Raw genomic sequence first — 144,179 nt, 5'->3', positions numbered from 1 at the left:
GGACTCTCAGTGTACAACGCGTTTGTCATCTGGCTGGCGTTGAACCCAGATTGGAACGGAGGGAAGCTCCAGAGGAGATGGCTCTTTCTCGGGGAGCTGGGAAAGGCATTTGTAAGACCTCAAATCCAGAGGAGGCAACATATCCCAAGGACCCCAGCTTCTACAGCCATCATGAGGAGAATTCAGGAGGAGGAGGATGCTGGTGCCCCATCCGTCCGACCCACAGAACCAACAACTTCAATACTGGAAGTAAGTGTGAGTGATGTTGTTGCAAGTGTGTGTGTCTGACTATCCTACCTTGGCCTACTGTAACTAAACTCAGCAAAAAAAGATTCAGCCCTTTTTCAGGACCCTGTCTTTCAAAGATAATTCGTAAAAATCCAAATAACTTCACAGATCTTCATTGTAAAGGGTTTAAACACTGTTTCCCATGCTTTTCAATGAACCATAAACAATTAATGAACATGCACCTGTGGAACGGTCATTAAGACACTAATAGCTTACAGAGGGTAGGCAATTAAGGTCACAGTTATGAAAACTCAGGACACTAAAGAGGCCTTTCTACTGACTCTGAAAAACACCAAAAGAAAGATGCCCAGGGTCCCTGCTCATCTGCGTGAACGTGCCTTATGCATGCTGCAAGGAGGCATGAGGACTGCAGATGTGGCCAGGGCAATAACTTGCAATGTCCATACTGGGAGACGACTAAGACAGCGCTACAGGGAGACAGGATGGACAGCTAATCGTCCTCGCAGTGGCAGACCACGTGTAACAACACCTGCACAGGATCGGTACATCCGAACATCACACAGGTACACGATGGCAACAACAACTGCCTGAGTTACACCAGGAACGCACAATCCCTCCATCAGTTCTCAGACTGTCCGCAATAGACTGAGAGAGGCTGGACTGAGGGCTTGTAGGCCTGTTGTAAGGCAGGTACTCACCAGACATCACCGGCAACAACGTCGGCTATGGGCACAAATCCACAGTCGCTGGACCAGACAGGACTGGCAAAAAGTGCTCTTCACTGACGAGTCACAGTTTTGTCTCACCAGGGGTGATGGTCGGATACGCGTTTATCGTCGAAGGAATGAGCGTTACACCGAGGCCTGTACTCTGGAGCGGGATCGATTTGGAGGTGGAGGGTCTGTCATGGTCTGGGGCGGTGTGTTACAGCATCATTGGATGTTACAGGGAAGACATCCTCCTCCCTCATGTGGTACCCTTCCTGCAGGCTCATCCTGACATGACCCTCCAGCATGACAATGCTACCAGCCATACTGCTCATTCTGTGCGTGATTTCCTGCAAGACAGGAATGTCAGTGTTCTGTCATGGCCACCGAAGAGCCCGGATCTCAATCCCATTGAGCACGTCTGGGATCTGTTGGAATGGAGGGTGAGGGCTAGGGCCATTCCCCCCAGAAATGTCCGGGAATTTGCAGGTGCCTGGGTGGAAGAGTGGGGTAACATCTCATAGCAAGAACTGGCAAATCTGGTGCAGTTCATGAGGAGGAGATGCACTGCAGTACTTTATGCAGCTGGTGGCCACACCAGATACTGACTGTTACTTTTGATTTTGACCCTCCTTTTGTTCAGGGACACATTATTCCATTTCTGTTAGTCACATGTCTGTGTAACTTTTCAGTTTATGTCTCAGTTGATGAATCTTGTTATGGTCATACAAATATGTACACATGTTAAGTTTGCTGAAAATAAACGCATTTGACAATGAGAGGACGTTTCTTTTTTTGCTGAGTTTATATATGTGACTGAGTGAGATGTTAGTAAAATTCCTGAACTAAGTATTTTCATCATTCTGGATTGCAGCCGGTAGCAACAAGAAGAAGCACTGACGTGTGTGTGGACCCAAGAAGGGCAGGAAGACACAGTACAAATGCATCAAGTGCAAGAAATACATTTCAAACACACACACAGTAAAACTCTGTCCCTCATGTGGTGTGTAGACAGGCCTTAATTGGGGCTCATTTATCATTTCCATAACATACTGTACGTAAAATCTGTCCTTCCAATTTGTTCATTTCAAATGCAATTAACATCAGTAGAGATGAAAACCTTGTTTCATTTATATTTGTTCAAGATTAACATGATTTATTCCACCCATGTCTTGATTATAATTGATTTTTGTTTACAAAAATCACATTTGATTTAAAAAAAAATGAACAGCGCTTTTATTGATAAATGTGATCTAGCAGAGGTAAATGGCAAATATTAATCATGTATGCTGTTTATATTGCTTGTAATTGATATAAGTCAACTTCTAAGTATTAAGTATTTTTACATAAATTGTTATGGCTGTATTTGTTTTAAACCCAATAATGTTGTGGGTCCATCAGACCCGCGAACATTGGGTGAACAACAAAAACATAAACACCACAAGGGTTAAAAATACCTGTAATAGACATGATAGAACAATGGTCACAAATCTACAAAAGACAGCTCAGCTTGAAAAAAAAAAACGTGAAATAAAATTCTCACTCACCTTTTGCCAAGAACGAGCGTCGCGGCCTTCCAGGTTTTACAGCCATTTTAACGACATGGAAGTGTCAGACTTTCCCCGCAGCTCTTTCCACTGGCCTCCGACACACAAGACGAAAACAGAACGCAAAACCCCCTCGGCAGACACCTCCTCTGGTCCGACTTCTATTTTCCTCAGTTTATTGTAGTCCTCCCAACAACTGTTGTTGATTTGTCAGTGTGATATAGTTGTCCTGCTGTGTATTTATGAGCGTGGCCCTTTGGGCCTAGCTGGATTAGTAACAGGCAGCGTGTAGCGTTTCAGTAGTGTGAGCGAGGTTGGCAAGGTGGCCTAGGTTAGTTACCTCACAAGGCAGCAGAAAGAATAACAGGAGTCTTCTTCTGGAGCCCTGTGCGGGAGATATCTATCTTAGATATAGAAGTTAACTATGGGGATGTAATTCCCTGCACCGCAAAAAAGAAAAATGGTGATGTGCGTTTTAAAATGTCACTTTTGTCAGCCAATCCATCAGAATGGTAATAGTACCACTATATAGTATGTTTGTTTCAATGATGTTTGCCCATCCTGTCAAAGCCAATTGGCCAGACCAATTGCAAAGGGAAGTTTTCAATTGGTACAGCCAGGAAGAGAGAATCTGCTGAAAAGTAAAGTTAGATCAATGAATGATCCTCATCATCTTTAACTTCTTCATTGTTTTTCGGGTCTAGTGAGTGCGAGTGGAGCCAGGGGGTTTTCATACCATGATGCTGTATTAGTGGAGCGTATTGGGTGGGTGGGTGGTCACTATATTTTCAAGCCGTTGACGTATACAACATCTCCTAATGAGGCGCAGTAGCTGAGCGGTTGTTTATTGACGGACTACACGCACCGTTTGAAGGAGCTCTTTATGAAACGGTCTTTGAATAAACTGCCATATAGAGCAATGAAAGGTATCCGTTCAATAGAGCATTTTTTACTACTCTATGACATGGGTTTAGTATTTCTGCCCAGTTCTTGATAGATTCTTCCTTCTATCATCTCTATAGAATAGAGATGGAGAATAGTTTGGGGGTCCAGGACTAGGTTTAATCTGTGTTTGGGAAGCAGCCCCATAATCTTTACCTCAATCTTGTTGTGTGTCCTGTTCCCATGGGATTTAGGCTAGTACTCTTTTACTGCTTTGTTTGCAAATCACCCTGAGAATTCAGGCTGTGTGTGTGTGTGTGTGTGTGTGTGTGTGTGTGTGTGTGTGTGTGTGTGTGTGTGTGTGTGTGTGTGTGTGTGTGTGTGTGTGTGTGTGTGTGTGTGTGTGTGTGGGTGGGTGGGTGTGCGTGCGTGCATGCAAGTGTATTAATCTTCATTCTAAAATCCACAGGGGGTCCACTGCCTTCTCAGGTGCCCACCTCTCCAGGCCGGGGGGGGGGGGGGGTGAGGAAGTAGCACTCAGGTGGGGGCTGGGGTGTAGTCAGGACTGGAGAAGGAGGGTGGTGAGTAAGTAGGGGGTCTTGGGTGTAGGTTAGACAGGAGAGGGAGAAGGGCAGTGAGGAGGTAGTGGGTCTTGGGTGTAGGCAACTCAGCTGGGGTTGCACGTGGAAAGAGGGATTGGATGTGGCCATTGTTGTCGAGGCGCTTGACAGACAGACATCCCTTCCCTGAGGGAAGAGAGGATGTAGCCTGTGAGAGAACGGGGAGGACAGATCTGTTTGACTAAGTGCGTTCTCTGTGCCGCCTTGGCCTGAGGACAAGCCTAAAAGTGTGTGACAACAACCAGCCTTATATGCAGCATGAGAGGGAACCTATACAGTGGGAATGCACTGTGCTGGAATGCACCCTTAAAACCCTGGGATCTTAAACACATGTAGGCTAGTAAGAATGTAAAATGTTAGAGGGTCGTTCTTGAATTGTGTTGGCATTTGTGCGTGGCATTTCTATTTCTATTTCTATTCTAAACAAACTAATAGTGCAGCTTAATTACCATTATGGTTACATTGTGCCACTAGTAGGAGTATTAACACCAATGACAGTAACACCAATGACACATTTTAGGGAATTCAGGATGTTCTTAAATGGAGGCCACATATGCTAAGGTCATTAACCCTTTAAAAATGATTTACTGATGTGATATGATTATTCATTTTGATCACAACGTAATTTCCCTCAATTTAAAGGTATACTCCGAGATTGGACGTAGATGCAGAAAATGAACAACATAGCGGGTAAATTTCTGAAAAAACTAAGAGCAATGAAGGGCAAGGCTCAAGTTCTCCGCCATTTTAGTCCCGTGGCTACCACGCTGAGACAGCGTGCATTCGCTCATCTCAACATCTGCAGTGCAGCTTGTGACAATGTCACTACACTGAGTCTACCTTTAAAGGGCAACTGGACGCAAGAAAAAACTTCTCTAGTTGAAAATGGCCTACGTGGTATTTATATTAGTCAAAAACACATATTCAGTGCCAAAATTGACCAAAAGTTTGGACACACCTACTCATGCAAGGGTTTTTCTTTATTTTGACTATTTTCTACATTGTAGAATAATTGTGAAGAGATCATAACTATGAAATAACACATATGGAATCATGTCGTAACCAAAAAAGTGTTAAACAAATATATTTCATATTTGATATTCTTCAAAGTAGCCACCCTTTGCCTTGATGACAGCTATGCACACTCTTGGCATTCTCTCAACCAGCTTCACCTGGAATGCTTTTGCAACAGGCTTGAAGGAGTTCCCACATATGCTGAGCAATTGTTGGCTGCTTTTCCTTCACTTTGCAGTCCGACTCATCCCAAACCATCTCAGTTTGGTTGAGGTCGGGTGATTGTGGAGGCCAGGTCATCTGATGCAGCACTCCATCACTCTCCTTCTTTGTCAAATAGCCCTTACAAAGCCTGGAGGTGTGTTGGGTCATTGTCCTGTTGAAAAACAAATGATAGTCACCGTAAGCGCAAACCAGATGGAATGGAGTATCGCTGAAGAATGCTGTGGTAGCCATTCTGGTTAAGCGTCACCAGCAAAGCACTCCTCCCCCCGCCCCCAGTAACCCCAATGACATAACATTTAGGGACACATATTATATTTGTAAAAATAATAGGTATTTTAATAGCCCTCTTTGTTTTTATTTATCTATGCAACACATGAAATACTTTTGTTGACTGAAATAATAGATATCTCTAAATCCACAAAACATGTCACTATGCTACTCATCACTACTGGGACAAGCCAATATGCTTGCCCTAAGTCATTTAAACAATCCATAAAAATAACGTTTTTCAGTTTAAATTACTTTGTGTTTTATCATTGATACACAGTTCAATATAAACAAAAACATGTATGATGTGTAACTATTTCTAATTTTAAAGTGTATTTCATGATTTCATAGGCAAGGAAAAGGAATGATTTCAAATGTAACTGCAATTTAAAAATTACCCCAAAATATCTGGTACATCAGTTAAGTTACATGCCAAATTTCTCTTTTGCATGTCCAAATTTGATTCCTTTACTATCAATAAAAATACATTGTATTTTTGACATCCTGTATTACAGCTTAATTAACCCTCAGCTCTCTTCTCTATGCCCATTAATCCTGGGAGAGAGATAAACCTCTCTGTAATCCCTAAAGCTGACCTTTTAGCTAACAGTGTTTAACTCAAGTGCCTGTGGTGTGAGCATGGGTTTCTCAGAGTGGGTTTGTGCTAGGGTAGAACTAAACTACAGCCTTAAAGGGGCAATCTGCAATTGCTACATCCATTTTGCGACTTATAAATTAATGATATGTACACATTGATTCTTGAAGAATTTAACTTATAAATGACTTATGAGCTCAGTTAAATTGTCACACCCCATCAGAATCCAAAATATAAGATTGTTTTACACTGTGCATTCGTAAGTTACTCAGTCCCCTTGACCTTTCCCACCTTTTGTTACATTACAGCCTTATTCTATCTACCCACAATACCCCATAATGGCAAAGCAAAAACAGGTTTTTAGAAATTTTAGCAAATATTAAAAAAAAGAAAAAACAGAAATACCTTAAGTATTCAGACCCTTTACTATTAGACTCGAAAATTGAGCTCCAATTTGTGGCTCAGTTGGTAGAGCATGGTGTTTTCAACGGGGGACCAGTATGGATTTTTTATTTTTTAATAAGAAATGTATTCACTACTGTAAGTCGCTCTGGATAAGAGCGTCTGCTAAATGACTAAAATGTAAATGTATATTTGTCACATGCGCTGAATACAACGGGTGCAGACCTTACCGTGAAATGCTTACTTACAAGCCCTTAACCAACAATGCAGTTCAAGAAATAGAGTTAAGAAAATGTTGACTAAATAAAGTTTTAAAAAATTATAATAAGTAACACAACAAAATAACAATAACGAGGCTATATACAGGGGGTACCGGTACCAAGTCTAAATAAATGTGCAAAAAATTCTAAAAATCTGTATTTGCTTTGTCATTATGGGGGACTGTGTGTAGATTGATGAGGAAATAAAACAATTGAATCAATTTTAGAATAAGGCTGTAATGTACCAAAATGTGCAAAAAGTCAAGAGGTCTGAAAACTTTCCGAATGCACTGGAAATGTAAACAAACGCTGTATAGCTTCAAAACATGGTTAAAACTATAATTGTATGGCTGGTCAGACCTTGAAACCATAGGCCTGTCTATGAATTTGAGAGTGGTTCCATTTCTCCAGCCCCATCCCTCGGCTTTTTACAGAAACCGGGGTGAGAAAAACGCTTTGTTATTGTTTCAACTGCTGATTGCTCCTTTAACTGTTGCAGTGAAAGTAATGAATAATACAGGTTAGGCAACTGATAGCTCATTGAACAAATCCTGACTCAGCCGATTTTGACTCTAGCCCCACGTTCCATTATGGTATTCACATGATGGTGATGAGATGTCATTCAGGTGTTGATGAATCTACATTTCTGACAGTTCATTTATGTTGCAGTCAGCGCTTGTGAATTGTATGCCAATGAATAGGCCTCAAACCTGATAGGTCGATGGGTAATTCAAGTTATATTGAGGAGCTCTCTGATTCAGAGGGGTTGGGTTAGATGCGGAAGACACATTTCAGTTGAATGCATTCAGTTGTGCAACTGACTAGGTGTCCCCCTTTCCTTCCCTTCCCTTACCTGTCATTCCCGTTACCTTGGGAGATTCTATTGTTTGGAAGTCTGGCTTCAGAGCCTCATCCTACAGGATCTTTAAGATGCAGTCTGGGACTTCTCTCAGTGGCTTTTACACGGATTTAAAGGGTGATTGCTTTCATAAATGCTATGAATTTCCCCTGAAGCTGCTGCCACTACAAGATTAATAATTTTAACGCGTTTGTCAGTACATGGCATATATTGTGAACACACACACACACACAAAAAGCAAGATTAGTCAGAGTGCCATCAGCCCAGGTTTGGGGTCAGTTCCACAAATTCAATTCTAATTACATTCTCTCTCCCTGTAAATTCCATTAAATTCAATTCAAATTCCAGGTCAGTCTTTGAAATTAGAGACAATTCAATTCCTCTGAATTCCAATGTTAGGTAAATTCCAAGAATTAAATTCCCAATTCAGTATTATCCCCTACAATTCAACAAATTCCAACTTGAATTCCCTCAGGTTTTCAGAGTGATCAAAAGCCTGCATTAATGAATTGGACGTGGAGTTCCTCTCACTGCTCCAAACGGTTGTATTAATGTCATATAGAGCTGGACTCTATCAATCTTTATTAAGAGCTGTCATTTTATTGTGAGGAACTGCAGTCTTGTCAGAAATGTTTTCTGTTTTGTCTCCTGTTATGGGAGTCGTCCAATTCATTAAGGCACGGATCAGACAGCCTATCTATACTGGAAATATAGGAATACAGGTTGACATGATTAAAAACAAATACTACAGTAAATGTTTGATACTATGGGCATCAGTTCCGTTAACTGGTAAATATATTGATATTGAATTCCAATTCATTTCCAAAGATGAAATGTTTTTCCAATTACAATTCAATTCCTATTCTAAAAGTCCAAACTGTCTAATTCCAATTAAATTCCAATTCCATAACTTGAAGATTTAAAAAAAAAACGAATTTAATACATGTAAATTCTCTACTTCATGAGTGAATTCAAGAATAGAAATTTCAAATTGAATTGGAATTGACCCCAACCCTGCATCAGGCTATCCTCCAATTGCAAATGCTGATGCTGACATTTTCGACTTGATAGCTGGTTGTAGTTATACACGTGCTGCGTTCAACCAGTTCGCAAGTTGGAAATGTACAAGTTTCCTAGTTTGATTGATTGAATTTATTATACAGTTTATTAAAGATAAATGAATAAGGGTGCTCCAGCCGGTGACGTCTCCACATAGAATTTAAGAAAATAATCAAGGATAACAAAATCAAGCTTAGAAGCTTATTTCCATTGTGGTCCTTTTGGAGGGGGGGATTGTGCAGCAAGATTAGGCAGCAATGGTAGTGGCAACAAACAATGACAGACAAAATTGTTGTTTGTTTCATAAAATGAGCAAATTAGTTCCGACTAGCACATGAACACAGCAAATGCGGTGTGCAGCAGCATTGGCCAATCAAATTAAAGAAACTGAACATCTCAAACCATCCTCAGCCCCATCACAGATCCCGAATTAGATCAATGTTCACCAGCCACAGTCGGTCCAGAATTTGTTTTAACTTCCTTGATTTACAATTAATTAAAAAACATATATTGTATTTTACAATGATTATGCATTGTGAGTTGTATTAGACTGGAAATCCTGATGTAACTAAAATCCTGATGTAACTGTCTAAATACTGTACACCTGTTATTGCCATTTAGCCCTGATCAAGTTTTAAGGGGAACAAATGCACCAAATTTGTTTTACTGAAACTTGATACAAATGATGGAGTCACTCATGAGTCACCGAACGATATTTTAAAAGAGGAAGTAAAGTACTTTAAGAATATGTTCTCATTTCAGTCTCCTCTATCTCCACTAACCGAAGCTAATTGTATGGATTTTTTTCCTATTAATAATGTAAAATTAACATCTGTACAAAAAGACACGTGAAGGCCAAATTACAGAGGAGGAACTTCTTGATGCGGAAAACTCCAAAGCTGGATGGCATACCAGTGGAAGTATACCAGTCTCTATGGGCGTACCACAGGGTTCCATTCTCGGGCCGACTCTGTTCTCTGTATATATCAACGATGTTGCTCTTGCTGCGGGTGATTCCTTGATCCACCTCTACGAAGACAATACCATTCTGTACACATCTGGCCCTTCTTTGGACACTGTTAACAAACCTCCAAACGAGCTTCAATACCAAACAACACTCCTTCCGTGGCCTCCAACTGCTCTTAACGCTAGTAAAATGAAATGCATGCTTTTCAACCGATCGCTGCCCGCACCCGCCCGCCTGACTAGCATCACTACTCTGGACGGTTCTCCCTCACTAACTTTAAGCTAACTCACTAACTTTAAGCATCAGCTATCTGAGCAGCTTACCGATCGCTGCAGCTGTACACAGCCCATCTGTAAATAGCCCATCCAACTACCTACCTCATCCCCATATTGTTTTTATTTACTTTTTTTGCTCTTTTGCACACCAGTATTTCTACTTGCACATCATTATCTGCACATCTATCACTCCAGTGTTAATTTGCTAAATTGTGATTACTTCGCTACTATGGCCTATTTATTGCCTTAGCTCCTTATGCCATTTGCACACACTGTATATAGATTTTTCTATTGTGTTATTGACTGTACTTTTGTTTATCCCACGTGTAACTCCGTGTTGTTGTTTGTTGTCACACTGCTTTGCTTTATCTTGGCCAGGTCGCAGTTGTAAATGAGAACTTGTTCTCAACTGGCCTACCTGGTTAAATAAAGGTGAAATATGTTTTTTTTTTTTAAATACCAAACTTTTTTTTATATACTCAGAGGACCATTATGTTTTAACCCCCCCCCCCCATATAAATGGTAGATTATCGGACACTCAACAGTAGGGCCTGATTTCATTATTACTGAAACAGGATCCAAGTGGTATATATAAAGATCCAGTCCATTTAAAAAATTGGAGGCCTCTTACACTTCAGTGTTGTGATGCAAAAATTCTAGCTTAGCGCATAGAATTAAAAAGGTTTTGTCAGATATTATTCATCCTAAACAGACAGGTTTTTTTACACGGATGATACATTAGAGATAATATAAAACAAGTACTGGAAACAATAGAACACTATGAAATATCGGGGAAACCAGGCCTGGTTTTCATAGCTGACTTTGAAAAGGCTTTTGATAAAGTACGACTGGAGTTTATATATAAATGCCTGGAATATTTCAATTTTGTAGAATCTCTTATAAAATGGGTATAAGTTATGTATAGTAACCCGAGGTGTAAAATAGTAAATAATGGCTACATCTCAGAAAGTATTAAACTGTCAAGAGAAGTAAAACAAGGTTGACCACTATCGGCATATCTATTTATTATTGCTATCAAAATGTTAGCTGTTAAAATCAGACCCAACAATAAAATTAAGGGATTAGAAATCCATGGTTTAAGAACAAAAGTGTCATTCTATGCTGATGATTCATGTTTTCTTTTAAATCCACAATTAGAATCCCTCCACAGCCTAATAGAGGATCTAGATACTTTTTCTAACCTCTCTGGATTAAAACCAAGTGTACTATATTACGTATTGGATTACAAAAAAAATTAAACCTTTACAATACCGTGTAGTTTACCAATAAAAGGGTCTGACGGGGATGTGGACATACTCGGTATACCTATCCCGAAAGAAAGAAATTATCTCACTCCAAAACATTTTTATAGAAAGTTAGCAAAAATAGATAAGATCTTGTTACCAAGGAATGGAAAATACCTGTCTATATGGGGGAAAATCACCCTGATTAACTCTTTAGTCATATCACAGTTTACCTATTTGCTTATGGTTTTGCCTACACCTAGCGACCTGCTTTTTAAATTATATGAGCAAAAAATATTCAATTTTATTTGGAATGGCAAGCCGGACAAAATTAACAGGGCCTATTTATATAATGAATATGATTTTGGAGGGCAGAAATTATTACATATTAAAGCATTAGACCTCTCACTAAAGGCATCAGTCATACAAAAGTTATACTTACATCTGAAATGGTTCTCTAGCAAATTAGTAAGAATCTCTCACCCCATGTTCAAGAATGGCCTTTACATCCGCTCACTTTTGGTGATTTGAAAATGAAATCATCTCCAAAATATCGTATGTTTTTTATTAAACAAGCCATAGAAAGTTGGTTGCAATTTCAGTTTAATCCACCTGAAAAAAATAATAATACAACAAATATTGTGGTTACTCTCAAATATACTAATTGATATAAAATTTAAAAAAAGGTATAATCTTTGTAAATTATATCATAAATAGGACTGGTGGAGTTATGTCACACATGCAGCTAACAAAAATATATGTAAATGTCTGCTCTACCCAAAATTACAACCAACTAGTTGCAGCATTACCACAAAATGGAAGAGGCAAGTGGAAGGGGGAAAAAGTAAGGAATTTGTCTGTCGGACCGGCAATAAAGACCAAAATTGGTTAAAGAAAATTGTGATAAATAAAAATATATACTTGTTTCCTTTAAGAACCAAAAAATGGACAGCTATGCAACATAAATTGTAAAAAGTTGGGAAGAGATTTTCGATGTACCGATTCCATGGCATATGGTTTATGAATTGACACGCAAAACAACGCCGGATTCAAAACTAAAATGTTTATACAAAATTCTTGCAACCAATAGAATGTTATGTAAATGGAGGGTAAAATCTTCCCAGCTCTGCAGATTCTGCTGTGAGGAGGCAGTCATTAGTTCAATTATTTAGGTTATTATATGTAGCTCGTTTTTGGTCACAGGTCCAGGAATGGCTGAAGAATTGCAACATTTACCTAGAGCTAACACTGCAGCTAGCAATACTGGGTGATTTGAAAAGTCATAGTCAATCGAACAATAATATAATCATTATTTTAGCAAAAATGTTTATCTTTGATTTACAATCTGTAGAAACTGAGAATAGTAAGGTTCAGTACTTTTGTGAAGCATCACAGCACAGTTGAAAAATATATGGTAAATAGAAATCCAAAATGGATGGTTAAGAGATAGATGGAAGGGGTTGAATGGAGCTGAAGGGTGGGACTAAAATGTATATAGGTTCAGAACTTGTATAAAATAGCACAGTTACAAATATATGACAAATAGAAATCGAACTGGATGGACATCAGAAATAAAGGAAGGCCAGGACTAAAAACAAACAAAATATAAGTATTGTAAAATAGATTGTGTCTGTAAAACGTGTATAGTATGTATAAGCTGGAAGTAGAAGCCTAAGTGTTATTGTTGATTAGTTTACTCCAATTGGGGGAGGGGTGGTAGGGTTTGGGGAATAATAAAGGAAGGTATTTTTTTTTAAAGTGTGTTTGTGTATATATATATATATATATATATATATATATATATATATAATATATATATGTGTATGTGTTTGTATGTATATATATATATGTGTGTATGTGTATATATATATATATATATGTATATATATATATATACGTATATATATATATATGTGTGTATGTGTATATATATATATATATATGTATATATATATATATATATATATATATATATATATATATATATATATATATATATATATATATATTTACCACAAAAATATATGGGGGATTGGAACTTATGCAGACAATTACATTGATGGAAGCAATAATCTATCCGCAACACTAAAGCTGATCCACCCCCTAAAAAAAAAGATTTCTTAGGATCCTCCAATACCGATATGATGCATGCCCTTGGAGAGCATAAAACCTCATCACCAATCATAGTTCTACCAAGATTTTTACCAGCCAAGGTGTTATGGTGATGTTGTCTCTGCTCTTGGTCAATTAGTCACCATGACAAGCAATGATTCGTTTAATGCTTGTGTTAAATGGTGAAAGTGACACCCTTGATGGTAAGAGCATCTAAAACCGTCACTAGTCATTGTGTGCTAAATGCTGCTGCCCTTGTGACCCCGTTCCCCTGTACCGCTTCAGGTGTTCTTGCCGTAGGCTTCATCAAAGGGCTTGGCCCTGTGAATGTGTGTGTTTGTGTGTGCGTGCGTGCGTGCGTGCGTTTGTATAAGTGTGTCTGTGTGTATGTGTGGTGGGGTTAGGCTGTGTTAAAATCAGCTCTAGGGAGTTAGTTGGTGAGTTGGGTGGGGGCAGGGTTGGGCCCTGCCTGCCTGGGGATTGGCCAGGTTGGTCGGCTGACTAGACCGACAGACAGATTGTCTCCTGCTCTCTGACGGCTACCAAGCCTAGCAACTTCAAAGACAACCAATCAATTTGGGCTCGCCTCATCTTTGAACCTCACCTGATTGAGGCGTTCCCTTCCAACCTTCCCCTAACCTCCCTTCCAACTCCCTCCCCCCAACATCCCAGTCTCCTGGGCTGACATCTGGGAGCAGGCACTGGCAAGCCTGGTTTATGCCTGGCGGTGGGTATTGACAAGAGGAGTGGTGGCGGGCACTACCCAACAACCAGGCGGAGTCTTAGGAGCTTAAGACCAGTTAAACCTTGAGAACAAACTCATTTTTAGCATAGGCAGGCACACAACATCAAAACACTTTTCAAACAAAAACAAGCGTTTCTTATTGAACAATAAAAAAGTCCCCTGTTCAGACTGTTTCATTCCATTTTGTGTCTACTGAACTTGACCCAGGCTGTTCGATTGGCAGGGATGATGGGAAATTCCCTGTTGCTTTAAAAGCTGAGTGGATACGGACAGCGTGTTGAATTTCATTGTGTCATATTTCTTGCTGGTACACAGAGTGCTATGTGAGAAATGACACAAGAGTGGTAGTGTTTGACAACATAGTGGCGTGTAAGGTCGCTGAAGGTCACTGCTCAGCTCAGTTTTCTCAAATTTAAGTTTCAGTACTATGTGCTCACATTAGATATTCTAACGTCATTCGTCATAGAATCAATAATGTTATTGGCTATAGAAGATATCCTAATGTTATTGGTCATAGAAGCTCTCCTAATGTTATTGGATCTAGCCGGCCACAAGTATAGACACATTTCTTTTAAAAAATTCTGCTGTGAATTGCTGACTTTTACTACTGAAACATTTCCTAAAGACTGGAATATGAACATGATTTTTTAAATCTGGACCTGATTTCCTTGGTTTAATAATCATATTTGGAGGAGGCAATAATATTCAGACATACACTACCGGTCAAAAGTTTTAGAACACCTACTCATTCAAGGGTTTGTCTTTATTTTTACTATTTTCTACATTGTAGAATAATAGTGAAGACATCAAAACTATGACATAACACATATGGAATCTTGTAGTAACCAAAAAAGTGTTAAACAAATCAAAATATATTTTATATTTGAGATTTTTCAAATAGCCACCCTTTGCCTTGATGACAGCTTTGCACACTCTTGGCATTCTCTCAACCAGCTTCATGCGGTAGTCACCTAGAATGCATTTCAATTAACAGGTCTGCCTTCTTAAAAGTGACTTTGTGGAATTTATTTCCTTCTTAATGCGTTTGACCCAATCAATTGTGTTGTGACAAGGTAGGGGGGTATACAAAAGATAGCCCTATTTGGTAAAAGACCAAGTCCATGTTCCTAGCATACTCCACCCAGACCAGTTGCTGGCTCCAGGTTGCAGGGTTACTAGAGACGAGACACCGAAGTGTCGTTTCCATGTCTTGATTGGCTCGCTCCGACTGGCCGTTGGATTGGGGATAAAACCTGGAGGACAGGCTGGCCGACGACCTGATAAAGGTGCAGAACGCCTACCAGAATCCGGACAATAACTGAGGACCCCAATCAGAGACAATGTCGACCGGGAGTCCATGGATTCGGAAGACGCGCTGCACCATGAGCTAGGCTGTTTCCTTGGCTGATGGTAACTTGGGGAGAGGGATGAAATGGGTGGCTTTAGAGAACCTATCCACCACCATCAGGATGGTGGTGTTGCCATCTGACGGGGAAAGCCCTGTGACAAAGTCCAGGGAATATGGGAACAGGGGTGATGAGAAACAGGGAGTGGCTGAAGGAGGCCAGATGGAGCTTGCCGCAGAGTTGTATTTTGAGCACACACCATGCATGCGGCGATGAAGGCTGAGACATCAGGAGCCATGGTGGGCCACCAGAAGCATTGTCGGAGGAAAGCCAGGATACGACGTGCACCAGGATGACAGGTAAGCCTGGACGAGTGAGCCCATTCCCGGACCTGAGGCCGGGCCGAATCAGGGACGAACATCCGGTTAGCCGGGCCCCCCCCAGGGTCCGACTGGGAATGGTGTGCCTTGCTGGCCAGGGCCTCAATACCCCAGACAACCGAAGCCGCCAGACATGAGGCAGGGAGGATGGTCTCAGATTCAGAGGGTGTGGCAGCGGAACTGTACAGGTGAGAGGGACCTGAGCTGAGGCATGGCCCTAGGACCATGCCTCAGGACTACCTGGCATGATGACTCCTTGCTGTCCCCATTCCACCTGGCCGTGCTGCTGCTCCAGTTTCAACTTTTCTGCCTGCGGCTACGGAACCCTGACCTGTTCACCGGACATGCTACCTGTCCCAGACCTGCAGTTTTCAACTCTCTAGAGACAGCAGGAGCGGTAGAGATACTCTCAATGATCGGCTATGAAAAGCCAACTGACATTTACTCCTGACGTGCTGACCTGTTACACCCTCGACAACTACTGTGATTATTATTATTTGACCATGCTGGTCATTTATGAACATTTGAACATCTTGGCCATGTTCTGTTATAATCTCCACCCAGCACAGCCAGAAGAGGACTGGCCATGCCTCATAGCCTGGTTCCTCTATATTCTTCCTAGGTTTTGGCCTTTCTAGGGAGTTTTTCCTAGCCACCGTGCTTCTACACCTGCATTGCTTGCTGTTTGGGGTTTTAGGCTGGGTTTCTGTACAGCACTTTGAGATATCAGCTGATGTAAGAAGGGCTATATAAATACATTTGATTTGATTTGAGAGAGGGCGTCAGGCTTCACATTTTTGGACCCTGGGCGGTAGGAGATGGTGAAATTGAACCTGGTGACTAATGGACTTGCCTTGAAAGTATTCTAAATTCTTATGGTCAGTCCACACCAAAAATGTATGTTCCGCCCCTTCCAGCCAGTGCCTCCACTCCTCCAAGGCCATCTTAACCGCCAGGAGTTCACAGTTCCCAAAGTCATAGTTCCTTTCCACAGAGTTGAGACGATGGGACATGAACGCACAGGTGTTACGTTCCCCAGTTTCTGTGTTGTGGTTTAGTTTGTATGTGTGTGTTTCAGGATGGCTTCCCGGATTCCTCTAAGCAGCTGATTGGTCGGCCCCATTGATGATTGGAGCTGACCCCGCCCTCTCGTCAGGAACAGCTGTCTTCAATTACCAACTCCTTCTGAAGATATATATGCCAGTGTTCTGTTGATCAGGAGAGAGATGATTAGTGTGTCCCGTGTTGCTTGTGGTTGTTGCTGAGATAATAGAGCTGAGGGTGATAGCCTGTGTTGGTTGTTTTGTAGAAAGAGTTGAGGGTGATAGCCTGTGTTGGTTGTTTTGTAGAAAGAGTTGAGGGTGATAGCCTGTGTTGGTTGTTTCTTAGAAATAGCTTATTGTTATATCCTGTATTGGTTGTTGCTCAGAGAGAGCTTCTTTGATATCTTTTGTTGGTTGTTGCTCAAATAGTTTGTGTATAGTATTTTTGTAGCCGGTCCTGTAAAGGTATGTGTATGCCAAAAGGACTGTGTTTGTGATTACTAATTATTCCGTTTTTGTTTCCAGGGGGGAAGAGGAAGGCACCTAGGGAGGGCTTAGGCAAGAGGCCCGCGGGCATACATAACCCGTAGTATTCACTGTCTATGCACACTAGGTAAGACCTGGGCGGACCACCCCCTGTATTTTGGTTAGCGCACCAGGTGGTACTAAGTTAGGTAAGTAGTGGGTAGGCAGGTAAGGTAGGAGAGGGGGCTTTGACATTTACTTTCTTTGCTTTGGTTCCGTTCAGGCCCTTTCCCCCAAATTTACCGTGTGAAGGAATAAATTCCTAGTAAACGGCAAATTCTCTGCCTTTTGCCATCCTTACTCGCACCTACAGTCCCATACCTCTTTCACACCACGAGGAGTTGAGTTGTAGCAGGGTGTTGCGTTCCCTCTTCCGAGAGGCATACGTACCAACAGGGACAAAGCTTCTGGTCCTAGACGGATCGCTGGGAAAGGACGGCCCCTGCTCCCACGTCGGAAGCGTCAACCTCAACCACAAACTGATAGGTCGGGTCTGGATGGATGAGGATGGGGCAGTAGTAAATCGCTGCTTCAGATCCCAAAAAGCCCTGTCTGCTGCTGGGGACCATGTGAACGGTACCTTGGGAGAGGTGAGTGCAGAGAGGGGAGCTGCCAGGGTGCTGTAGCCCTGAATGTAACGGCGGTAGAAATGTACAAACCCCAGAAACTGTTGTAGCTGCACCCTGGTCGTGGGTTGGGGCCAATTCACCACCGCACTCACCTTTTCCGGATCTATCTGGACATTCCCTTCAGCGATGACGTATCCCAGAAAGAAGAAAGTGGAGCGGTGAAACTTGAACTTCTCAGCTTTTACAAAGAGGCGCTGAAGGACTTGTCGAACATGGAGAACGTGTTCTTGGGCAGAATAAGAGAGAACCAGGATGTCGTTGAGGTAGACAATTACAAAACGATTCAACATGTCCCGGAGCACATCGTTGACCAGGGCCTGGAAGACAGCGGGAGCGTTGGTGAGTCCAAACGGCATGACCAGGTACTCATAGTGTCCACAGGCAGAGTTGAAGGCCATCTTCCACTCGTTTCCTTTGCGTATCCGAACAAGGTGGTAGGCATTCCGAAGGTCCAGTTTGGAAAAGATGGTAGCCCCGTGGAGAGGTTCGAAAGCCAAGGAGAGGAGTGGTATAGGATAACGATTCTTGATTGTGATGTCATTGAGGCCCCGGTAATCGCAGGGTCTTGTCCTTCTTCCCCACAAAGAATAACCCTGCGCCGGAAGCGGAGGCAGAAGGGGAAATGCTCCCAGCAGCCAGAGAGTCCTTAATGTACTCCTCCATACCCTTGGTCTCAGGGCCAGACAGGGAATATAGCCAGCCTCAAGGCGGTGTGGTGCCTTGGAGGAGATCAATTGCACAATCGTAAGGACAATGTGGTGGAAGAGAGGTAGCACAAGCCTTGCTGAAAACCTCCAGGAGGTCATGGTACTCTGTGGGAACGGCAGAGAAATCCGAGGCCGTACTTAACCCTGGAGGCGGATGTTCCGAGGGAGGCTGCGATGCCTTCAGGCAATGTGAATGACAGTACGGGCTCCAACCCAGGATTGAACCCGTGGTCCAGTCAATATCAGGGTTGTGCTTCTGGAGCTAAAAAAATACCAAAATGTGTGGAGCCTCATTAAGGAGAAGCTGTATTGACTCACTGTGATTTCCAGATACCCACAGATTAATGGGAACTGTGATGTGCGTGACTTCCAATGGAGCGGCCGTCCATTGCCCTGGCGTCCATGGGAACGGAGGGGAGTTGAATGGGGATACCTAGTTCCGATACCAGGGTAGCGTCCATAAAACTCTCATCAGCCCCAGAGTCAACGAGCACCTGGAGAGACTTAGACTGGTCTCCCCACAGCAAGGATCACAAAAAAGGAGTTTGGGTAATGGGAATTAGAGAATTCTCAGTTTGGCTCAGCAGTGTACTTGCACCCACTAATGAGTTAGGTCTCTTACTGGACAGGTGACTATGTAATGCCCCGCAGCACCACAATACAGACAACTGTTGGAGCATAGCCTACGTGAACGTTCCTTAGGCGATAATCTAGCTCTGCCCAGTTGCATAGGTTCCGGTGTATCCGACTCACCCTTCGCCGATGATTCTGGAGGGAACTCGGGTGGCTTTGGATCTTCTCGGAAATTCAGCCTTCGAGGACTTCCGGATTCCTTCGGAGGTGAGCAAGCAGCAGCAGCAGATGAATGAGTGTGACCTAGACCAGACCTCCTCTCACTCTTGCGTTCCCGTAGACGCCCATCAATCCTAATGGTAAGGGCGATGAGGGAATTGAGGTCCAACGGTAACTCCCGAGCTGCTAGCTCATCTTTAATCTCCTCTGATAGTCCGTGAAGGAAGGTATCGAATAGGGACTCCGGATTCCAGGCACTCTTGGCAGCCAATATGTGAAAATCTACTGCGTAGTCTGCCAAACTACGGGAGTCTTGGCGTAATTCAAGGAGTTTTCGGGTCGCCTCTCTCCCGGACACCGGAGAATCAAACACCTTCCTCACCTCTGCCATGAAATCTTCCAGATGACGACAAATGGCGGATTGTTACCCGTAGCCCAGGAGAGCGCTCTTCCGAAGGGAACGAAGATGGCTGCAGCTCAAAAATGAGGGAGCACTGAGAAATAAAACCCTGGCAGGTTCCAGGATCCCCAGAATATCGCTCCGGAGGAGGTAAGCGGGGTTTTCGGGTAGCCAGGGTAGGCTATACAAACCCGCCACTGGTAGGGGAGTTACTGGGCAACTGGGAAGGCTCCGTGGTGGAATACTGCCTTTGAGATAACCCACGGAATTCCTCCAGTAACATCTTGAACCCCTGGTCATGGCGTCAGCGAATGGAGCCCTTCCAGAAGATTCTGGTCCAGCTTTTCGTGTTTTTGAATGGTGGCTCCTTGCAGCGAGACAGCGTGACAGAGCCGGCCAATTCATACTATAACGATGCAGGGCAAGACCCAGATGCAGATACAGGAGGCAGATGGTTTGAGTCTCTGATATTTATTATAAAACAAGAGGCAGGCAAGAGACAAGTCGTGGACAGGCAAACGATCATAAACTAGGTCATAGTCCAGGTAGTACAGAGTAGCAGGCAGGCTTGAGGTCAGGGCAGGCTGAATGGTCAGGCAGGCGGGCTCAGAGTCAGGGCAGGCAAAGGTCAGAAGCGGGAGGACTAGAACAACAGAGACTAGGAAAAAGCAGGAGCACGGGAAAAACACGCTGGTTGACTTGACAAGACAAGGCGAACTGGCAACAGACAGACAGAGAACACAGGAATAAATACCCTGGGAATAATGGGGAAAACTGGTGACTCTTGGAGGTGGGTGAAGACAATCACAAAGACAGGTGAAACAGATCAGGGCATGACACTAACAAGTGCTCAGCATATGTGGGAACTCCTTCAAGACTGTTGGACAAGCATTTCAGGTAAAGAGAATGCCAAGGGTGTACAAAGCTGTCATCAAGGCTATTTGAAGAATCTCAAATATAAAATATATTTTGATTTTGTTTGACACTTTTTTGGTTACTACATGATTCCATATGTGTTATTTCATAATGTTGATGTATTCACTATTATTCTACAATGTAGAAAATAGTACAAATAAAGAAAAACCCTTGCTCAGCTCATTGGCTGAGCCCCAAAACTTTTGACCGGTAGTGTATATTATTTGCTCTTAAAGGGGCAATCTGCAGTTCAAACAATAACAAACAATAGCAAAGCAAATACCCCACCACTATTTTGGTAAACAACTGGGGGATGTGGCTGGAAAAATTGAACCACTCTCAAAGTCATTGACAAAGCTATGTATGGAAGGACTGACCATCCATCATTTCAACATTCTACTAGTAAAAATACATTACATGGGCTTGCTCCTACCTATCTTTCCGATTTGGTCCTGCCGTACATACCTACACGTACGCTACGGTCACAAGACGCAGGCCTCCTAATTGTCCCTAGAATTTCTAAGCAAACGGCTGGAGGTAGGGCTTTCTCCTATAGAGCTCCATTTTTATGGAATGGTCTGCCTACCCATGTGAGAGACGCTGACTCAGTCTCAACCTTTAAGTCTTTACTGAAGACTTATCTCTTCAGTAGGTCCTATGATTAAGTATAGTCTGGCCCAGGAGTGTGAAGGTGAACGGAAAGGCTGGAGCAACAAACCGCCCTTGCTGTCTCTGCCTTGCTGGTTCCCCTCTTTCCACCGGGATTCTCTGCCTCTAACCCTATTACAGGGGCTGAGTCACTGACTTACTGGTGTTCTTCCATGCCATCCATGGGAGGGGCGCGTCACTTGAATGGGTTGAGTCACTGACGTGGTCTTCCTGTCTGGGTTGGCGCCCCCCCTTGGGTTGTGCCATGGTGGAGATCTTTGTGGGCTATACTCGGCCTTGTCTTCGGACGGTAAGTTGGTGGTTGTAGACATCCCTCTAGTGGTGTGGGGGCTGTGCTTTGGCAAAGTGGGTGGGGTTATATCCTGCCTGTTTGGCCCTGTCCGGGGGTATCATCGGATGGGGCCACAGTGTCTTCTGATCCCTCCTGTCTCAGCCTCCAGTATTTATGCTGCAGTAGTTTATGTGTCGGGGGGCTAGGGTCAGTCTGTTACATCTGGACTTTTCTCTTGTCTTATCCGGTGTCCTGTGTGAATTTAAATATGCTCTCTCTAATTCTCTCTTTCTCTCTTTCTTTCTTTCTCTCGGAGGACCTCATCATGCCAGGACTACCTTGCTGTCCCCAGTCCACCTGGCCATGCTGCTGCTCCAGTTTCAACTGTTCTGCCTGCGGCTACGGAACCCTGACCTGTTCACCGGACGTGCTTGTTGCACCCTCGACAACTACTATGATTATTATTATTTGACCATGCTGGTCATTTATGAACATTTTAACATCTTGACCATGTTCTGTTATAATATCCACCCGGCACAGCCAGAAGAGGACTGGCCACCCCTCATAGCCTGGTTCCTCTCTAGGTTTCTTCCTAGGTTTTTGGCCTTTCTAGGGAGTTTTTCCTAGGGAGTTTTTCCTAGCCACCGTGCTTCTTTCACATGCATTGCTTGCTGTTTGGGGTTTTAGGCTGGGTTTCTGTACAGCACTTTGAGATTTCAGCTGATGTACGAAGGGCTATATAAATAAATTTGATTTGATTTTGATTTGATACTTTTATGCAGTGTTTGTTTCCGATTACATTGTTTACAAACAGTGGACAAAAACAAGCTTATTGTGGGTTCTGATGCAGTAGGACAGTTAAACTAAGCTCGTTATTTATTAGTTATATTCTTCAAAAATCAATGGGTTTATATAATTTATTTCATTCATCAGAGATTTGCCCTTTACATTGGCCCTGAGGTGAGTGATTGATGACAGCAATTAGTCCTCTCTCATTAAGTCGTTCTTCATTGGCTGAGCCCAAAGACGGAATTCATCATCTCCCATCAGGAACGGAGAGAAGGAGAGAGATAGAGAAAGAAAGACAGAAAAAATAGGATCTATCCTCCCTCACTTTACTCTGTACTGTTGCTTTTGGCTGAAGGTCTTTGACTCTGGCTGATTGAGCCAGCAGCATACCACCCTGCATCCCACTGCTGGCTTGCTTCTGAAGCGAAGCAGGGTTTGAGGGCCAGTAGGGTTGGAGGGCCTGTAGGAGGCACTCTTTCCTCTGGTCTAAAAGAATATCCCAATACCCCAGGGCAGTGACTGGGGACATTGCCCTGTTTAGGGTGCTGTCTTTTGAATGGGACGTTAAACGGGTCTCCTGACTCTCTGTGGTCAGTAAAGATCCCATGGCACTTATTGTAAAAGTAGGGGTGTTAACCCTGGTGTCCTGGCTAAATTCCCAATCTGGCCCTCATACCATCATGGTCACCTAATCATCCCCAGCTTACAATTGGCTCATTCATCCCCCCTCCTCTCCCCTGTAACTATTCCCCAGGTTGTTGCTGTAAATGAGAATGTGTTCTCAGTCAACTTACCTAGTAAAATAAGGGTTAAAACTAAAAAAGGAGTGATTTGTATTTTTTTCTCCTGCTTAAAGTAAAGGGGAGGGACTACCATTAAGAAACAAAAAGGGGGTTGGGGGAAGAAAAAGAGAAAGGACATTTATCATTAGACTCTCTCTGTGTTGGAATAAGTAGGTTACACACACATACACCGACCTATCCCTGTCCTGTATCTTACACACTGTGTGTATTTTGTCTGTGGACTGTATTGTTATGACTAGCTGCCCAGTAAAGGCAAGGATTGTTTTTTTTTACGATGGTTGACAAGCATAGGACGTTGTGGGACTGCAGGTTGACGTCATCCCCTACATACTGGGAGAAGTGAACAACACACACGTACGCACACACACATACGTTCACTCAACTCAGGAATGTTTTCACGCTCTCCAGACCAATTAGGTCAAAGTGGGTGCGTCCGCACCCTTCAGGCAACCAAGAGGAGGCTTAGTCCCGATGAGGCGTCCCTTTGCACCCAAATAGTCAGAGATTAGCTTTGACAAAAGACTAAGGTGCTTCTCCACACCTGTGCCGTAGGGGAACCTAATCCTTCAGCCTTTACAGCACTCTGTAGATACCTAGTAAACACATAGACACGCACACACACACACACACACACACACACACACACACACACACACACACACACACACACACACACACACACACACACACACACACACACACACACACACACACACACACACACACACACACACACACCACTTTTAACAACCCACACCAGCTAACTGAGAATACTACTCGACTGATCAGATCTGTGAGTTTCTCTGTCCGTTCTCCCACCAAACCTCATGTCATCAATCATTTACAGTGCCTTTAGAAAGTATTTACACCCCTTGACATTTTACACATTTTGTTGTGTTACAGCCTGAATTTTAAATGGATTCAATTGAGATTGTGTGTCACTGTTCTACACACAATACCCTAAAATGTCAAAGCGGAATAATGTTTTTAGAAATCTTTGCTAATTAATTAAAACTGGAAAGCTGAGATGTCTTGAGTCAATAAGTATTTAACCCCTTTGTTATGGCAAGCCTAAATAACTTCAGGAGTACAAATGTGCTTAACAAGTCACATAATAAGTTGTAGGGCCTCACTCTGTGTGCAATACTAGGGTTTAACAGGATTTTTGAATGACTACCTCATCTCTGTATCCCATACATACAATTATCTGTAAGGTCCCTCAGTCGAGCAATGAATTTCAAACACAGATTCGACCCCAAAGACCAGGGAGATTTTCCAATGCCTCGCAAAGAAGGGCATCTATTGATAGTTGGGGGGGGGGGGGGGGGGGAGCAGACAATGAATATACTTTTGAGCATGATGAAGTTATTAATTACACTTTGGATGGTGTATCAATACACCCAGTCACAACAAAGATACAGGCATTCTTCCTTACTCAGTTTGCAGTTGAAGGAAACTCCTCAGGGATTTTACCATGAGGCCAATGTTGACTTTAAAACAGTTACAGAGTTTAATGGCTGTGTTAGGAGAAAACTGAGAATGAATCAACAACATTGTAGTTACTCCACAATACTAAGCTCAATGACAGTGATAGAAGGAACCTCCCCAAAATATTCAACAGTATGCATCCTGTTCGGGATAAGGCACTAACTTTATCTCTTGAATACAAAGCCTTATTATTTGGGCAAATCCAACACAGCACATTACTGAGTACCATTCTTTATATTTTCAATCATGGTGGTGACTTCATCATGTTATGGGTATGCTTGTCATCGGCAAGGTCTAGGAAGTTTTCCTCTAGGAAGAATTCTAGAGAAAAACCTGGTTCAGTCTGCTTTCCAACAGAAAAATTCACCTTTCAGCAGGACAATAACCAAAAACACAAGGAAAAATATACGCTGGAGTTGCTTACCAAGATGACATTGAATGTTCCTGAGTGGCCTAGTAACAGTTTTGACTTAAATCATCTTGAAAACCTATCGATAGACTTAAAAATGGATGTCTAGCAATGATCAACAACCAACTTTACAGAGATTGAAGAATTTTAAAAAGAATAATGTGCAAAAATTGCATGCAGGTGTGCATTGTATACATCAATGATGTCACTCTTGCTGCTGGTGATGCTCTGATCCACCTCTACGCAGACGACACCATTCTGTATACTTCTGGCCCTTCTTTGGACACTGTGTTAACAAACCTTCAGACGAGCTTCAATGCCATACATCTCTCCTTCCGTGGCCTTCAACTGCTCTTAAATGCAAGTAAAACTAAATGCATGCTCTTCAATCGATCGCTGCCCACACCTGCCAGCATCACTACTCTGGACGGTTCTGACTTAGAATATGTGGACAACTACAAATACCTAGGTGTCTGGTTAGACTGTAAACTCTCCTTCCAGACTCACATTAAGCATCTCCAATCCAAAATTTAATCTAGAATCAGCTTCCTATTTCGCAACAAAGCGTCCTTCACTCATGCTGCCAAACATACCCTCGTAAAACTGACTATCCGACCAATCCATGACTTCGGCGATGTCATTTACAAAATAGCCTCAACACTCCATTCAGCAAACTTGATGCAGTCTATCACAGTGCCATCCGTTCTGTTACCAAAGCCCCATATACCACCCACCACTGCACCTCTCGTTGGCTGGCCCTCGCTTCATATTTGTTGCCAAACCCACTGGCTCCAGGTCATCTATAAGTCTTTGCTAGGTAAAGCCCATCCTTATCTCAGCTCACTGGTCACCATAGCAGCACCCACCCGTAGCACGTGCTCCAGCAGGTATATTTCACTGGTCACACCCAAAGCCAATTCCTCCTTTGGCCACCTTTCCTTCCAGTTCTCTGCTGCCAATGACTGGAACAAACTGCAAAAATCACTGAAACTGGAGACTCATATCTCCCTCACTAACTTTAAGCACCAGCTGTCAGAGCAGCTCACAGATCACTGCACCTGTATGTTGTGTATTGATATTCTAGTTTTGTCCCTTTAGGGCACCTGTAACCCCCCTTGCTTACCTACGTTGAAATGCTTGGATTGTTCTTCCTGTGAAACGCATTAAACATTGCCCATGTTAATTTCTACTCCCGTCTCATGTCCTGTCTTTATATTAGTTGTATAAGTAATACAGTGTGCTATACAACACTGTACATAGCCCATCTGTAAATAACCCATCCAACTACCTCATCCCCATACTGTTATTTAAAAAAAATTGCTCCTTTGCACCCCAGTATCTCTACTTGCACACTCATCTTCTGCACATCTATCACTCCAGTGTTTAATTGCTATATTGTAATTATCTCGCCACTATAGTCTATTTATTGCCTTACCTCCCTTATCCTACCTCATTTGCACACACTGTATATAGACTTTTCTATTGTATTATTGACTGTATGTTTGTTTATTCCATGTGTAACTCTGTGATGTTGTTTGTGTCGCACTGCTTTGCTTTATCTTGGCCGGGTCGCAGTTGTAAATGAGAACTTGTTCTCAACTCGCCTCCCCGCTTAAATAAAGGTGAAATAAAATTCAAAATTAAGACAAGCTCTTAGAGAGTTACCCAGAAAGACGCAGAGCTGTAATCGCTGCCAAAGGTGATTCTAACATTTATTGACTCATGGGTGTGAGTACTTACAGTACCATTCAAAAGATTGGACACACCTACTCATTCCAGTTTTTTTTAAGTGTGCCTCTTTGTTTATTTGAGTTGTTCTTGCCATAATATGGACTTTGTCTTTTACCAAATAGGGCTATCTTCTGTATACCACCCCTACCTTGTCACAACACAACTGATTAGCTCAAACACATTAAGAAGGAAATAAATTCCACAAATTCACATTTAACAAGGCAAACCTGTTCATTAAAATGCATTCCAGGTGACTACCTCATGAAGCTTGTTGATAGAATGCCAAGAGTGTGCAAAGCTGTCATCAAGGCAAAGGGTGGCTACTTTGAAGAATCTAAAATCTAAAATATATTTTGATTTGTTAAACATTTTTTGGTTACTACATGATTCCATATGTGTTATTTCATAGTTTTGATGTCTTCACTATTATTATTTTTAGGTTTACCTTTATTTAACTAGGAAAGTCAGTTAAGAACAAATTCTTATTTACAATGACGGCCTACCCCGGCCAAACCCGGACGACACTGGGCCAGTTATGCGCCTCCCTATGGGACTACCAATCACGGACGGATGTGATTCTGCCTGGATTCGTACCAGGGATTGTAGTGACGCCTCTTGCACCCAATATTTCCACCAAAAGTCTTGAAAAGATGGCGCCGAAGAACAAGGCTGACGTTCTACATTCTCCCAACCAATTGTGCAATTATATTTTAAAAAATCATTTTGGATAACTTATTTTTTACTTATTATGTACATAATGTTGCTGCTACCGTCTCTTATGACCGAAAATAACTTCTGGAAATCAGAAAAGCGATTACTCACCGCAGACTGGAATAAACTTTTTCCTTTAACGAGTCCGACGAGTAGGATATCCTACTTTCACTGGAACAGGCCCAGATCCACGCCTTTTGCGTGAAGAAAAGATGCGGGAAAAAAGAACGCAGATCGGGGATCCTTCTGAGAAGCCGTAGGCGTGCAAGTAAACTCCCAGTGCCTTCCATTCTCCTTGCTAATGTGCAATCGTTAGAAAATAAAATTGATGACCTACTATTAAGATGATCCTACCAATGGGACATTAAAAATGGTAACATCTTATGTTTCACCGAGACATGGCTGAACAAAGAAACGGACAATATAGAGCTGGCGGGATTTTCCATGCACCGGCAGAACAGAGACGCTACCTCTGGTAAGAGGAGGGGTGGGGGTGTGTGTCTTTTTGTCAATAATAGCTGGTGCACGATGTCTAAAATTAAAGAAGTCTCAAGGTATTGCTCGCCTGAGGTAGAGTACCTTATGATAAGTTGTCGACCACACTATCTACCAAGAGAGTTCTCATTTGTATTATTTGTAGCCGTCTATTTAACCACCACAAAGCGAAGCTGGCACTAAGACCGCTCTCAACCAAGACCACTCTATAAGGCCATAAGCAAAGAAGAAAATGCACACCCAGAAGCGACGCTCCAAGTGGCCTGGGACTTTAATGCAGGCAAACTTAAATCAGTTTTACACATTTTTTACAAGCATGTCACATTTTTTAAATGTATTTTCATTTTACCTTTTTTTAACCAGGCAAGTCAGTTAAGAACAAATTATTTTTTTCAATGACGGCCTAGGAACAGTGGGTTAACTGCCTTGTTCAGGGGGAAAGCAACAGATTTTTAACTTGTCAGCTCGGGAATTCTATCTTGCAACCTTTCGGTTACTAGTCCAACGCTCTAACCACTAGGTTACCTGTCGCCCCTCTAACCATTAGGCTACCTGCCGCCCCACATGTGCAACCAGGGGGAAAAAATCCTAGACCACCTTTACTCCACACACAGAGATGCATAGAAAGCTCTCCCCGCCCTCCATTTGGCAAATCTGACCACAATTCTATCCTCCTGATTCCTGCTTACCAGCAAAAACTAAAGCAGAAAGTACCAGTGTCTCGCTCAATAAGGAAGTGGTCAGATGACGCGGATGCTACACTACAGGACTGTTTTGCTAGCACAGACTGGAATATGTTCCGGGATTCATCCAATGGCATTGAGGAATACACCACCTCAGTCATCGGCATCATCAATAAGTGCATCGATGACGTCGTCCCCACAGTGACTGTGCGTACATATCCCAACCAGAAACCATGGATTACAGGCAACATCTGCATCGAGCTAAAGGCTAGAGCTGCCGCTTTCAAGGAGCAGGAGACTAATCCGGATGCTTATAATAAATCCCGTTATGCCCTCAGACGAACCATCAAACAAGCAAAGCGCCAATACGGGATTAAGATTGCATCCTACTACACCAGCTCTGACGCTCGTTGGACGTGGCTTGAAAACTGTTACGGACTACAAAGGGAGACCCAGACGTGAGCTGCACAGCGACGCACTGCCTACCAGACGAGCTAAATGCCTTTTACGCTCTCTTCGAGGCAAGTAACCCTGAAGCATGCATGCACTTGTGAAGGTGGTAAATGACCTTTTAATGACGTCAGACCGAGGCTCTGCATCTGTCCTCATGCTCCTAGATCTTAGTGCCGCTTTTGATACCATCGATCACCACATTCTTTTGGAGAGATTGGAAACCCAAATTGGTCTACATGGACAAGTTCTGGCCTGGTTTAGATCTTATCTGTCGGAAAGATATCAGTTTGTCTCTGTGAATGGTTCGTCCTCTGACAAATCAATTGTAAATTTCGGTGTTCCTCAAGGTTCCGTTCTAGGACCACTATTGTTTTCACTATATATTTTACCTCTTGGGGATGTTATTCGAAAACATAATGTTAAATTTCACTGCTATGCGGACGACACACAGCTGTACATTTCAATGAAACATGGTGAAGCCCCAAAATTGCCCTCGCTAGAAGCCTGTGTTTCAGACATAAGGAAGTGGATGGCTGCAAATGTTCTACTTTTAAACTCGGACAAAACAGAGATGCTTGTCCTAGGTCCCAAGAAACAAAGAGATCTTCTGTTGAATCTGACAATTAATCTGGATGGTTGTACAGTCGTCTCAAATAAAACTGTGAAGGACCTCGGCGTTACTCTGGACCCTGATCTCTCTTTTGAAGAACATATCAAGACTGCTTCAAGGACAGCTTTTTTCCATCTACGTAACATTGCAAAAATCAGAAACTTTCTGTCCAAAAATGACGCAGAAAAATTAATCCATGCTTTTGTTACTTCTAGGCTCGACTACTGCAATACTCTACTTTCCGGCTACCCGGATAAAGCACTAAACAAACTTCAGTTAGTGCTAAATACGGCTGCTAGAATCCTGACTAGAACCAAAAAATTTGATCATATTACTCCAGTGCTAGCCTCCCTACACTGGCTTCCTGTTAAGGCAAGGGCTGATTTCAAGGTTTTACTGCTAACCTACAGAGCATTACATGGGCTTGCTCCTACCTATCTTTCCGATTTGGTCCTGCCGTACATACCTACACGTACGCTACGGTCACAAGACGCAGGCCTCCTAATTGTCCCTAGAATTTCTAAGCAAACGGCTGGAGGTAGGGCTTTCTCCTATAGAGCTCCATTTTTATGGAATGGTCTGCCTACCAAATCAAATCAAATCAAATAAAATAAAATTTATTTATATAGCCCTTCGTACATCAGCTGAAATCTCAAAGTGCTGTACAGAAACCCAGCCTAAAACCCCAAACAGCAAGCAATGCATGTGAAAGAAGCACGGTGGCTGGGAAAAACTCCCTAGGAAAAACTCCTGAGAAAGGCCAAAAACCTAGGAAGAAACCTAGAGAGGAACCAGGCTATGAGGGGTGGCCAGTCCTCTTCTGGCTGTGCCGGGTGGATATTATAACAGAACATGGTCAAGATGTTAAAATGTTCGTAAATGACCAGCATGGTCAAATAATAATAATCATAGTAATTGTCGAGGGTGCAACAAGCACGTCCGGTGAACAGGTCAGGGTTCTGTAGCCGCAGGCAGAACAGTTGAAACTGGAGCAGCAGCATGGCCAGGTGGACTGGGGACAGCAAGGAGTCATCATGCCAGGAAGTCCTGAGGCATGGTCCTAGGGCTCAGGTCCTCCGAGAGAAAGAAAGAAAGAGAGAAAGAAAGAGAGAATTAGAGAGAGCATATTTACATTCACACAGGACACCGGATAAGACAAGAGAATACTCCAGATGTAACAGACTGACCCTAGCCCCCCGACACATAAACTACTGCAGCATAAATACTGGAGGCTGAGACAGGAGGGATCAGAAGACACTGTGGCCCCATCCGATGATACCCCCGGACAGGGCCAAACAGGCAGGATATAACCCCACCCACTTTGCCAAAGCACAGCCCCCACACCACTAGAGGGATATCTACAACCACCAACTTACCGTCCGAAGACAAGGCCGAGTATAGCCCACAAAGATCTCCACCACGGCACAACCCAAGGGGGGGGCGCCAACCCAGACAGGAAGACCACGTCAGTGGCTCAACCTACTCAAGTGACGCACCCCTCCCATGGACGGCATGGAAGAACACCAGTAAGTCAGTGACTCAGCCCCTGTAAAAGGGTTAGAGGCAGAGAATCCCAGTGGGAAGAGGGGAACCGACAAGGCAGAGACAGCAAGGGCGGTTCGTTGCTCCAGCCTTTCCGTTCACCTTCACACTCCTGGGCCAGACTATACTTAATCATAGGACCTACTGAAGAGATAAGTCTTCAGTAAAGACTTAAAGGTTGAGACTGAGTCAGCGTCTCTCACATGGGTAGGCAGACCATTCCATAAAAATGGAGCTCTATAGGAGAAAGCCCTACCTCCAGCCGTTTGCTTAGAAATTCTAGGGACAATTAGGAGGCCTGCGTCTTGTGACCGTAGCGTACGTGTAGGTATGTACGGCAGGACCAAATCGGAAAGATAGGTAGGAGCAAGCCCATGTAATGCTTTGTAGGTTAGCAGTAAAACCTTGAAATCAGCCCTTGCCTTAACAGGAAGCCAGTGTAGGGAGGCTAGCACTGGAGTAATATGATCAAATTTTTTGGTTCTAGTCAGGATTCTAGCAGCCGTATTTAGCACTAACTGAAGTTTGTTTAGTGCTTTATCCGGGTAGCCGGAAAGTAGAGCATTGCAGTAGTCGAGCCTAGAAGTAACAAAAGCATGGATTAATTTTTCTGCGTCATTTTTGGACAGAAAGTTTCTGATTTTTGCAATGTTACGTAGATGGAAAAAAGCTGTCCTTGAAGCAGTCTTGATATGTTCTTCAAAAGAGAGATCAGGGTCCAGAGTAACGCCGAGGTCCTTCACAGTTTTATTTGAGACGACTGTACAACCATCCAGATTAATTGTCAGATTCAACAGAAGATCTCTTTGTTTCTTGGGACCTAGGACAAGCATCTCTGTTTTGTCCGAGTTTAAAAGTAGAACATTTGCAGCCATCCACTTCCTTATGTCTGAAACACAGGCTTCTAGCGAGGGCAATTTTGGGGCTTCACCATGTTTCATTGAAATGTACAGCTGTGTGTCGTCCGCATAGCAGTGAAATTTAACATTATGTTTTCGAATGACATCCCCAAGAGGTAAAATATATAGTGAAAACAATAGTGGTCCTAGAACGGAACCTTGAGGAACACCGAAATTTACAATTGATTTGTCAGAGGACGAACCATTCACAGAGACAAACTGATATCTTTCCGACAGATAAGATCTAAACCAGGCCAGAACTTGTCCATGTAGACCAATTTGGGTTTCCAATCTCTCCAAAAGAATGTGGTGATCGATGGTATCAAAAGCGGCACTAAGATCTAGGAGCATGAGGACAGATGCAGAGCCTCGGTCTGACGTCATTAAAAGGTCATTTACCACCTTCACAAGTGCAGTCTCAGTGCTATGATGGGGTCTAAAACCAGACTGAAGCGTTTCGTATACATTGTTTGTCTTCAGGAAGGCAGTGAGTTGCTGCGCAACAACTTTTTCTAAAATTTTTGAGAGGAATGGAAGATTCGATATAGGCCGATAGTTTTTTATAATTTCTGGGTCAAGATTCGGCTTTTTCAAGAGAGGCTTTATTACTGCCACTTTTAGTGAGCTTGGTACACATCCGGTGGATAGAGAGCCGTTTATTATGTTCAACATAGGAGGGCCAAGCACAGGAAGCAGCTCTTTCAGTAGTTTAGTTGGAATAGGGTCCAGTATGCAGCTTGAGGGTTTGGAGGCCATGATTATTTTCATCATTATGTCAAGAGATATAGTACTAAAACACTTTAGTATCTCCCTTGATCCTAGGTCCTGGCAGAGTTGTGCAGACTCAGGACAATGGAGCCCTGGAGGAATACCCAGATTTAAAGAGGAGTCCGTAATTTGCTTTCTAATGATCATGATCTTTTCCTCAAAGAAGTTCATAAATTTATTACTGCTGAAGTGAAAGCCATCCTCCATTTGCGAATGCTGCTTTTTAGTTAGCTTTGCGACAGTGTCAAAAAGAAATTTCGGATTGTTCTTATTTTCCTCAATTAAGTTGGAAAAATAGGATGATCGTGCAGCAGTGAGGGCTCTTCGATACTGCACGGTACTGTCTTTCCAAGCTAGTCGGAAGACTTCCAGTTTAGTGTGGCGCCATTTCCGTTCCAATTTTCTGGAAGCTTGCTTCAGAGCTCGTGTATTTTCTGTATACCAGGGAGCTAGTTTCTTATGACAGATGTTTTTAATTTTTAGGGGTGCAACTGCATCTAGGGTATTGCGCAAGGTTAAATTGAGTTCCTCGGTTAGGTGGTTAACTGATTCTTGTCCTCTGACGTCCTTGGGTAGGCAGAGGGAGTCTGGAAGGGCATCAAGGAATCTTTGGGTTGTCTGAGAATTTATAGCACGACTTTTAATCTTCCTTGGTTGGGGTCTGAGCAGATTATTTGTTGCAATTGTAAACGCAATAAAATGGTGGTCCGATAATCCAGGATTATGAGGAAAAACATTAAGATCCACAACATTTATTCCATGGGACAAAACTAGGTCCAGAGTATGACTGTGGCAGTGAGTAGGTCCAGAGACATGTTGGACAAAACCCACTGAGTCGATGATGGCTCCGAAAGCCTTTTGGAGTGGGTCTGTGGACTTTTCCATGTGAATGTTAAAGTCACCAAAAATTAGAATATTATCTGCTATGACTACAAGATCCGATAGGAATTCAGGGAACTCAGTAAGGAACACTGCATATGGCCCAGGAGGCCTGTAAACAGTAGCTATAAAAAGTGATTGAGTAGGCTGCATAGATTTCATGACTAGAAGCTCAAAAGACGAAAACGTCATTGTTTTTTTTTTTGTAAATTGAAATTTGCTATCGTAAATGTTAGCAACACCTCCGCCTTTGCCGGATGCATGGGGGGTATGGTCACTAGTGTAACCAGGGGGTGAGGCCTCATTTAACACAGTAAATTCATCAGGCTTAAGCCATGTTTCAGTCAGGCCAATCACATCAAGATTATGATCAGTGATTAGTTCATCCTCCCGGACACCCTACCCATGTGAGAGACGCAGACTCAGTCTCAACCTTTAAGTCTTTACTGAAGACTTATCTCTTCAGTAGGTCCTATGATTAAGTATAGTCTGGCCCAGGAGTGTGAAGGTGAACGGAAAGGCTGGAGCAACGAACCGCCCTTGCTGTCTCTGCCTTGTCGGTTCCCCTCTTCCCACTGGGATTCTCTGCCTCTAACCCTTTTACAGGGGCTGAGTCACTGACTTACTGGTGTTCTTCCATGCCGTCCATGGGAGGGGTGCGTCACTTGAGTAGGTTGAGCCACTGACGTGGTCTTCCTGTCTGGGTTGGCGCCCCCCCCTTGGGTTGTGCCGTGGCGGAGATCTTTGTGGGCTATACTCGGCCTTGTCTTCGGACGGTAAGTTGGTGGTTGTAGATATCCCTCTAGTGGTGTGGGGGCTGTGCTTTGGCAAAGTGGGTGGGGTTATATCCTGCCTGTTTGGCCCTGTCCGGGGGTATCATCGGATGGGGCCACAGTGTCTTCTGATCCCTCCTGTCTCAGCCTCCAGTATTTATGCTGCAGTAGTTTATGTGTCGGGGGGCTAGGGTCAGTCTGTTACATCTGGAGTATTCTCTTGTCTTATCCGGTGTCCTGTGTGAATGTAAATATGCTCTCTCTAATTCTCTCTTCTCTCTTTCTTTCTTTCTCTCGGAGGACCTGAGCCCTAGGACCATGCCTCAGGACTACCTGGCATGATGACTCCTTGCTGTCCCCAGTCCACCTGGCCATGCTGCTGCTCCAGTTTCAACTGTTCTGCCTGCGGCTACGGAACCCTGACCTGTTTCACCGGACGTGCTTGTTGCACCCTCGACAATTACTATGATTATTATTATTTGACCATGCTGGTCATTTACGAACATTTTAACATCTTGACCATGTTCTGTTATAATATCCACCCGGCACAGCCAGAAGAGGACTGGCCACCCCTCATAGCCTGGTTCCTCTCTAGGTTTCTTCCTAGGTTTTTGGCCTTTCTCAGGAGTTTTTCCTAGGGAGTTTTTCCCAGCCACCGTGCTTCTTTCACATGCATTGCTTGCTGTTTGATTTCAGCTGATGTACGAAGGGCTATATAAATAAATTTGATTTGATTTGATTTGATGAGAGCACCAGCTGTTCTGGATGGCTGTGTGATAACGCTCTCGGTAGCCGATGTAAACAAAACCTTTAAACAGGTCAACATTCACAAAGCCGCTGGGCCAGATGGATTACCAGGAAGTGTACTCAAAGCATGTGCGGACCAATTGTCAAGTGTCTTCACTGACATTTACAACCTCTCCCTGACCAAGTCTATAATACTTACATGTTTCAAGCAGACCACCATAGTCCCTGTGCCCAAGGAAGGGAAGGTAACCTGCCTAAATGATTACCACCCCTTGGCACTCACGTCGGTAGCCATGAAGTGCTTTGAAAGGCTGGTCATGGCTCACATCAACAGCATCCTCCCGGACACCCTAGACCCACTCCAATTCGCATACTGCCCCAACAGATCCACAGATGACGCAATCTCAATCGTACTCCACACCGCTCTTTCTCACCCGGACAAAAGGAACACCTATGTGAGAATGCTGTTCATCGACTAAAGCTCAGCGTTCAACACCATAGTGCCCACAAAGCTCATCACTAAGCTGGGACTAAACACCTCCCTCTGCAACTGGATCCTGGACTTCCTGACGGGCCCCCCCCAGGTGGTAAGAGTAGGCAACAACACGTCTGCTACGCTGATCCTTAACACTGGGGCCCCTCAGAGGTGTGTACTTAGTCCCCTCCTGTATTCCCTGTTCACCCACGACTGCGTGGCCAAACACGACTCCAACACCATCATTAAGTTTGCTAACGACACAACTGTGGTAGGCCTGATCACCGACAACGATGAGATGGCCTATAGGGAGGAGGGCAGAGAACTGGCAGTGTGGTGCCAGGACAACAATGTCTCCCTCAATGTGAGCAAGTCAAAGGAGCTGATCGTGGACTACAGGAAAAGGCGGGCCGAACAGGCCCCCATTAACATCGAAGGGGCTGTAGTGGAGCGGGTCGAGAGTTTCAAGTTCCTTGGTGTCCACATCACCAATGAACTATCATGGTCCAAACATACCAAGACAGTCATGAAGAGGACACGACAAAACCTTTTCCCATCAGGAAACTGAAAAGATTTGGCATGGGCTCCGAGATCCTCAAAAGGTTCTACAGCTGCACCATCGAGAGCATCCTGACTGGTTGCATCACTGCCTGATATGGCAACTGCTCGGCATCTGACTGTAAGGCGCTACAGAGGGTAATGTGAACGGCCCAGTACATCACTGGCGCCAAGCTTCCTGCCATCCAGGACCTATATAATTGGCGGTGTCAGAGGAAAGCCCATAAAATTGTCAGAGACTCCAGTTACCCAAGTTATAGACTGTTTTCTCTGCTACCGCACGGCAAGCGGTACCGGAGCACCAAGTCTAGGATCAAAAGTCTCCTCAACAGCTTCTACCCCCAAGCCATTAGACTGCTGAACAATTCATAAAAATCGCCACCGGACAATTTACATTGACCCCCTGCCCCCCTCTTGTACACTGCTGCTTCTCGCTGTTTGTTTGTTACCTATGCATAGTCACTTCGCCCCCACCTACATGTACAGATTACCTCAACTAGCCTGTACCCCTGTGTAATCGATGTGAAATGGCTAGCTAGTTAGCGGGATGCGCGCTAATAGCATTTCAATCGGTGACGTCACTCGCTCTGAGACCTTAAAGGAGCTGTTCCTTTTACTCTGCAAGGGCCGCGGCTTTTGTGGAGCGATGGGTAACGATGTTTCGTGGGTGTCAGTTGTTGATGTGTGCAGAGGGTCCTTGGTTCGAGCCCATGTAGGGGCGAGGAGAGGGACGGAAGCTATACTGTTACACCTGCACACTGACTCGGTATCGGTGCTCCCTGTATACAGCCTCGTTATTCTTAATGTGTTACTTTTAATTATTACCGTAATTTCCTGACTATTAAGCGCACCTGAATATAAGCTGCACCCACTGAATTAAAAAATATATATTATTTTGAACATAAATAAGCCGCACATGTCTATAAGCCGCAGGTGCCTACCGGTACATTGAAACAAATGAACTTTACACAGGCTTTAACGAAACACGGCTTGTAACAAAAATAAATAGGCTTTAACGAAACACGGCTTGTAACAAAAATAAATAGGTTTTAACGAAACACGGCTTGTAACAAAAAATAAAAAAATAGCAGTAAGCTTTAGTTGTCTTTTTGAGTCAATTCCTCACGCTGCTGTTTCCAACGTCTTATCATCGACTCATTAAGACCAAGCTACCGTGCAGCAGCTCTATTTCCTTTTCCAACAGCCAGATCAATCGCCTTCAACTTGAAAGCTGCATCATATGCATTTCTCCGTGTCTTTGCCATGATGAGGGTGACAAAATGACTACCGTCATCAGAATGATGGGAAGTTTGAGAGTGCTCGATTTAATCTAAACAGTAAACAAAAAAGTTGTTTGACCTTAACCTGTTCGGCAATTTCATTGGTCTAATGAAAGCTTCATGCCGCCAAAAAACTGAGCACGTCACAGAATGTGTTTTTTTGGAGAAAAAAAATTGAAAGCGGGAAAAATCCATATATTAGCCGCGTCATTGTTTAAGCCGCGAGGTTCAAAGCTGGGAAAAAAGTTGCGGCTTATAGTCCGGAATTCACGGTACTTTTTATTTTAGCCTACTTGGTAAATATTTCCTTCTTCTTGAACTGCACTGTTGGTTAAGGGCTTGTAAGTAAGCATTTCATGGTAAAGTCTACACTTGTATTCGGCGCATGTGGCAAAAAAAAGTTTTATTTGATTTGATTTGAAAAGTCATGGGCTATACAGTGGGCTCTGAAATTATTGACACCTTTGACAAAGATGAGCAATAATGACTGTATAAAATATATAATTCAAATACTGAGCTATATTGAATGCCACATTTTTTGGGATATTATATTATTTTATACTAATATAATTACTTACTCCGAGAGAGTGTTTTTAATAAGTGTTTTTACAAAATTATTTACAAAATTATATGACTACCCTGAAGTACTCAAAGTGTAGTATTTGGTCCCATATTCCTAGCACGCTATGACTACATCAAGCTTGTGACTACAAACTTGTTGGATACATTTACAGTTTGTTATGTGCCCAATAGAAATGTATGATATTAGTGTGTGTCATTTTGGACTCACTTTTATTGTAAATAAGAATACAATGGTCTACGGATGTAAAATTCTGAATGCAATGTTGGATATAAAAAACGAACAATAACTAAATTAATGAGTATAATTTATTTTATGCCAGGTTTGTGTGTGTGTGTGCATGCATGCTGCCTGCTTACAGTCCTGTTTACATGTATACTGAACAAAAATATAAACGCAAGATGTAAAGTGTTGGTTCCATGTTTCATAAGCTGAAATAAAAGTTCCCAGAAATGTTCCATACTCACAAAAAACGTGTTTCTCTCAAATTTTGTGCACAGATGTAATTACATCGCTGTTAGTGAGCATTTCACCTTTGCCAAGATAATCCACCTGACAGGTGTGGCATATCAAGAAGCTGATTAAACAGAATGATAAATACACTGGTGAACCTGTGTAATGATCTGGGGACAATGAAAGGCCATTGTAAAATGTGTTTTGTCACACAACACAATGCCACAGATGTCTCAGGTTTTGAGGCAGCATGCAATTGGCATGCTGACTGCAGGAATGTCCACCAAAGCTTTTGCCAAAGAACTGAATGTTCATTACTCTACCGTAAGCCGCCTCCAACGTCGTTTTAGAAAATTTGGCAATATGTCCAACCGGCCTCACAACCTCAGACTATCAGAAACTGTCTCAGGGAAGCTCATCTGTGTGCTCGTCGTCCTCACCAGGGTTTTGACCTGACTGCAGTCAGGTCATAACCGACTTCAGTGGGCAAATGCTCACCTTTGATGGTCACTGGCTCGCTGGAGAAGTGTGCCGTTCACAGATGAATCCCGGTTTCAACTGTACCGGGGAGATGGCAATCAGGCGTTGTGTGGGTGAGCGGTTGGATGAGCCCAAATAAATGCTTCACAGAGTTCAGAGTTCACAAGTAACAGACACATCTCAACATCAACTGTTCAGAGGAGACTGCGTGAATCAGTCCTTCATGGTCGAATTGCTGCAAAGAAACCACTACTAAAGGACACCAATAAGAAGAAGTGACTTGCTTGGGCCAAGAAACACGAGCAATGGACATTAGACTGGTGGAAATCTGTCCTTTGGTCTGATGAGTCCAAATTTGAGATTTTTGGTTCCAACCGTCGTGTCTTTGTGAGATGCAGAGTAGGTGAACGGATGATCTCCGCATGTGTGGTTCCCACCATGAAGCATGGAGAAGGTGGTGTGATGGTGTGGGGATGCTTTGCTGGTGACACTGTCTGTGATTTATTTAGAATTCAAGGCACACTTAACCAGCATGGCTACCACAGCATTCTGCAGCGATACCCCATCCCATCTGGTTTGCGTTTAGTGGGACTATAATTTGTTTTTCAACAGGACAATAACTCAACACACCTCCAGGCTGTGTAAGGGCTATTTGAGCAAGAAGGAGAGGGATGGAGTGCTGCATCAGATGATCTGGCATCCACAATCACCTGACCTCAACCCAATTGAGATGGTTTGGGATGAGTTGGACCGCAGAGTGCAGGAAAAGCAGCCAAACAGTGCTCAGCATATGTGGGAACTCCTTCAAGACTGTTGGAAAAGCATTCCAGGTGAAACTGGTTGAGAGAATGCAAAGAGTGTGCAAAGCTGTCATCAAGGCAAAGGGTGGCTACTTTGAACAATCAACAATACAAAAAGAGAGTTTTATTTGTTTAAGTTTTTTTTGGTCACTACATGATTCCTTATGTGTTATTTCATAGTGTTGATGTCTTCACTATTATTCTACAATGTAGAAAATGTTAAAAAAGAAAGAAAAACCCTTGAATGAGAAGGTGTGTCCAAACTACTTTTGACATGTGTAAATTATGTAATATGCCAGGGAGATATGTATACTATTGCTAAGATAGTAATACTAAGTGTATGATGTGTAGTAAGCTGTTGGTAGCCCATGTGCTTCACCCTAATAATTTGGTCCGTTTCCCCTTCATAACTTATCCTGCTGTTCTGACTTGGTGGTGCACATGTAGCCTATAACCTGTTTTAGGGAAATGTCATCATTGATTATTGTAAGAGCTTTCATTGTCTTTCTTTTATGCTCCCTTTATTTATCCTACGGTTCTGACTTGGTGTACAGGGAGAATACTGTAAGAATGGCCCATGTTCTGAATTATGTCGCTGTACATTTCAAAAGTGCTGAACAAATAGTTATGTTCACTACTTCCATCTTAGCTTGCTCATTAATGTCTTAATCGAATTTACGGATTGCCTCTTATTTGCTCATCATTCCCTTATGCCATAGTTTGTGCATCTCAATTGTCAGTAGAAACCTCATTTGTTTAAGTAAGTCAGCCATATCAGCTATGTATTTTTAAAAGACAGTACATGAAGCTGAATGAACTGTTTCACTGCCAGACAAGGCTCTGCTGATAGCCAAGTGTAGCGGTGGTAAGGATTCATTCCATTGTGCTGAAAAGAAAGCTCTGCTGTTGGGACAACTTTATGTAGGCACCTTTTGTCACTGTTATAGTGCAATTAATGTATAGTTTAGCGTTGTGTTGTGTTGTGTAGTGGCTTTGCAGGCATGCATCTGAATTTTTTTGGCTTTTGTTTGCCCCACCTAGATTTACATTCTAAAATTGCCACCGGAAAAGTTCCCGTGTTGGATAGCCATAGCCAGCTAACATAGCATCCCTTTCTGTTTGAGCCAGGTGGTTAAGTAGGCTAAAATAGCTAGCTGCATTTTAAGCTAGCTAAGTAAGTGAAAGTGAAAAAGAATATACTAGGAAATATGGCTAGCTCTCTCTCTCTTGCTTCTCCTTAATTTAGAAAGAAATTAATTTGTTAATAACTTTTCAACTATTGTCTTTCTCTTTGAATCAACTACTCACCACATGTTATGCACTGCAGTGCTAGCTGGCTGTAGCTTATTATTTCAGTACTAGATTCATTCTCTGATCCTTTAATTGGTGGACAACATGGAAGGGGGTGAGAACCAGCCTCCTAGGTTATGTTTTGAAGTCAACGTACCCATAGGAGGACTGAAGCTAGCTGTCTTCCAGCTACACCATGGTGCTACCCAACATAGTTCTGCTGAGGCTAGTGTAGATCTTCATTGCAAAACAGTATGTTTTAATCAATTATTTGGTGACATTAAAATATTTGCTATAGTTTAAATTAACTGAGAAGGATGGTCCTACTCTTCCTCCTCTGAGGAGCCTCCACTGGTGTTGTAACTGTTGCCAAATAATGACATTAACATATTATTAAGAATGTGGCAGTAGGGTGACTCTTCTAGAAGGTCTCAAACCCAGGCCACCAGCACCAATGACAAGCACCCTAACCACTGTGCCAATAAGTGATATCTCTAAGGCATGTGCTTATTGGGCCAGTATAGTTAGGTCCTGTCCAGAATAAACCCTAACCCCTCCTCCCTAGGCATTTGTGTAGATCTGAAACTTGATAGGTGTAGGCAATAGGATGAATGCACTCTATAGTACTGTACATCTCAGCTCTGTTAGAAGTACACTCCAGAAAATATTTTATTCATCATTGTGATTCAGGAGTATCATTAAATCAGGTTACTATTCCACCAACATATGTATGTTTGGTGGGACATCGGTGGAATATTCTCCTACCCCACAGAAAACTGGACACAAGAATGTTTTTGCCATGTTCCCAGCATACGTGTCTAGAACATTAATATTTTATGTTCTGAGAACATGGCAACCATGTTCTGTGTATGTTTGGTGGGACGTTGATGGAATATTCTCCTAAAAGGTGAATATATGGAGCCCTCCACATTGTTAAAAATTTGGGAGGTGCACTGCAATGCGGTACGGAGCTCAATTTGGCCTCTGCATGCTTCCGGAGGCTTCTCATTTGCATCACACCCTCCAAACGTAACCTCCGACCATATTTTCGGATCAAGCATAAATTGGCTTTTACCCTCCAAAAACTGGACACATGAATGTTCTTGCAACATTCCCACGAAACGTGTCTAAAACATTAATATATTATATTCTGAGGACATGCCATCCATGTTCTGTGTATGTTTGGTGGGACATTGATGCAATATTCTCTTAACCCACAGAAAACTGGAGACAAATGTTTTTGCCACATTCCCATGAAACATGTCTAGAACATTAGTATCTTAAGTTCTGAGAACATGGTACCCATGTTCTGGGTAAATTATATTTGACATTAAAGGAATGGTCTCTTGGAAACATTCCTTGTACTTCACAGGAATATCCCTGTGAAAACATTAGTTAATGACTTAATGAGACTTTTAAGGGAAAGTTGTGGGAACGTTTGCTTTCGAGTAGGATTATCATTTGGCCGATACTAACTGTGGGTGTTTGGCATTGATTAAGGACTGTTAAGGACTGGGGCAAGGCCAGCAGGAGATTTACAGAACCTGTGAGGGTGACCTCAGGTTACTTAGAAGTTAGAGTGTAGCTAGGCCATATGACTAAGAAGAGTTGGTGTCACACCCTGATCTGTTTCACCTGTCTTTGAGCTTGTCTCCACCCCCCTCCAGGCGTCACCCATCTTCCCCATTATCCCCAGTGTATTTATACATGTGTTCTCTGTTTGTCTGTTGCCAGTTTGTTTTGTCCGTCAAGACTACCAGCGTTTTTCCCCTTGCGTCTGTCTTTTTCTATAGTTCCAGTTTTCCCGGTTTTGACTGCCTGCCCTGACCCTGAGCCTGCCTGCCGTTCTGTACCATGTCACACCGCCCTGGATTATTGACCTCTGCCTGCCCTGACCCTGAGACTGCCTACCGTTCTGTACCTTTTGACTCTGATCTGGATTACTGACCTCTGCCTGCCCTTGACCTGTCGTTTTGCCCTCCCCCTGATCTAGTAATAAACTTTTGTTACTTAGACATGGTCTGCATCTGGGCCTTCCATAAAATGTCATAGTTTGTTGTGAAGGACATAATATAGCTCCACACACTTATACATTTAAAGATGTTCCCTGGGCTATTGATGGACAGTAAAAGGGTTGCAGAGGAAGTGGAGCTGATCAAGCATGGTGCACAAAGCCCAATATCTTACGATCAATCCCCAGCCACCATAAACGATCACATACAGCAAGTTTTACTATCCTATGGTGCCTCTTGTTTGCCTTATAGAGATATTGGGATTAGTGCACAGTTTCCCAGACCAATGCATGTGTCACCCCAGCATGAGAGCTCATTCTTCATTTCAGGTGTCACATGGGCTGGCCAGCCATCGTTGTTAGTAAAATAAATGCATATTAGAGCAATTCACGCCAGCAATTTCCAGATAGTCCCAGTAAGCATTAGATAGAATGCCGCGGACCTGTGGGGAAAACAACCTTTGGTTATCTCAGTTACCCCATTGGCTAACAGCAAATACTTTTACCTTTTTCGAACACAACTTTCTTGTTGTCCGCTTGTTTTAGTCAATCACGAAACTACCTTTAAAATAGTACAACATGTCTAAAGATTACTTTTCAACATTGCATTCTCACTACTTAGAAAAACATACTATTGTCGAGCTTCCCCTCATGCCCCTTTTCACGACGGTGCTAGAAGCCACGTGAGTGAGTGCTAGCTAGCTACCAACTGGAACATTAAGCCAGCCAAGACCAACAACACAAACAAACGGACTAGAAGTACTCACTACAAGTAGTGAATTGAGTTATACTAAACCTGTGATTAAATGTTTTCCACACACATAGCTACGTGTAGCCTATTTGGACATCTCCCACACTGAATAGCCTGAAGCCACAGGGCTCCTCTCGCAGGCTATATTTTCCTACTTGGGAGCATTGTGAGCCGTAGGTCGGGGTTTTTGACCTAGTTACATGTACATTGAACAACACAGCAGCTTTTCGACATGTTTTGTTCTTTCTTTATGACTCAAAATTGACGATGAATTTGGCTGTTTTAAAATGGGGGTCGATAGGAAGTAATAATTGTTTACCACAATTTGTGAGCGTGGTCAAGGGGACTTCCTTATTATGTTGATATTGACTCTGGGAATGGTAATTTGGCTGTTGAATGGCCTTCTGACATGTGACAGTCCAGTTCCATGGTTTCTCTGTCTCTAGTAACTTCCCGAGGGGAGGACTGACGGTGGAGTGGGCCTATCGAGGACACTTCTGGGAGATTTAGGATTGCATTGACATTGGAGAGGTGCAATTCCTATGACGTGAAGAAGGCCAACTAAATTGATGGCATTTCTTGTCAATGAGCAACAGGTTATGTTGGTTCATACTAGCCTTATGCGCTTGTCATGTATGGTTGCATCCTTCCCATACACCTTAATGTCACCAAATCAACATATAAGGCAACTCCAGTGCAGACAACCAGGATAGTGGACATGATTGTCTGTAAGAAGCAATGTGCCAGCTCAACCCGAACAGGATAAGAGGGCACCGGAACATCCCAATGTGCATCACAAATGCAGTTATCCAGCGAAAGGTCGTGTTGGAGTCAAGCAGCCATATTGGACAAGCAATGAATCAAAGCTTACTTCTAAATGATAAGGAGGTGACATAAGAGTCCAATCTTGGAGGCACAGTTATACCACAGTGGGGAAAAGCTGTAGAGATATGGAGTGGGTTTGAGAGTCCAGGGTTGGATTCTCTTTCCTCTCGTTGGAGCCTCCCAGTTGCCTCATTGATCCTCAAAGAGGCTTGTCACTTGGAATACTTGGTGTTGCCATGCCAAACAGCCTACTTCCTTTTCCTTGTACAGACAAAGGTCTTGGAGTGTATATGCTGGGCGTATTGGATTCCTAACATAGTTGAAGTACACAAAAATTGTCTTGAGTACAAGTCATACAGTACAGGTCCACAAATCTTAAAAATGTCTCTCATTAAAACGTGCTCATAAACAGGTGACTAAACCACTATTAAATGGTATTGTGGTGGCCATATTTAATTTGGGATGCTATATTGGATTTGGAGAAAAATCTAGGTGGGCCCCCTAATGTAATTGCAAGAATAGGGGCTGAACATATAAAATTCACAGAGGAACTTTTGGCTGGAAAGAATTACAGTTTTCAGTCTCAGCCTACTTGCCTTAGAGCCAATTACAATAGCCACAACATCAAAAAACATGTGTAGGCCTAATTGTATGCATTCTGTCAGGCAGGACCATACAGCACTGAATGAGAGCAAATTTGACAGTTGACAGTTGTCTATTGAACAGCTACCAAAAAGTGAAGTTCACATTCATCCTACATTTTAATCGTTGGTATTCTCTGCATATTATATCTGTATGTTTACAGGTCTATATTTCCAAGATGCCTTCAGATGTCCTAATGCTGTTTGTTTGTGTATGTAGGGGAGACAACCGACTATTTGTATTTCACATTTTAACAATATCTGAGCTAGAATTTTGGGTTAGATGTGGCCCACCCCTCTCCAGCCAGGGACTACTCTGCACTTTTGTAGCTTTTTTTGATAGTATGATAAAAAACCTGTTGGTATTGCTGTTTAGATGTGATGACATGTATGCCATTTTTTGGCTCACGCCATGCATTATTCTGCACTTTTTGAGTTTAGGTTGTGTGTCACAATATCTATACATTTAACCGCTTTTGCGATTAAATATTTTTACACAACCATTTCATATCTGGGAGACCTTAGAGATGTGCTTTGTTATACCTCTGCTAGTACCTCTCTCTTTTTTGAAGATGGGCCACTTGTCTAGCCTAATGAAGGACTCTCTCATTGTGGAACTCTTAAGTCTTATAAGCAGCTGGTTTCTGCTGTGGGAAAATCCCATGCTGCTGATGCCTTCCTTCAGGCTTCTGCTGTTTTGGTGAAAATAATGTCTCCCCATTTCTGTAGCTTCCTAATGGAACTATCCTGAATAGCCTAACATATAACTGTTGCTGAAGTAATGCATCTGGCCTTGTATAATTCAGTGTTGTTGTAACCAACACTCAGACAGACAAACAGACATTTTTCAACCGTTTAGAATTTTTCACAATTATAAATAAAGGTCAAATAAATAAATACATTTCCTATGCAGTTAACGGATAAAAAGGTATTCTGTCGGGAGGAGGTGCGTGAGTCCTCTGTTATGACAGATGGTAACCGTATATATCTTCCAGTGGTGTAAAGTACTTACGTAAAAATACTTTAAAGTACTACTTAAGCAGTTTTTTGAAGTATCTGTATTTTACTTTACTATTTATATTTTTGACAACTTTTATTTTACTTCACTAAATTCCAAAAGAAACGTATGTACGTTTTACTCCATACATTTTCCCTGACACCCAAAGGTACTCGTTACATTTTGAATGCTTAGCAGGACAGAAAATGGTCCAATTCGCACACTTATCAAGATTACATCCCTGGTCATCTACTGCCTCTGATCTGGCGGATTCACTAAACACAAATGCTTTGTTTGTAAATGATGTCTGAGTGTCGGAGTGTGACCCTTGCCATACATAAACTAAAAAAAAAGAAGAAAATTGTGCCGTCTGGTTTGCTTAATATAAGGAATTTTAAATTATTCGTACTTTTACTTTTGATACTTAAGTATATTTGAAACCGAATACTTTTAGACTTTTACTCAAGTAGTATTTTACTGTGTGACGTTCACTTTTACTTGAGTAATTTTCTATTAATTTAGCTTTACTTTTACTCAAGTATGCAATTTAGTACTTTTTCCATCAGTCTTCTGTGAAGCTTTAGGTTTAAGTTCAGACAATGGTCAAGGTTATGGGGAGGAGAGCGGAGATGAACATAAAATAACAATTGTGAATTTCATTGTCTTTGCCTAATAAAATGAACAATATCGAGAAAACTGTTCAGCCAAGGCTAGATAGGATAATATTTTCTCGTCATAAAAACTATTGTTCTTTAAATATCTTGCTGTGTAGTCCTAACAGTCACCCTGACCCAACCAATAAAATGACTGATTTCGTTAAAAGCCTTTCTAATATATATTCAGAAGCGTAACATAAACGGCATCCGCAATCCATCAACCTAAAATAAGACAAAATATGTCATAATACAACAGGCTACACACGACAATTCGTGCGAATTGCCTACATCTTAGAAATAATCAAATCTATAGTCTTGCATAAACAGCACACTGCTGAATTAATAAATGATCCTATTGACCACTTCGAAATTATATGGTCGGCATTGCCAAGTTTGATGAAATGGCACTATTTCTACAGGCCATATAAGACCATTTAGCTTATCTTTTCGAATCAACTGCATAGGAAACGACACCAAAATGTCATTTTAAACAACGATTTTGTTTTTACAATATCCGCAAATTCTAAACATGGACCTACAATTTAATTTGATATTCGTGTCAGAATGTTTCTGTTTGTTGAGGCAAATAGGTAGTTTTGACCATGGTTAGGAAAAGTTTATAGCTACGCGAAATCGTGAATGCGTCTGTTGTTAATAATCAGAATGAGCAACGTCTAATTTCTTGTCCACCATTTTACAAAAATGTTTACTGGACATTTATACTTTTATTTACAGATAATAAATGTTGATTAATATGTGCAAAATGTGTAATTTGCATAAGCCTATACAATATAATGCCTAAACTAAATAAAACCATCATTATTTACAGAACACATGGGCTACCTTTTGATTTTCCTATGTAGGCGTACTTCAAATGTGGGCAACCTATAAACTACTTTACAACGACCTGCAATGATTTCATTTGATCAAAATCTGATATGAGCAAATAGTAAAAGGTAGCCTACCCACTGTCCACATACGTCAATTCAACGTCTATTCCACGTTGGTTCAACATAATTTCATTGAAATGAGGTGGAAACAACTCTGATTTAACCAGTGTGTGCACAGTGGGTAGGCTAATGTTCTCACTCTCAGATTATTCCTCAATAAGTATGGGTGCTGAATCCCGATGAATAAAGTCCACAATGAATGAGATGGACAGACAGCACACCAAAAGCATGGCTTAAATAGGCAAATCCATAGATTATTGAAGACTAATTGTTGGTTCCTGTGGTGAGATACACGCTCCTCAGTAACTCTCCCTGATGCACACACACTTTCCATGTTCTTATTTTGCCCACATGATCTGTCATCATGAGGTTTAAAAAACACACACAACAAAAAAAAATCAATGAGAAAAAGAATGTATATTTGTGGTCCCTACAGGTGTAGCCATAATAAGACATAATCTGTCCCAGGGGGCCTCATTCTGTAACACCATTGTGATTATGGCCAGGCTGTGGCTGATTACTCTATATGGCACAAGTATTACTCTCATGTTACGTTTGCCTTGGTAGAGAGGAGCCCTGAGGAGCTCCAATGTTTCATCTATTTTATTCAACTTCATTATCAATTGCGTCAAACAAAGCTTATAATTGGCCACTTGTGGCTAAACCATGTTGGAGATCACACATTTTAAAACAGCGATTAATTCCCTCCCTGAATAGACCTGAGATTGGGTCCAAACCTTAAACCGAACGGAAATGAGATCCAGGTCTAAATTTATAATGCAATGTAATCCAACCTCTTTCTCTCACACTGACTGCAATTGTGTATGAAGACTGTATACTGGAAAGTGTAGCGCATTCTTTGCATCATATGTGCTCCGGACACACACACACACACACACACACACACACACACACACACACACACACACACACACACACACACACTCACACGTGGGAGGGGAGACGCCAAGCAGTCTGGGCTGAGTTGAGAAGTATTGTTATTAACTTTTTTCCCCCAGTGTGAATAAAAGCCACAGTAAGGGCACATCCCTGCTCCATGGCTGCAGGGCCTGGCTTTGTTCTCCTCCATAATGCACACATAATTACAGTCTTAAAGAGTGGCTGAGCCTCCCTTGCTCGCTCTCTCTCATCTGTCCCTCACCTTGCACAGCTATGACAAGCGTCCACGACTCCACCTAGCTACCTATGTATACCCCAAAACAATTGCTTGGTGCCATGTCACCAGTTTGGTAACCCTGCTATCACTGGTTTCTCAGCAACGTCCATTCCTCCATCATTAGAGCATTTTTCTTTTTCATCCCTCAATCTGTAGCCTTTCATTGGACATACAGTACCAGTCAAAAGTTTGGACACATCTAGTCATTCAAGGGTTTTTCTTTATTTGTACTATTTTCTACATTGTATAATAATAGTGAAGACATCAAAACTATGAAATAACACACATGGAATCATGTAGTTACCAAAAAAGTGTTAAACAAATCAAAATACATTTGAGATTCTTCAAAGTCACCACCCGTTCGTTGCCTTGATGACAGCTTTGCACACACTTGGCATTCTCTCAACCAGCTGCATGAGGTAGTCACCTGGAATGCATTTCAATTAACAGGTGTGCCTTGTTAAAAGTTAATTTGTGGAATTGCTTTACTTCTTCATGCGTTTGAGCCAATCAGTTGTGTTTTGACAAGGTAGGGGTAGTATACAGAGGATAGCTTTATTTGGTAAAAGACCAAATCCATATTATGGCAAGAACAGCTCAAATAAGCAAATAGAAACAACAGTCCATCATTACTTTAAGTCATGAAGGTCAGTCAATCCGGAAAAGTTCAAGAACTTCGAAAGTTTCTTCAAGTGCAGTCGCAGAAACCATCAAGCCCTATGATGAAACTGGCTCTCTTGAGGACCGTCACAGAAAAGGAAGACCCAGAGTTACCGCTGCTGCAGAGGATAAGTTCATTAGAGTTACCAGCCTCAGAAATTGCAGCCCAAATAAATGCTTCACAGAGTTCAAGTAACAGAGACATTTCAACATCAACTGTTCAGAGGAGACGTGAATCAGGACTTCGTGGTTGAATTGCTTCAAAGAAACCACTACGAAAGGACATCAATAAGAAGAAGAGACTTGCTTGGGCCAAGAAACGGGCAATGGACATTAGACCAGTGGAAATCTGTCCTTTGGTCTGATGAGTCCACATTTGAGATTTTTGGTTCCAGCCAGCAAGTTTTTGTGAGACACAGAGTAGGTGAACAGATGATCTTTGCATGTGTGGTTCCCACCGTGAAGCATGGAGGTAGAGGTGTGATAGTGTGCATGTGCTTTACTGTTGACATTGCCAGTGATTTAATTAGAATTCAAGGCACAATTAACCAGCATGGCTACTACAGCATTCTGCATCAATATGCCATCCCATCTGGTTTGCGCTTAGTGGGACTATCATTTGTTTTTCAACAGGACAATGAGCCAACACACCTCCAGGCTGTGTAAGGGCTATTTGACCAAGGAGAGTGATGGGGTGGTGTACCAGATGGCCTCCACAGTCACCCAACCTCAACCCAATTGAGATGGTTTGGGATGAGTTGGACCGCAGAGTGAAGGAAAAGCAGCCAACAAGTGCTCAGCATATGTGGGAACTCCTACAAGATTGTTGGAAAAGCATTACAGGTGAAGCTGGTTGAGAGAATGCCAAGAGTGTGCAAAGCTGTCATCAAGGCAAAGGGTGGCTACTTTGAAGAATCTAAAATATATTTTAATTTGTTTAACACTTTTTTGGTTACTAAATGATTCCATGTGTGTTATTTCATAGTGTTGATGTCTTCACTATTATTCTACAATGTAGAAAATAGTTTTGAAAAACTTTTTTTTTTAAACTTGATTGAGTAGGTGTGTCCAAACTACTTTTGACTGGTACTGTACCTCTCAATTTAATCTCATCAATTCCTCCAATCCTCATCACTACCTCTGTTAGGTATTTGAACTAACTGTAAGTCGTTCTGGATTAGAACCCAAATGACTGAAATGTAAATGTATATAAGAAAGAACAGTTGTCATACTGTTGAGTTGAGGAACGTTGGTAGTATCTTTCATCCCTGAGTCAAGGAGATGTGTGCATCATCAGCAACATTATAATAGAGATATTATATACCAGCTAATGACATGACCTTGGGGGAACAACTAAACAGAAAATAGGCCTAGAACTGAACCCTGTGGGACACTACAGTCTTGAATCTACAACATGAACTCTACTTACTGAACTTACAAGTCAGTGGTCTGCCTGTCAACCAAAGAGTGATATCTATTCCATGCTCTTAGGGTGTACAAGACAAATCCCATGTAATACATTTTGTTTGTTACCCTGTGGCAGATGACATTCGAACATTCACAATGCCAGTGAATAGCATATGCTGTTAAATTCTTGAGTTTGTGCATGGTGATTGATGACCTGTGGTTGATGTAAACTGTGCCACACGGAGAAGAGTGGGGTGGTATACTAATTCAGAGCCATGGCCTTACAGAGTCTGTGGAGGCCCCGCAAAACAAAATAACAGTACTGTTTTAATGAGTAGATATGAAGACAGCTTTGTGACAAAATGTCAGTGTAGATTCAGTCTATCCCCCACTGGCCTTAAGTTTGAGGCTGATGAACAGACTGAGTCTACATTGACTTGTAAGTTCAAGATGTGTCACAATGTGTGAACCCATGATTTCAACTCAAACTCATAGGAGACTAATATATCATGACTCGTGACATTTCTATTGTACATTGTGCATCTCTCCATGGTAGACTTCAAGATTAGCATGATGTGGTGATGGAAATGTTACTAAGGTGGGGGGGGGGTTCAAGGTTTAGGGGTGACATACACATCAACACATTGAACCCCCCAAAATGACATTTTACAGCCATAAATGTGACAATAATTACTAGTATTTTTTTCAACGCTATTGGCACAGTGAGTATGGTCCCAGTGTAGTTCAATTAATCTTCTGACCCGTCTTGGATAAAAACCCAAGAGCTGGCAACATAGAGGTAAAATGACAGGGTTCATGAGAGGGGGAGGGCGTGCCCGACGATTACAGAGGTGAAATCAGAGCGCCGAAGAATGTTGGCGCGAGATGAAAGCGCAGGAATCTATCATTCTCGACACGTCATTCTTTTGGCGTAATAGCACGGGTCCTTCGGCAGAAGACAACAAACATGAACTTCTAAAGTCGAGAGAGACAATACTGTGTTTTTTCTTGGCACTCAGCACAGGGATAAAAGTACAGTGTGAATGTCTCAATGGAATCTGTTACGTCTTATCTTCAGAAGATAAGATAAATATGTATGTTCAGACTGTCATTATTTTCAGTAGGCTATATAGACCTAGCTTTTTTGCAATAGCCTATACAAAGACTGCATACCAACAGATAGAATCAATTAGCCTAAATTTGGTCTATACAATTTACAACAGGACATCATGTCTATAGACCAACCATATTCTTGATTTGTGCAGCAATCCAAGTAAACACTAAAGGACACTACTTTAAGGTCTAAAAGTTCATGAAAGATGTTTAAATATTCTACTGATTATGGCAGGGATTTTGTCGATTTAAAGTTGCATCAAGACATGCACTCTACAGGTCTAAATTATACCTGAGGACTGCACAGTGCATTCTTGCTCAATATTCCAAGATCAAGTTGGCGCTGTGGCTCCCTACAAAAGATAGCGACAGGCGTTCAAAGAGCTGTTAAGTCAATGCAAGATTAACAACAGGGTTGGGCGAACTGCCGCCGGCAAATAATAAAATACCCTTGTTGTTCATATTTGTTCTTTATTTGCACTAAATTGACACGTTTGGGGATTGTAAAACTGTATGTAGCCTATCGAGTTATGCTTTCCCTTGGGTTCCAATTCTAATATAGGCTACAAATGGACATTTGGTGAAACTAAATGTGCAAACGTGTTGGCTCATTGCATGGTAACGTGGTTGCATTGTTGGCCCCTTGCCAGCAAAGTGGATATTGGGACTTGTTTTCACTTCAAAGTGTTTTAGTTCGTTGCTTTTTTTCTGTTGTGTGACTTAACCTAGCCTCTAATTATTTTTGCCATCGCGCACTTTAAGCCTACACTGCATTTGTATCCTCTTAAAACAGGTAGGCACCTGATGTGTTATCATACAATATTGTTGTTGCTTTTTTGCATTTTCATGTATTGAAAAAAACTTGATGATTGTGTTACACAAATATGAATATGGTGAACCATTTAATATGCCAACATTCGGCTAGATGTTCTTTACCATTCGACCATCAGATTTGCCACCAATGCTCCTTATAGGACACATCACTGCACTCTCTACTCTGTAAACTGGTCATCTCTGTATACCCGTCGCAAGACCCACTGGTTGATGCTTATTTGACCCTCAAGCCTCACTCCCCCCTATCTGAGATATCTACCGCAACCCTCATCCTCCACATACAACACCCGTTCTGCCAGTCACATTCTGTTAATTGTCCCCAAAGCACACACATCCCTGGGTCGCTCCTCTTTTCAGTTTGCTGCAGTTAGCAACTGGAACGAGCTGCAACAAACACACAAACTGGACAGTTTTATCTCAATCTCTTCATTCAAAGACTCAATCATGGACACTCTTACTGACAGTTGTGGCTGCTTTGCGTGATGTATTGTTGTCTCTACCTTCTTGCCCTTTGTGCTGTTGTCTGTGCCCAATAATGTTTGTACCATGTTGTGTTGCTACCATGTTGTTGTCGTGTTTTGTTGCTACCATGCTGTGTTGTCATGTGTTGCTGCCATGCTATGTTGTTGTCCCATATATATATATATATATATATATATATATATATAACACTTTTAAAATGTATTTTCGTAATCCCAGCCCTGTCCCCGCAGGAGGCCTTTGTAAATAAGAATTTGTTCTTAACTGACTTCCCTAGTAAATAAAAATCTTAATAAAAAATAAAAAATGAAATACAATTCGTTATAGACTAAATGTTTTCAATATTATTTGAAATAAATATAAGCCATTATTATGGGATAGGCCTATTTAATTCCACCGAATAGCAGACGTTGGAACATGATTACATAGCCTACTATATGAGGATGAATGGTTCACCATAACGACTACAGTAGTATTTTTATTTGAGTATTACTGTGTAGGCTTGTGTGTAGACCTAATAGTTAGGCTATCATAATTATTCAGGGGGTCTCAGTCCTGAAACGTTATCTTCCGCGCGTTGCTCAATTGTTACCAAAAGCAGCATCGGCTAGCGGCTAGAGCTCTGGCATAGGCTATATGCCTACAGGTTGACAGCAACCTGTGACATTTAGACTTGTGACTGAATTACATAAAGTGACGACTCTAAATGTGACATTTAGGCCTAATGATTTCGAGCGTCTTCGGCGCTACGTCTGTCATGCGCTGGGCTCGGGCCGGCGTGCATTCAAGTTGATATATATCGTCACCCATCTGTCTGCAACCTACAGACATAGATTACACATGACCGACTATGTAATGGTTTGCAGTCGAATGTGAACGTCTTCTTTCATCGCGGACAAGATTGATAGCTATGGGCAGACTCCCCTCCTTCTCTAGAAACGATCAGTAATTACAACTCATCTTCTCACCAAGTACAACCTCCTAAAGAAGAGTTTCCCATTTGTTGCATTTTTGTTTAAAGGAAAACATGATTAGTGTGTGTTATACAGGTGCTGGGAGAATGTGGGGGTGTGCGTGTGTGTGTGTGCATGTGTTCGTGTTTTATCTTGATGCATCTGAGCGTTTTGATAAAGTCAAATTTACAACAGTATAATAGCCACTGTGTTGGGTTTCTGCGCCCTCCCTTGAGTCTAGTCATGCGTAGGCTAAATCACGCATTGGCGCCAGATGGAAATGTAATGTATAGTCTTGTAATGTAGCTATGTGTATCGCGTATTAATTAGGCCTGTATACGTATATAATAATTGATTATCCTATGGCCTAACTTGTGCGCAAAAGATTTGTCCTCACGTAAAAACATCACTGGCAAGTTGTCAAGTTTGTTGACCGTCTTTGCAAACGCCAAAAGGCTACATAACAAAATCTAAACATGCTTGACATTAGATTAGCCTAGTTAATATATCTGTTACAGTAGGCCTATCTTCTCATTTAGCATAAATTGTTTCCAAATTCTGCCGCAATGACATGTCATTGCCGCCCAAACTGGAAGACCGACTTCACGTAGCTTGTATTAATCAAGTTAAATATGGTTTGGCCTCGGGGCAGGATGACATGATTAGCCACCGCAACCAATGAGCAGGCGCGCTTGTGAATGCCAAGCGAGGTAGCAACAAGTCTAAACCATATGCACAAAGTGTTCAGAGAAACAGTGCAGGTTTTCCTGGTCTCTTTTTAGAGACGATAAAATAAAGGGACTGCGTAATTTAGAATTTGGAGACAAACGGAAGGATTTAGGAAATAACCTCGTCGCTTCGTGCTCTAGGTATTGTTTTTTTAAATTGTTTTTTTTAGGCAGCATAACTTGCCTACTCAGTGGATATGCATCGGTCCCATCTGTAGCACTCTATGGTGCCCTTAACTGCGCCTCGAGTTTATGGACCCCCGCTCAATGATGACTATGAGTTCATTGTCGGACAGCCTGGTTGCTTCTGATCCCTCCAAATCTGCCTTTCTGGAGTTCGGACACGGCTATCCCGGCCACCAGCAGCACTCCCCCGGCTTGTCCCACAACCACTATCCAGTGCACGGCTTGCATCCCGTCGGACCCTCGCAGCACGATAGCCCCTTTTCTTCCAGCGCGTCATCTTATGGCCGCCCGCTAGCCTACCCTTACCACAGCACGGTAAGCGCACACCACCCAAGTGCCTACCTGCCATACCAGCACAGTAGCCACAACAACGGTCTGGGACACACGAGAATAGAGGAAACAGGTACGTTTTTTAAAAACATCCGTGTTGACATTTTGGAGTTAGTTCAATGTTTGTTGCCATTTTCAAAATGTGGTTACAGTGGCGAAGGCTATACGAACGCGATTTACTTCTAAAATTAGAATCGGGCACTTATATAGCCTACCTAAACCCTATCATAAGCCTGCAAATAAACCACTAATGAAATATAGGGAATTCCTAACATATAGCAAGCAGCATTACGCAAACAGTGCTCGGACCTAAAGGTGTTATCAATAAATAGGATGTTCCCATGTCACATATGTAGTCAATAACACCTGAGCACTTTTGCATAATAATACATATTTTTAAGGGTCAACAGTTGACAGGCTCGAGATGTATGCATGGGTAAAGCAAGGGACTGTTCTCGTCTCAAATTGATATGAGAATCTATTTGCATACGATTTCACAATACCTAGGGCTATATGTAGCCTATTTCACCATTGTAATTATTAGTCTAGTCCGATATTAAGGCGGATGATTAGACCTAAGGCTAGGCTACTACTGGCCAATTTGCATTTATATTATTGGGCCGCAAGACAGGTCGGTTGATTAGCACAGTAATTAGCCTAGCCTACTCTGGATGATGATACAGGTCACATGCAGCCGACATGGGAGGAAAAAACCGAGCCACTAAACATTTTGTCCTGTGGTCTCCCACAAAGCACAGGGTCCAGACAAAACATGTAATCTGAAAACCATTTGTCTTTGATGACGTTATTGTTTCTGTGATCCTACATTACTTCATTGATATTTTAGCATACAGATAGCCGCATAGGACTACACGAAAGAGTCACATCGTTATACCTCGTATTTTGAATTAAAACGTTAAACAAAATGCATGCAGCATTAATTCCACGTAGGCTACTGTCGATGATCAAACTAACCCTGTCTCTAGGTTTATACTTAAAATCAAATCGTTTATAACGGCTAGTCCTATTTGGAGTGTGAAGCTGTTTGGGACTAAAAGCTCGAAGACATTCAGATAGGAATATTAACCAATAGGCCTACTCCTCTCCAAAAAAAATATCAATTATGATGGGAGTGAGTTCGCTTAGGGGTTTAGCAGCCTATTTATATTTACACAACATCAAAAACCTGTGCGATAATCGGCAGGGAACGTCATCCATCTATCGTTGACTGACTTGCGATATCTCCACTGCACGGTTGGCAATTGCCATGTTTATCAACTCTCTCCAGACATTGAAAAGTACAACTTTTCACCCGCGTATTAGGAAAGGGTTTGTGTGGCTATCTTACAGGCATTTCGTGTGTTGGGCATGTTGGAAAGTCAAGAAGTATTTAAGGCCCCAGATAATATAAACATTGCAGTCCTCTTGAGCATTAACAAATTCATTATGTTATTCTTAGTTCTGATTAAAAACCGGTCTTCGTTCTGAACAATGTATTATTATTATTATGATAATATAACCATGAAATTATGAGTTTAATTCCTACCAATAACAAGATAATGGCCTAATAATAATAATAACGGAAACAATAGCAACAAATGTTATATCAACAATGATGAACATTTGTATGTTGCAATTATTTTTGGAACGCTATTAGCAGGCCAATAATACTTTTAGTGGTTTTAAAGGTGCTACACAGGATTTTTTATTTATTCTTGCATTGTCATTTCAGAAAATGACCATAATATATCTGTCTCTAATAGTGGAATAATAGTGTTTCACAGTATTACTTACTCGCCAATGTTGTGATTGGCTGTGATATTCAACTATTGATTTCTCCCGCTGGAGTGGCATCTGTTGTCAAACTGAAATATATTTTCAATAACAAAAAATTACAGTTTTACAGCTGTTTGAAGCTGGTGGACCAAAACAAAAGAACAGTTTCTGCATAGTCACACAGTAAATTGGCCAGTGTTACCTATAGTGTTGTTTTTTCAGTGTAACATTTCTAGTGTTGATTCAGGTGTTAAATCAACACTCATTGGTGTAAAAGTGTTGGAGTTAATAACCAGTGTTAAACCAAAACCACAACCATCAGTATCATATTTCCCAGCATGCTGTATTGCAGGTCGATTTTTTAGAATAGTTTGTTTTAATATCTATGTTTTTGCATGTACTTTGATTGATGAATTAATCTTAGCTACTGAAATATAAATACAACATTCCTAAACGAATAAAATCTGTTACTTGGGCTTATTGCACCAGTTACTGAAATGGTTGTTCCAGTTTATATGGTTTAGGTAGTCTTATATCTTCTTCTACCTGACCTAGCAGTCATCATTCTAAATGCAGGTTGCGGGTTAATAAAAATTCAAAATGTTGGCTATCCCCACTCTGGTTGGATTCCAATAGGAATTACACATCACTTTGCAAGCCATCATAAAGTGACTCGCAGGCCTGCAAACCATGAGTTTCAGGCCACTGTAATAAGGCAAAATTAAGCCCTCAAAATAAGTCCTTATTAAATACTTGTATTTTGTTGAAGAATGACATTTGAATCACATTCACTTAGGATCTTCTTTGGTGAAGGCCACAAAACAAAAACAAAAAGACTGCAACAACAACCATGTCTCTGTCAGTAACAAATACAGTTGTTAATTTAACACTGAAAAGTGTGGGCCTGTATAGACACTAGACCAGTGTTGATTTAACACTGGAGAATTGGCTGTGCAGTAGCATATGATGTAAAGCCTATGAGTTGTATTATTTGCTATTTGAATGGCAGGCTTAGAATAGAAAAGGGACAATCAAGATTCAACATTTCCAAAGCAACTTATTTAACTCAACAATACAATACAACTTTATTTCCCATTAGTTACAGCAAACAACAGAAATATGTCTTCTGCTCATTCTCAACTGCCCCAGACAGCACAAATCGCACATACAGTTGAGACGAGCACCGGGTCACCCCTGTATGTTGTGGGGTTAAGGGTCTTGTTCAAGGGCCCAAGCCACCTAACAATAGGGGGATGTCTTAAAGATGTGAACCCAGCAGCACTCCACTTGCCAGCATTTTTTTTCCCAGCGCCTGGCCCGGGATTCAAACCGGCCGTCTTTCGTCCACAGGTCCAACTCCTTTAGCCGCTGGGCTACCTACCACCTACCGAAATTCTCTGCAATTATGGTTCAACTTAGCAAATCAAATCTAAATCTTACGCCCCTGCAGTGGCGGTTCTAGACCATTTCAACTGGGGGGGGGGGGCAAGCTGGGGCCAGTTACATTAGACGTTATTGTTGTCATATCGTTTTCTTCACTGCATTGCAGGCATTAGCAGGCAAAAGACCATGTTCATAATCATCATCGTTGCCACTGTCTAATAACGGATGTAAAAAAAATAATAGCAAAAATTAGTTATGTAAAAATGATTTCATACTCCACATTTAGGGGGGCCACAAGGGGGTCCAAAATTGTTGTCACAGGGGCACCCCCCCCCCCCCCCCCCAGAACCGCTGGGGCCTAACGCAGCTGTTTCCCTAATCACTAGTTGGTATGTGCAATCTTCATAACAATGGGGATAATGGGGAGCACTATGCAGTCTTTATATTCCTCATGCTCAATGACCTCTTTTGCAACATGAGGTAGAAAAGAAAAGTTGAGCTCTTGCCCTCTGAGGGCAAATGAAATGGCTTAAATTAAACATGTATTATTCAGTAAATGTATGATTATTATGATGATCATTATTATTATTATTATTGATGGTGTTGTTGTTAATATTGGTATTATTATTCCAACATTTCTGACCTCAATTGGACTTCCTGGTGAAATAAAATACAACTTTTTCTTCTTCATCCCTTTGAAGATCTTGAGAAGCCGACCACAGTGATCGAGAATGGAGAAATTCGACTGAACGGAAAAGGGAAGAAGATCCGAAAACCTCGGACCATCTACTCAAGCTTACAACTGCAGGCGCTCAACCAGAGATTCCAGCAAACCCAGTACCTCGCGCTACCTGAGCGCGCCGATTTGGCGGCAAAATTGGGACTAACTCAAACACAGGTAAATATTTCTGTATTTTGGGCCCATTTTAATAGTCTATTTCAGTTATTTTTAACTGATATAACTGTTCAATAAGGTGTTTGTTACAAGAGGCTCTTCAACACACAACGATTTTGGTGGAAGTCTCTTTTTAAATGTGGTCTGTATACGTCTCAATAGTTCGAATGGAATACCTTACGCAAAGGGTTCACAAAGTGAACAATTCCTATAGCCTATTGTTTACTCGAGTCGGGCAAAATGTCCCTCTTTTGTAAGCATCTCATCTCACAAGGTGGTGAGAAGTTTAGTCAAAATGCTGTGCGTGCCCATTCTCAATGGCACGCCTACTCTTTGCATCCGTGCTACAACACCATATGCATAAGTGCCCGGTTAGATACTGTTAAGGCCAAATGTCTCATCAAAAATGAGACTGGTGCCTAATGTTATGGAGGTATGTACATTTAAGGCTTTGAGAATTTCCACTCAAAGTAGTTAAAGTGTTGACTCTTTCGATGCTTTATTATTTAGCATATAGGAGAAAACACTGGAACATTAGGTTCCTTGGTCAAATCAAATCCATTTTTATTTGTCACATGCGCTGAATACAACAGGTGTAGACCTTAACAGTGAAATACTTACTTACAAGCCCTTAACCAACAATGCAGTTTTGAGAAAATCCCCCCCAAAATTAAGAGATAAGAATAATAAATAATGAAAGAGCAGTAGTAAATAACTATAGCGGGGCTATATACAGGGGGTACCGATACAGAGTCAATGTGTCAATGTGCGGGGGTGTTAACTTGCATTAGTGTGATGTCCTGCCATGTTCATGGAGGTGTTAGCCTACTCTCTCGGCCTGTAACTGATATTGTTTCCCCTCATCCGTGTGTGGCACACACACTTTCATGAATATTTGATTGCAACATGAATGCCCTTGGTTTCAGCTGAAATGGCAGTTCCCTGTTGGCAGGGAGGCGAGGCAGCAGAAGAGCAGGGTGTATCACCGTCCTGTATTACCGCTACTTGTCATACTACTGTGTTATCCATCTCCTACTATTACTTACTTACTCATCTGGGCCTGTGTTTACTATAGGCCGGTTTCCTGGACACATGTTAAGTGTAATCCTGGACAACAAAAAAAACAGTTTCAATGGTGATTCTCAATTGAGCATGCGTTTTAGTCTAGGTCTAGGCTTACTGGCCCCGAGTCTCAGAGTAGGAGTGCTGATCTAGGATACATTTAGCCTTTTAGATCATAATAAATATGATTATGGACAGGGGGAACCTGATTCTAGATCAGCACTCCTGTACTCTGAGATGCTTAATGCTTAATGCTTAAGCTCAGTGGTCTCCTTTAGCCTATATAGCTCTTGCTTCAGTATTAAGCCCTCAATCTCTCAGCCACTGGGTTCCTTTTGTAACTAACTCCTCGCTTCTCACCAAGCTCTGTCTGTCTGGCAAGGGAAGAAGAAGGGAGAGGGGTGGAACGACCGCGGCCATTTTGTCTGTCAGTAGGAATAAAGGAAGAGAGCATAGCAAGTTATCGCGTCACGTTTTATATAAATATTGTGAGTCCCAGGAAGTTTTGGGGTTCCCAAAACGAGAGAAAAATAACTGCAGAGAAAGTACAGACTTTGGTAGGAATACATCATTTTTTATTTTGGGAGAGCTTACCGCTTTCAGCCAGGTAATCATTTTATATTTCTTTAAATCTAGAGATCTCCCTCATTACGTTTGCCTGGGGACTTAAAAAAAAAGACATAATGGCGAATCCAAAGGGAATATGTACTCTCAATGCTGCTATACATCAATTGGAGTAAAGATAGTTTTTGGCGTATGGACGGATATTTACATTTACGTCATTTAGCAGACGCTCTTATCCAGAGCGACTTACAGTAGTGAATGCATACATTTCATACAATTTCATACATTTTTTTTCTGTGCTGGCCCCCCGTGGGAATCGAACCCACAACCCTGGTGTTGCAAACACCATGCTCTACCAACTGAGCTACGAGTGGTAAAAGACCCTTCTGAGGCCGTGATGCGCCGCTAAGAGACTACGGCATCAGTAATCCCATGTAAGTGCTACACGACAGATATCTGAGAAAGCGTCAATGGAACTTTTTGCAAGATGAGCCCTTTTTACATATGACATCAGCAGCCTACATCTTTGTAACTGAGGGTGTCAGATAACTAATGTCCTCCAGAGCCTTTTCAAGTGGATGGCATTACACTGTGGCTTTTTGTTTTTGTGGAGCTAATTTCTGCTGGGTTATGCCAGATGTGCTATTACATTAATTGGTTTAATGTGCAATCCTTAAATGGATGAAATCACCCTCAACTATAGAGCTTACTGACATATAGAACTACAGTATTGTGACCCTCCCATTCACAGACACTTGACTTTACGGTTTCAAAGACATATAGAACTACAGTATTGTGACCCTCCCATTCACAGACACTTGACTTTACGGTTTCAACGACATATAGATTACATCAAGACAGGACTTTTTTTCTTGAAAACAATACTTTTCCAAATTTAGTTGGAGAGATTATTGTGTATACATGCATCTGAAAGTTGCATTAATTGGTACTTTAGAGACATGATATTTCTAGTACATAAAGGACACCTATATACACTGAGTATACAAAACATTAAGAAAACCTGCTCTGTGTGTCAAGAATGGTCCACCACCCAAAGAACATACAGCAAACTTGACACTGAGGAAAGCATTGGAGTCAACATAGGCCAACGTCCCTGTCGAACGCTTTCGACACCTTGTAGAGTCCATGCCCCGAAAAATTGAGGCTGTTCAGAGGGCAAAAGGAGGGCAACTCAATATTAGGAAGGTGTTCCTAATGTTTGGTATACTCAGTGTATGTATATGCTAAATATGAAGAAGCACTTCTCGGAACCTCTCTGATATTATGTTTCCTGGGCGGAAGCAGGAGTTATTGATTAGGGAGCTATTGGTAAGGTCATATTGATAAGGGTCCTATTGATAAGGGTCCTATTGATAAGAATCATATTGATAAGGGTCATATTGATAATAATCATATTGATAAGGGTCATATTGATAAGGGTCATATTGATAAGGGTCATATTGATAAGGGTCATATTGACAAGGGTCCTATTGATAAGGGTCCTATTGATAAGGTCATATTGATAAGAATCATATTGATAATGATCATATTGATAAGGATCATATTGATAAGGATCATATTGATAAGGGAGCTAAGTATAGATGATTGGGATCGAACATTGCTTTGTTGGAATCACTCGTGTCTTCTGGCCTTCTATGAGCAGCAACCACCTGGCAGATTACGCATAGACCTTTTTGCACCAGAAACACTGACCACCGCTCGCCAGTCGCCACACATTTAACTAAGGAGAGTGGTTTCCCCAAGTTGTACGGTACATACACTGAGATTTAGTTGAATATGTGGGACAGGATTTTCTGGCGTGATTTCTTGAACTACCTAGTTACCAAACATTTCAGACTGAAAGCCCTCGTCAGCTGAGTGTTGCTGTTCAAATGTAAAACCAATACTTCCAATTATTATAGGAACAGCTACTTACATTAGCATGCTGTCGATTGACGTTAGGGTGAAATTCATTCATAATTCAAGTTTAATCCAATTCGGCATTAAAGGGTTAATCAGCAGTCGCTATATCACTTTTGGATTTATAAATTAATGATATGTACCTATTGATTCTTGAAGAATATAACTCATAAATCCTTCATGAACTTAGTTAAACAGTCATACCCCATAAGAACCCAAAATATGAGCTTGTTTTACTCCAATGGTTGTAAACAAAGTAAATGTAAACCAACACTATTTAGCCTCAGAACATGGTTAAAATGTTGATATCATGGATGGTCAATCCTTGCGCCCATTGCACTGTCTATGAATTTGATAGTGGTTGCATTTCTCCAGCCCCATCCTTCAGCTTTTTAACAAAACGGGTGGGAAATCACTTTTATAGTTTCAACAGCTGATTTAAGGATGTCCCCCTTTTGAAAATCCGTGTTTTTGGAGGTCTTAGATGTAGTTGTAGATCCCCAACCTGCAAAGTTATGAGGACATATTTCATATGTCTTCTTATTTCTTGTTTTTTTCCCTTCTAGTATTACATTATTATTGATTATTCCATTGTTGGGTTTTGAGTTTGCAAGAAAGGCGTTTCACTGTACTTGTGCATGTGACATTAAAACTTGAAAGACAATATTAGCATTCTGTCATTGAAAATGATTTATGTGAGACTTGGTTTTTGTTACATCTCCACGAACTGTTAATTCCCTTGCAGGCATTGAATGTGATACACAATTATTATTAATATACCCATTTTAACACTTCTAGGTGTGCCCACATTATTATGTTTAGGCCTATGGGAGTTTAGGGGAGTGAAAGATGTTGGTTACTCACCATGGCCCTACTACTTTTCATGTTCATCAGAACTGTGCATGTGTAGGCTAAAGGCAGAGAAAACAACATAAAAGTTAGCAGAGTTGTGGACTCCAGTTACATGACTTGGACTACTCGAGTCACATGACTTGTAGTCGAGTCTGACTTGAGTCACAAATTTGATGGCTTGAGACTCGACTTGAAAGAAAATAAAATAACTTGAGACTTGACTTGGACTTGGAGCCTCAAGACTCGGGACTAGACTTTGACTTGAGACTGATGACTTGAAATTATCTGGACAGGTTTTGTAATGTTTTGTAACTAATTCTGTGGCACAGATTCTATGTGGATTACGCTACATGTAGCCAGAGAAAATAGCTGCAGCATCGCCCTTGCAAAAAAAAAAAATGCAAAAGATTGGCTAGTGAAACGCACATTCGGCACTCTGATTGGACCAGAAAACTGTCAATCAACACAGGAAAGGTGCGCAAGCGAACAGATTGATGATTTGATGTACAGCTATAGGATCAGGTGCAGTGCAAATGTGAAATTGTAGGAAGAGAGGATTGAAATCAGGCCAGCAGGCAGGTGGGAACCCCAGCAATCACTGGGGAAGCCAACACCCCAACTAGAAAAACATGTTGACTCACCCTACTTGTAAAGAAATGCCAATGCCATCCTCCTCTCTTTCATGTTGAGGGAACGGTCTATTGTCCTAGGCTACCTGGCTAAAATGCTTGCTCACTAGCCTAACATCCATTCATGGGCAACGTTAGCTAGTTAACATTAGCCTTCTACATCTAGCTACATATTGAACTTCCATCCTCTCAGGCCAGGGGCACAACAATGTATGAATTAATGGTCAGATCAGAATCGCCGTTATAATCATTGGCCAGTACGGAGAATTAAGTAAAACCACAAGTCCAAATCCATATCTCCATCCATAGCTAATTTAGGAAAGGGTCAATTTTAGCTAGCTGGCTAGCTAGCCACCGGAGGACAACAACACAACAATTCAAGTTTTTCTGTCAATGACATATGCTCTCAATGGGATTTGATAGGCGGCTTTCCTTGACACTTTTTTTTGGTGCGCCAGTACCATTCATAGTTGACCTCGCTCAGTTTAGCTCACTGCTGATTGGCAAATTTTTTAATATTTTCTTTTGTCAAGGGAGGCCAGATGCTCACTGGCTTCCCTTGCCTTCATGTCATACTCGTTTGGACCAGACAGCGTCAGATAGATGGCCTACATGTAGAGAGACAGAGGGGTGCTGTTTTGCTCGCTCGGATGCTTTCCCCCTCGAGGTACATTCAGCCTCTTGCCAATTGGGTAGGCTAATTGTATGGTCCTGGGGGCTAAGTGTTTATATTATGTAGGCCTACCTGTTTGAACTCCTGTTAGACAGATTTGATTTGTTTCTCAAGGGGTGTCTATTCAGACAGGACAGGTTAAGCCTGCTACAGAGGGTATTTCTTTTGGGCTGTTGCCTGTCTATATTTGGTAAATCTACTTGTATATTTTATATGATATGGCGCTTTCACCATTGGATCACCAAGACCTAATAAATCTACACTCTGAGCACGTCAACCTGCCTTGCCGTCAGCTGATTTCATGCCCTTAACACAGCTACAAGGGCAATATTTTACAATTACATAGGCTAATAAAAATATGTTGTAGACAAAATAATGAAAAGAGCTGTCTGGTAGCCTCAATAAATAGACAAAGATTTGTAGTTGAACAAGTTGTTGCATGTATATATTTTTTTTACTTGACTTGAGACTTGACGTGAAAACTTGTGACTCATCTTGACTTGATTTGGTCTTAGAATGCACGACTTGGACTTGACTCAAGTCTTGACCACGTTTTACTTGGGACTTGACTTCGGACTCAAACTTATGACTTGAGACTTGCTTGTGACTCGTATAGTAGTGACTTGGTCCCATCTCTGAAAATTAGTAAAGCCTGCAGGTCCCCCTTAATATATAGTGCATTTGGAAAGTATTCAGACCCCTTGACTTTTTCCATATTTTGTTACGTTACAGCCTTATTCTAAAATGGATTCAATTGTTTTTTCCCCCTCATCAATCTACACACAGTACCCCATAATGACAAAGCAAAAACAGGTTTTTAGACATTTTGCAAATGTATTCCAAATATCACATTTTCATAAGTATTCAGACCCTTTACTCAGTACTTTGTTGAAGCACCTTTGGCAGTGATTACAGCCTCGAGTCTTCTTGGGTATGACACTACAAGCTTGGCACACCTGTATTTGGGGAGTTTCTCCCATTCTTCTCGGCAGATCCTCTCAAGATCTGTCAGGTTGGATGGGGAGCGTTGCTGCACAGCTATTTTCAGGTCTCTCCAGAGATTTTCGATCAGGTTTAAGTCCAGGCTCTGGCTGGGCCACTCAAGGACATTCAGAGACTTGCCCCGAAGCCACTCCTGTGTGCTTAGGGTCGTTGTCCTGTTGGAAGGTGACCCTTCGCCCCCAGTCTGAGGTCCTGAGCGCTCTGGAGCAGGTTTTCATCAAGGATCTCTCTGTACTTTGCTCTGTTCATGTTTCCCTTGATCCTGACTAGTCTCCCAGTCCCTGCCGCTGAAAAACATCCCCATAGCATGATGCTGCCACCTCCATGCTAGTGGTGTTGCCAGGTTTTCTCCAGATGTGACGCTTGGCATTCAGGCCAAAGAGTTTAATCTTGGTTTAATCAGACCAGAGAATCTTGTTGATCATGGTCTGAGAGTCTTTAGGTGCCTTTTGACAAACCTTTGACAAGCAGGCTGTCATGTGCCTTTTACTAAGGAGTGGCTTCCATCTGGCCACTCTACCATAAAGGCCTGATTGGTGGAGTGCTGCAGAGATGGTTGTCCTTCTGGAAGGGTCTCCCATCTCCACAGAGGAGCTCTGGAGCTCTGTCAGAGTGACCGTCTGGTTCTTGGTCACCTCCCTGACCAAGGCCCTTCTCCCCCGATTACTCAGTGTGGCCATGCAGCCAGCTCTAGGAAGAGTCTTGGTGGTTCCAAACTTCCATTTAACATTGATGGAGGCCACTGTATTCTTGGAGACTTTCAATGCTGCAGACATTTTTTGGTACCCTTCCCCAGATCTGTACCTCGACACAATCCTGTCTCAGAGCTCTACTGACAATTACTTCGACCTCATGGCTTGGTTTTTGCTCTGACATGCACTGTCAACTGTGGGACCTTATATAGACAGGTGTGTGCCTTTTCCAAATGATTATGGGGTGTTGTGTATAGATTGATGAGGAAAAAAACAATTCAATCAATTTTAGAATAAGGCTGTAAAGTAACAACATGTGGAAAAGGGATGGGGCCTGAATACTTTCCGAATGAACTGTAAATGTAATTAATTCAAGACATCACAACAACAATAATTCTGTCATCAGCGTGTTTGGGGTGACACTCTTGGGCAGATCTCTTATGTTGGTTCATTTACGAGCCTTTGTGAAATGTGGGCTATCTGAGCCGCGTTTTCCACTCATCTCCACAATCAATTGTAATTCATAATTAGATTTTACTAGAGCTGCTTTTACCACGCTGTGGGTGTTGCGGTTACATAAATGTCTCAACAGGCTCTCTCCATATCAAAATATCTCTGTAAATTCCCTGTATTGTTCTTATAATGGGGAAAAGCCTGCAATAAAGGAATGCCAAACGTATTGCTTGAGTGGTCTGTAGTGGGGTTTACAATTAATTATCCTGGCAACCTGAACCCACCCACCAGCTTTATTTAGTCTTTCTTGTGAATGTTCTGTTTTTAGTCCAACATATTGTTCTCATATGGAAAATATTTGTATTATTCCTTGGCGCTAACAATGCAGTCATATAGCCTACAGTTATCATTTTAATAATTTAATGCTCAATTTGCCCGTATGCTGGCAACATGCAAAGGTGCATAACAATAATATCCAAAAACAATTATATTGACAATAACAACAATGAGGCCATGGATATTATAATGAATTATTATTATTATTATTATAGTGAGTACTGAGTAGACTAATAATAAAAATAATAATAGCTTATCAATGATGATAACGATTATAATAATAGCCTAATTGCAGGCTTAATATGCTAAATTGTATTTATTGTTGCAGGTTAAGATATGGTTCCAGAACAAACGCTCCAAGTACAAGAAGATCATGAAGCATGGCACGGGCGGACCGGAGGGAGAACACCTGCACCCTGGGTCATCCGGATCTCCGTGTTCCCCGGGGATGCCGCCACTTTGGGACGTTTCCATGGCAAATAAGGGGACGCCTGCGCACTCCGGGGGATACATGAACAATTTCGGACACTGGTACCCAAGCCATCACCAGGAATCTACGCCGAGAACTCAAATGATGTGATAGGATATGGGACAATGGGATGGAATTCTACCCGCTCTCCTCTTGTACATGAACCGCATAGCCTATCCCTTTTAAATATAGCTCCGAGCCCCAACTATCACATTAGAGACTTTTCATTTTTGAAATGGCCGTTTAAAGGTCTTTTGTTTGGATTTCATCCGAGGTTTTGCCTTACAATTTCTTGGACATATGACTACATGGATTTTGCTTGGAGGCCTATGTGGATCTGTATTTTGTATGCAGTTCAGTTCCAAATAAATCCTCAGTGGTCAACTATGCACTGCAATAATATCTATTTTTAGGAAATTAGTTTGAGCATGAAGATGCCTAACCCCGTCCCCATGAGTTACAAAGCAATTTAAGTTAAATTCAAACGTTTACATTTCACCTGATAAGTAATAATTATAAACTCATGCCTAACCGAAATGATGTCTTTGCATCAAATATTTAAATCACACATATGTGTGTATGTGTGATTTAAATATTTGATGCAAAGACATCATTTCGGTTAGGCATGAGTTTATAATTATTACTATTATTAATATTATTATTATTAGTAGTAGTAGCCTATTATTATTATTATTAAAGTACATATCAAAATATGCCAAAAGTGTAAAAAAAAAATTGACTTCTACGGAGCAATAATGAAACTAACATATCACACACATAAGAAAGGGTCAAGTATTTTACCCTAAAACATCTGGAAAAGCAATAGAGGGTACTATTTTAACATTGACAATGATTTTATAAAATGGCCATGTCAATTAAAGATAATTTGGGACGTAGCTTGTTAAATAAAGCTTTCATTCCAACAGTATAATTACCAGCAATTTGCAGGCAACAAAATATCCCTCTCCAAAACTGAAAGTGCAAAGGAACTAATAGGAAAAGGATAAGGAGCGTCCATCGGCTGTTGCGGCTCTACAAGGCAACGGAATCGCCATTAGCCCAAATGACTTGCAGGTGTAAGCTAATTGTAGCCTATCAGCAGTCCGAGACAAATAGCTGAAAAACGAGAGGCAAAAGACATGACAGCGCTCGAGTGCGAACCAACTGTGGTGATTTTTTTTAAGTATAGGACTAACTATTGAGCACAGAGGTGGCACCACAGGTCCAGAGTGGTGTGGCGAAAAAAACTATTATGGGGCCGGTAGTTTTTCTTGATCTGGTAACCTAACCACGTAAGTGCAATGCCTTACGCGGTAGGACATTATTCATCTCTTGTAAAAAAAAATGTTTAACATGGGCTGTGATGGGACCAGAGTTTTTCTAATCAGGTCACATGGGTTAAAATAAAAAAATAGAAATGGAAAAAGTCCTGGCTTTGGGGAGGATGAAACCCCAGTCAAACTGCAGCAACTTTGTACTTGTTCATATCTGAATTATATTTTAAAGGACTAGGGGGGTTCCTATACACGTGCACAGAGAAAGCAACATGATTGGACAATAAAACACACAAGGCTGAGCTTTCCTTATGCTGATTTGCATCGTGTAGTCCTACCTTATGCAACTGCAGGCCTAATAAACATTTACTCACAGTCTGTCAGCTATTGTGTTTATTGATTCATTCCAGTTAATAATTTTGGACAGAAAAATCCTAAATTGCCTAGTCAGCCCAAATTTAAATATAAACCAAATTTGATCCATTCTGATTTTCTCACAAACAAAGGGGTTATAAATAAGCATACACAACGTTACAGCTTAATTTACTCTGGCCAGAAGGACAGGGCGCATAGAAGGCTAGACTATGCAGCCGCTGTTATTAGTAGCCTACAGTTGATCAGACTGAAATATTGTCTCGCCTCCACGCAATACAGCATGTAAGATCGCTAATGTTTAGGTGTATAGGCTGCTACATTTTTGTAATAGCCTTTGCTTGTGTCTGTCGAAAGTATTGTGTTATCATGCTTGCTAAATAAATACCAGAGGAAAGTGAAGCGCGCGCCTTGATCTTTGTCCAGCCGGTGCGACGTGTTATTTCCGTGAATCTGATTGGTCAAGACATCACAGAGCCTGCGGCATCACTCGGATGCGAAGGACAGAAATTGTGCGTAAGTGAACAAATGAGGAAAATCGGTCTAACAGGTCTTTGCCTCTCTTTATACAGCTTTGCATGTATATTTTATTAAACTAAATCAAAAGTGCTGTGGAACTTTTTTCCTATATCCCGGCCATTGTCAATGTGCGGTTGGATTATATTCCACAAGTGGATACTCAGGGCTAAATATGCTAACAAAATCATTTTGTGTTGACCACAATGTTACCACTACGACCTACCTTGGTCTGAAGGTAGGCTTTTGCACATGTTATCGGAAGCATCTATAGTTCCAAGTAAGAAATTTCACTTGAACGCAGTAGTGGTGCGTGGTTAAAATCACCGAGGAAGCCAGGGAAAAAAGCCCCATTACAACCTATGTGTTTTGATAATTGCGTTGTTTTCTCTATAACCTAATAGTTAATTCATATGAATTACGACCGTGATATATAGGCCTGAAGGCCGAGACAATAAAAAGACAGTGGCGGAATAAATTTAACCACACCTTGATTTCATCAGAAACCCGGAGAGCAACCTCTGTCTGGTGAAGTCCATAAAGCATATCGCATGTAACAAACAGTTATATGACCTACAGCATGGTAAAGCATGTTAATGTTTCTGACATTTTCAGACCACTAAACAACTATTGATTTACAATGAACACAAATATAAACGCAAAGTTTTCAAAGATTTCCCTGAGTTACAGTTCTTATAAGGAAGTCAGTGAATTTAAATATATTCATTAGGCCCTAATCTATGGATTTCACTTGACTAGGAATACAGATAGGCATCTGTTGGTCACAGATACCTTAAAGGTAGGGGCATGGATCAGACACATCTCCTTCACATAGAGTTGATCACACTGTTGATCGTGGCCTGTGCGAAGTTGCTGGATATTGATGGGAACTGAAACACACTGTTGTAAATGTTGATCCAGAGCATCCCAAACATGCTCAATGGGTGACATGTCTGGTGTGTAGGAAGGCCATGGAGAACTCTGACATTTTCAGCTTCCAGGAATTGTGTACAGATCCTTGCGACATGGGGCTGTGCATTATCATGCTGAAACATGAGGTGATGGGGGCGGATGAATGGCAAGAGCATTCAAATTGCCATCGATAAAATGCAATTGTGTTTGTTGTCCTTAGCTTATACCTGCCCGTACCATAACCCTACCGCCACCGTGGAGCACTCTGTTCACAACCTTGACATCAGCAAAACGCTCGCCCACACGACACCATACACGTAGTCTGTGGTTGTGAGGCCGGTTGGACATACTGCCAAATTCTCTAAAATGACGTTGGAGGCTTATGGTAGAGAAATGAATGTTCAATTCTCTGGCAACAGCTCTGGTGGACATTCCTGCAGTCAGCATGCCAATTGCATGCTCCCTTAACTTTAGACATCTGTGGCATTGTGTTGTGTGACAAAACTGCACATTTTAGTGACCTTTTTTTCCCTCCAGCACAAGGTGCACCTGTGTAATAATCATGCTGTTTAATCAGCTTCTTGATAATTCATCCACCTGACGTGTGGCTTATCTTGGAAAAGGAGAAATGCTCACTAACAGGGATGTAAACAAATGTGTGCACAACATTTTAAAGAAATAAACTTTTTGTGCTTATGGAACATTTCTGGGATCTTTTATTTCAGCTCATGAAACATGGGACCAACACTTTACATGTTGCATGTTGCAGAGTAAACGCAATTCACAAAGAAACAAGAACTGCCTCCACTATTCCAGCAGAATTTCAACTTCAACATCATCAAATCACCTATGCTTAGTCTTATACAGTGACTAAAAACGAAAAGATGGCAAAAACAATTCAGTCCAATCAACGTAAGCTAAATATGATGTGGCTGTCCATGTTTCTGATTGCTGTGTGTGTTTGTGCAAGTAGACAAAACATATTGACTCACCCTACTTGTAGAGAAACTCCAATGCCATCCTCCTCTCTTTCATGTTGATGAAACAAACTATCACTCTGTCATACAGTACACACTTTTGTTTTTAGTTTTCTTAAGTTTCCTGGCTAAAATGCTTGCTCCCGAGCCTAACTTCCTTTCATGGGCAACGTTAGCTAGTTAACATTAGCCTTCTACATCTAGCTACATATTGAACTTCCATCCTCTCAGGCCAGGGGCACAACAGTGTATGAATTAATGGTCAGATCAGAATCGCCGTTATAATGATTGGCCAGTACAGAGAATTAAGTAAAACCACAAGTCTAAATCCCTATCTCTATCCATAGCTAATTTAGGAAAGGGACAATTTTAGCTAGCTGGCCACTGGAGGACAACAACGAAATGCAACAATTCAAGTTGTTTCTGTCAATGACGCATGCTCTCGACGCGATGACGGGAGTGACACCAAATCCAAACTGGCTTCCCTTGACTTTTTTTTGTGGGTGCGCCAGAACCATTCACAGTTGAGCTCACTCAGTTTAGCTCAATGCTGATTGGCTATTATTTAATAAAAAAAATGATCAAGGAGGCCAAATGCTTGCTGGCTTTCTTTGCATTCAATGCTATGGTCGGCAACAATGTCATACTCTTTTGGACCAGTCAGCCTCAAATAGATGGCCTACACATACAGAGACAGAGGGGCACTGTTTCGCATGCTCGGATGCTTCCACCGGTGAGATACATTTAGCCTCTTGCGAATTGAAGGAAAATTATGAGAGAGACAGAGAGATGAAAGATTTTTTATTTTCTTTCCTGGTAATTTTTTGGGGGAAGCCTAGCTTCCCTTGGCATTCATGAATACTGCTTGAACGACTCTCCAAGTTGGAATTACAAGTGGGAAACTTTTTGTTATTCGAGTTGCCAAGTTGTGACGCTTCACCACTGACCTTTTACCTTTTCAACCAAAAGATGACAAATACGTTTTTGACAATTACAACGTTATCAATAAGGAAAACATAGCTAGTTTGACCATTATGTCAATGTTAAGCACGTTACCTAACTTTGTTATAAGCAATGTTAGCTAGCTTATCAAGTTAAAATCTTATTGGATGAAGAATTGTTACGACTTCAATGGCATGTGAACACATTCATGTGGACTTAGCTACCACTTCCCAGTTTACCATTTCCCACAAGCACATAAAGAAACCCTTTGTCCATAATCGGTAGACAGTTTAGGCCTATATTAATTCTGCGTCATTTACCGAGCAGTGGGCGAAAGAAACCTATTAAAACCAGTTTTTAAGAATTTACCCCCCTTCCCAAATCAAACATAGGTGCTAATGTTGTGTCCTCGTTTTGCATGCACATGCTTACACTACTTCCTGTCCGTTGCAGACAATCATTGGTGGCAGCATGACGTGCCAATTTTGCAGGGCTCATTAGCTAATGGTGGGGATACCTTTTCAGCTGCACAACTGAATGCATTCAACCGAAATGTCTTCCACATTTAACCCAACCCCTCTGAATCATTCGTCCACGTTATCGGCACCCGGGGAGTAGTTGTTGGGGGTTAACTGCCTTGCTCAAGGGCAGAACTGCAGACTTTTCCACCTTGCCGGCTCGGGGATTTGAACCAGCGACCTTTCAGTTACTGGCCCAATGTTCTTAACCGCTAGAGATACAGGTGTGTGAACCACAGTGCAGCAAAGCGAGAAAATTCTGTCTTAATTATTTTGGAAATGTCTATGATTATGGATAGACCTATACCTTCCGACCTGGGAATAGTGTCCTAAACTGGTAGGCCTACACCACAGATGGTCATTTCAGCATGACTTATGTCGACCATGTCTATAATTAAAACCCAACCTTAGGTGCAATACATCCCCGTCTACGATTAGTAACACCCCAAGCAAACGGCAGAAAAGTGTCCCTGCTGCAAACATCAACACTGAGAATACATATTCCAGGGCCATTGAAAAGTCCACAGCTGTCTCATGCCTCTTACATCCCATCTTTGTTTGTGTTTTTTTTCTTCCCCCATATGAAAATGACAGTGGTGAGTGACGTTTGTGGTAGGAGTGAAACCATATCCCTTCCCTGCCTTGAGAGGCGGTATGACGTCTGCAAGCTGGGATGCTGTCCTCCTCAGCTGTGCTTCTCAGTTCTCACCCAACCACCCAATCCACCTCCAGATAACCCCTGCACCCCATCCATAGGTTTGCTTGTGAGAATAAAAGGGGGAATATGGATTCTTGTTTGACTTCAAATGGTCCATCATCTATCTCGTGTGAGTGACAATTTAGCTGTGCCCAACACTGGTTCCCAATAATACCGTAGATATGGACTGTGGCTGCACCTACTACACTGAGAATACAAAACATTAAGGACACCTGCTCTTTCCATGACATATAGACTGACCAGGTGAATCCAGGTGAAAGCTATGATCTCTTATTGATGTCACTTGTTAATAAATCCAATTCAATCAGTGTAGATGAAGGGGAGGAGACAGGTTATTGAAGGATTTTTAAGCCTTAAGACAATTGAGACATGGATCGTGTATGTGTGCCATTTAGAGGGTGAATGGGCAAGACAATAGATTTAAGTGCCTTTGAACGGGGTATAATAGTAGGTGCCAGGCGCACCAGTTTGTGTCAAGAACTGCAACGCTGCTGGGCTTTTCACACTCAACAGTTTCACATGTTTATCAAGAAAGGTCCACCACCCAAAGGACACCCAGACAACTTGACACAACTGTGGGAAGCATTGGAGTCAACATGGGCCAGCATCCCTGTGTGACGCTTTCAACACCTTGTGGAGTCCATGCCCCAGCGAATTGAGGCTGTTCTGAGAGCAAAAGGGGGTGCAACTCAATATTAGGAAGGTGTTCCTAATGTTTGGTAAACTTTGTTTTTCAAATGCGGTTGATTCTGATCAATCATGTCCAACTTCGCTAACGATTCAGTTACCATGACAATGTTGAATGTGCTTAGTTGCTTGGTGGGCTAAAATCTCAACGCTACCTCAGCCCACACACCAGACATATAATCAACTCCTATCTCCTAAGGCTTAAGGCGTCCAGTCAGCCTGCTGAGTGAGGCATGAGAGACCAGAGGCCCACACACAGAGCCAGGCAGCACTCCTCCTGCTAACTACAACATTTATATTGTTTGTCCCATAGAGTCATCGGTAGAGATAAACTTCACAGAACTTGACCGTTTCAAGCTTCCATAGCTGCCCATCAACTCAAAGAAGATATGATTGTGTTTTCATGTTTAATACTGTAGAATGATGCCTCTTTTTAGTGAGAGTAAGGGTTTCTTTGTGTCCCTGTCTTTGTGTTTTGAATTCGAACAAAGTTATTTTGAGCTACTACTTTAAAATCCAATATCCCAGATATCTAAACGTGCTTACCATAGGACGACACCTCCTCACTACATATTTCTGGACAGGAGGAGGAGAAGGAGAAGATAGGAAAACAAAATGAATACGTTTCAAATCAGACCAGCAGGGGCTGTTATTAACGAACCTGTTAAAGATGGGGTATGAAGGGGTTTCCATGCTGTGCTCAGTCCTCCGGGCCAGTACAGCAGCCTCTACCTATAGATGTATGATCTTAATTTGGTCACCCTGCTGCAGGAGACCTTTCCTAAAGTAGAGGAAATGCACAACTTGTAGTATATTTGAGGTTTAAAAAGGCTTCTGAAGTTTGGAATTTTCACTTTGAAATGTCAAGACTTGATTTTCACTTACAAAAATTGTTTTTCCACTCTACAAAATTGTCCATAAATTATAATCCACCTAATATTTCCCATTTCCTGTTGCTGCAGGATTATTTTCCTGCTGTGGCAAACTGGCTCAATTTAAGATCCTACATCTGTAGATTCCCCTTCCCATGATGTCCTGTTGTCCCTCTATCCATCCATCTCCCCATCCCTGATGACACATGCTGTCACTCTACAGCTCTGCAAACAGACCAGCCAGGTAAACTGTTGGTACTCTTGGTCGGTATGCGAGCGCCTGAAGCAAGCAAGGATTCTGGGAGATGGACAGTTATTTCGTCACAGTCTCCTTCCCTTTCCAACTGTCTCTCTCCCATTCCTTAACTGAGTCTCTCTCTTGCTCGCTCTCTCTCTCGTTCTCTCTCAATTCAAAGGGCTTTATCTCTCTCTTTCTCTCTCACTTCAATTGAAAGGGCTTTAGCTTACTCTCTTTTTCTCTTACTCTCTCTCAATTTGCTCTCGCTCTCTTTCTTTCTTTCTCTCTCTCTCTCTCTCTCTCTCTCTCTCTCTCAGTGGTGTGCTATTAAAATCCAGAGACTCCAGTGTGTCTGCCCGCCTGTCACCTCCCACAGCTTCTTCACACGCAGGCTGGCAGCTCTTCCCAAATCCAGGGCATGTTCACCTCACTGTCTCTTCCTCACACACTTAACCCATGAGCTGCCAAATATAGTTGGTACTTCCTTAACAACTTTAACTACAGTTGTTTCTATCGCTTTAGTGCCTTTTTCACAAGTATGTGGTACATTTTAACAACTGTTACTCTCTTCACACGTGAAAAGGTGGCGTGAACTCTAAATTATGTGAACTCTAAATGAAATACATGTGAACATATGGTTTTGCATGTGAACAACTGACCTCGCGTCTCTCAGTTCAACGTGAAAACAGCTATTTCACATGTGTTTGTTTGTAAGGGAAGTAATGAAATGGTATTGGGGTTTTAAGGTAAGTGGTACACCGTTCAGCTAAAATAGTGTAAATATCTTTAATCAACATGATTACATTTGACATGATCCCTTAGTACTGACTTTTCAAAACTCACAACCTCTGGATTTAGAGTACGCTGATCTTTCTGCTGTGCCAGAAAGTCTGTAGCATTCTCAGAAGTCCCCGACAGATTCATGACCTATAATACATCTCTGCACTTAGCAAAAGAGTGTCATCTGCACTGCTATTTTAGTCATCAGTTAATCTGACTTTTCTCTCATCGTTGATTTAATTGACTTATTTCAGTAATTTGAGGGTTTTCTGTGTAGTCTAATGTTGGTGAGACATATTATTCTGTTTCAATGTTACTCCTGAATAACTATGATAAATATAATATTTTTTTTTGTGTATGTGTATTTGTAACAATGCTGAGATTTACTTTGAAGTCCAAAGTTTGGGAACACAGGTGAAATCGGTCATTGACACAGACATGGTGGCGTAGCAGGAAGATGTGAATGCTGTGAACCAAGAGGTTGTGAGTTCAAATCCCAGGTGAGGACATGTTGAATAATTATTGTATAAATAAACATACGCAATGTAATCATGTGTGTCTAATATGTCAGTTGAAAACACTGCGACTGCGTGATGTTCCGGGGACATCCTAACAACACATTTTTGTTTGCAGGGCATCACCTGTGAAATCTCACGTGAAAAATATCCAGTGTTCCAAAACCACATGGTTTCACATTATTTCAGATGTGAAATAAAATGCGCAAACCGTGAAATCATGCCATTTTTCCATAAGCGAGTACTGTAATATATGCCATTTACGCAGCAGACACAGTTCACACATTTTGGTATGTGACACTGGTGAGAATCCAACACACAATTCTGGTGTTGCTAGTGCCAAGCTTTTATGAACTGAGCCACATACAGGACCACTACAATACCTAAGTACAATACTGCAAAATACAATACATGATTACCATACAGGCGGAAGATGTATGATTACCATCCCCGTGAGCGTACCACCCTCCTTCAGGCCATGGAAGAGGCATGCAATGATTTCAATCCGGACCTATTTAGACCAAAAGGTTTCTCCCAAGGTACATGAACAATGAGGATATTTACTGCCGTTTCGATCAAAATCTATGGCCAAATGCTCAAGATAGGCTTGATTGCAAACTAATGCCTGCTAAAGATTGTTTCTTTAATTTCTTTAATATGATTACATTGTGAAAGATGTCTTCAATGATCACACCTTTGATCACACATGGGATAGAAATGATGGAAATGTGATGTTCAGTCAGTTTTAATGGGTAGTGCAGGTGTATAGCCTAATGTAAAACAGTGTAATGTACAGTACTGTAGCATACTACATTCAAAGGACAATTTTAAAACATGAATGTTTTGGTATCGGATTAACTGGTTGTTAAAATAACTAAATTGAGAATATCATTATGTTGTGTTTTTGTGATTAAACCAATGTACTCATTATATTTCACAGTAATCTTATATTTTGGATCAATGGTTGTGTGGTGAAAGATTTTTACAAACAAAATGAACTCACAATGAAAGGTTTCGAATGTAAGACTGGCTGTGTTGCAAGTGTTACCAGTTTGGAGTTTTGTACTAAAGCTTGAAAAAATGAATCCCATACTTGTGAAAGTAGTACCAACGAGATACAACTGTAATATAACATGTGATTCCATCTCAATAGAGATCCAGCTCTAAGCTCCTGTATATTTGTTGGTCTGGACTGTAAATATATCATTTCTACCATTCCATGTTGTCCTTACAACAGTTTCAATGGATCATTTGTATAAAGAAGTTTATGGAAACAAGATTTGAATGTTATCTCAAGGGGTCATTTACGTGTGTGTGTGTGTGTGTGTAAATATTACATCATTTCAATCGGTGTAAATAGAATGAATAAAAACAAAAACTTTATTATTCACTCCAAAGACTACCTATAAAATGTTTTACATTGACTTTCTACTAACAGATCAATAGAGTATAAAATAGGCTACATTATAAATAACAACCTGAGTTTATGGCTTTTACCAAAAAAATCGATTGCAAACGCAAAGTACCAAATACACTTTTTTCTCCTATAGTTCTCTGCAACTTCCAAGGGATATTATGTTTGAACCATTGTGAAATAAAATGTTGTATGGCTCAATATGTGAATTGAGCCTTGATGACATCTATATAAATGCAACAAATGCCAAGTATAATTAACAAATGTATGAAAATGGTACACGCTACTTCCATGTATCTGTGAGTGTTTGCACCGACGGTATATATTTGCATAGCTGTAGATCAAAGAATCTGGAAGGACCTTTTTCATTGTTCAGTTAAAGGTCCCACAGTGGGCCACCGTAAAGGAAAGTGCCACCAAATAGGCTGCTATTCTATCCATTCTCATATCAAATCTCTCCAACAGAGTGAAATGAGCCACTGATAACATTAGCATCTCATCACTCTAACAGAATATGGACTTGGATTTGTCCGTTCTTTTTGTATACAACAGAGACAACAAGTCCTTGTGTATGTTTCCCAAATTGTCCGTGAACTTCAGCCCTCTATCGGCACACAAATCCCATCGCAGCCCTCTAGGCTTTATTTCCAATGAGCCGCCATGTTGTTAACCTACCGTTTGTACCGGTACATTTTGTGTTAGTACACCGCCGCCCATATTCTTAGGTGGTGTTGTGTGCTGAAGAACCAGTCCTGAGTGCTGTGAGCGTGACTGTGAGGTCTGTTGATACCAGTGATGAGTGTAGTTCTCCACATAACATAGAGTGGAGCTGAGGGTGGGCTGGGGAGCCTGCTCTCTAGTGGCGGGGTCTGTGGGTACGCTACGGTCCCAAATGGCCGGGGACGGGGGTGAATTGCAGGACATAGAGTCACTGGCTCCTGGGCTGTGGTCCAGTAGAACTTCCCCGTTCATGTACAGCTTCTTGAATTTGGAACGGCGATTCTGGAACCAGATCTTGACCTGGAGAAAAAATATTTGAGCTACAGGTTTAAATAGAAGGTCGGGATGTTGGCAACAGAAAATGTGAAGGTATGGGTTAAAAATGCATTATCTAGCAAAGTGTTGTAATTTCATATTGACACCCTAGGCCGTATTAGAATAGAATATACTTAATTATGTTGCATTGAAATTTGGAATCCAGATGCAAACTTAGATCAATAAATGAAGCTATCAATTATCAGATATGAAAATGACAGGAAGAGGTTAATAACCCTGGTGGTTTGACATATAATATAAACAATACCACCTCTTTTATCGCTTTGGTACTATTTTCACAAGTATGTGGTGAATTGTAAGATACATGTTTCAAAATTGTCCTTTGAATGTAGTATGCTACAGTCTGTACATTACAGTACATTACACTGTTTTACATTAGGCTATACACCTGCACTACCCATTAGAATTGACTGAAAATCACATTTCCATAATCTATCCCATGTGTGATCAAAGGCGTGATCATTGAAGACATCTTTCACAATGTATTCAAATTAAAGAAATTAAAGGAACATATATTTTAGCAGGCACTAGTTTGCATTAAGCCTGTCTTGAGCATTTGGCCATAGATTCTCATCGAATTTGCAGTAAATATCCTCAATGTTCATGCACCTGGGGGAAAACATTTTGTCATGGCAAACTTCATTTTGGATCCATATGTATTGTGTAGGGGATGCATTTCTTTCTTGTTTTTGGACTTTCTGGATTATTTGTGTATTGGTATTGTATTACCGCACTGTAGGAGCTAGAAACACAAGCATTTCGCTGCACCTGCTGTAACATTTGCTAATCTGTGTACGTGACCAATTAACTGTGGCTCAGTTGGTAGAGCATGGTGTGTGCATTGCCAGGGTTGTGGGTTCGATTCCCACGGGGGGGCCAGTACAAAAAGAAAAAATTATGAAATGTATGCATTCACTACTGTAAGTCGCTCAGGATAAGAGCGTATGCTAAAATGTAAATGTACCTACAGTACATCTCTGATCAGATTTTCTTTTAACTTACTGTGAAGTAAAATCAGTCATCATCATAGCAGTACATTCGAGTATATATCATATATTTTTTATGTTTCTACTTTACAGACACTTTTTTTTATCATGCAATTCTCAAAATCTGTTGTAGACAAACACGTTTACGTGTACATTCTATAGGTTTACCAAACGTTTAAGTGATCATCAATTAAGAACAGTCGGATTAAGTAATAGTAACATGTCTTGTGAGTATTACATTGTGAAAGGCAATTACTTTATATGAACATGTATTGCAATGCGAAACGCATTTCTAGATGAAACACTGATTAAGTTTGGTGAAAAAGGGACTGTATGATTTTGTGTGTTGTACTAAGTCAATTGAACATGTGCTAAGAGTTTTAAAACAACTGCTTTTTTGTTGATCTGTTTTGAGTTTTGTACTAAGAGTTGTGAAAATGTACCACATACTTGTGAATATAAAAAACGATTAAAAAAATCTATAACATCTCAGACGACTCACTCGGTGTAGAATTACAGTATGCAAAAAAGATGCCAGTATAGTTCACGGTTTTATTAGACAAATGAACATAAATCATAGAGATACAAATCTCTCAACAGCGTGTCATAACAGTGGTATGCGCGGCCTGTTGGCTTCCTCACCTGTGTTTGTGTCACGTCGAGTTGAGCCGCTAGTTCGGTTCTCTCAGGAAGAGACAAATACTGAGCTCCCTGGAAGCGATGTTGCAACGCAGCGAGCTGGTAACTCGAATATATGGTGCGAGGTTTTCGGATTTTTCTAGGCTTTCCGTTGACCATTCTCACCTCAGGCTCTGGTTCCTCTTTCACTGAAAAATGAAAAAATGACAACAGAGCATTAGTAGGCTAAAGGACTTGAGGGGCTCATCTATTTACACTAGGCCTACAGAGGGCTTCAACAGTAGGCTATAGTCCTATGCCTACAGAAATAAAATATTATGATAACAGATTAACGAAAAGTATTATGATAAAAGATGAATGATGATATATTTCATTAGTCAACATCAATTTAAAAAAAGATAATTCTGCCTTACATTTTTTTTTTTTACCAGTTCTGAAAAATGCTCGACCCAATAGCCTAAACAGAGTTTGGTGCACAAAATGTCTCTGTCCAAGAGATTCCAATGCCCCTCACATTATTATGGGATATGCCCCTAATGAGAGAGGAGGATTGGTGCATCGAGTATATAGGCTATATAGCCTTCATGTATTGTTTGGGGGTGTTTTCACATGCAGTGACCAAGTCAAAACTCTAAGACAGGCTATTGAGCCAAAAAAGCAATGCGTGCCAGACTGACATGTTGTGAGAACCTGATGCTGATGCACTTGGCTTCGGGCCAATTCGAAGAGAAGTTTTCTTTCTGGAATGCCAATGCTACCAGGTAAACGGTAAGTTATAGGGCCTAGATACCTAAACATTGTTAACAACACTACAATTACCAATAACAACACAAACGCAATAGCAGTTCTCTCTCAAATGTGAAGGTTTCAGCTGCTGTGCAAAAGCAATTTTGGAAAAAAATAAGGAAACCTTTTGCATTTACAGAATAGGCTACATTTTCATTTGCATTCTAGGCCATATGAACGATTTATATGATTTAAGAGCTTAATAGCATAGTGTGTTATTGCAAAACGATCAAAGTAGGCTAGGCCTAATGGGTCATTTGAATTGTAGGATAAAAATTATATACTGCACTATTCCCTGGGAGGTCATCTTAAAGGCCATGAACAGTCAAAATCATTGTTTTCATGAAATTGGATGATATTTGGATGAAACCAGATCAAAGTATGATCACCAATGTATGAAATGTATGACTGTTGCTTCCACTTTGATAAAGTTTTATCATAAAGTTATTGGTCCCCTCCCCCGTGTCAAACACTTGGATTCAGGAGGCGGGATTATTAAAGGGATAGGGTATCATCACCTGCATTTTCTCTTACCTAATTTAAATAAGTACCGCCTTGTAACCAACATCCGAGAAGGCTTGGTTGCAAAGGGGCATGGTTTATATAGCTAGATAGCTACTCTACTGTGTCAATATTTGGCGGTAGGGTATCAGCAAATGCAATTACAAGTTTACCATATTCATCTATGTCAAAGATACTTTTGTGTTTCCACTTTCATCTGTGTCTGGTGTTAGCTAGCTACTGGTTAGCTAGGTCTTCATCTGGGTCCGGTGTTAGCTAGCTACTGGTTAGCTAGGTCTTCATCTGTGTCTGGTGTTAGCTAGCTACTGGTTAGCTAGGTCTTCATCTGTGTCTGGTGTTAGCTAGCTACTGGTTAGCTAGGTCTTCATCTGTGTCTGGTGTTAGCTAGCTACTGGTTAGCTAGGTCTACTACAAATTAATTACCATAATACATCTCTGCACTTAGCAAAAGACTGCCATCTGCACTGCTATTTTAGTCATCCGTTAATCTGACTATTCTCTCATTATTGATTTAGTTTACTCATCTCAGCATTTGAAGGGTTTTCTGTATAGTTGTCTAAAGTCAGTGTGGCAGAGAATTCTGTTTTAAAGTTACTTCTGAATCACTATGATAAATATAATCGTTTTTCTTGAGTGTATTAATAAAAGCTGAGATTTACTTTGAAGTCCAGTGGAGGAATACAGGTGAAATCAGTAATTGAAACGACATGGTGGCATAGCAGGAAGTGTTGAACGCCATGAACCGAGAGGTTGTGAGTTCAAATCCCACATGAGGACATGTTGAACAATAATTACTGTATAAATAAACATACAGTCATTTACATACATGATTACATTGTGTATCTGTAGCTAAGTGGAAAACACTGTAGATTTTGTGACTTTCTGAGGACATCCTAATTTCGTTTGCAGGGCATTGTGTAAAGAAACTTCATGTGAAATATCATCACATGTAAAGTGTTCCAAAACCACATGATTTGACATGTGAAATACAATTTTGAATGTGCAAAACATGTGGAATTTTTACATGTGTAATAAATCATGTAATTTTCCACATGTGAAATCGAGTTTTTTTTCCATAAAGGTAGGACAAATTTAGTTGATAAATTATTCCAAATCAAAAGTACGCTAACTTACACTTTTTTCAAAACCGTTTAACTCCCAAGACACCCAACAACCAAATTAATGCCTAACACCAGTTAGGCTGACCAAATGTAAATTCGATTTATAGAATTTTAGGCAGGCACATTTAAATTCTGTGGCATAAAGGTTGGTCCTCGTTGTCGATAAGCCTTTTGGATGGTTGATTTAACGTCCGCCACATTGACACGTCAGAACATAATAGTAATAAATATAACTTCGAGATTCACCAAAAATGGCAACGTGTCTCATGCGTAAATCTTACCGATATCTTGGAGATGTGATTGTACGTCCCGGGCATAATGAGCGTATTGCGTATGAGGGTAAGGGTTTTCCGATTTGGCAATGTAGGCCCCATGGAGATTGTAGTGGTGATGATACGAGTATGGCTTCATTGGTTGCAAGCAGGACTGACCGTGGCTGGGGTAGTAGTCGTGGTGGCTGTGCGTCGTCTGGCCGCTGTAGAACCCCATGTCCATGGGAGAGGACTTTGGCAGTGTCGGCAAATCATTGGCGCCCGGGTGACAGCTCACTGTGGAGTGGAGATCAGACGACAGGCTCGATGCCGCCTTCTCAGAAGTAATTCCATTCATCCTGCACGGCCTTCCTTCACCCCCCTAATAAAAACCTCCAGAAATAGAAAGGCCTCGTAAGAAAGGCCTTGTAAGTTGAAATTCAAGTTTGAAAAGAAAACATCAACTCCCCAAAATAAAAACCAAACAAAACCAAAACTATATTGTGAAGCGTTAAACTCTTCAGAATCTATCCAAAGTCCCTCGGCGAGACTGCACTGCACTGTGACGGCACCTAACCCAACTGAACTCAAAATTACAGAGCGAGGGGAGTGAATGCTTCATTCCCAGTTTACCCTGAGGGCTAAACTGTGTCGCCAGCCAGGCTACACTCCTCTCCCCACGAAAACCTCCAGAACCTCCCCCGGCCCGAACCACAGTCCCACAACATTTCTGAAAGTAGAAGATACATTTTCTGCTGGATGTGTTTATTAGGCAGTTAAGAATACAGTTAAGAAAAAACGCACAGATTATGCAATCTCTATTGCACTCCACACTGCCCTTTCCCACCTGGACCAAAGGAACACCTACAGTGGGGAGACAAGTATTTGATACACTGCCGATTTTGCAGGTTTTCCTACTTACAAAGCATGTAGAGGTCTGTCATTTTTATCATTGGTACACTTCAACTGTGAGAGACGGAATCTAAAACAAAAATCCAGAAAATCACATTGTATGATTTTTAAGTAATTAATTTGCATTTTATTGCATGACATAAGTATTTGATACATCAGAAAAGCAGAACTTAATATTTGGTACAGAAACCTTTGTTTGCAATTACAGAGAACATACGTTTCCTGTAGTTCTTGACCAGGTTTGCACACACTGCAGCAGGGATTTTGGCCCACTCCTCCATACAGACCTTCTCCAGATCCTTCAGGTTTCAGGGCTGTCGCTGGGCAATACGGATTTTCAGCTCCCTCCAAAGATTTTCTATTGGGTTCAGGTCTGGAGACTGGCTAGGCCACTCCAGGACCTTGAGATGCTTCTTACGGAGCCACTCCTTAGTTGCCCTGGCTGTGTGTTTCGAGTTGTTGTCATGCTGGAAGACCCAGCCACGACCCATCTTCAATGCTCTTACTGAGGGAAGGAGGTTGTTGGCCAAGATCTCGCGATACATAGCCCCATCCATCCTCCCCTCAATACGGTGCAGTCATCCTGTTCCCTTTGCAGAAAAGCATCCCCAAAGAATGATATTTCCACCTCCATGCTTCACGGTTGGGATGGTGTTCTTGGGGTTGTACTCATCCTTCTTCTTCCTCCAAACACGGCGAGTGGAGTTTAGACCAAAAAGCTATATTTTTGTCTCATCAGACCACATGACCTTCTCCCATTCCTCCTCTGGATCATCCAGATGGTCATTGGCAAACTTCAGATGGGCCTGGACATGCGCTGGCTTGAGCAGGGGGACCTTGCGTGCACTGCAGGATTTTAATCCATGACGGCGTAATGTGTTACTAATGGTTTTCTTTGAGACTGTGGTCCCAGCTCTCTTCAGGTCATTGACCAGGTCCTGCCGTATAGTTCTGGGCTGATCCCTCACCTTCCTCATGATCATTGATGCCCCACGAGGTGAGATCTTGCATGGAGCCCCAGACCGAGGGTGATTGACCGTCATCTTGAACTTCTTCCATTTTCTAATAATTGCGCCAACAGTTGTTGCCTTCTCACCAAGCTGCTTGCCTATTGTCCTGTAGCCCATCCCAGCCTTGTGCAGGTCTACAATTTTATCCCTGATGTCCTTACACAGCTCTCTGGTCTTGGCCATTGTGGAGAGGTTGGAGTCTGTTTGATTGAGTGTGTGGACAGGTGTCTTTTATACAGGTAACGAGTTCAAACAGGTGCAGTTAATACAGGTAATGAGTGGAGAACAGGAGGGCTTCTTAAAGAAAAACTAACAGGTCTGTGAGAGCCGGAATTCTTACTGGTTGGTAGGTGATCAAATACTTATGTCATGCAATAAAATGCAAATTAATTACCTAAAAATCATACAATGTGATTTTCTGGATTTTTGTTTTAGATTCTGACTCTCACAGTTGAAGTGTACCTATGATAAAATTACAGACCTCTACATGCTTTGTAAGTAGGAAAACCTGCAAAATCGGCAGTGTATCAAATACTTGTTCTCCCCACTGTACGTGAGAATGCTATTCATTGACTACAGCTCAGCTTTCAACACCATAGAGCCCTCAAAGCTCATCACTAAGCTAAGGACCCTGGGACTAAACACCTCCCTCTGCAACTGGATCCTGGACTTCCTGACGGGCCGCCCCCAGGTGGTAATGGTAGGTAACAACATATCTGCCACACTGATCCTCAACATGGGACCCCTCAGGGGTATGTGCTCACTCCCCTCCTGTACTCCCTGTTCACCCATGACTGCACGGCCAAGTACGACTCCAACACCATCATTAAGTTTGCCGATGACACAACAGTGATAGGCCTGATCACCGACAACGATGAGACAGCCTATAGGGAGGAGGTCAGAGACCTGGCAGTGTGGTGCCAGGATAACCTCTCCCTCAACGTGATCAAGACAAAGGAGATGATCGTGGACTACAGGAAAAGGAGGGCCGAGCACACCCCCATTCTCATCAACAGGGCTGTAGTGGAGCATGTTGAGCGCTTCAAGTTCCTTGGTGTCCACATCACCAACAAACTATCATGGTCCAAACACACCAACACCTATTTCCCCTGTGCCACCACACATTGACTCTGCACCGGTACCCCCTGTATATAGCCTCGTTACTGTTATTTTATTGTTGCTCTTTAATTTTCCATTTTCTTCTTTTTTATTTGTATTTTTTATTTATTTATTTTTTACTTCAGTTTATTTTAGTAAATACTTTCTTAATACTTATTTTTCTTAAAACTGCATTGTTGGTTAAGGGCTTGTAAGTAAGCATCAAACCTGGAACCGAGAGACTGAAAAACAGCTTCTATCTCAAGGCCATCAGACTGTTAAAGAGCCATCACTAACATTGAGTGGCCTGCTGCCAACATACTGACTCAACTCAAGCCACTTTAATAATGGGAAAATTGATGTAATCAATTTATCACTTGCCACTTTATATTATTTATATTAGATCATGTTTACATAACCTACATTATTCATCTCATATGTATATACTGTACTCTATACCATCTACTGCATCTTGCCATCCTGATGTAATGTATCACTAGCCACCTTAAACAATGCTGCTTTACATGTTTTCATACCCTACAATACTCATCTCATATGTATATACACTGTACTCCATACCATCTATGACATCTTGCCTATGCCGTTCGGCCATCACTCATTTATATATTTTTATGTACATATTCGTATTCATTCCTTTACACTTGTGTGTATAAGGTAGTTGTGAAATTGGTAGATTACTTGTTAGATATTACTGCATGGTCGGAACTAGAAGCACAAGCATTTCACTACACTTGCATTAACACCTGCTAACCATGTGTATGTGACAAATACATTTGATTTGAAGTAAGCAAATCACTGTAAGGTCTACATCTGTTGTATTCGGTGTTGTATTTGGACCTAATTAAGACATATTTAGTCAACATTTAACTGTCTGCAACAAGGATAGGTACCATTCTTCACTGGAGTTGTGCATTACATTTTTTTTTGCCTATATACATAGGTTTGGGACTAGATCAATTTGATAGGCTAATTCCTCTTTAGGTTTGCTTGTGACTTGCCCTAAGGACTTTCCGTAGGTGTGGCAGCCCTAGAATTGGGTCGTCACTAGTTACCACAATCACAAAGTCATAAACCCCGCCTATTTCTACCATTTATCTTCTTAAAATCTGACTTAAAACCTAACCTCAACTGCAACCCTAACCTTAACCTTATGCATAACCCTTTTTGTTTTCATACATTTTTACGATAGCCTGTAGCCAATTTTAACTTTGTGGCTGTGGTAACTAGTGGAGACCCTAGACGTGGCCAATCCATTCACGTCATCCAAAACAACCCAAAAAGTGTGTCAATGGCACAAAGGTTTGGAGAAGTCTAGGTAAATTGTGTGTAATTCGATTGTTGTTGATGATCAGATATGCAGCAAATGATGGCCTATCAGCCTAACAAAACGCAATTAACTCATATAGCCTATAGATAATGGCAAGTGAAACTCTCAAGGAGTGTCAAAAAAGATACATCAACTTTCGCTTTCCTCTTTTAACTTCGTTTGTAATATTTGTATATTAGCAGTGGACCAGGTTCTACGGAGCCCCTTAGGGGTCATAATGGGGGTTAAAACAGCCAGGCTAATCAGTACCCTCAGTTTTTATCCATTCCCTCAATTTTTTTATTTGTTCTCTCTGTTTTAGTATCCATTCCCGCTGATTTTTATTTGTTAACTCATTGTTTTTAATCCATTCCCACGGATTTTTGATTTCTACCCTTAGTTTTTGTTTTTATAAATTACTTCTGAACTCCTTGTGGATTTATGTATCCCATCTTTCAGCCTGGTCTCATAGACTAGACGTAACATAGTAAATGTAAATATTACATACAAATTAGTATGTTTTGTTACATTTGGTGTGGAATTTGAATCTCATCACAGACAAGTTTGGCATTTTAGCTAATGAGCAACTTTTTAGCTACTTTGCATGTTAGCTAACCCTTTCCCTAACTCTAAATGTAACCCTTTAACTTACCCTAACCTTAAAACCTCTTACATCTAGACGTTCCGCTAGCGGAACACTGCTCCAATATCCAATGATAGGGCGTGGCGTGAAATACAAACTCCTCGAAAATCTGAAAACTTCCATTTTTCAAACATATGACTATTTTACACCATTTTAAAGACAAGACTCTCCTTTATCTAACCACACTGTCCGATTTCAAAATCAAGTTCATATTTATATCAAAAAACAGCTTTTTACATTAGCATGTGACGTTCAGAACTAGCATTCCCACCGAACACTTCCGGTGAATTTACTAAATTACTCACGATAAACGTTCACAAAAAACATAACAATTATTTTAAGAATTATAGATACAGAACTCCTTTATGCAATCGCGGTGTCCGATTTTAAAATAGCTTTTCGATGAAAGCACATTTTGCAATATTCTGAGTAGATAGCCCGGCCATCACAGGCTAGCTATTTTGACACCCACCAAGTTTGGTACTCACCAAACTCAGATTTACTATAAGAAAAATTGGATTACCTTTGCTGTTCTTCGTCAGAATGCACTCCCAGGACTTCTACTTCAACAACAAATGTTGGTTTGGTTCCAAATAATCCATAGTTATATCCAAATAGCGGCGTTTTGTTAGTGCATTCAAGACACTATCCGAAGGGTAACGAAGGGTGACGCGACGGCGCGTTTCGTGACAAAAAAATTCAAAATATTCCATTACCGTACTTCGAAGCATGTCAAACGCTGTTTAAAATCAATTTTTATGCGATTTTTCTCGTGAAATAGCGATAATATTCCGACCGGGAGTCGTTGTTTTCGTTCAAAGACTGAAAATGCAAAATGGACTCTTCATGTGCATGCGCGCACCCGTCTCATTGTTCTCAGATCGACCACTATCCAAATGCGCCACTGTTTTTCAGCCATGGACTGCAAAGTCATAGAAAAAAAAGCCTTAGAAAGTGTCACGTTACAGCAGAGATCCTCTGTTTTGGATAGAGATGACAAAGAAGGCCAATAAATGGTCAGACAGGGTACTTCCTGTACAGAATCTTCTCAGGTTTTGGCCTGCCATTTGAGTTCTGTTATACTCACAGACACCATTCAAACAGTTTTAAAAACGTTGGAGTGTTTTCTATCCAAAGCTATAAATTATATGCATATTCTAGTTTCTGGGCAGGAGTAATAACCAGATTAAATCGGGTACGTTTTTTATCCGGCCGTGAAAATACTGCCCCCTATCCATAACAAGTTAATCCCTAACCTAGCTAACGCTAGCAAGCTAGCTAGAATTTGTAAAATATATTCCTAATTGTAATTTGTAACATATCATACCAAATGGGCGATGGAATCCCAAAATTAATACATACTATACGAAACATACCATACTAAATCTCGGATTTGCGTACAGAATAATACAAAATGCTCTGAAACCAGCTCTGATCTCTAAATATATATATACATAAGTATGCATGTATAGGTCTGGTAGCCATCACCCGCTTAGTATATAGACCTTCCCTTTGAAGGACTGTTGTCTGTAACTATTCTAACCCTAACCACCCCGGAAACCTGAGCCCTAAACTAACCTCTCTGACCCACATGCCTAACCCTAAACACCCCAGAGACCTGAACTCTAACCCTAACCTCTCTGGCCACCATGCCTAATCCTAACCACTCCTGAGGCCTGAACCCTAACCTCTCTGGCCCCTATACCTAACCCTAACCAGACCTGAGTCCCAACCCTAACCTTTCTGGCCCTTATACCCAACCCTAACTACTCCAGAGATGTGAGTCCTAACCTTAACCTCTCTGGCCCCCATACCTAACTCTTACCATTCCCGAGGCCTGAGGTCTGAGTCCTAACCCTAAACCTCCTTGGTTCTCCTGCCAGCCCTGACCCCTAGGGAGATCCCTTTTCCCACATGATATATTTAAATGACACTTTTACCTACAACTATAACAAGTATTTGTCTACAAATTATTTTGAATATAGTATACTATTTTCTTATGGTAAAATACACCTCTTTCCACCTCTTAATTCTTATTTTTCTTGTCTTCATTTCTTTTTTCTTTGTTCTTTGGGCTTTTGAAGGGATGGTTATATGTACGGTGACCTGTGCCTGTGCAAGCTCGACATCTACGGATGTCAAGTGTACGGTCTCCTAACTTAACCCCTAGCCTAGCTAACGCTAGTCAGCTAACTAATGTTAGCCACCTAGCCAGAATTTGTAACATATTGTACATTAGGCAAATTCGTAACCTATAATACAAATTGTAATTGTAGTATATATATATAAATATATCATACGAAATGGGTGATGGACATCCACAAATGGATACATACCATATCAAACAAAGTACTGAATCTCAGATTTACGTACAGAATAATACGAAATGCTTTGAGACCAAGTTGGATTTCTAGGCCTATGGAAGTAATTATGTAGGCTACCATGATCGTCCCACTTGGCTGATAACATATTGCAGCCTAAAATGTAATTCTATTTCGTTAATTACATGCTTTAAATGGTGATGATCACTGACCATTCAGTATCTTATTTCCAGTTTGTGTTTTCATAGGTCGCCAAATAGGTAATGGGCACACTCGCTAATGCAAAACATTTGTGTCAGAAATACAACAGTAGAGTTTAAAATGCAATGGAAACCCATATAACTCTTTTTTTCCCCGTAGATAGGAATTTAAGCGCAAAATGAAACATCTCTGGTGGTAAAATGCGCATAGGTCCTATAGTTTTATGCGGATATGAGAAAATTGGCATTACAATCTGGCGCCAACCTACCTAGCCAGTAACCTTGTTTACGTCCACAGTTTTTATATGAGTAAAGTCATACTGTAGCCTATAAACGTTTTTCTAAACAGCTTTGATGGAAACAGGAAGTTTCTGTACAATTTTATAAATGCCAACAGCTAATTTGTTCGTTTGACATGGTGGGATCTTTTTGTGTCGGTAAAATGTATTATGCGCGAAATGGCGGTGGAAAAGCCTTTATGGGCAGATATTGATATAGCCTTATAACAATCACATCGACCTAAACTTGGAGTCACGAGATTAAATGGTGTGTTGTCCTCCCACTATGACTCGTGAAACCATGCAGTTTTAGGATTCATATTAAACAAATTATGATTAAGTTCACAGGGTGGTGAACGTGCACGATGAGTTTGATACCGCTTTCCAATACATATCTAGGGTCTTATTCTGGTAACATGATGATCGATGCTTGACTGCCGTTTGACAAATACAAATATTCTCGCTATTATCCATAATAATTTCATCATGTAGACTAGCCTACCTGCACCGGCACTATATCTGTCAGCTGTTGGCTAGAGCGCACGTGCCAAGACCAGAGTAACCACATTTTCTATTTAACGCAAGAGTTTGTGCCAAAATTATTGGAGGAGTTTAAAATGAAATTGAAACACATTGAACTTACTAAGTACATGAAAACTTGAGCGAAAAAAATACATTGTGTGGCCAAATGCGCATATTTTCTTTATGGAGAGTTTAAGAATATACTTATGAAAATCTGTCGCCAATTGGATGGAAACCTAGATAGCTATTGACTTTGATACGATGACAATATGTTCACCTGGAAATTTGCCAGGCTAGGGTATATGTACAGTCTTGGCCAAAAGTTTTGAGAATGACACATATTTCCATAAAGTTTGCTGCTTCAGCGTCTTTAGATATTTTTAGTCAGATGTTACTATGGAATACTGAAGTATAATTACAAGAATTTCATAAGTGTCAAAGGCTTTTTTTTTATTTGACAATTACATGAAGTTGATGCAAAGAGTCAATACTTGCAGTGTTGACCCTTCTTTTTCAAGACCTCTGCAATCCACCCTGGCATCTGTCAATTAACTTCTGGGCCACATCCTGACTGATGGCAGCCCATTCTTGCATAATCAATGCTTGGAGTTTGTCAGAATTTGTGGGGTTTTATTTGTCCACCCGCCTCTTGAGGTTTGACCACAAGTTCTCAATGGGATTAAGGTCTGGGGAGTTTCCTGGCCATAGACCCAAAATATCGATGTTTTGTTCCCCAAGCCACTTAGTTATCACTTTTGCCTTATGGCAAGGTGCTCCATCATGCTGGAAAAGGCATTGTTCGTCACCAAACTGTTCCTGGATGGTTGGGAGAAATTGCTCTCGGAGGATGTGTTGGTACCATTCTTTATTCATGGCTGTGCTCTTAGGCAAGATTGTGAGTGAGCCCACTTCCTTGGCTGAGAAGCAACCCCACACATGAATGGTCTCAAGATGCTTTACTGTTGGCATGACACAGGACTGATGGTAGCGCTCACCTTGTCTTCTCCGGACAAGCTTTTTTCCAGATGCCCCAAACAATCGGAAAGGGGATTCAGAGAAAATGACTTGACCACAGTCCTCAGCAGTTCAATCCCTGTACCTTCTGCAGAATATCAGTCTGTCCCTGATGTTTTTCCTGGAGAGAAGTGGCTTCTTTGCTGCCCTTCTTGACACCAGGCCATCCTCCAAAAGTCTTCGCCTCACTGTGCGTGCAGATGGACTCACACCTGCCTGCTGCCATTCCTGAGCAAGCTCTGTACTGGTGGTGCCCCGATCCCGCAGCTGAATCAACTTTAGGAGACGGTCCTGGCGCTTGCTGGACTTTCTTGGGCACCCTGAAGCCTTCTTCACAACAATTGAACCTCTCTCCTTGAAGTTCTTGATGATCCGATAAATGGTTGATTTAGGTGCAATCTTACTGGCAGCAATATCCTTGCCTGTGAAGCCCTTTTTGTACAAAGCAATGATGACGACACGTGTTTCCTTGCAGGTAGCCATGATTAGCAGAGGAAGAACAATGATTCCAAGCACCACCCTCCTTTTGAAGCTTCCAGTCTGTTATTCGAACTCAATCAGCATGACAGAGTGATCTCCAGCCTTGTCCTTGTCAACACTCACACCTGTGTTAACGAGAGAATCACTGACATGATGTCAGCTGGTCCTTTTGTGGCAGGACTGAAATGCAGTGGAATTTTTGGGGGGGATTTAGTTCATTTGCATGGCAAAGAGGGACTGCAATTAATTGCAATTCATCTGATCACGCTTCATAACATTCTGGAGTATATGCAAATTGCCATCATACAAACTGAGGCAGCAACTCCTCCGAAGTACAGATCTAGAACATTTAAAGGTCATGAAGCAGAGCCAGACGGAATTCCTGCCTAGGGATGAGAGCGCGTCATTATACCATATTTGCACCTTTAATGATTTTGCATGCCCTTTACTATCATTTGCCCTTATGATTCAGAGGCCTATGAAAACACAATGAAGGAGGGAACTAATAAAACATAGATTAGCCTGGCTGTTCATTTTTCTCCACCATGACACCTAAGTGGCTCCATAAAGATTAATTTGGTGATATAAAATGCAGTCTTATTTATTAGGTTAAACCACTTTTGAAGTCTGAAAACATCTGACAAACTTTGATTTGAGGGAAATGTTCCTTGAATTAGCATGTAGCCTATAATTCCATAGTACTTTTGTCAGACAGTAGGCGCATCAATTAAAATACGAACATGGCTCAAGCAAAGCGTGAAGGATTTATAAACAGACATATTTGAACAAATTAGTCAACCTAAAGAGATTATTTTCCCCCACAATCTTTGGCCAACTAAAACAATTTCACTTGTGAAAATCCCAATCCAATAGCGCCCCCTGGTGTCTGAAGTTTAGCTACATCATGACATTCTATGTCTATGTCAAGATGCCCTAGCTGGGTAAAATGGTTTGGTGAACAGACCCCAGACTCGCTGTAGCGCTGACTGTCCAATCACCTTTTGCTTATGTTCGAGTTGTCTAAAATGGAATAAAAAGGAACAATTCATTTACCTTGATAAATGCAGCAAATATGCTGAATCTGATGACATATGCAAGATAAAAATCTATATAGAGACCTGATAGATTTGAGGAAAAATCAAGGTATTTCTTGATTATTGTAATAGGCAATGGGCAAAAACAGAGAGTCAAGATGATAATAGTCCATCTAGTTTAGTTCCTCCAAACAGAAAATTAAGCTGTGACATTCAACATTTTATTAGCACTTGTCTTTTATCTATGTCATATGGGAAATGGTAGACCAGTAGTCCTTGCAAAAAGTAGTCCCCAAACCTTACAGCTTTTATATTTTTCAGCAAATGAGCCACAGTCTTTTGAATACATGAGGAATAAAAAACAACAACTCACTCTCCCTGTCAGTCAGCCAGTCACAATCCATACAACCAGGTCAATTGTTTCCACCACCACTCACAAAAGCACACTGGAGGCTTATTTTATTCTCATTTAGTGTTAAATATATATATATATATATATATATATATATATATATATATATATATATATATATATATATATATATATATATATATATATATATATATATATATATATATATATATATATATATATATATATAAAAAGGGGGGAGGGATGGGCGGAGTGTTAGCATGACAGGCCTGGCAGAGAGACACCTGGCAACATTATGTACAAACTGGAATTAGAGGCAGGGAGGGAAACAATTAGACCTGGATTCAAATAGTATTAGAGATCATATCAGGTACTTTATCTGTTCTCGATTGAGCTGGAACCAATAGAAAAGTCCCAAAAAGAGAAACCACACCCTCCTGGTACCCCAGGCAGGATAAAACAAATAATATATTAACCCAGCTCTGGGAACTATGAAACGGTGTGGCGATGACTGTGTCCTTTTCCTGTGACGTGTTCGCAGGGACAGTGGTCCGTTCTCTGTCCACTCTGGCCCAAAGCCAGCAGACCCAGACTGCCGTCTGTGTGTGTTGGGGGGGGGAGATGAAGGCAAGAACACAGGTTGTTTGGCAACAGAACTGAACCTTTAGGCAGTGTGAGCCCACCAATTACACTCTTTCAGAGACCTATATGTATCATACATGTTATGTAGGTGTTTCTGTTTCTTTACAAGATTCCCTGATGGCCAGCAAGGAAGGGAGGAGGGCGATGCTGAGGAACATAGAAACCTGTGATGGAGATGCCAGTACTTGTAATGTTCGTTGGGGGGGGGGTTAAAAAATGTACCCAGTCTGAATTGAAGAGGGGTGGGGGGCGACAGCATAGCCATGTCAGTTTGTGGGTTGGTCAGTTGGTTTATTTGCTTGCTGGGTTGTTTGAGTCCGAACACCCCCCCCAATCCTCTCCCCATCCCGGAGTGCTTCACACGCTCTGTGCTGGGTTACAGGTGGTCTCCTCTGTGGAAAGAGAAAATGGAAATGTGATTAACTGGTTGGCTGGAGCGGCAGATTTAGGGACACAGATCAAGCTAGTCATGGACTAAATCGCATACTCAATTTAAAGCGGTTAATCTGTGTTCGGGAAACCGTCCCAGGGCTGTCATACATAACAAGTACACATATTCAACATACAGTACCAGTCAAAAGTTTGGACACACCTACTCGTTCCTGGGTTTTTCTTTATTTGTTCTATTTCTACATTGTAGAATAATAGTGAAGACAAACTATGAACTAATACACATGGAACCATGAAGTAACCAACAGAAAAGTGTTAAATCAAAATATATTTTAGATTCTTCAAAGTAGCCACCATTTGTCTTGACAGCTTTGCACACTAGTTCACTTTCTCGCATCCAGCTTAATGTGGAATTTCTTTCCTTCTTAATGCTTTTGAGCCGATCAGTTGTGTAATGACAAGGTAGGGGGGGTATACAGAAGACAGCTCTATTTGGTAAAAGACCAAGTCAATATTATGGCAAGAACCGCTCATAAGCAAAGAGAAAAGACAGTCCAACATTACTTTAAGTCATGATGGTCAGTCATTGCGGAACATTTCAAGAACTTTGAAAGTTTCTTCAAGTGCAGTCACAAAAACCATCAAGCGCTATGAAACTGGCTCTCATGAGGACCGTCACAGGAAAAGAAGAACCAAAGTTACCTCTGCTGCAGAGGATAAGTTCATTAGAGTTAACTGCCTCAGAAATTGCAGCCCAAATAAATGCTTCACAGAGTTCGAGTAACAACATCAACTGTTCAGAGGAGACTGCGTGAATCAGGCCTTCATGGTCAAATTGCTGCAAAGAAACCACTACTAAAGAACACCAATAAGAAGAAGAGACTTGCTTGGGCCAAGAAACACGAGCAATGGACACTAGACCGGTGGAAATATGTCCTTTGGACTGATGAGTCTAAATTTCAGATTTTTGGTTCCAACTGCCGTGCCTTTGTGAGATGCAGAGTAGGTGAACGGATGATGTCTGCATGTGTGGTTCCCACCATGAAGTATGAAGGTGTGAAGGTGCTTTGCTGTTGACACAGTCTGATTTATTTAGAATTCAAGGCACACTTAACCAGCATAGCTACCACACCATAGTATTCTGCAGCGATACACCATCCCATCTAGTTGGCACTTAGTGGGACTATCATTTGTTTTTAAACAGGACAATGACCCAACACACCTCCAGGCTGTGTAAGGGCTATTTGGCCAAGGAGAGTGAATGAGTGCTGCATCAGATGACCTGGCCTCCACAATCGCCCGACCTCAACCCAATTGAGATTGTTTGGGATGAGTTGGACCGCAGAGTGAAGGAAAAGCAGCCAACAAGTGCTCAGCATTTGTGGGAACTCCCTCAAGACTGATGGAAAAGCATTCCAGGTGAAGCTGGTTGAGAGAATGCCAAGAGTGTCCAAAGCTGTCATCAAGGCAAAGGGTGGCTACTTTGAAGAAACAATATATATTTTGATTTGTTTATCAGTTTTTTGGTTACTACATGATTCCATATGTGTTATTTAACAGTTTTGATGTCTTCACTATTATTCTACAAAGTAGAAAATAGTCAAAATCAAGAAAAACCCTTGAATGAGTAGGTGTCTTGTACTGGTACTGTACATTTATTCTATATCACTCCAATTCTGCTAGCGGGCTCATGGGAAGGACTGACCTATGTGAGCTTCTTGGCTTTGTTGTAGAGTGAGTCCACCACTTTGCTAATGTTCTGAATGATCTCCAGGGCCACCTCATACGTTGTGTCTACTGCAGGCTCATCGAAGATGATCAGCACACCTTCGCCTTGGTCCAAAATACCTAGAGAGAGAGGTGGAGGGATGGTTTCAAGTAGGTACATAAAGGCAAAAAAAAAAAAAGACCTAAAAAAATTATGAACTTGAAGTTAATTATTACATTTTACCAACAACTATGGGACTAATATGACGGGAGGAGGAAATCTGGATTTAAACTCCCCCATGTATTTATTTGAAAAGTAAAACTTTTAGATTGGTCGGCGAGTTTTAGCTCCACTGTCCAAATAACTACATAGTGAAAAATGTGAACACATACACTTCTATCATAGACACCTACCGTGAAATTTTGTGTCTAGAATCATCTGTGACAACTTCCTCTCGACATCTCCCTGTGTAGAAGTGAAGAAACCAAATCGACATACAGATAAACACACACACACACACACACACACACACACACACACACCATGAATGGGGTAAAAAGAACACCAATGCTTGATTTATTTATTTCTTCTTCGACATTACTGCTTCAGTCAACAGAGCAACATTTTAAGAAAGGAAACAGGCAAGGCAAAATATTAAAAATATGTAATAAGCGATGACTTACCTTGGAGAGTTTTATGAGGGTGGAAATGTGTTCTATCTGTGGGGAAACAGAACAACACTTGTCAGTGTTCTGGAACACAAGCTCAACAATGCAAAACAAATAGACACACTTTTAGAAAGAGAGCAATTTGAACTTCAGACTAAGGATTTGTAAAGAATTTTACAAGACGAAAAATCCAAGCTGAACAAAGCCAAACAAATACTAGCCTTTTACGAATAGCCTTATGAATTCCCTGCCAGTGACTTATCAGCATCTCACATCCCTTTCAAGCTGCACACTCCACTCCCCAACCCCCACGACCCTAGGAGTACAATAAACTGGCCTGTCAAACACATGACCTGGGTTGCTAAGGGGTACATTGTTAGGGGGCAGGACACCTGACAACTCCTGACTGTACAGGCCAGTGTCTGTTCACTCCTCGGAGTGGACTTGTGGGATGGAGTTCGAGCAGAACCGAGTTGTTATTGTTCTAACGTGTGTGTGTGCTTACTATTTACTGTTGGTAGTAGTTAATGATAATTGTTTGCTTATATAGCCTTGACCTATACAGTCCTTTATATGTATACAGTCCTTACCAGTGCTCTTGCTGTGCTAATGTATGGGATTCATGCTATGCTAATTTGGTACAGCCTATTCATTACTGCTTATCTTACAGATCCACATCCTTCCCATTACTATTCCGTGTCTGCTGTGAGTGTGTACAGCAATAAAGTTCCCCTGTGTGTAACTGAGGTTGCCTCATTCCCCTCTTACCGGGGGAGGTGCTAGCGGGTCACAGATCAGCCCAAAAACGGAGAGTCGCTCTCTTTCAAGCCTACTACTTTAAAAAAAAACTGAAATTCGGGTTTTTACAGACTTCGCGAATTCTTAAGGAATTTTACAAGAACAAAAAAAAGCCTAGTCCTGGACTGAAAAGCATGCCCCCACCCTCCACAAAACGCTCAGCTGTAAGCTCACCTGTACCCTGGAGAAAGGCTCGATGACACGGATCAGGTTCTGTTCAAGCAGGTTGTCATAGAGCGTGGTCAAGTGTGTGCTTATGATGGGGTCATCTCTCAACTCACCTCTGTACTCTGTCAGGGCCTGGAGAGGGGGGGGGGTAGAGGTGAGAAATGGGTCAAATAGAAGGATATAGATGGGAGGGGAGAAAGTAAAGATGTAGCAAAAGAGGGGGATATAAATAGAGGAAGAGTAAAACAGGTGTTGAGGAACCTACAATAAGGGATAAACAACGCGTAGGGATAAAAACAGCAAACGAAAAAAATGCACCTGTTCATCGATGTTATTCAGTTCACTCGACATGCTCTTACCTTTTCAAAATTCTCCAGCGACCGGTTCTTGCTGGCTTGCGCCACGCATTTCAGAGAGTCTGTCTGTCTCCCGGCGTGCCGCAGGGCTAGCTTTCCACTGACAAGACCTTGGACCTCCTCAGGACTACAAGACAACAGGTTACTCATCCAAGACATCAACTTTCCTCTAAAGCTCTTATCATCTACACAAAACCAACTCCATAACTAACTGTTGTGCTGCATATTTACGCAAATTCCAAAGTTATATATTGCGTAAGTATAATATCGTGATTACACATCGATCATGATAACACACAACACAGAGTTGAGCGCTCAGCTGCTTACAGGTTGAGCATGATTTTGCAGAGCAGCATGTATTTGAGAGCGGTGATCGCTCTGGGGTGGTCGATGGAGTCGTAGCCTTCGAAGGCCTCGTAGAAGTAAGAGTAGGCCGTCTTCCAGTCCTTCTCCTCTGCTGCATGGATGATCCCTGTAGGAGGTTGAGGTCATCAACCAGGGATACTAAAATCTGCACCTCAAATCCTGTTGCAATGCTGATTGTCATTCTTGCTCTCTAATCAGGGACTGATTTAGACCCAGGGCACCAGATGAGTGCAATGAGGTAAAAATGAAAATCAGACATACAACTGGACTTAATAGCTCAACAACACTGCATGGCCACCTCTGCGCGACCAGAAAAGGCCAACCTACAACTACCGTAATTTCCGGACTATTAAGCACACCTGAATATAAGCCGCACCCACTGAATATTTTTTATTTTGAACATAAATAAGCCGCACATGTCTATAAGCCGCAGGTGCCTACTGGTACATTGAAACAAATGAACTTTACACAGGCTTTAACGAAACACGGCTTGAAACAAAAAATAAAAAAATAGCAGTAAGCTTTAGTTGTCTTTTTGCACTGAGTCAATTCCTCACGCTGCTGTTTCCAACGTCTTATCATCGACTCATTAAGACCAAGCTCCCGTGCAGCAGCTCTATTTACTTTTCCAACAGCCAGATCAATCGCCTTCAACTTGAATGCTGCATCATATGCATTTCTCCGTGTCTTTGCCATGATGAGGGTGACAAAATGACTACAGTAATCAGAATGATGGGAAGTTTGAGAGCGCTCGATTTAATCTAAACAGTAAACAAAAAAGTTGTTTGACCTTAACCCGTTCGGCAATTTCATTGGTCTAATGAAAGCTTCATGCCGCCAAAAAACTGAGCACGTCACAGAATGTGTTTAAAAAAAATAAAAAAATAATTGAAAGCGGGTAAAATCCATATATTAGCCGCGTCATTGTTTAAGCCGCGATGTTCAAAGCCTGGGAAAAAAGTTGCGGCTTATAGTCCGGAATTTACGGTATGTCGAGTTAGGATCCAGGCCTTTATGCTTGGTGGATGTGGAAGACCTGGCTGATGCCCTACCACCGTAAAATGCTTTAAAATGACACAGATAAAATGTTCAGAAATAAATAAAAAACAGCAGAGGTCACTCCTATACAGTGGACATAAGACTGAACTAGTGGTGGGTGTTGTAGGGGAAGAGGATGGAGGGTAGCAGACCTGACTGCATGTCCAGGGCGGCCTGTAGCTTGGGCGGGCAGTAGATGCCGTTGGCGGTGGTGCGTGCAGAGGTGAGGGCGGCACGGGCCTTGGGCAGGTTGCTGAGGCCGTGGTACGTCTTACTCTCCAGCAGTTGCACCTCCACCAGCAGGGCCTTGTCATCCATCTTCTTCAGCTCCTGGAGTAGCTGGGTGCCTGAGGGAGAGAGGGATGGAAGGAGGGAGGGAGACATGAATGAGTACACCAGAGTTGGCAGATATGCAGGGAATTCTTTTTAAGTACTTTAATTGGGACTGGTCAACTGACGTGTATAAAAATGGAGTTAACATGTATCTGATGTGCACTTATTAGGAATAACAACTGTAATCATATTCAGCTCTTTCTGCTGTGATTAATATTTCCAGTTTCTATACAAACAAGCAAATCAACGCACCTAGATGAAGCGCCTCCTGATACCGCTTTGTGTCAAAATACAGAGAGATGAGACGAGCCTGGAGAGAGAGAGAGAAGACAAAGTCAAGGATAGCACCACCTCTGGAACCATCTTTAACATAAACTGGACCTCTGGTGGTGATGACTAAGAAAAATATCAAAATTGTTCAATTGGAATTTCAACTTAATTCCCGAATTGAAATGTGTCAAGATCCACCAATGGCCCTTGCAGCAAAGGCTGCAGCACTACATACAGCGAAATAGACTCAAGAACCCTAAGACAGGCTTGATCTCCATCCACTGTAAACCATCTAGTGAGGCAAACCAAACCCCTCATGTCAGTGCTCCCCCTCAGCTCCCTTCCAGTGTGGTCCCCTCTCCCGCTCCTCACCTCCAGGGCCTGTCTGAGGAATGTCCTCTTCTCAGCCTTGGCCCACTCAATGCACTCCAGACACAGCTCCACCTCCTGGCCTGTAGCTGCCTCCATGTCCAGAAACAGGTCCAGCAGCGAGCGCACCAGCCGCGCCGCCTTGGCCTTGCTGATGGAATTCAGGAACGGCCGAACATACTTCAGGAGACCGCCCAGCTCTGAGGGACACAGACAGCAGGTTGGAGGGGGATCAGTTTAAGCAAGCCAAGGTGAGGAGCAGAAAACCTAATGTTGATCACAACGACTAGGTATTTGGGACGCAAGGTGATTTGTAGATCAGTAATTCTGGGCAGTCCGCATGCAATGTAATCAATCTCAAACTTGCGCACAGTCAAGGAGAAACTTGTCACTGTCACTCTCACCAACATTATAGAAAAAGTTAATTGCCACAGCATTTGTCAGCAATTTAGTCCGCATCGTGTTTTGTTTCCTAGCCATACTGAAGATCATGACAACACTAGTCAGTATTAGTGTTGCACGGTATACCGGTACCATCATGGTACCAAAACGTCATGATACCAACCTTTTAGAATAACGTAGTACCGTTTCATATGATACTACTGACCTTTTCAGCCCTACCGATCAAAATAACCTGTTATAAAATGTTTATAAAAGTCAGCATTGTTAATAAAGTCAGTTGAATTGAAGCAACAGCCACTAGACTCTTGTATGGGCAGGTCTAATAATATCCACCTCAATTTCATGCGCACATCACGTGTGGCAGCTGTAATCAGCCAGCACCATCCCCTAGACCCTACCGGCCCTCACTCACCTGCTTCTCTCCGCCCGCTTTTCACTCACATCTATTCCTCCATCAGTTTTTTTTTTGTTACAGAATTTTGCCGTGATAGAGCAGAGATGCAGAGATGCAGACCCAGACCCTGATGAGTCTTCTGTTAGATGTGTACATTTATTACATTGGAGCAGCGCGCAAAGTGAGCAATGTTGATATCATTTTGTCGCCTGTTGTAACCAAGAGCACAGACCAGTCTGAGTAGACTTTTCAAGTTCACTGTCATGCAGCCAGTGTCAGAGAGGGGAAATGGAGCACCGCTTCGCGACAGGGATGCTTGCAGCTTTACAGCAAAGAAAAGGCTCGTCTCCAGCCTAAACAGTTCAACAAATACAACCCATATTACTGGAGATTCCTTTTTTCTTTCTAACGGGATTCGCAGAGATTGTATATAATTTCACAATCCATGTCACGGGCCGTTCTAATCTAATCCCAGGTTGCAAATGATTGATTTGATAACAAACAACGTTCAGTAATGTTACCTAGATAGCTAACAACCTGGTAACTTGACAGTAGGTTTAGGCAAATTGGATTGGTACAGGAAGAAAAAAGGTCTGCTACTCATGAAATGGGCTTCAAAAAAGTAGGACACATATAGGCCTAATGTAAGCCTAAACTATATCAAAAATCTATTTTTGGTACTCCTTAAAATCGGTTTGGTGCCTAATGTTTTAAAAGTTGGGAGTAGTGTCTGTGTGTGTCTTTGTGAGTGAGACAGTGTGTGTGAGGAAGGGAGGGATTGTGTGTGTCAGTGTTAACTGAAGAGTAAAGGTTTCATGCAGTGTTTTGCCCTTACTGACACAATGACATGCAGATCATTATGTATGTATATCCCAGGAGGTTGGTGGCACCTTAATTGGGGAGGACGGGATCGTGAAAATGGCATCAAACACATGGTTTCAATGTGTTCGATGCCATTCCATTTGCGACTTTCCAGCCATTATTATGAGCCATCCTCCCTTCAGCAGCCTCCACTGATGTATATTCCTTCCTTCCATTCCTCCAGCCAAATCACAGGTAGGCCTTTGCAAATCAGCCATTCTATGCAGCATTATATTATACACTGAACAGTGTGAAGTTCTACTCTATACAACACATTTGAATTTAAGTGTGAATTTCATTGACATGTTTTTGGGGGACGGGGCGAACAGGATGCTAGGCCACAGATTTTCTTCCGCCATGGTATCGCGATACTACTCGGTCTCGTGATACTTGGTATTGTATTGTTTGCAAAATATTGGTATCGTGACAAGCCTAGTAAGCATCAATCTCTAGTAGAGGTGATGCGTCTACTCTGAATGAGCACTTATCCAGCTGAAATCGAAGGAAGGATGTGTCACCTGCAGCCTGGCCCGTCTTAGCCAGCAGACCACCCAGCTCCAGGATGCTCTGCTCTTTGACACACACTGCCTCCTCATCGCTCTCCTGGATGTCCCGCTTTACTGGAACAAAAAAAATGGAAGAAAACTTGTTGACATTGACAACACAACCTTTTACACATAGACCTAGCTTCATAGATGGCAACATCTAGGCTATATGTGGAGAAGAAAATAAAAAAATCAGTTGTCAAATCCCAGTGGGGATGCTAATTTATAAGTCACTGCTTTCAGTTGACAGCTAGCTGGGGAAATCATCCCTGGGTCCAACATTGACTGCTAGCGAACTAGGTCCAATGTAACAAAGGCTCAGCCACTGTCTGTTGAGCTTCTGCTGTCAATAAATCTGATTTAGCTGGCTCTATTTACCAACAAAAATGTGTAGCTAGTTAGTAATTTCAGTAATGTTCGCTAGCTATCTGGCTAACTTTAGCTAGCTATATAAGGTTAGAAAAAGGCATGTCAGATAGCCATCACATTCGCTAACATTTAGCTAGATTTTTTTACAGGTTTTTCTCATTGAGATAACATCTCTTTTCCAAGAGAGACCTGGTCCAATAGCAGCAGGGGGAACAACGTTTCAGACAACACAACTTACATACACAAACAACATTAAACACAACTATAAACACAGTACAACAAAAACATTAACGTTAAAAACACGAAAGTCTTGACTAAAAACAGCTGTCCTAAAGACAATTACACTCTATGATATATACGTCGATCAAGTGTTTAAACTCCACCAACGAAACTAGATCAAAGTTTAAAAATGTGTAAATCAAAAGAAACTAAAAAAGAAAAAAAATGTAGCTAGCTAGATTATTTAAATGTTATACATTCCGCTACAGTAAAAAATTGGGAATGCCTTTTACTTAGATTAACACAGCTGAGCCGGCATGAGATATGGCTTGGAAAACGTACCTCAATCAAGGGATATAAATGGCATTGTATTCACAATTGTCCCATTATCCCACCTACTACACAAGACTGAACGACTGCTAATTTTAAGTAAACTGCCGTTTTTGTCCTCATGCTAGCTAATAGTAGCCACGAAATAATGCATTTTAGTCTATTCTTTAATTGAAATACCAGTCAATGTAGCGCGAGAGCTTCTGACACAACTCAAGCAGCTTTAATAAGCCCAATCAACTTGCAACAATTGTAAAGGCAATGTGTGTAAAAAAAAAGTTATATATAAAAATAAAAATGCTATTTTTAATCGTGGACAGTTTTTTAAAAAGTTTTAATTATATATATATATATATATATAATTAAAACTTTTTAAAAAACTGTCCACGATTAAAAATAGCATTTATTTTCTTCTCTCAACTGGTAATTGAAGTACGCTTCCCATTCAAATGCATGGCAACTAGGCAGGCTTCAGTGCGTCACACCACTTTGCAATGAGCTGGATGCAGTATGCATTTTGAAAGCATACTTTGTTTGAAACCAGAACGTTTCACGACATATGAGGCATGTCTTACCTTGCTTCAAAGTAGCCTAGCCAAAGTCCAACCAAATGTGCAGGCAATAATTTTATAAAGACTTCCATATGCCATTGAAATCAATAGACTTTTTATTTTATGTTCTATTGGTTTTCAAATCAAATCCTTGTCCAGTAGCCAAAGGCCAGTGGTATAAAGTACTTAAGTAAAAATACGTTAAAGTACTACTTAAGTAGTTTTTGGGGTATTTAACTTTTACTTCACTACATTCCTAAAGAAAATAATGTTATTTTTACTCCATGCATTTTCCCTGACACCCGTACTCCTTACTTAGCAGTATATGAAAATGGTCCAATTTACACACTTCAAGAGAACACATGATCATCCCTACTACCTCTGATCAGGCAGACTCATTTGAAAATTATGTCTGAGAGCTTGAGTGTTCCCCTGACTCTCACTTGCGAAACATTCTATTAAAAAAGGTATCTATACCAAAGTATGACAATTGCATATTTTTTCCACCACTGCCAAAGATAAACTCCAAGTCATAAACTCAGGGGAAAAAAAGAAACGTTCTCACTGCCAACTGCGTTTATTTTCACCAAACTTAACATGTGTAAATATTTGTATGAACATAAGATTCAACAGGCATAAACTGAACAAGTTCCACAGACATGTGACTAACAGAAATTGAATAATGTGTCCCTGAACAAAGGAGGGGGGGGTCAAAATCAAAAGTAACAGTCAGTATCTGGTGTGGCCACCAGCTGCATTAAGTACTGCAGTGCATCTCCTCATGGACTGCACCAGATTTGCCGGTTCTTGCTGTGAGATGATACCCCACTCTTCCACCAAGGCACCTGCAAGTTCCCAGACATTTCTGGGGGGGAATGGCCCTAGCCCTCACCCTCCGATCCAACAGGTCCCAGACTTGCTCAATGAAATTGAGATTCGGGCTCTTTGCTGGCCATAGCAGAACACTGACATTCATGTCTTGCAGGAAATCACGCACAGAACAAGCAGTATGGCTGGTGGCATTGTCATGCTGGAGGGTCATGTCAGGATGAGCCTGCAGGAAGGGTACTACATGAGGGAGGAGGATGTCTTCCCTGTAACGCACAGCGTTGAGATTGCCTGCAATGACAAGCTCAGTCCGATGATGCTGTGACACACCGCCCCAGACCATGACGGACCCTCCACCTCCAAATTGATCCCGCTCCAGAGTACAGGCCTCGGTGTAACGCTCATTCCTTTGACGATAAATGCGAATCCGACCATCACCCCTGGTGAGACAAAACTGCGGCTCGTCAGTGAAGAACACTTTTTGCCAGTCCTGTCTGGTCCAGCGACGGTGGGTTTGTGCCCATAGGCAACGTTTTTGCTGATGATGTCTGGTGAGTACCTGCCTTACAACAGGCCTACAAGCCCTCAGTCCAGCCTCTCACATCCTATTGCAGATAGTCTGAGCACCGATGGAGGGATTGAGCGTGTTTAAACCCTTTACAATGAAGATCTGTGAAGTTATTTGGATTTTTACGAATTATCTTTGAAAGACAGGGTCCTGAAAAGGGGACGTTTCTTTTTTGCCGAGTTTATTAGCCACCAATGCTAGTTGTTGTATAGGCCTATTTAGAGCATAGGCCTATTTAGAGGATATCTACATATGTCACATGAAACCGCACACAATGCTATTTTCCCACTAATTGCATTACGGAACATACTGTTCAATGCAGTGCCTTAGAGTAGGCCTAGACTATAGGATATATCAGAGACTACATTTCTTCACACAGGAAAAAGTTGGCCCTTTATAAACATTTCATGCAATTCTACTACCCTTTATAAACGGGAAATATGTGCAATATGAGACCCACTTAACTTGGAGGAAATTACTGTCCAAAAACAAACAAAAATGGCACTGACAGAATGATAAAGAATATGGCGTATGTTCTCCGCTGGGGCAATTAATTCAGTTTAGAATTTTGTTAACTAAGACTGATTAGAGACCCCTTTACTTTTTCCACATTTTGCTACATTACAGCCTTATTCTAAAATGGATTAAATTGTTCCCCCCCCTCAATCTACACACAATACCCCATAATGACAAAGCAAAAACAGGTTTTGAGAAATGTCTGAAAAAATTAAACTGAAATATCACATTTACATAAGTATTCAGACCCTTTACTCAGTAAATAAGCATCTTTGGCAGCGATTAGTCTCGAGTATGACACCACAAGCTTGGCACAACTGTATTTGGGGAGTTTCTCCCATGGGCTCCCAAGTGGTGCAGCGGTCTAAGGCACTAAATGTCAGTGCTAAAGGTGTCACTACAGACCCTGGCTCGATTCCAGGCTGTATCACAACCGACAGTGATTGGGAGTCCCAATTACTCCGTTCATCTTTCCCTCAGTCCTGACTAGTCTCCCAGTCCCTGCCGCTGAAAAACATCCCTACAGCATGATGTGGCCTCCACCATGCTTCACCGTAGGGATGGTGCCAGGTTTCCTCCAGACGTGACGCTTGGCATTCAGGCTAAATAGTTCAATATTGGTTTCATCAAACCAGTGAATCTTGTTTCTCATGGTCAGAGTCCTTTAGGTGCCTTTTGGCAAACTCCAAGCGGGCTGTCGTGCCTTCCGTCTGGCCACTCTACCATAAAGGCCTGATTGGTGGAGTGCTGCAGAGATGGTTGTCCTTCTGGATGCTTCTCCCATCTCCACAGAAGAACTACGGAGCTCTGTCAGAGTGACCATTGTGTTCTTGGTCACCTCCCTGACCAAGGCCCTTCTCCCCCGATTGCTCAGTTTGGCCGGGCGGTCAGCTCTAGGGTGAGTCTTGGTGGTTCCAAACTTCTTCCATTGAAGAATGATGGAGGCCACTATGTTCTTGGGGACATCCAATGCTGCAGACATTTTTTGGTACCCTTCCCCAGTTCTGTGCCTCGACACAATCCTGTCTTGGAGCTCTGTGGACAATTCCTTCGACCTCATGACTTGGTTTTTGCTGACATGCACTGTCAACTGTGGTACCTTATATAGACAGACGTGTGGCTTTCCAAATTGTGTCCAATCAATTGAATTTACCACAGGTGGACTCCAATCAAGTTGTAGAAACATCATGGACGATCAATGGAAACAGGATGCACCTAAGCTCAATTTCAAGTCTCATAGCAAAGGGTCTGAATACTTATGTAAATAAGGTATGTTTTTTTATTTGCTATAAATTTGCAAAAAAATTATAAAAACCTGTTTTCTTTTTGTTATTATGGGGTATTGTGTGTATATTCATTTAATGTATTGTGTGTACATTGATTTAATCCATTTTATAATATGGCTTTAACGTAACAAAATGTGGAAAAAGGGAAGGAGTCTTAATACTTTCTGAATGCACTGTGCATGGCTGTCTCTGGGAATATTGGCCTCATTGACCCCAAAAACTCTGTATATCGGTCGTTCTCCAGTCTGAAGGTACAAACTCTGCCTTCTTGGCAGGCCGGGTGGGAGCCTACCACTGGCCAATCGGATGGCTCAGTTTACCGTGTTTGCAGTAACTTAGCAGGCGTAAAATAAAGCTACAACAAAGTTGATACTGTGAGATTTCAAAACCATGACTAGAGACTCAACGAATACAACAAAGATTGAGTTTATGTTTAAAAGTTTTTACTAACACTTTCTATTCAACACTTTTATAAGCAATAAAATGTGCATTCTCCCTACTTCCTTCCATTCGCACTACAACCAGCACTGCAGTTGCAATGAATGAGTAGGAAAGTGTATCGATAGGCTTGCATTGTTATTATTAGGGGCTTAAGTATTTTTTTAATATCGAGGAATATTTAACTTTCTCTGGTCATAGGAGTAACAACATGAATGTGTGCGGTGGGACTCAAGTTTAGCTATCAGCAGGAAGACAGTGACCCTTTCTGGTCAGTGGCAGTGGAGGGATGTTGAGGTAGACCCTCACTCTGTTGCCCTCTCCCTCCTCTGAGACTGACCATCAGAAACAGGCACCATCAGCCCAGTAAAATAGAAAAAAAGGTAATTCTTTAAATGTATGCTCACTCAGCTGTGCTTCAGGAGTAATACAACTGATATATTACCAGTGTGATCATATAGCCTCTCGATAATTTTTTGTAATATTATTTTTAAAAACTGGTCTGAGAAGAACAGTGTATTGGCAAGCCAAAATGCCGTGATAATGTTTAGGTCCAATAGCCTACTGCACATAGTTCAAAACATTGGGAATATGTGTATATTTAATAGGTTAAAATTAATAGATACTTTCAAAAAGTAAGCCTATGCAAAATTTACTGTAAAACAAATCTGAGCGGTAGATCTCGGCTTGAATTTTGACTCAAAGTGATCTTGACTCAGAAAAGGTTGTTGACCACTACTATAGTCCACACCGGTCTGCGTAGCATTCTCACACCCCAAATCCCGGTCTGGTCTGTCGAGTCTGCTTCGGGAAACGTTCCCGAAAGTCCCGCGATGTTGTGTCGATGGGTATAAGGTTGGAATCACGCCTGTCTGTGTCCGAATCTTCTACCATTTAGCTAGCTAGTTATTAATGCAATACGCAAGCAAAGGGGTAGCTAACTAACGTTGCCTAGTTAATTGCACATAGTATGCTAGCTACCGGTTTCCCTGCTGCTGACTCACTGTGACCAATGGGGATAGGCCGGTAGCCCGGTACGGTCATTGAGCTATAGAGTACGGTAGCTAGCAAAATTAGCTAGCTAACTGCTCTAACCCATGGACAGGGATTGTTTTAGCGATAATCTACACGTCCGAGACACTTGGATACTACAAGTTACGTTGCAGCTGTATACTTACCTATTGAATGTAAAATATCGATAGATGCATTCCGGTCTGAACTGAGAAGAGACTGGGCTCTTTGAAACTCAGCCACTGCCGCGGCTGCCATCTTGCCTCCTCTCAATGACAGCTTGTTTCCGGTCTGTCAATCAACGTTCCTCTTCTTTTCCTTTGAAGTTAAATGGCGGTTGCCGCCACCTACTGGACTGGAATATGTATCCTATGTTTCACAGACAGAGAAGGACCCTTTGCCTAGTACCCACTGATGTTGTCTCCTAGGCTAGCAGACTGGTTTCACGAGGCTAGTTATCGCCCTAAAATAAAATAAAAATAAACATGTAAACCTCCTAACACAGGTTCTCATTGGTCTGGGCTATGGACATCTCCATGTGTGTGTAATGGATAGGAATCGCCCGTTTCCCAGTGGACCCTTAGTGAGGTTTATTTTAATGAGAATTTCGGTTGGGAGGTTTACATTTTTATTTTTTTGTATTTTACTACGCATTTGAGTTGACAAAAAGAAATGAGTGAAGCGGGGGAGGTGCATCTGCGACAGCCAAAAGTCGACACTGTTGTGGTTTTCCTACAGCAAAGCTCAGATCAACATGACAGTGTCAACGTGCCATTGTTTATAAAAGTTTATAATGTCTAAATGAACATGTTTCTTAACCCCAATATCAAGTGGCGACCAGTCATTCAGTCATTCATTTTGAGCCCCACCTGTTTAGCTTGAGCCCCGCCTGTTTTACATGTTATTTTGGCATTAATATATGTCACATATCAGTTTACAAACAATGTAAAAAAATAAAAAATGGTCTAAAAGTAATGTTCTCTAGTTGCGCCGTGATTGGCTCAGTGTTCTGTCACTCATGGGGACACTACGTCACCGCAAAATCTACGGGGATAGCTCGAAAATTCAAGCCCCTTGCGCGCTGCCATAGAGTAAGGTTAGAAGTGCCCATCCAAGAAGGCTCAAGGTCATTGGCCACAGATAAAATTACATCAAATCACGTTATATCTACCGTAGCTTTGATTGGACTGATCATGTCAACATCATTCTTTCAAAATCTTAGTCAGCAAGCTAGACAAGCAGTCATCATCATGAATCACTTTGACTATCTACTGGTAAATCCTTTTCAATCTTTGTCATATGAAGCTTAAAAGAATAAACATTCAACACCATGGGCCCGAAAAGGTAGAATACATTGCCATGCTGTCAATCCAGCATGACTTCTGCTGCGTTCAAAACAACTTGACACTCAGAAAAAAATGAGCACCAACTGTGAAAATATGTTTTGAACAGTCAGCCAACTCGGAATTCAAAGTCGGGAACTCGGGCCTCTTTCTAAAGCTTCGACCTGAAGATCACTGACGTCATGATTCAACCTTGTTTTTTCCCCCCCCAGAGTTCCCAGTTGTCTTGAAAGCACAATAAATCCAGAGAATGCCAGATTTAATGGCAAAGTTTGATGGCAAAATTTACCCACAAGAAGGACCGCCGAGCCACCGTCCTGTTCAAGTGTGGTTCTATTGCCCACAAAGTCTTGAAAGACGGTCTCGGGTTGGTCTCAAACCCAGACATAGTGTAAGACAAGTCATTTTTCTTCCCCCTGAGCCAATTTGGTTTTCACTCAATGCATTTGGAAATGTCCCAAATGCAGTGACAGGTGGTCTTTGAAGAGCTTGGAGAGAGGTGCTTTCAAGGTGAGCTGGACTGGTATCTGTGCTCATGGGCAAGCGACCAGGGAAAAAGTTCTGACACTGCCACTACTTTTCTTACTTGTCATCTATGTCCCCTTTTCTTGTCCTAGATCCATCCAGGGCTAGCATCTTGCCATATAACATCCAACTGTAAAGATACTTAATCTCAGAGATTATCTCTTTACCAGGGTTGAACTCCTCCCAGCCATACAATGCCACTTTCTAAATACAGTAGCTCAGGTATATATCCAACTCACCTGTCTGTGAAAGGGCACTGTAGTGACCTGTGGTGTGAGAAATGATCAGACCTGTTTTGCACACTGAGTTACTGCTTTAATCCAGAAGTTGTGTTTTGGGACGTCTGACATGGGTCATTCATTAGCTTTCCCCTTCTCAATTTATCACATTGTTTTACTGTACAACACTATGATGTGAATGTTTTCAAACAGGTTTTGTTAATGCTTGGAGACACTGCACATGCTAATGCTGTGGATATGCCATTGGTTAAAACTGGAGTATTTAAAAAAGAAAAAAAAAATGATTCCTCCATTAGGTGGGAGCTTAAAGACTTCCTTTAATGACAAACTGTTGCAGATTTATGAATAAACATTTAGTTTTGTTTTTAGTTTGACTAAATTCAGATGTTTTTGTCATCATGGTTTATTGTGAAGTTTCACAAGGTGTTTCACAAATGTTTCCCGTGCCTTTTACATTGTAACATACGCTGTAATATGAGCTCTAACCTGGATCTTGGCAGCTGCATATTTGTTTTAGCAGATGTCTTGAGATTTTGTTCTCGTCATTGGAATTATTATTTTTCCAGAGGGTCTGCAACAGTGTACATGTGCAATGCATTAGTAACCTAGTATTCAGTAAGCTTGATTGTAGTTATGCTATTAGTGATTAATCTGCCATTAGTAATATCAAATTTAACAACATAATCCTGTGCAGGTGCTGGATAATTTAGACTGCATCTGTCTTGAGCCATAGATTATTTTTAACCAAAGTATAACTGTCTGATGTTGCCGTGGAAAGGGAATAAAACGTATTGGAGGGACTGGATATTATAGGTGAATGCACCAATTTGTAAGTCGCTCTGGATAAGAGCGTCTGCTAAATGACTTAAATGTAATGTAAATGTAAGTGAGCACAACAAGGTGAGTCCAAAAATGTCATGTATGCTGCTGCATAAATGATGTAATATGCCAGGGAGATATTTATACTGTAGCTAAGAAAGTAATAGCCCATGTGACTCACCCTAATAATTTGGTCCCTTTCCCCCACATAACTTAGCCTACTGTTCTGACTTGGTGGTGCACATGTAGCCTATAGCCTGTTTTAGAGAAATCCAATCGAACATTGTAAGCGCTTTCATTGTCTGCTTATATGCCCCCTTTATTTATCCTACGGTTCTGACTTGGTGTACAGGGAGAATACTGTAAGAACGGCCCATGTTCTGAATTCTGCCGCTGTACATTTCAAAAGTGCTGACCAAGTAGTTATATTGACTACGTCTGTTTTAGCTTGCTCATTAATGTCTTAATCAAAATTACGTATTGCCTCTTATCTGCCATCGTCCCCTTATGCCATAGTTTGTATATCTCAATTTTCAGTAGAAACCACATTTGTTTAAGCAAGTCAGCCATATCAGCTATGTTTTTTTTAAAGGCAGTAAATGAGGATGATTGAACTGTTTCGCTGCAAGACAACGCTCCAGGTGTAGCAGTGGTAAGGTTTCACTTCATGGTTCTGAAAAGAAAGCTCTGCTGTTGGGACAGCTTTAAGTAAGCCCTAACAGTTTGTGGGTACCATTTGTCACTGTTATAATGCAATGAATGTGTTGTTTATGGTTGTGTTGTGTTGTGCAGTGGCTTTGCTGGCATGCATCTAAAACATTTTGTTTGAGTTTGCCCCATCAAGATTTACATGCTAAAATCACCACCGCCAATATCACAAACTCACAATCTGAAATCATATGTGTGTACATTATACAATTAATTGATGTGAGAGTGGTCTCAAATATTACATTTTTTTGTATCCATTTTATGAATCATGGCAAAATTAACACTCCTTCTTCTTTGGTATTATGGTGGTCTGTAAACAAATGTTATAGTTGCATGCTGCCACCAACTATTTTGGCTGGGTATCAGCCTGCTATTCTGTATGAATTCATTACAAAAATTGCCCTACCAACTAACCCTGCACCCATTAAAACCTAACCACTATTCCACTACTTTGTCCCCATCTGATCCTACTCCAGGCCAGCAGCCTGGGAGGACGGGACACTATCATTCAAAACCTCTTGTAACTCTTCCGCTGTAAAATCTCGTACACGCAAATACTTCTCTGCTGCCGCCACCACAACATCTATCCTCTGTGATTTACATTCCATTCCTACAGTACAATTCACAACCATGGCCATGAATGCCAAAAAACAACCTTACTGAAGCAAGTTATTCCTATCACTCTCTATTGGTCTCAGCCTATTCACAGGGATCCTCTTAGGATACCTCAACCTGGACCCATCTTCCTCTACTACTCTCTAAACTGCCTCAGCATACGACACCTTCTGCACTACTCTGATCCTAGCAACCTCAACCTCCTGCCTTTCTCTCGCCGGACACTTCTGATCTCCAGCACCATGGGTACCCTATATTTTACACACATCTTTCTGCCGATACTACACATTCCTTTGTCTCATGTCCTCCTGCACACTTCTCACATTTAGGTATATCCCTACTACATACTGCTGCCACATGACCATAAGCTTGACATCTAAAACACCATAATGGATTCGGTATCAATGCTCTCACGGGATAACTGGCACATCCTATCTTGACCTTATCTGGTAAAGACTCTGTATCAAAACTCAATAGTACAGACAGTGTCTTCTCTGTTTTACCACGCTCTCCACTGGGTCTGCATCTCACCAAACAGCGGGTATCACAGACTTCAGTTGATCCTCTTCAACACTTAACGGCACTCCAGTTATCACTCCTTTCAACGGTGCCCTGCTCCGGAGAGGAAAGCAAGTCACAGTTCTTGTCCCCAGTCGCGTAATGCGGCGCACATGCTCCCTCTGGAAGGCAGAAACTTTCACTGACCCAACATTCTCCAACCTCTTCTGACACCACATATCAGCCAGAAGGCAAGGATCCATTCTCTCCAAAAATCTTATCACCATCAGGACAAGGCTCAAACTCGGCGGTCTTCACCACATCTGCCACCGAATTTAATTCATCCTCACTCTCATCATGTTCAATTTCCTTCTGCAGCACTCCATATTTATATGTTCCACTTTCTTCCCTTTTCCATGCCCACCTTCTTACTGAACTCTATGGGTTCCCCGGACTCTATCTCCAAATCCGACAACCATTCGGGTGTACTCGCCATGGTACTAGAAGTTAGAGAGGCCAGGAAACTGGTTGCCAGCTAAAATCACAGATCAGATGGGAGAACTCTAGAAGAGATGAGAGCTGGCACCTCTGTGTGGATACTGGATTGAATAAAATGTCATTGAAATTATTATTATTTTATTTAACATTTATTTAACTAGGTATGTCAGTTAAGAACAAATTATTATTTACAATGACGGCCTACCAAAAGACAAAAAGGCCTTCTGCGGGGATGGGGACTGGGATTAAATAATGAATGGATTAAATTAAAATGTTTATAATTATTTTAAACTGATAAATAGTCACTTGTTTTTGAAAGAAAAGCACTTTTTTTGTCCATTAAAATAACATCAAATTGACCAGTAATACAGTGTAGACATTGTTAGTCTCAACGTCAACAGTGAAGAGGCGACTCCGGGATGCTGGCCTTCTAGGCAGAGTTGCAAAGAAAAAACCATATCTCAGACTGGCCAATAAAAAGAAAAGATTAAGATGGGCAAAAGAACACAGACACTGGACAGAGGAACTCTGCCTAGAAGGCCAGCATCCCGGAGTCGTCTCTTCACTGTTGACATTGAGACTGGTGTTTTGCGGGTACTATTTATGAAGCTGCCAGTTGAGCACTTGTGAGGCGCCTGTTTCTCAAACTAGACACTCTAATGTACTTGTCCTCTTGCTCAGTTGTGCACCAGGGCCTCCCCACTCCTCTTTCTATTCTGGTTAGAGCCAGTTTGCGCTGTTCTGTGAAGCGAGTAGTACACAGCGTTGTACGAGATCTTCAGTTTCTTGGCAATTGCTCACATGGAATAGCCTTCATTTCTCAGAACAAGAATAGACTGATGGGTTTCAGAAGAAAGTTCTTTGTTTCTGGCCATTTTGAGCCTGTAATCGAACCCACAAATACTGATGCTCCAGATACTCAACTAGTCTAAAGAAGGCCAGTTTTATTACTTCTTTAATCAGCACAACAGTTTTCGGCTGTGCTAACATCATTGCAAAAGGGTTTTCTAATGATCAATTAGGCTTTTAAAATGATAAACTTGCATTAGCTAACACAACATGCCATTGGAACACAGGAGTGATGGTTGCTGATAATGTGCCTCTGTACGCCTATGTAGATATTCCATAAAAAAATCTGCCGTTTCCAGCTACAATAGTCATTTACAACATTAACAATGTCTACACTGTATTTCTGATGAATTTGATGTTATTTTAATGGACATTTTAATGGACATTTCCTTGTTTTCTTTCAAAAACAAGGAAACGTCTAAGTAGCCCCAAACATTTGAACAATAGTGTATAATTAAGCAATAAGGCCCGGGGGGTGTGGTATATGGCCAATATACCACATCTAAGGGCTGTTCTTATGCACAACACAATGCGAGTGCTAGGACACAGCCCTTACATGCTGACCACACCACTCACATCACATGCGCGAGCATTGCAAAATAAATGTAAACATACATGTTATTCAATTATTGCACCCACACTGCTCGTGCACGCCAACGAGCGTCTGCGTTGCCAAGGGCTAAAATAGAAGTCAGTTCTATTTGTGACGCTGATTGCGGTGCAAGTCCTGCCTCTCCCATCTCCTTATTGGTTTATAGAAGCAGATACTCACGTGCCATCTCCTCATTGGTTATACCCACGTGGGTGATTGAAAGATGAACTGTGTTCGGTCGGCCATATAAAGTCCAAAGAATAAAAAGCCTGGAAGGAGGAGAGATGACTAGAAACGATTCGGTTGACCATTTTATGTGTGGATTAATTGTCGGAGTAGAGGACCTTGTGCATTTCAGGTAAAATAACAACTCAACATTTATATCCCAGGACAGATTACCTAGCAACAGCAAGCCAGCTAAATATGGCAAATTAGCTAGCAACGGCAAGCTAGCTAACTAAATTGACATAAATGTTTAAGGCTTTTCGACATGTCCCCAAATTAATATAATTGGATCAGCGTTTGTTTTGATATTTTAACCTGCGTGTCGTGATCGCGTTTGGTGTGGGGGGACAAAGTCAATTTGCGCACGATGGCGCACGCGCGCAGCCGGTTTGGGTACGGTGTTAGCCGTGGTATATTGGCCATATATCCCAAACCCCCAAGGTGCCTTATTGCTATTATAAACTGGTTACCAACCTAATTAGAGCAGTAAAAATAAATGTTTTGTCATACCCATGGTATATGGTCTGATATACCTGGCTTTCAACCAATCAGCATTCAGGGCTCGAACCACCCAGTATATAATTGTAAATAAATCCTGTTTGTGCATATGCATGACTATAGATAAATCCACCAGGAGAGTTTGAGTGATGAAAGTTGGACAGAGGATCTCAAAATCTGTGCAAGAAACACTTGGATGAACATCAAAAAATGATTGATAGGCTATTTTCCGCCAATTATGTGCCAGATGTTAAGACTACAAATGTCCATTTGCGAGATTTACTTGTTATTTCAATAGGCATAGGCTACTGACTAAAATCTGTGTTTATAATTGCAATTCAACTTTGCCATGGTTTGCTGAGCTAGATGCAGCAAGCCTATATCCCCTGAAAGGCCGACATCAAATTTCAGGGAAAAGTCCACCATGAAACTGACATTAAATGTGGAGAATGATATGTTTGCGATTGAACTGTGACCATGATCACAATTGGCATTTTGGAAATCAACAGCCACACGGTACAGGTTGAGTACAAATCAAGTCTAAGTGAAACATTTGAAGACGAAATAGAGATATTTTAATAATGAGGAGCATGCACAGCTCCTGGAGAACTGGCGGAGCAACACTGACATAACAGTCCAAAACCTGAAGGAGGAACTTATTGATGATACACAGAAGCAATGTGAGGAATTGCTAAACATTATACAACAGGTGGGTCTAATCCTAAATGCTGATTGGGTAAAACCTATCTATTCCACAAGTTACCATCTGCTAAATCTATGACATTAAAATGCCTATTTACCCTGTTCCATCTGACTGTGCAATCCACTGTCTCATCAGCCTAGCCAGGCAATTTATCAACTTGATATCCACTATAAAAAGCATCTAGACATTATCTCACATTTCTTTTAAACTAACATTTAGTTTTCAACAGCAGAGATTTGTATGAACCTTGCTGTCTGTCTCTCTGACATTTGTTTCAATATTCAAATTCAATATCAAATCAATTTTTATTTGTCACATGCGCCAAATACAGCAGTTACAGTGAAATGCTTACTTACAAGCCCTTAACCAACAATGCAGTTTTAAGAAAAATATTTAAAAAAATAAGAAATCAAAGTAACAAATAATTAAAGAGCAGAAGTAAAATAACAATTGTGAGGCTATATACAGGGGGTACCGGCACAGAGTCAATGTGCAGGGGCACCGGTTAGTCGAGGCATTTGAGGTAATATGTACTGTAGGTAGAGTTATTAAAGTAACTATGCATAGATATTAACAGAGAGTAGCAGCAGTGTAAGGGGGGGGGGCATTGCAAATAGTCTGGGTAGCCATTTCATTAGATGTTCAGGAGTCTCATGGCTTGGGGATAGAAGCTGTTTAGAAGCCTCTTGGACCTAAACTTGGCGCTCCATTACCGCTTGCCGTGTGGTGGCAGAGAGAACAGTCTATGACTAGGGTGGCTGGAGTTTTTGACAATTTTTAGGGCCTTCCTCTGACACCGCCTGGTATAGAGGTCCTGGATGGCAGGAAGCTTGGCCCCAGTGATGTACTGGGCCGTACGCACTGCCCTCTGTAGTGCCTTGCGGTTGGAGGCCGAACAGTTGCCATACCAGGCAATAATGCAACCCGTCAGGATGCTCTTGATGGTGCAGCTTTAGAACCTTTTGAGGATCTGAGGACCCATGACAAATCTTTTCAGTCTCCTGAGGGAGAATAGTTTTTGTCGTGCCCTCTTCACGATTGCCTTGGTGTGTTTGAAGCATGTTAGTTTGTTGGTGATGTGGACACCAAGGAACTTGAAGCTCTAAACGTGCTCCATTACAGCCCCATCGATGAGAATGGGGGCGTGCTCAGTCCTCCTTTTCTTGTAGTCCACAATCATCTCTTTTGTCTTAATCACGTTGAGGGAGAGGTTGTTGTCCTGGCACCATACGACCAGGTCTCTGACCTCTTCCCTATAGGCTGTCTCGTCGTTGTCATCGGCAAGCGTTATGATAGTGTTGAAGTCGTGCCTGGCCGTGCAGTCATGAGTGAACAGGGAGTACAGGAGGGGACTGATTACGCACCCCTGAGGGGCCCCCATGCTGAGGATCAGTGTGGCGGATGTTTGTTACCTACCCTTACCACCAGGTGGCGGCCCATCAGGAAGTCCAGGATCCAGTTGCAGCTGTCCCATAGTAATGAACGTGTCGGGATTCAGGATGAGACATACAGGCAGGCAGTGTTTCCCAGCCAGTCGAAATCATGAATCAACTGGCATCATTTTTATGGATATATACAAGAAATGTGAATTGAAAAAAGGTCAAACGAAATGAAGTGCAGCTAGTTTGCAGTCTTTCCAGCTTCAGTTTGAAGTGATTGTGTTAGCTGTGTTGTTGGCTAGCTCCTCTGAACAACAGTGTCCTGACGTGTGAGGAAATGTTCTATGCCAGGTGAAATCGCGCCTCAGCTCATTGTTATGGATGTATCCAAATAAATGTCACTAGAAAACAGCTTAAACAAATGCAAATGTGGATACTTTGTTATTATTCTGGCTGCACTTTTTGCCGTGACTGTAAGTTAGCAATAGTTAGCTAGCTAGCAAGCAAGGGATAAGAGCGTTGCCAGTCAGTATGGCAATGGAACATTGAGATCGAACGACTGGTTCACGTCCATAGATAAAAAACAAAAAGATTGATCGACTGGGTCGCGTCTCTAACAACCAAACCGATAGAATGAACGACCAACCGGCTTGGGTAGCAACCCTAGATTTGTGTCGGAACTATATCTTGTGGAAGGATGAAATAGTATGACTAAATTCATCAAAATAAAGTTTTTAATGAAAATATGTTAATCATTATTTGAATATGTTGGTAACCCGTTATTTAAAAGTGATAATGCCCTCGAAGCCGGTGTTTGGAGGATATATTGGCACGGTTAACAACACCGATGCCAATATTCCAGCCGGTGTCTATTCCACAGGTTACCACCGGCTAAATCTTTGACGTTAAAATGCCTATTTACTCTGTTCCATCTGACTGTGCAGTCCACCGTCTCATCAGCCCAGCCAGGCAATTTATAAACTTGATCTCCACTGTGAAAAGCATCTAGATATTATCCCACATTTCTTTTAGACTAACATTTCGTTTTCAACAGGAGATTTGTATAAATCCTGATGTCTGTCTCTCCGACATTTGCAACATTGTTTTAATATTCAAATTCGATCTCCAGCTGTCCCATAGCAATGAACTTGTCGGAGTCGGGACCAGACAGCTTTTCTCAGCCAGTCGAAATCATGAATCAGCTGGCATAATTTTTATGGATAAATACAAAGAAATGTAAATTGAAAAAAGGTCAAACTAAACTAAGTACAGCTAGTTTGCAGTCTTTCCAGCTTCAGTTTGAAGTGATTTTGTTAGCTGTGTTGTTGGCTAGCTCTTCTGAACAAGAGTGTCCTGATGAGAGAGCACATTTTCTATTCCAGGTGAAATCGCGCCTCATTAGCGGGCCTAACAACACCCGTGCCAATATATCCTCCAAACACCAGCTTCTCAGGCATTAACACTTAATTGTCATCTCTTGTTGATTACACTTTGAGAACATGCGAAAAGCAACACACATGGCAATGCCTCAAAGTGGGTGGATGAGCTATGTTCACAACACGGAGGTAAAGACAGTTTCAAGTTGGATATTCAACGGATATTCGCACTTTCAAACCTCAATCGCTTTCAAACCACTTGAGCCACAAACTCCAAATAAGTGTCATGATGTTGGAAAAATTGCGCACAACATTGCACTGGTCTTATTTTCACGATTTGGACATTATTTTGCTTTCCAAAGCTAATAAACATGTGGAAATGTGAGCAGCATTTTGTATTCCTAGTTGAATTAGTTAGGGAGGGTAAACAAAGTACAAACTTTTTTTTACATTTGAATTTCAATAGCTCCTTGGTCATGTGATCTACTTGGCTCAAACAAGGTTAAGAATGTCCACTGACTACCCTTCTATATTGCACACCCTTTTAGTTTGTCCATTTTCATCTCACACGTTTTTACATGAATCTTTCAAACATTCCAATTTCAATAGCTCCTTGGTCATGTGACCTACTGACTTCAAACAATGTTCAGAATGTCCACTCAGTGGGCCTACACATTGCACACACTTTAGTTTGTCAATTTTCATCTCACATGATTTTACATGAATATTTCCACATTTAAAATTTAAATAGCTCCTTGGTCATGTGACCTAATGACCTCAAATAAGGTTCAGAATGTCCACTGACTACCCTTCTACATTGCACACCCTTTAGTTTGTCTATTTTCATCTCACACATTTTTACATGAATTTTTCCAAATGTAAAATTTTAATAGCTCCTTGGTCATGTGACCTAATGACTTCAAACAATGTTCAGAATGTCCACTCAGTGGGACTACACATTGCACACCCTTTAGTTTGTCCATTTTCATCTCACAAGATTTTACATTAATTTTTCCAAATTTAAAAATACAATAGCTCCTTGGTCATGTGACTTAATGACTTCAAACAAGGTTCAGAATGTCCACTCAGCCAAGTCAGACTGCACTTCCAGTTTGTGTTCTTTCTCTCTTTTGTCTTCATTCCTAGGCACAGCACATGGAACCACCGTTGGCATGCAAAACATTCAATCTAAAACAAACAAAGTGTAACACGTTATAAATAATATCAAATATCAATGCAGTATGACGAAAGCCCGGGGGTGGCAGCATCATGTTGTGGGGGTGCTTTGCTGCAGGAGGGACTGGTGCACTTCACAAAATAGATGGCATCATAAGGAAAATTATGTGGATATATTGAACCAACATCTCAAGACATCAGTCAGGAAGTTAAAGCTTGGTCGCAAATGGGTCTTCAAATTGTCACGGTTGTCGTAGGAATGAGCGGACCAAAGTGCAGCGTGTGTCGTTCCACATTTTATTTATGCTGTGAAACTATGCAATACATAAATAAACTTGAATGACAAAAAAACAACAAACCATGACGCAGAGGTGAAACATACACTACTCAAAACTAATCTCCCACTAACCCAGGTGGAAAGAACCCCTACTTAAGTATGATCTCCAATTAGAGACAACGAGGACCAGCTGCCTCTAATTGGAGATCATCCCAAACAAAAACAACATAGAAATACAAAACTAGAACATGAACATAGCAATACAAAACATAGAAAAACACCCCCTGTCACGCCCTGACCTACTCTACCATAGAAAATAACATCTTACTATGCACGCGACCATGTTGCAAAGTCTCGGCACAGCCATGGATCGCGTGCTGCAAACAATGGAGCGATGGGAGAGAGGAGGTTGTCCAGCGCCCCATCATCATCACAACAACCCACACCGCTGTCCACCCCTCCTTCACCTGGTCCCAGTGGGATTCGGCTCGCGCTCCCGAGGGAATATGATGGGACGGCTGCCGGGTACCAGGGGTTCCTACTCCAGCTGGAGCTCTACCTGGCGACCGTCCACCCGGCTCCTTCGGGAAGCAAGAGCGTGTCCGCCCTCGTCTCCTGTCTATCCGGGAAAGCCCTTGAGTGGGCCAACGCCATATGGGGAGAGGGCGAGGCGGCGTTGGACCACTATGAGGATTTCCCCCGCCGCTTCCAGGCGGTTCATCTGCCTGAGGGGAACGCTTGTTTCACCTAAGACACGGGACGAGGAGCGCACAGGACTTTGCTTTGGACTTCCGAACCCTGGCCGCCAGCGCGGGATGGAATGACAGGGCCCTGATCGACCATTACCGGTGCAGTCTGCGCGAGGACGTCCGTCGTTTGTCTTCAGTGTAATCTTTGCATTCAAAGTCCTTTTTACAGTTCTCCCAATAGAACCTGCTAAGAGCTTTTGCAGCTCTTTCAAACGTTTCCTGTAATAAACATGTGGAAATGACAGAAATTAAGTTTCTAATCCTTTACAGCCAAATCATGGCTTGAGATAAGCTTGCATAACATTGACCTTTTCATAAAATTTTGCATGTATGTTAATGGATTCAAGTTCAATTTATACTTGCAGATTTCAAGTTAGGAGTCAGGCTTTACAGATAGAATGTACAGAAATGAAATGGAACCCATACCTCACTTTTGTTCACTCTGAACAAATAGTCCTTTGGCAGACTTTCTACCTTGAAGGTAAAAAGGCAACCAGTTACTTAAAGGTTCAGCATCATATTATGGGGCGGCAGTGTAGTCCAGTGGTTAGAGTGTTGGACTAGTAACCGCAAGATCGAATCCCCGAGCTGACAAGGTACAAATCTATCGTTCTGCCCCTGAACAATGCAGTTAACCCACTGTTCCTAGGCCATCATTGAAAATAAGAATTTGTTCTTAACTGACTTGCCTAGTTAAATAAAGGTAAAGTAAAAAATAAAATGTATGAAAATGCACCAGAAAGTTAGAGGAATTGTGATGAGTAACTAGTGACTATCGTTTACCATTTCTGTCAAAAGTTCGTTATACACGCAGCCAGTCCCGTCACACAGACAGGCTCTCCACAGGCACATCTTCTGAGGAGAGGAGAGAGAGTAGAGGAGAGAATCAGTCGAGTACACTATTTATCTGTTAATAACCTGAAGAGTGCAATGTGCATGGTTAAATAATCATTAAATAATAGTGAATACCTAATTGAATTAAATGCAATTTCACTACAACCACATCACATAGAATGTAAAACTTTGTTTCATTCATATATAGCTAAACAACGTGCACGTAAGTAGTAGGAGCTGGGTTTGTTTCAGGGTTGGGCTCAAACCTTTTCCAGTCAATTCAGGGTATCAAAGATACATGGCCCACTGTTTTATATGATAATGTGAGCGAAACCCAGATGGATACTGTGGTATCTCCAGCTACAAGTGTGACTGTCAGTGCTGTGACAGCTTGAATAGTGTTGGTGAGAAATGATGAGGCAATATAGAGTCTAGAACTCACAAAGAGACAAGCTCTGATGATCCATGCCAAGTCACTTGTCATGTTGCCTTGGTAACCATTAGGATTCCCCCTGGGCAGAAAGAGATGGGAGGGGGGGGGACAGAGAGAGTAAATAAATAATAAATATTCTTCCTTCAACAATTCTCACTGCAAAACTTCCTCAACTTTCAGTTAGTACTGGTTTATCCTGACAGAAACATTAATGACAAACAGTTTTTTGCCTGACCGCCATTTGAGGGACAGAATGTTTTTCAAGCGTCACTTCCATTCTTTGTGTGTATCAGTGTGATTGACTATACTGTTAAGCACATTTCATATGTTGTATTGGTCATTATCAAATACTGTAGATATTTCAGGAGGTAGGTGTCACAGGGTAGAGACTAAGATGCAGCGGGAAAATGTACACTCATCTTCTTTTATTATAGTGAAGAAGGAAAACACATACAACATATACCAAAACAAAACGAACTTGACAGTCTTGTCAGGCAAAACAGCTAAACAAGAACAATCTCTCACAAAATCCCATGACAAACACATACCTATTTATAGGATCTTCAATCAGAGGCAACGATAGACAGCTGCCTCCAACTGAAGGCCCCAACACCAATTAGCTAAACATAGAAATACAAACAACTAGACTGAACATAGAAATAAACTAACATAGAACAATAACCAAAACCCTGGACTAATAAATCAAATACCCCTCTACATACACAACCACCCCGAACCATATAAACCAAATACCCCCTCTACATGAACACATACACAAACACACCCTAAACCACATAAAACAAATACCCCCTGCCACGTCCTGACCAAACTATAAGAACAAATAACCCCTTTACTGGTCAGGACGTGACAGTAGGATAGGTCTACTAGTGGCATAACAGTAGGAATGGATTAATCTAACTTTTAATGTGTAAGCAAGCAGTTAATATCCTACCAACTGAACATAATATATACTCAAGCATGACCAGTGGTGGAACAAGTACCCAATTGTCATACTTGAGTAAAAATATAGATCATATGGTGGAAATTACAACATTTTGTTATTCACATTACTTTATATTAGAATGTATTCTTATATTAGTACTTTCACACTCTGTCTGTTCTTCCGAGAGGAGCCTCTGATGCTTAACGCTGACAATTGATTTTCGATGCCTTGGTGATAAAACCTAGACTGCATTCCATGATTAGTGTCTGTGTGAATTGCTGGCCTGTTTGCCATTGCCAGGTAAACCCTCCATCAAGCTCATGGGAAAGACAAAGGGTCAAGGCGTCAGAGAGAAGAAAGGCCCTGAAAAAGGTCACCAAGTTTCAAAGGCCATTAAAATGGGCCTGTGTCCCATGTTGAATCAACATGGAAAACTAATTGGACTTGCAAAAAGTCATCAACGTAAGGGCATTTCGTCTTTTTTTCACCCAAATTTGACCCTAAATCCAATGACATGGTGACATTTGTTTTGTTGATTTCACGTTGAATTCACATTAGTTGACAACTCAACCAAATGTGAATCCAAACTAGATGTTGAACTGACGTCTGTGCCCAGTGATTACCTTGATTATGCCAAACAGCTGCTGATATACTTTGATGAGAGTCTATGGTGATACATTTACAGAGTACAATGTACATGGTGTCACTCACTTGGCAGATGTTGCATTTCACAACTGCTCATTCAATGGGCTTAATGGCTTTCAGTTTGAGAACCAGCTGCAGTGGCTTAAACGTGCCAGCAAAAGCCCACGATGTGACTGTCTTAATAAAGCCAAGTGAAACATACCGCCAAGAACATCCAAGTTCAGCACGTGAGATAGTTGCTTCCTCTTCCAGGACAAATATGCACATGTCTAAGAGACGATGGAAACCTTGTCTGTGATGTCATTCACCATACTCAAACTGCCAACTTCTTCATTTTTTCACGTGCCTCCAAAGACTTCCACATCGCAAGTACCGTAATTTCCGGACTATTAAGCGTACCTGAATATAAGCTGCAACCACTGAATAATTTATTTTATTTTATTTTGAACATAAATAAGCCGCACATGTCTATAAGCCGCAGGTGCCTACCGGTACATTGAAACAAATGAACTTTACACAGGCTTTAACGAAACACGGCTTGTAACAAAAATAAATAGGCTTTAACGGAACACGGCTTGTAACAAAAATAAATAGGCTTTAACGAAACACGGCTTGTAACAAAACATTTTAAATTAGCAGTAAGCTTTAGTTGTCTTTTTGCACTGAGTCAATTCCTCACGCTGCTGTTTCCAACGTCTTATCATCGACTCATTAAGACCAAGCTCCCGTGCAGCAGCTCTATTTCCTTTTCCAACAGCCAGATCAATCGCCTTCAACTTGAAAGCTGCATCATATGCATTTCTCCGTGTCTTTGCCATGATGAGGGTGACAAAATGACTACCGTAATCAGAATGATGGGAAGTTTGAGAGCGCTCGATTTAATCTAAACAGTAAACAAAAAAGTTGTTTGACCGTAACCCGTTCAGCAATTTCATTGGTCTAATGAAAGCTTCATGCCGGCAAAAAACTGAGCACGTCACAGAATGTGTTTTTTTAGAGAGAAAAAATTGAAAGCGGGAAAAATCCATATATTAGCCGCGTCATTGTTTAAGCCGCGAGGTTCAAAGCCTGGGAAAAAAGTTGCGGTTTATAGTCCGGAATTTACGGTAGTTCAAATATCCATAAAATGCAAAATGCAAAATATTTACCCGAGGACCTCATCAGCAAGGCTGTGTCTGCCTTAACATAGGCTACAAAGTGATCCCTCTGCTGTACAGTTTTGCCAAGTAAGATCAGATCTATTGGAATAGTTTGGTTTGCAATTATGGCTTATATTACAGTGAGGGGAAAAAAGTATCTGATCCCCTGCTGATTTTGTACGTTTGCCCACTGACAAAGAAATGATCAGTCTATAATTTTAATGGTAGGTTTATTTGAATAGTGAGAGACAGAATAAAAACAAAAAAAGTCCAGAAAAACGCATGTCAAAAATGTTATAAATTGATTTGCATTTTAATGAGGGAAATAAGTATTTGACCCCCTCTCAATCAGAAAGATTTCTGGCTCCCAGGTGTCTTTTATACAGGTAACGAGCTGAGATTAGGAGCACACTCTTAAAGGGAGTGCTCCTAATCTCATCTTGTTACCTGTATAAAAGACACCTGTCCACAGAAGCAATCAATCAATCAATCAATCAGATTCCAAACTCTCCACCATGGACAAGACCAAAGAGCTCTCCAATGATGTCAGGGACAAGATTGTAGACCTACACAAGGCTGGAATGGGCTACAAGACCATCGCCAAGCAGCTTGGTGAGAAGGTGACAACAGTTGGTGCGATTATTCGCAAATGGAAGAAACACAAAAGAACTGTCAATCTCCCTCGGCCTGGGGCTCCATGCAAGATCTCACCTCGTGGAGTTGCAATGATCATGAGAACGGTGAGGAATCAGCCCAGAACTACCCGGGAGGATCTTGTCAATGATCTCAAGGCAGCTGGGACCATAGTCACCAAGAAAACAATTGGTAACACACAACGCCGTGAAGGACTGAAATCCTGCAGCGCCCACAAGGTCCCCCTGCTCAAGAAAGCACATATACATGCCCATCTGAAGTTTGCCAATGAACATCTGAATGATTCAGAGGACAACTGGGGAAAGTGTTGTGGTCAGATGAGACCATAAATTGAGCTCTTTGGCATCAACTCAACTCACCGTGTTTGGAGGAGGAGGAATGCTGTCTATGACCCCAAGAACACCATCCCCACCGTCAAACATGGAGGTGGAAACATTATGCTTTGGGGGTGTTTTTCTGCTAAGGGGACAGGACAACTTCACCGCATCAAAGGGACGATGGACGGGGGCCATGTACTGTCAAATCTTGGGTGAGAACCTCCTTCCCTCAGCCAGGGCATTGAAAATGGGTCGTGGATGGGTATTCCAGCATGACAATGACCCAAAACACATGGCCAAGGCAACAAAGGAGTGTCTCAAGAAGAAGCACATTAAGGTCCTGGAGTGGCCTAGCCAGTCTCCAGACATTAATCCCATGGAAAATCTGTGGAGGGAGCTGAAGGTTCGAGTTGCCAAACGTCAGCCTCGAAACCTTAATGACATGGAGAAGATCTGCAAAGAGGAGTGGGACAAAATCCCTCCTGAGATGTGTGCAAACTTGGTGGCCAACTACAAGAAACGTCTGACCTCTGTGATTGCCAACAAGGGTTTTGCCACCAAGTACTAAGTAATGTTTTGCAGAGGGGTCAAATACTTATTTCCCTCATTAAAATGCAAATCAATTTATAACATTTTTGACATGTGTTTTTCTGTATTTTTTTGTTGTTATTCTGTCTCTCACTGTTCAAATAAACCTACCATTAAAATTATAGACACCTAGACACCTGCCCAGAGGGAAATTACAACCCCTACCCGTTCCACAACGGCCGTGGTCACACCTGTCGGTGGATTTCTCTGTCACAGGGAAACACCACGATCCTGGTCGTTGTGGATCGGTTTTCTAAGTCCTGCCGCCTCCTTCCTTTGCCCGGTCTCCCTACGGCCCTACAGACTGCGGAGGCCCTGTTCACCCACGTCTTCCGGCACTATGGGGTGCCTGGCGACATAGTTTCTGATCGGGGTCCCCAGTTCACGTCCAGGGTCTGGAGGGCGTTCATAGAACGTCTGGGGCTCTCGGTCAGCCTCACCTCAGGTTTTCACCCCAAGAGTAACGGGCAGGTGGAAAGAGTTAACCAGGATGTGGGTAGGTTTCTGCGGTCCTATTGCCTGGACCAGCTGGGGGAGTGGGCGGCTTTCATCCCCTGGGCAGAGATGGCCCAGAACTCACTCCGCCACTCCTCCACTAACGTATCTCCCTTCCAGTGCGTACTAGGTTATCAGCCGGGTTCTGGCACCATGGCATCAGAGCCAGATCCAGGCACCTGCGGTGAATGAATGGTTTAGGCGCTCGGAGGAGACCTGGGATGCCGCCCATGTGCACCTGCAACGGGCCATAAGGCAGCAGAAGGCGAGCGCCGACCGCCACCGCAGTGAGGCCCCGGTGTTTGCACCGGGGGACCGGGTCTGGCTCTCGACCGGAAACCTTCCCCTCCACCTGCCCTGCCGGAAGCTGGGTCCGCAGTTTGTGGGGCCATTTAAAGTCCTGAGGAGACTGAACGAGGTTTGTAATAGGTTACAGCTCCCTCCTGATTACCGTATTAACCCCTCATTCCATGTGTCTCTCCTCAGGCCGGTGGTGGCTGGTCCACTCCAGGAATCTGAGGTGCGGGAGGTTCCTCCGCCCCCTCTGGACATCGAGGGGGCCCCGGCGTATGCTGTTCGAGCCATCATGGACTCAAGGCGTCGGCAAGAGGCCTTCAGTACCTCGTCGAGTGGGAGCGGTACGGTCAGAGGAGAGACGCTAGGTGCCGGTGGAGGAGATCCTGGACCCTTCGTTGCTGCGGGAGTTTCACCGTCTCCACCCGGATCGCCCTGCGCCTCGTCCTCTGCGTCGTCCCCGAGGCCGGTGTTGGTGCCCTGCTGGAGCCGCGCGTCAAGGGGGGGTACTGTCACGACTTCCGCCGAAGTTGGTCCCTCCTTGTTCGGGCGGCGTTCGGCGGTCGACGTCACCGGTTTTCTAGCCGCCACCGATCCACTTTTCATTTTCCATTTGTTTTGTCTTCATTGTACACACCTGGTTTATTTAACCCTCTGGTTCCCCCATGGTTTTGTGCGTGTTTGTTCATTGTAAGTTGGACTGTGTTTGTGAGCTTGGTTATTTTCCTTCTTGGAATATTTGTTGTTTTGAGTAAAGTTACGTGTATTACTCATCTCTGTGTCCTGCGCCTGACTCCGCCTTACCTGCTACACCTAGACACCTTACAGTCTCTGGCTTACAGATTTAAGTCTAATAGCATAAGATGAAAGTAGACAAACATCAGAGTGTGTGATATGAAGGCTTAGTCAGTGGACATTATGAACCTTGTTTGAAGTCATTAGGTCGCATGACTAAGGAGCTATTGAAATTTTAAATTTGGAAAAATTCATGTCAAATCTTGTGAGATGAAAATTGACAAACTAAAGGGTGTGCAATGTGTAGGCCCAATGAGTGGACATTCTGAACCTTGTTTGAAGTCAGTAGGTTACATGACCAAGGAGCTATTGAAATTTTAAATGTGGAAATATTCATGTAAAATCATGTGAGATGAAAATTGACAAACTAAAGTGTGTGTAATGTGTAGGCCCACTGAGTGGACATTCTGAACCTTGTTTGAAGACAGTAGGTCACATGACCAAGGAGCTATTGAAATGTTCAATTTGTAAAAATTCATGCAAAATCTTGTGAGATGAAAAGGGACAAACTAAAGGGTGTGCAATATAGAAGGGTAGTCAGTGGACATTCTGAACCTTGTTTGAAGTCAGTAGGTCATATGACCAAGGAGCTATTGAAATTCAAATATGTAAATAAATAATTTAAAATAGTGCAAGATGTAAATCAACAAAAAAAAGTGTGTGCTAATGTGTGTCTATGCCATCGGGTTAGCTACAACCCATTTTGAAAGTTTTAGGAGTAATAGTTGAAGAGCTATTGAAATTTGAAAAATGTGATTTGTCACAATGTTGACGGTCCCTAACTGCTGTTGGTGGATATAAGGAAAACTACAGGCGAATATCCGTCGAATATCCAACCTGAAACTGTCTTTACCTTGATTGTCACAACTCGGCAAAACAATGTCAATCTCAGAAGAAGATGTAAAAATCATTAAGAAATAATATCTTGAAGAAAGAGACGAGACGAGGAAATGGAAAGAAAGACAGAAACCACGTTTCCATCCACAGTTTTTATGTGAGTAAATTCATGCAGTCTAAAATAAAATCAAGACAGCTGTGATGGAAACAGGAAGTTTCAGTACAATTTTATAAATGCCAAAGATCATTTGTTCGTTCGACATGGTGGATTCTTTTTGTGTCTGTATAATGTATTATGCAAGAAATGGCAGTGGAAACGCCTTTATGCGCAATTATTTATATAACAGCAATCATATTGAAGCAAAATTGGACAATCACACCAAGTAGATTAGCCTATCTGGCCTCACAGCCTACCCGCACTGAACCTGCAAGCTGTTGGCCGGAGCGCACATGCCAAGACCAGAGTAGGTACATTTGCCATTTAACGCAACAGTTTTTGTGACAAATCTATCGGTAGAGTTGAAAATGCGATGGAAACACATTGAACTTTAGATTTTTATTCAATACATAAAAAAGTATATTTTGTCTGCACGGACTGATTGTTATCCACAACCAGTGCATATTTTCTTAATGTGGAATTTAGAATATTTGCATGAAAATCTGTTGAAAATTGGATGGAAACCTAGCTATTGAGAGGTTCACGCTCTTCTTAAACAAAATAAGAAGTTTCCTTGAAACAATTCGGCAAAATATAAACCTTTTTATGCGAGTAAAGTCATGACAGGCCTGATGGAAACAGAACATTTTTCGATCAACTTTCCACATGTCGACAACACTAAATACGTTAAACAAGGTGGGATCTTTTTGTGTCTGTAAAATTTATTCTGAGAGAAACGTCAGTTGAAACGCCTTTGTGCACAAATATTTCTATAATAACCATCATATCAAACTTAACTTGGAGACATGCGACGACATGCTGTGTGGTCCTCCCACTACGACTCGTCAGGAAAGCATGCAGTTTATTAGGCTACAGATTAAATAAATGATGAACTTCACAGGATGGTGAAAGTGCAAGGTGATGAGCTTAATGCTACTTTCCCGATACATATTGAGAGTATTTTTCTGGTGACATGATCATCGATGCCTGGCTGCCATCTGACAAATAAAAATGACTTATTTTGTCCATAATAATCACATCATGTAGACTTTATGTGCGCTCTAACCAAGAGAATGCAGATACAGTACTGTATCTGCAACCTGCGTGCTGTTGGCTAGAGCGCACTGGCCAATACCAGAGTGGACACGCTATATAATGCAACCACAGTAGAGTTGAAAATGCGATGGAAACCCATTTAACTTGTATTTTTTTTATTTGGTCCATGGGAATATAACCGCAAAGGGTATTTTTATGTGCCCTACGGCATCACGCACAGCCTTTTATCTGCAACAAGTTAATTTCATGGAAAATCTGTCACCAATTGGATGGAAACCTAGCTATTGAGAAATGTAACATGATATACAGAGCAAGTGACATGCTAGGCAGTCAGTTGAGTGTCTGCTGCGAGCAGTGTCCCTTTTGCACAGCTATCTGCACCAACACCATCCCTAATAATACCACAATCTCCACAGTGTGAAATTTCATCATTGTCATTTTCTAAGTGGTAGTCAGTACAAGACCAGAGATATATTTTCTGTTGATTTTTGTACCACTGACGTATAAAGCGATAATCACCTTTTTCCATCGCAGGACTCTATAGTGTCTCCTACAGAACATTTGAAGAGTCTGGTCACCCCCTTGACAAATGGCAAGTCACTCCAGATGGAAGTCAGAAATGCTACAGGAAGTGGTTCATCTGTACCTTCAAGAAGCAATTAGAAGAAAAACACACATTGAGAATGGATGCCAGGATGCAATTCCAGAAGCTTGGACACATATATCAAAGGAAGATGCCTTGAAGGAGCTAAACTTCAAGCAATAAAAGAAACAATAGGTCATCGCTAAACACAAACACTGGAAATGGATTTCTACCTCAAATAAAACTTTTTGAAAACAATTTCACTAAGATTCTAGAGATGGAAAGTAGAAGCAACTCATGATGGAGTATTATCATCTTGTTCATAGGGAACAAACTAGCAATTAGGAGAAATACATCAATGCTCAAATGAAGATATTTAGTAGGGAATTGCACACACTCATAAATATAGTCATACTATACCAATCTTCATTGTTATGATTGTTTTACTTATTGTTTATGCTTACACATAATTTATTCCAAGCATGAGATAATTATGATTCTTTTTTTTATTTTTATTGTTCTGTCATTTTCTTACATTGAATGTTAATGGTATATATATATATATTTCCTCTTTGTTTGAACTTTATAAAGTAATCACAGGCAGTTAGTTGAAAGGGGGTATAACCGAGAAATGTACATGTAACTAAGTTGAAGATGTTTGTAAAGCATGGTTAATAATTGTATTCAATGTTTTAAAGACAGTTAGGACAGGAACAAAATGCACTGTAAAACCATGAAACATGTGACACGGTTATAACCTAAAACGAAACGTCAGTGTTTGAAACTTAAACATTATGCATTTAGATTTGTCAATAAGTGTTCTCATCTTAAACACAGGCAAGCATGCAAAACTAAACATTGTACATTATTGTAAACGCTATTTCCAGGCTGTAGACTATAACTGAGAATTTGTCCATTTTTAAAACAATGGTTATTAATTAGGTTTGAATTGTTAGGTAACTAACAGGAGAAAAATAACATTAGCAAACTTCTCAGGAGATGGAAAGATATAGGCCTAATCAAAGATGCAATGCATCTGGTTTTTGTAATCCAGATTATTTTGTGTTTATTTTGACTTTCATGGAGAGAAAAAAAACAGATTAACAATAAGGCTGATTTATATGATTCTGGATTGAAAATATGGTTGTAGTTTTGAAAACCTAAAAATGGATGAATGCAACAACCATGTCTATGTCACTAACAAATACAGTCATAGGTGGTAACGCTACAGGCACTCTGGGAAATATGCAAATAAGGCTTTACACTAAGCAATGTGTTAATTTAATACTGAAAAGTGTGGACCCTATAGACACTGGACCAGGGTTAAATTTAACAATCTCAGTGTTGATATAACTCTAGTGAATTTTCGGTGTAGTTTAAGAGCGTTGGGCGTTTTCTATGATTTTCAGAGGCAAAGGAAGGAACAAACCATGATTACATTGTTTAATCGACTCTAATTAACTCTTCCCCATGTCATTGCTATAAATGAGAATGTGTCCTCAATCAATTTACCTGGTAAAATACAAGTTAAATAAAATACAAATGCTGAAGAACATACGCACTTCCAGGTATTTTCCGCAGGCGCTGGAGTTGTAGGCAAACTCATGGAAAACAGAAAGGAAAATGCAGCACACTTGTAACGGCTGTCGGGAGAGAGAGTAGACCAAGGCGCAGCGGAGTTAGTGTTCATCATGATTTTAATTTAATAAAGAAAACTACACAAAACAAAATGAGAAAACTGACAGCCAAACAGTCCTGTCAGGTGCAAAACACTCAACAGAAACAATTACCCACAAAACCCAAAGGAAAAACATGCTCCTTATGTGTGACTCCCAATCAGCAACAACGAACTTCAGCTGTGCCTGATTGGGAGCCACACACAGCCCAAAACAAAGAAATACAAAAAGCCTAGAAAACGAACATAGAACGCCCACCCAATGTAACACCCTGGCCTAACCAAAATAAAGAACAAAAAACCCCTCTCTATGGCCAGGGCGTTACAGTACCCCCCCCCCCCCCCAAGGTGCGGACTCCGGCCGCAAAACCTGACACTGAAGGGGAGGGTCCGGGTGGGCCTTCTTACGGCGGCGGCTCAGGTGCGGGACGTGGCCTCTGCTCCTGGTCCCTCGGCATCGCCCTCTTAGGTGGCGCACCTGGCCGCGCCGAAGGTCTGGTGGGCGACCCTGACTGCGCCCGGCTGGCGGGCGGTGATAGCTGCGCCCGGCTGGCGGGCGGCGATGGCTGCGCCCGGCTGGTGGGCGGCGATGGCTGCGCCCGGCTGGCGGGCGGCGATGACTGCGCCCGGCTGGCGGGCGGCGATGGCTGCGCCCGGCTGGCGGGCGACCTTGGTTGCGCCCGGCTGGCGTGCGTCCCTGGCTGCGCCCGGCTGGCGGGCGTCCCTGGCGGCTCCGGCGGCACTGACCCAGGATTCACCAGGCTGAGGAGACATGTAAGAGGCCTGGCCCTAGGTGCAGGCACAGGACTCACCGGACAGGCGGGCGGCACTGGCGGCTCCGGACAGGCGGGCGGCACAGGCGGCTCTGGACAGGCGGGCGGCTCTGGCGGCTCCGGACAGGCGGGCGGCTCTGGTGGCTCCTGACTGGCGGGCGGCTCTGGCGGCTCCTGACTGGCAGGCGGCTCTGGCGGCTCCTGACTGGCGGGCAGCTCTGGCGGCTCCGGACTGGCGGGCAGCTCTGGCGGCTCCGGACTGGCGGGCAGCTCTGGCGGCTCTGGACTGGCGAGACCCACTGGAGGCCTAGTCCTAGGAGGCGGCACAGGACGAACCAGGATGGGGAGACCCACTGGAGGCCTGGTCCGAGGAGGAGGCACAGGCTTAACCAGGATGGGGAGACCCACTGGAGGCCTAGTCCTGGGAGGTGGCACAGGACGGACCAGGATGGGGAGACCCACTGGAGGCCTAGTCCTGGGAGGTGGCACAGGACGGACCAGGCTGGAGAGATCCACTGGAGGCCTGTTCCCGAGGAGGTGGCACAGGACGGACCAGGCTGGAGAGATCCACTGGAGGCCTGGTCCGAGGAGGAGGCACAGGATAAACCAGGCTGTGGGGGAGCACTGGAGTTCTAGACTTGACGCTCTTTACCCATACTCCAGGCTGAATGCCCACTTTGGCCCGGCACGGGCGGAGAGCAGGCATTGGGCGAACTGGACCCTCCCAGCGCCCTGGAGACAGTGCACAGAGCCGGTGCAGGATACCCTGGCCCGAAAAGGCGCACTGGAGACCAGACGTGCTGAGCTGGCACAACCCGTCCTGGCTCGATGCCTGCCCTCGCATGGCACTTGCGGGGGGCTGGCCTATAGCGCACCGGGCTATGCACGCGTACTGGGGACACCGTGCGCTTTACCGCATAACACGGTGTCTGACCAGTACTGCGCTGCCTCCTGTAAGCACGGGGAGTTGGCTCAGGTCTACCGCCTGACTCCGCCAATCTCCCCGTGTGCCCCCCCACATTTTTTTGGGGGGGCTGCCTCTCATGTCTGCTGCGCTCCCTTTCCTCACACCAGCGCCTCTCAGCTATCGCCGCCTCGATCTCCCACTGCGGGCGGCGATACTCCCCAGCTTGAGCCCATGGTCCACCTTCGTCCAGTAATTCCTCCCATCTCCAGGAATCCTGAACGATCCTCTCCATTTTCTCCAAAGTCCATGAGTCCATACTATTCTCCTTTTCCTGGTGCCTCTCCTTCCTCCGCTGCTTGGTCCGTTTTTGGTGGGTAATTCTGTAACGGCTGTCAGGAGAGAGAGTAGACCAAGGCGCAGCGGAGTTAGTGTTCATCATGATTTTAATTTAATTTAATAAAGAACACTACACAAAACAAAACGAGAAAACTGACAGCCAAACAGTCCTGTCAGGTGCAAAACACTCAACAGAAACAATTACCCACAAAACCCAAAGGAAAAACATGCTCCTTATGTGTGACTCCCAATCAGCAACAACGAACTTCAGCTGTGCCTGATTGGGAGCCACACACACGGCCCAAAACAAAGAAATACAAAAAACCTAGAAAACGAACATAGAACGCCCACCCAATGTAACACCCTGGCCTAACCAAAATACAGAACAAAAAACCCCTCTCTATGGCCAGGGCGTTACAACGCTGCTCCCAGGTGATATTTATTTACAACAACGTTTCGACCCTTAGGTCTTCATCAGGCATCCATATCCCTGGTGGGGGTGGAAGGTCCTATATATACTATATATATATATATATATATATATATATATATATAGGACCAGTACTCAGTGACATCACTTCCTGAAACAGGAGGTAAAAAATATATAACGTAGTTTCACAATATTAACATGGGTCACGTCCTGACCGGTATAGGGGTTATTTGTTATTGTAGTTTGGTCAGGACGTGGCAGAGGGTATTTGTTTTATGTGGTTCGGGGTGGTTGGTTGTTTAGAAGGGTGTTTGATTTATTATTTCCGGGTTTTGGGCTATGTTATATGTTTTGTATTTCTATGTTCATTCTAGTATTAGTATTTCTTTGTTTAGGTCATTGGGTGTTGGACTCTCAATTGGAGGCAGGTGTTTCCTAGTTGCCTCTGATTGAGAGTCCTATATATAGGTATGTGTTTGTGTTGGTAGTTTGTGGGAGATTATGCTAGGTATAGCTTTTATGCCTTACCGGCCTGTTATTCGTCATTGTGTTTTGTGTACGTGTTTACTTTGGATTTCCTTCTTTGCCAATTCAATAAAAAAAGATGAGTGCACATAACCCCGCTGCGTTTTGGTCCGACAATGATTTTTCTTTATCATCTGACGAAGAAGATTGTGACAGAATCTCCCACCAACCAAGGACCAAGCAGCGGGGTAAGGAGCAACCGAACACTAATATGGACTATCGGGAGTTTTGGATATGGGAGCAGATTCTGGCCGGAGAGGGCCCATGGAGGAAGTCGGGTGAAGACCGGGAACGCTACCGGGGAACACGGCTGGCGAGAAAGCCGGAGAGGCAACCCCAATAATTTTTTGGGGGGGGGCACACGGGTAGTTTGGCTGGGCCAAGGGTGAGCCCTAAGCCAGCTCCCCGTGCTTTTTGGAAAGAACGTATGGAGTGGAGGGCGCCGAGGTATGCGGAAGAGCGCACGATCTCGCCCATACGCACGCACAGTCCGGTGCGAGTGATCCCAGCCCCTCGCAAGTGCCGTGCTAGAGTGGGCATCCAGCCTGGTAGGAGGATGCCTGCGCAGCGCATCTGGTCACCGGTGCACCTCCTAGGTCCAGGCTACCCTACGCCCGCTCTACGCACGGCAACCATCAGGCGCCTGCACAGCCCAGTTCGCCCTGTGCCAGCACTTCACTTGTGCAGGGCTACTAGTTCCATCCAGCCAGGACGGGTTGTGCAGGAGGTGCGATCGAGACCGCCAGTGCTTCTCCACGGCCCAGTATATCCAGTACCAGCACCACGCACCAGGCCTCCAATACGTCAGCCCAGTCCAACTCAGCCTGTTCCCGCTCCTCGTACTAGCCTTAAAGTACGTGTCTCCAGTCTGGTAGCTTCACTACCAGCCCCACGCACTAGGCTTTCAGTGCGTCAGCCCAGTCCAACTCGGCCTGTTCCCGCTCCTCGCACTAGCCTTAAAGTGCATGTCTCCAGTCTGGTAGCTCCACTACCAGCCCCAGGCATTAGGCTTCCAGTGCGTCAGCTCAGTCTCGAGCTTCCGACAACAGTGTCCAGTCCAGAGTGTCCAGCAACAGTGTCCAGTCCAGAGTGTCCGGCAACAGTGTCCAGTTCAGAATGTCCGGCAACAGTGTCCAGTCCAGAGTATCCGGCAACAGTGTCCAGTCCAGAGTATGCGGCAACAGTGTCCAGTCCAGAGTATCCGGCAACAGTGTCCAGTCCAGAGTATCCGGCAACAGTGTACAGTCCGGAACCGAGTGAGTCTGCCTACAGCCCGGAACCGAGTGAGTCTGCCTACAGCCCGGAACCGAGTGAGTCTGCCTACAGTCCAGCACCGAGTGAGTCTGCCTACAGTCCGGAACCGAGTGAATTGTCCTACAGCCCGGAGCTCCCAGAGTCGTCCTACAGTCCAGGGTCATCAGTGAATGGCCTCAGGCAGAGGATTTCAGTGGGGGTTGATGGGTCAGGTAGGGGATGGGAGGCCTGAGCCGGAGCTACCTCCATTGTAGGAGGTTTGGGGAGGGGGGGGTGTAGAACAGGAGCCGTCGTTGACGGCAGCCACCCTCCCTTCCCTCCCTTTAGTTAGGCCTGTTAGTCGTCATTGTGTTTTGTGTACGTGTTTATTTTGGTTTTTCCTTCTTTGCCAATTTAATAAAAGAAGATGAGTGCACATAACCCCGCTGCGTTTTGGTCCGACAATGATTTTTCTTTATCATCTGACAAAGAACAATGTGACAATATGTAACAAAATATATGACCATACACAGGGAATATGATCAATATTTACAGTAATATACATACACATACAATATTAAATTAGGATGACAAAAAAACTATTTGGACATATTGAAACTATAAAAATGGTTTCAAGTCAAACTCCTTGTTAAGACCAAGAGGAGACAGTGTGTTGAGCCTGTGGATCCAGAAAGATTCCCTTTGAAGAGGTTTTCTCTCAATGTCCCCTCCCCTGCGTGACATCTTGACCATTTCTATTCCAATGTATCTCAGAGAACTAATAGGATGTCCAGCTTGTACAAAATGAACAGCAACCTGCTTTTTTTGTCTCATCTGTCAGTATATTGCTGCGGTGCTCACTGATCCGTGTCTTAAGACTTCTACGGGTTGTCCTGTGATTTTGTTGTTACTTACCACCTCATGCTAATCACATTAGCCTACGTTAGCTCAACCGTCCCGCGTGGGGACACCGATCCCGTAGAGGTTAAGGCTTCTACGGGTTTTCTCTATGTAAGACAGACCACAAGGACATTTCAACATGTAAATAACATTGGTGGACATGCAGGTAATCAGGCTTTTGATGTTCAATCTTTGTCCTGTGCAGGGGTGGGTAAGCTGCATTTGTACGTGAAGCTGCATTGATACAAAAATAAAAACTTTCGCACTACTAGTAGAAAACAAAATTGTTTTTGGAAAAACAACAACAGACAACAACAAACGGGACACAATATACACAATAACAGAACATAAAACATATTGCACATTGCTGAGGTCCAGAATGGGAAAATGACAAGTGCTGTTTATGCTTATGCTGTGTTCATAACCAAGTGGGAGGTGGGAATTTACCAGTTGTGAAGTCATAAATACCAGTTGGATGCATTCACGTGCTTTGAACTTGTTGAGAAACACAGATTTGCTAATGGCTAATATTGCCTTAAACCGTGAACTAAAAGTACAGCTATCATGCTTGTAAACAAATTATAGTGTTCAAAAACCATATTAATAGATTGCTTTTTATAAATAATGTTTTGTTGTTGCATTTAACTGTCGAAAATGCTGTTATCGAGGTAATTTCCTTAGTAGGTGATCAGAGGTCAGCATGTGGGATAAGTGAGAGCTCAGGATGATTGACGAATTTCCCACTAGTAATTACCAGTTCAAGTGGATTTTTCCCAGTCATATGTGGTAAATTCCACTTCCCACTTGGCTATGAATGCAGCATTTGTGGACAGTAGTAGATTATTCATGTTGCTAACGCCCTCCACTGGGGGCATTAGCCTACAGTTTGTCACCTGATTTATCTGAAACTAAAACCGAAATAACATTTACTTTCACTGGTGGCCAAAAATAACAATCTGAAAGCCACACCCCTACTAAGCCACACCTCCAGTCTTCTGATCTGACCCAGTGGATTGTAGCCAGGGAAGGGCATAAATTACAATTACAACTACAAAATACCCTAAAGATAAATTTATTGAAATAAAAAACAATATACTAACGCAAAAGTATAGTATTTCATCAAAATACATGTATTTTGTATTTTAAATACAAAAAGAAATGTGCAAGTAGCTGGCAACAACATTCTCAGTAATGGTTACTGAAACATTTTACTTGTTAAGACTGTGATATGTTGTTGTTTATCTACCTTAGTTGAATGCTCTGGATAAGAGTGTCTGCTAAATTACCAAAATGTAAATGTATACGTGAAAATGACCAACTGCAAAGCACACTGGGTATTTTCATTGGCCTTGTTAAGAGCAGAGCTTATTAGAGTAATACTCAGCATGCTTTGCCATTATTAATTTTTACATATACTGTACATGTATATTTAGTTCATTTAGCAGACGCTCTTATCACACCATAGTGCCATCATCATTTTGATACCAATGTAGAGTGAAAGGGGGCCACAAAATTGTGAACAACTATAAAGAAATGGCATAGAAAAGTATTTGGTATTTTGAAAATATAAATTACAGCTTTCAAACGTATCTTGTTACAAAATACACTGGCCTGTAGTTCAGCCCAGTGTAATACAACGTACAAAATACTCAGAAATAATTCAAATACTTATTTCAAATCCATATAACAGAAATACTTCCCATCTCTGATCGTAGATCAATAACCAAGCATCAACAACCCAACCTGGCTCTGGCAAAGGATTGTGAAGTGACCCAACTGCTGGCTCAAAATAACCCAACATGTGTTCTGTTCAATCTTTACCCAAATTGAATTGTTTTTAACCCAGCAATTTGTTGGTCCATCACCCAACCATGCGGACACATGTTAAGTGATAGCTGCCCGATGAACCCCTAACATATCTTCCTAATTGAGCATGCACTGGAGAGATGAAACGGATAGACTAATGGCCTAAATAAATGATGGTGTATAGTGATCTTTATTCCCTTGTAATGGGGACAATATCTAAATTATACTTTTGATGATCGATTTCAAGTGTAGGCTATTCCGCATTGTTAAAAACCCCTGTCCGTCGGAAATGCACGATGCAGAATTTCAGAATAAGTTACAAATGCATGTTTATCTAAAAGATATAGGCCTACGGAGAATCCTGATCTGCCAATGGGGGTTGAGTTTACATGGGGGTATCCAGCTAGTTTGTATGGCATAACTGTATTGGTTGTCAGTGGAGTGAAGGGCATCTCTGGATACAGCGGATTCAGCACCACGGACCGAGCATCCAGCGGTTGGCTACCCACACATCCACAGACAATACTGTCTCTAGCGCTACGATTGCGAGAGCGATATAGAAGAAACAGCAGCCTACAGCGTGGACCAATAGGATGGCTGCATATCAGGTTCACAGCCAACCCGAATATCTGCAGATGCCTGCATCAAAGCGTTGAGATTTTTGCTGGGTTGCTAATTAAGGATAAGCCATCTATTTTTAGAATCTGTTGTATACATGTTATCGTTTTATTTTCAATGTTGAAATCTTCCTTTTCTTCTTTCTCGACTTTCCCAACGGCGTGTTTGAGAGAGACACCCCCCTCTGTCTGCTTCGTCGCGAGGACTGCGATAACAGCCGTGCTATTGATTTTTGCTCTTCAATGGAATACATTTTTATTCTAATAGCGAGTGTTGGCAATACATTTCGCATCTGCTGTGTACCGGTATTGCCCTCTATGAGAAAGAGACTATTCCATTACTCTTAGCTGAAGATAGAGACACCACACATAGACACAACAAGAACCGGGTAACATTCATTCATAGAGCCTTGTCTTGCTCCTAGATACCCCAGGACCGTGGACAGCGCTTGTGCCAGTGGCCGCAGCTCGGTGTGAAAAACAACTATTGGGCCTATCAGTTAATCACAATCATAACATGATACTCAAGAATTGACTAAAAGTAAAGATTACAAGACGTGATTCTATACGGATTAAACCAGAAGACTACTGATTTGAAG

At 42.0% G+C, this 144,179-nt stretch overlaps 4 protein-coding genes and 1 long non-coding RNA gene across 6 annotated transcripts in view; 2 read left to right on the top strand and 3 right to left on the bottom strand.

The window, feature by feature from the left end:
- Nucleotides 1-55,575: 55,575 nt before the first annotated feature.
- On the top strand, nt 55,576-70,459 carry LOC115170869 (homeobox protein Dlx4a). Its single transcript, XM_029727204.1, has 3 exons — nt 55,576-56,174; nt 59,962-60,158; nt 68,667-70,459. The coding sequence occupies exons 1-3, from the start codon at nt 55,838-55,840 to the stop codon at nt 68,916-68,918; spliced, it is 786 nt and encodes a 261-aa protein (XP_029583064.1). The 5' UTR covers nt 55,576-55,837; the 3' UTR covers nt 68,919-70,459.
- A 9,022-nt stretch (nt 70,460-79,481) lies between these two features.
- On the bottom strand, nt 79,482-85,481 carry LOC115170868 (homeobox protein Dlx3b-like). 2 transcript variants are annotated; one of them, XM_029727201.1, is made up of 3 exons: nt 84,934-85,481; nt 82,227-82,411; nt 79,482-80,562 (listed from the first exon to the last, which is right to left on the bottom strand). In XM_029727201.1, exons 1-3 carry the CDS (start codon nt 85,259-85,261, stop codon nt 80,209-80,211), a joined length of 867 nt encoding a protein of 288 aa, XP_029583061.1. In that variant the 5' UTR covers nt 85,262-85,481; the 3' UTR covers nt 79,482-80,208. The 2 variants fall into 2 exon arrangements, with proteins under 2 accessions (XP_029583061.1, XP_029583063.1); XM_029727203.1 differs by having other exon boundaries at nt 85,084-85,481.
- A 10,988-nt stretch (nt 85,482-96,469) lies between these two features.
- On the bottom strand, nt 96,470-111,828 carry LOC115170867 (26S proteasome non-ATPase regulatory subunit 11). The gene is made up of 12 exons (XM_029727200.1): nt 111,707-111,828; nt 105,397-105,498; nt 103,225-103,421; nt 102,835-102,892; nt 102,402-102,596; nt 101,173-101,317; nt 100,849-100,972; nt 100,496-100,621; nt 99,539-99,574; nt 99,269-99,320; nt 98,853-98,995; nt 96,470-97,149 (listed from the first exon to the last, which is right to left on the bottom strand). The coding sequence occupies exons 1-11, from the start codon at nt 111,795-111,797 to the stop codon at nt 98,853-98,855; spliced, it is 1,269 nt and encodes a 422-aa protein (XP_029583060.1). The 5' UTR covers nt 111,798-111,828; the 3' UTR covers nt 96,470-97,149.
- Nucleotides 111,829-125,033: 13,205 nt separating this feature from the next.
- LOC115170866 (uncharacterized) lies at nt 125,034-125,459 on the bottom strand. The gene is made up of 2 exons (XR_003871102.1): nt 125,392-125,459; nt 125,034-125,082 (listed from the first exon to the last, which is right to left on the bottom strand). It is a non-coding gene; the product is annotated as an uncharacterized LOC115170866 (long non-coding RNA).
- An 18,422-nt stretch (nt 125,460-143,881) lies between these two features.
- LOC115170865 (cyclin-dependent kinase 5 activator 1-like) overlaps nt 143,882-144,179 on the top strand; it is a 5,353-nt gene continuing 5,055 nt past the window's right edge. Inside the window, exon 1 of the mRNA XM_029727199.1 lies at nt 143,882-144,179. The gene's annotated coding sequence lies outside the window, so the exon portion shown is untranslated.

The sequence above is a fragment of the Salmo trutta genome, chromosome 32, assembly GCF_901001165.1.
Source record: "Salmo trutta chromosome 32, fSalTru1.1, whole genome shotgun sequence".
In the NCBI taxonomy this organism is placed as follows: Eukaryota; Metazoa; Chordata; class Actinopteri; order Salmoniformes; family Salmonidae; genus Salmo; species Salmo trutta.
The sequence above is the reverse complement of the archived record's forward strand: the minus strand, read 5'-3'. Positions and strand labels throughout refer to the sequence as shown.

Excerpts from the sequence above, each read along its gene's own strand:
- LOC115170869 (XM_029727204.1), top strand. The coding sequence starts at position 55,838 with ATGGACCCCCGCTCAATGATGACTATGAGTTCATTGTCGGACAGCCTG. Across the intron at positions 56,175-59,961 it reads CACGAGAATAGAGGAAACAG|ATCTTGAGAAGCCGACCACA; the intron begins GTACGTTTTTTA and ends ATCCCTTTGAAG. Across the intron at positions 60,159-68,666 it reads TGGGACTAACTCAAACACAG|GTTAAGATATGGTTCCAGAA; the intron begins GTAAATATTTCT and ends TTATTGTTGCAG.
- LOC115170868 (XM_029727201.1), bottom strand. The coding sequence starts at position 85,261 with ATGAATGGAATTACTTCTGAGAAGGCGGCATCGAGCCTGTCGTCTGAT. Across the intron at positions 82,412-84,933 it reads ATCACATCTCCAAGATATCG|TGAAAGAGGAACCAGAGCCT; the intron begins GTAAGATTTACG and ends TTCATTTTTCAG. Across the intron at positions 80,563-82,226 it reads TCGACGTGACACAAACACAG|GTCAAGATCTGGTTCCAGAA; the intron begins GTGAGGAAGCCA and ends TTTTTTCTCCAG.
- LOC115170867 (XM_029727200.1), bottom strand. The coding sequence starts at position 111,797 with ATGGCAGCCGCGGCAGTGGCTGAGTTTCAAAGAGCCCAGTCTCTTCTC. Across the intron at positions 100,622-100,848 it reads CGCTGGAGAATTTTGAAAAG|GCCCTGACAGAGTACAGAGG; the intron begins GTAAGAGCATGT and ends CCCCCTCTCCAG. Across the intron at positions 99,321-99,538 it reads CCCTCATAAAACTCTCCAAG|GGAGATGTCGAGAGGAAGTT; the intron begins GTAAGTCATCGC and ends ACTTCTACACAG.